We start from the raw sequence: 121896 nt of genomic DNA on the forward strand, positions 1-121896 counted from the left end.
CATAACATTTTAATAGCTACCTTCAGAGAATACCTGTTCGATAAGCTTCGCACTGTTTAACATTTGGCGGTGATTTTGTCTTTTGTTGGCATCTGGATAGCAAATGCTACACCAGTGTCTTATACTTTTTCGCAGAGTTGTACTTAAAATTTAAGGCTTAAAATAATTTTACTGGCTTTTTCGAATGTAAGACCATGACGCGACTCAGTTGGAAACGTTTGTTCTAAACATTTTTCTAGAAAATAGAAATTTTAAATGTTACGACACGTTGTGCTCAGTTTCACTTAGCTGAAAAAACAAACATGAATGTCTTTACTGAGCCTACAAATCTTGTTTGGCGTTGGATTTTGACATCATTCAGTAAACGCAAATTTGCTACTGTATATTTGTCACACATGTCTCGATACGAACTTTTAAACCTTTCTGTATTTATCTTGTGATAATCACTATGGCAACGCTGGTTCACTAATTAACTTAACCGTGAAATTTATTTGCGAAATATTTTTTTAAAAAGTCTACGAGTTGTATTCTTTTTATAACTATACCTGATCAAAGTCCAAACGTTTTTGTTAATTTTTGTTGTTTGTCTTTTTTGATAAGGCAAAATCTATGTTTGCCTACACCGCACTGAAATACAAAATTAATAATTTTTATGCTAAGAATCGCTACTTCTGATTGCTCGGCAAACGAGCATTTCTGTTGTCACACTGAACCTTGCCTATTTTCACACTGACTGGTCAAACTCATGACACCTTTACGAGACAAGGCATCAATCTGAGTGACTATCTTGATAAACAAGCAAACAGGAAAGTGACAAATTGCTGTCAAAATGTTTGTCGGTGGACGACCGTCGCTTATCAGGGAGATAAATTGACGAAGTTCTTGTTGTTTTTTGTTGTAGTTGGCACGATATGATCGAGACCTTGTACAGCTAACGTTTTAATTGTGAAGCCAAACAAACGTTTTGTTCATAAAATTCAGTGATTTTGAATTTCTTTATGGCAAAATGCATTAAATTGATTTAAAACATTGTATTGGTAACTTCCATTAACAGCTGTTGGCTATAAGTTGTTCAAGAAACACGCCCCGCCATGATGGCTCAGTTGGTTGCGCCCGACTATATGCACAAAGACACCTCAAAAAGATTAAGCAGCGCTGGTTCGGATTTCAAGACGTGCGTTTGAGCAGCGCATTTTAAGTAGGCTACCGTAGGCTATCGCTCTCCATTCAGCGGTGGGCTACTTAGTGGATGCAATATAATTCATAGACAACAATTTTTACTTCAACAATCAAAAACTTTACTCTATCATCCTCGGTGACCAAACCTGCGTCAGTGGTTCAAATTCTCTACAGTCTACAAGGATGCAAAACTGCCAGAATTAAGATCACAGAGAAGCTTTCACGGTCCCAGAATTAAGATTCTCATAATAAACACGGTTTATTTCTTTTCAGTAAATTGTTGCAAATATAAAAATTTTAACTTTTGAATTGTTCCGTTTGGTTTTCATGCGGGAGACATAATTCTTGTTGTCCACGTTGTGTTCTTTCACCCAGTCGCCTTGTATTAACATTTAACAATTAGGCTTAGACTAGTCTTCGAGTAATTTTTTTATGATTTGGAACGAAGAGGAGAAAATTGCTTTGTCCAGTGGCTAATTTTTTGCTTGAAAGTGTATAAAATCTTCTGAATTGTGAAAAGCAAATGATAAGCTGATTGTAGCCCTTGTGATGTCAACCATAATTGAATTTAAAAATTTTCGGCACCAGGGATTGCTTTCATTCAATAGCACTGAAAATAATAGCAGTTTAGTATTTAAAACATTTGCTAAACATGCGTTTGTTAGGCTACGTATTTACATTGTGATTTTTTTTATTAGATTTAATAGGTATTCTAAACATTTTTCTTCGAATGAGAAATATCCTACAAACTAACGCTATATTGAAATTGGTTGGGTACATTTTTAAGCAGTGTCACAGTCTATCAAAAATAATTAACAAAAAAACGGTAATTAGTATATGACTGGCACTTGATAGTCAATATTTCAACTCTTTGCATCCTTACACTTGTCATATAACTTATGTATTTTAGAGTTTTCAACTTACGTAAACTGTAGGCCTCTCATTTTTTTCTTTTTTAATAACAATTAAATAATTTAATATGTTTTAACCTAGGCTACACTACACATTGTAACTTTTTTCCTCTTTGTTGAAGGTTTTATAGTTAGGGAACGTAAGTCGTGTTCAGTTGAGAAACCCAATTTTTTTTTATCAATGAACTAACACGGAAGCTATCAGTTTTCTTCATTTCCAATTGAAACAGGTTGTGCCAAAATTGAATTGGAAAGATAATAACAAATAATGACACATTCTGGTAGCAGCAAGAAGTAGTACGATTTGCTTTGATACAAATACAGGGGCTCAATTGAAATACACAGGGTAGAACCACAAGTGCATAAAATAGGCTACTATGTATAGGCCTACAGAATTTTAAAAGTGGCGAATATTCCGTTACTGCATTAGAAACAATGCATTACGTGCCCGTGGTACCATAACCGTTTAGGGTTGCCAGTGCCTTTCGCAAAACTTCATTTTTGTAGCTTGTAAGCTACAAACAAAAGTTTAATAATTAACCGTGCAAAGTTAATCTGCGAAACATCTGTTGTTTACACGCACAGTGACCCTTTCCTAAAGTCAGAATTAATCTGAAACCTCTGTTGTAGAAGTTATGGTTTAAAGTTTGTTTTTTAACAGGTGCCTTTTTAGTTGAATTAACATTATATAAAGTTACAACAGAAATTAATTTCACGCGTCTTGCACTAAGTTAATAAGAGAAACAAATCTTTTGTGACTTTTCACCCGTTTTCAAAATAGTCAGCTTCTGTAATAAATACTTTAGGTTCAATTTGTGCATCACTGACAATTCGTTTTCCTGTAGCGGTGTTGAATGACTTGGTTTGGTTTGTGAAGTGTTTCAGCACCTGCAAGTAAAATCACGTGACGCACATGTCTGTCAATCAAAGCATCTATCGAAAAACGCGGGATAAAACGAATCTAAAGCAACGATGCTTAGTATCAGATTGCCCGAGTCTGTCGAAGGCCTTACATTTAAGTAGCGTTGAAACCAGCTACAAATAGATCGACAAAGCTGCTTTGTCCATAAGATTCTAACATGTCAACTAATTAGGCTGCCATCACAAACTATTCAAGGTTTCATGGAAGACACGATTTTGAGCAAGAGCCAACGCAATGCAACAATCTTCCACACGACCTCATTTTTTATATACGCAATAACTGCATAAGCGCATCAAGACAATCACGATTTCCACTATTTATAAATAGCTCATTCCGTAAACATTTATTTTCTTATATTGCGTTTATCTTCAATATACTGCACAATGGAAATGTGGCAATAAAACCTCGTAGACATAGATCATCAACAATTGCTTCATTTGTTTTTCAGTTCGATTACACCAACAATGCATATATTTAATATTTTATTTAGTAAGTAGCCTACAGTTAGAAATAGGTAAATTAATAGGCCTAGGTTTTTGAATGCTTTCTATGCAGTAAATTTAATAAGCCATCTTCAATTTTGAATAAACCGATTTGACTGCTTGTTGTGCTTGGCATTTCAACGTTCAAAACATATAGCATGTTACTTTGAGGCTTTAATTAATTTTTGTATTTCTTGAAGATGTCGGTATCAATCAAAGCACTGACTTGTAACGCGAACTGAACTAAAGAAAGTTACAAACTTAACTTGTTTAATTTTTATAATAGCCAACAGTGTGCCTTTACCATCCTTCATTTTTATTTTTATTTATTTTTGTAAGCCTTTTTGACGGTAGTAAAGCAGCAAGTTGTTCGTGAAACCCTTTTTGTTGTCTCAAGCTATTTTGTAACAAACGGCAAATCGCGGCAGACTGGTGGCACCTGATTAACGACAATTTATCGTACAGATACGACACCTGCGTGGTGGTGTATAACAATTAGAAGAAACTTGACACTCAGCGCAAACAAACCTATTTGAAATTTCCCACAGGCCTTTCATTCGCTTGTTGCTTATCGCGCTACTTAAGTTACGGTTTAACTTTATCAACTTGCGCCCAGAAAAAATAGCATATGTAAGGATAGCATATTTCTTCCCACAACATCAACAAGCATCATGAAGCAAATTTGTATACCGTGGATTTATATTATTACTACCATTTTACTAGCTTAATCTGCAAGCTTTTAATAGTTTGTTAACGTGTAAACACCTTACTAAATTACCAGTTATATGACTTCAATACTTATTGATTTGTTCTTCCAGCTGATTAGTACAGAATCATCTTTACTCTACTTTGTACCCTATTGACTAAATCAATTCACTTATTTACAAAAAGTTTTTTTTTGATAGGGCATCAAAAAGGTGTATTGGATCAACACAGTAACGAACAATATCAATTGTTTAATGTCGCCTTTAAAGGTGCCCGTTAAAATCCATATTGTCAAGAGGCTTATTTCAAGTGGCCACTCAAAAAAGCCAAAATATTCTTTCCTTAAACGATAGCACTTGACGATGGTAATTGTTTGAAAGGTTTGTGCATAAGTGTTGTATGTAAAGTCAAGTGATTTACGTGCCGCGGTTATCTGTTATGCATGCCAAAGAGGTAAAAGTTCCTCAAGTTTGGATTTATTTATATTTGCCCCTTCCACTGCATTGCCAACATATCGATGAAGTATGATGATTTTATTACTGCACCTTCAAAATTGTTTGGGAGAACTTCTTTAAAATGAAAAGAACATAATCTGAATGGTAGTTGATTTTTCTTAAATTGAGCTAAAATAGCTCGTATTATTTTCTGAGAGCCTAAGTCGTCATGAAAATGAGATAAGTTAGAAAAATATATAAAACAAAACATTGCTATTTTTCTTTGGTGACAATAACTGGAAAGACGATTTGTTATCACAAACAAATTAGTTTGGCAAAATAAATATAAAAACTAACGAATTAAAAAAATGAAATCTTTTGTTACACCACAGCAAGTTTTTTGGTTTTGTTTTGTAAAGCTGAGAATGAATTAATACAACGCAATTACGCAAAGAAAAATTTTCACATTGTTTTAAAACTGTTCTTAGATTGATGCTCTGCATGTAATATGTACAAATTTGTGAAATTATTTTTTAGCACTAACTGCCATGACTGGAGCAGATTTTTTCAGATATCTTGGGTCATTCGCAAGACGGGTCATGGTTGCTTCATCTTGTCTAGAGTTTCATTGCTTTTATTTGTAAATGTATGGAGAATTAGCCAGAAAAATCAAATCAGTTACAAAACTGATTTATATATAAAAGAATACGAAACATGGCCCTAAGATGTTGTTTTAACAGGTTAAAATTATTTCCAGTGTCTGATTTTTAAATAATACATAAATTGCATTATGCGATATACTTTGTTTTAATTTCGTGTTCGTTTGGAGAAAAAGTATTTATCTGTAAATCAATTCAATACATCACCTATAGAATATGCTAAAATTAACAGTTTATTTTAATTTAGAAAGAAAAATTGTATACGTTTCTGTTTCCATATTGTGCTTTTGATCGACAATATTTTATCCATTTCCTAATTAGCCCATGAAATTACCTATAAAATTTAAAAAAATATATGTAATTTATTATCATTTTGACCAAGAGTTCATTTGAAGAATTCACAAAAGTGTTTTTCCAACTTATATGCTTTATTGTTATGCGTTAAACTGTTAGCATGCGGTTAAATTTTATTAGTTGCCACAACTTGTACAGATTTGTTTCTTTATGTTTCGAAGCTGAGTGGTTTCATGCATGAATGATCACTGTGCACTTAGAAACACGTCGTTAAATTCTAAATGGTGCGAAACGTTTCTGTAAAAATTCGGCAACTCTTTTCGGATGTCTCTACTCACTGTCAGTCCAAGCTAAACTGATGACAAACTGAAATCAGATAATGCTGCAACGACCTTCGAACCAAGTCGGGAAATTGACTCCTTTAACAGACACGGTGTTGGGGAAGTTGCTTTATCTTGGGGGAATTCGATTTTAACCAACAGAACTGAGCAAAGTGTAAAGCATGCTTTCAAAATCGGATAAACGAGTTTTGTATCTCCAATTACTTCACCAGCAGTGACGCAATCGCTTTGCATTTCGCAAGCTACAAAACAAAGAACTTATCCAAAGAAAATTCAAGACTAAAAGTGCTAGGTAGGAAACCATCCTTTGGAGCGAAAACATCTTAAGTTTTAGTATAATAAAAGTACGAGCTACAGCATGCTATGTTAGATCGCTTGATCACTCGACAATTGGCGGAAAAGTATATTGCAACATTTCAAATACTATATAGAGTGACATAATATTTACCCTGTTGTGCATTTTCACTGCAAAACAAAGTAAAAGAAAGGAAATCCAAGAGCAGTTGACACATGAAAATATTGAGAAGTAGGCTAAAGCAAAATGAAATTTTTGTGTCTTTCAATTTCAAGTCTAGGCTCTGCTGTCTGCATCATTCATTAAACAATGGTCAATATTGTTTGAGCAATTGAAACTTTATTTTTCTCTTGCACCCTGCTTGTTGTTTTTCATTGCTTTTAAGCTGTTGGAGATCTAGCGTAAGCTTACGATGAAAGTAAGTGAATGAATCTGCACGCTCTCAAAATAGATTATTTCAAAGTCTGGACTACTGAGCAATATTTTTGCAAATGCCATATTAAGTACTTAGTACAACTGCAACCTTCTCCGACCAATCAGATGGAAGTGTTAAATTGCAAAACTATTTAACTTTTTACATATTGCTAAATTATTTAACTTTTTACTTAGTGCTAAATTGAAAGTTTAATGTTAAAATGAAATCAAGTTTGAAAGTATTGGCTTGAGCATATGTCTATCAGAGATGAGCAATGTGTTGTTCAGAACGACAGTAGGCTAATGGCTTTAGGATTGCAATTCAAGCAGCAAAATTACTGCACGTTCTCCTGAAAAGTAGGCTATGCGGCGCTTCCTGCGTTACGATTGATCAATTCGGAGTAACTTGCCGAGGTCAGGTATATATGTTTTACAGCTATGTAGGCCAGTTACTTTGCTGAAAACACAATTGTTTGTTTTTTTGTTTGTTTATCTTTATCCTGCATTGCGGGAAAGCGGACTTGAGCGCTATGCATCGGTGTACACCAGGGGTGGGCGAACTACGGCCCGCGGGCCGCATGCGGCCCGCGAGACCATTTTATGCGGCCCGCCGGCACTTGCAGGAACTACTACTCATCACTTTTGTTTTAATTAAACAGGTTACATGACAAAATATTATTCCCTTTACGAGTGTGTTTTTCTCTTCAGTTTCAGTGCGTAAACACACACACGTCAGTCGCGCATGTATTGCAACATGCTCTCAAGCATTGTTTGATTCAATTGTTTGATCATAAAATACAAATACGGTAGCGGCTACCATAGGGCATAGGCCTACCAGTACTTCTACTTTCCTCCAAATAGCTTTTTATTGTTATTTGAGACTCACAGTTTAATGTTTTCTACTTTGACAGGATTTTTGTTAAAAAATAAAAGATTTATATTTTTACTCTGTTAAAATAATGAGTGCTGTTAAGAAGCGAAAGATTGAAGACGAAAGTCGTGTTTTCAATAAGGAATGGACTGTTAAATACTGTTTTATCGAAATTGGGAATAAAGCAGTTTGTTTGTTGTGCCGTGAGTCCGTGGCTGTTTTCAAGGAGTAACTTACAATTTGAAAAGACACAACCAAACCAGAAGATTGTGAAAAACTGTGAACAGTTGCACAAGTCTCATTAACTTTTGTGATGATGATTGCATAGCTTTAAACGTAACTGAGTGTGAAATACAAAAATTGTGTTTAATATGAATATGCGTTTATTTACACACCGGGTAAATTTTCTTACTTTGTAATGAGAGTGTGCGGCCCGCCGGCTGCAACATTTCTTCAGATGTGGCCCTCTCAGTACAAAAAGTTTGCCCACCCCTGGTGTACACTTTCCGACATACACCTGACCCACGCTGCAGCCGACGGCAATGTCTGTTTCCGGTTGTCTACTCTACTTATGACTTAAATTTGGTACTACCCTATACTCGAAATCGATCACTAGGTAGAGGCAATTATCGTAAAGTTTCTTGCCCAGAGAAACAACAGCAAGTGCGGGCAGTGGCGTAGCAACGCAATATGCCGCCCTTGGATTTTTGCACGAAGTGCCGCCCCCTCCCCCTTAACACCGTCATAAAAGCTGATAAAAATTCCACACAACAGAAGAATTAAAGCAGTGTTTGTTTAGTTTTTATTGAAAGTTCAAAATGCGTACGTCCAGCTTTCATTGAAGCAAATTCAGCAATTAAATCATCAACATAGATAAAGTCTCGACTAAATCACTTTCAATGAACAGTAGGCTATTGCTAGCACAGACCGCCTGCTTTCTCCCATAGTCGATTTCAAGTTAGATTTTATCAACTTAAGTTTTGAAAAAACTTCTTTCACAGCTTGCGATAAAATCGGCAACAGTGAGGTAAAGCTTATGGCTCATAAATACCCCTTGTCCTCGTGCATCAATATTTTCATTTTGATCACAAAGTTTGTTTAATGCACCCACCACATCAATGAAATATTGCTGAAGCGCTTTCACAGCTTCATAGTGCGCACTTCATCGTGTGTCAGTCACTCGTTTTACCACATTTGGCATATACAGTTAGTAGCCTACTTAAGCAACACCTCCCATCTGTGAGTAGAAGCAGAAAAGAATAAATAAATCCTTTTCACAACAGTAAAAAATGGTTCAAAAACTTCCGACGATCCCACTGCGTGAACTCCTGCAAGGCTATGTGAGTGGTTTCCACATGGGATAAACAATGCCTCTAAACTAATATTTTTTTATTCGGCATTGTACTCCAGTACGGAGTCCTGCCATGGTGGAAGCATTGTCGTATGCTTGGCCTCTACACATCATTATGTCTAAGCCATTTTGCTGAAGCTCATTGAGAATAGGCTTAGTTATTTCGTCTGCATTTTTTCCGTGCAGTGGAAAAAATTCAGAAATGATTCCTTTATTTGTAGCCTACCTCGTTATTGCTGTCGATTTTGAGGTATACTATATATTAAGGTATTTAACAATAAAAACCATTTCATCGATATGAGAGTCGTCAGGAGTACAGTCAAGTAAAATTGAGAACTACTTTACTGTCTATCTCCTCCAACATAAGATCTTTTATAGCCTACCTTTTTACCAAAAAGCTCAATTAATTGATTTTGGATAGCTGGTGAAAGGTATATTATCAAGCTCTTTTTGGCGAGTTTGGTACTAAAATGTGCTCGTAAATGACTGTATTGTAATTTGCAAAGAGTTTAAAATTTCAAGAAAATTTCCCTGGTTCCTTGAATTAAAAATCTTCCAGATGACCACAAAAAGGAAGATTTATTGGTTTACTAAGACACTTCATGACTGCGATTAGGCTCTGCAAGATTTCTCGCCATCTATTTTTCTCCTTATTCATAAGAATTTAGATTTCTTTGTCAGTTGTTTGAGAATAAACTAATGTGACTGTCTTGTTCGTTTAAAACGTTATCACATTTTGCCGCCCTCCAGCAACGTGCCGCCCCTGGATTTATCCACAAGATCCAATGGGTAGTTACGCCACTGAGTGCGGGTGGCTAGAGTCGAACATCCAGGCTCTCGACTGCGAGCCCAACGCGCTAACCACTCGGCCACGGCGGCTAACTGAGGAAACTCTAGGGGCTTAGAGACCCGAAAGCAACTGTTAATAGGGGCAAATATTTTAATGTTTGAATTAAAGAGTTTGTTTAAAAATATTCCTACTGAAAGCAGCCAAACGTGTATAACTGTATAAATCGTCATTCAACCAATAATAGACTATACAATTAGAGTTTCTGTTTATAGACATCCGATTCTAGATTTGGCAAGAATGCTGAAATAATATCATAATTTACAAAAAGCGATGTGGGAGTAGTAAAAATGTAGGCTATCGTTAAAAGTTTTTCTTTTTCATCAATTCAAGAGATGGATTTTTCAAAGTTAATTTAACTTTAACAGATAGAAGCAAATAAAAATGAGAGCCTAAATTATAAAAAAAAAATACAGTAAGTATATTCAACAACAAGATTTGATTTTACTTTTACACTAATCCAGGACAGTAAGAATATAGTAAAAAATAAAACTAAAATAAAAAATAAGTAACTGAAACTACATTTCTATTGTGATTTGAACATTTATTGGTTGAAGTTAAAAATAATAATTTGAAATTGTTTTGCACATACTTCAGAGCCTTTGTCTTTAACAATATTGTTTTTCCAATGCAAAAAAGTTGTTATAAAACCAACCAGTTTTTGCACTAGACTTCGACTTTTGATGAAGCTGCTGAACCATTATCCTAGCAAGTATCAACCTGAAAAGAAAACGAAACCAATCAAAAGTCTAAAAGTTAAATTAAGTTTGTAAACAAAAGTAGGGCAGCTTTCAATCATCCCAGACACGTATTACAGTCTCGGATATTTTTGTCACTTCGTAAAACGAAGTTGACATTTGAATTCACTCAACAAAACGTGACGCATGCTTGATATTTTATGGTGGCCAAGAAAGCATGATCAATAAATTGCTCATGCAAGCATATCACGTTTGATTAGTTGTTTCTGCTAAAACTTATCTTTATATTAAGTTTTTACGGTCATGATTATAAGGCCTGTCACGCTACAATAAAATAATTTGTTTATAGCCATCAGCCAATCTACGCAATGGTTGTAAGCATTCCAATTGTTATGAAAAGTCGTCATCTCGCAAAGCCTCTATAGCTAACTACGTTTTTACGTACTGGTCATTTTTACTTCTACATTTGCGTCTGTTTTTTTTACATGGATTGAACTCGGCCTCATTGTTTACTTTTCTGGATAGTTCCCAGGCGGGGTTTCGGCGCTTTCGTCATTGTTGTCCACCACCGTAACCGCCAGGCAGAATCAATTTACCTTTTGACTAAGAGGTTGTAGACAAGTTGAAAAAAGGTAAGAATTTCTTGAAGCTTAAATGCGACGACTGAGCACCTTCCTAGTAGATAGGTAAACTAGATTGTAGAATTCAGCCATGTCTTGAAAGCTCGTTAAGAAATATTTTGAGCTTTACTTATTGCGTGTGGCAGCATAACAGCGCAGAAGATGACATGGCAATATTGTGTCTTCTCAACAAAACAGTCTGTCAGAAATGTTTGGCACGTGCACAGAACGGGTCGTGAGAAAAAGGCTATCTTCCAATAAATTCATGACGGAGATATGAACATTGCCATGCAATTGATCGACGTCAGATTGTCACGCACAGCAACAAAAGCAACATATCGTTACAGGAAAGCTTCATTCGAATATTTTCCTTCATTCATTAAGGAACGATACTGTAGTATCTTTGTATTTCAGGATAAAAAAATAATTATTGTTCGTATAATAGTATATAGTAAATTTTATAGCTCCAATGAATGCTGTGGCCACTTTATTAGAACCTGAAGGTATGGGTGGGTGCCAGCACACTACCAAGAGCAGTAGCTTTTCAGTGAAGGATATTTTGCAACTTCCTTCTGCTTCCAATCCTTACTCGGCGGATATTTCGGTATCTACAGGACCAGAAGCAACAAGTAATGCGTTAGATCCTTACGAAGATGGCAACATTCGGCATCGTGCAGCAGCAACTACAGAATACGGTCATAATTGTGAACCATTCCCATACGCTTATTCGCAGCATTTTGTGGAGTCCAGTGGAAGTCTCCATTCTGAAGAAAGTCCGTCGTATGGGTTTGACTCGTACCAAGCTTTTCAACCAAGCAGTCACCGTGATCATTTCCGTTCCCAAAGTCAAATGAATTTCTTTGCTAACAGCAGCACAGAACAACCGTCGGCGTGTGGAAGACGAGTACACTCGGTCGAATCTGCAACTGAAACGTCGGCCTCTCCATCACCGTCAACACTCCCTCCTTCTCCTGGAATTCAATTTCCAATATCTTCCAACACGTACCCAAGTCAAGGAAACGACTTTGCTGAAAAAGATAATTGCCAAAAAAAATCGAGCGAAAGCTCAAGCAATCTCCATTTTGTCAGCAGGCCATCAGAGCTTTCCACATACAACCCGGTTTCTTATGCTGAAGCCACAAACGATAGGTCAGCAGGAGCATCAGAAGTTCAAGATCCTCCAAAGCAAAGCATCCATCATTTTTCAAAACTTGACAACGACTTGAAAACGAACGTTGAAAAGACAGAAAACGTGAAACATTCACAAAAATGGTCCTTTGAAGACAATGCTGGACAAAATAAAGGTAAAACTCATTATAACGTTAACAGCGTAAATTTTAAGCAAGCAGTTTGGCTAATCCGGTGAAAAAAAGGATGAAATGTTAAGGTTTGGTACATCTATCTCAAAAAATTTAATGTTAAAAATAATAAACATGGCAATAACGAACACATACGACTTCAGCTCATAACATATTATGGAGTCAAACTTTCCGTCAGTTGAAAATTGTGGTAAGATTAACTTTGTTCTAGGTATTTTAGCTTGAAAGGTTTCCTTACCAGTACAAATCACGAATATGACTCAAAGTTTTATAAACTAGGATAAAAAAATGTTATGCAGTTGCTATATTTTCAGCACAACTACTCAGTGTAGATTTGTTTTATGGTTGTTGAACCAATAAATTTCAACCGGATTTTATAAAGTACGCAAACAAACATGCAGTTTACAAAAAAAAAAAAAACTACACCCATTTGACATTCAGTTGATAATACAATCTTTTGGCCTAAAGTTTGCTAACACTAAGTTTCAATCCTTTCATCTCCGACTCGAGCACATGTCGTTCACCTAAGTTTTAAGCGATTTTTATACAAAACATCGATAAAACTTTCTAGTAAATATTTTTTGCTTCAACTTTAATTCGATTTGGCTCAAACTGAAGTCTAATAGACCACAGTCATCACAGCCATACCCGCAAGTTTGATAGATCATTAGTTTACTATTTTGCTGTTTAGATGTGTTGTGATGATATTTTTTATTTTTATTCTCTCACATCTGTCACGCTAAAAAAAGAACGCTCTCCTGATCCAGCATGGTTTGTTACCCATAACGCATGCATGATTGAGAAAAAGTTGATCAAAATCAATCTCAAACAGCAATAAGAAGCATTGAAATTGCTTTGGTATTCTGTTAGTCTTCAAATGGGAAAACGCATTTTTGAAGCTTTTAATTGTTGCTTTTAAAAGTTTAAACTTAGCGTGTAATGTGAAATACTACTTAGTATCCCATGAAAATTGGGGTGGAGTTCCAATGATTTAAGTTGATACACGAACTGTATTTAAACACAACGTATCCAAAATAAGTTTGGAGCAAACTTATTCTGCACCAAAATATATTGAATCATATCGGTTTGACGTTTAAATTGAGTAAACATTGTCGTACAACATGTTTACAAGGCCCTTCGAATGCCAGCATCACTTTCATACACTGCTTCCGTTACGATACATTACCTTGACGAATGCGTCCGCACGACGCCACATTATTTAACAACAATAACGCAACTTTGTTCGACCCCGCAAATGGGTTTAGCAACCCCGGTGCTTTCTGTACAACATTAACCGGTCACGGTAATGACTCTAGGCGCCGCTCGTCCGCAATACCAAACCCAGATGCCTGTCTCACCTAGCACGTAACCAAACTATTTAAATGACATTTTGGCAATTTTTTTTTCGACGGAAGCATCATTTATATTTTATTGAAACCGTTTGAGATTTGTTAATTTATTTTGCTTTTAAATCTTTAAAATTTAAGAAAAAATGATAATTATGATTATAATAAATTTTTCATAATTTATAGTCTACTTAATCTATGAATGAAACTGTTTTTTCGATGTATATCTAGTTTTGCAACAATATTTCAGAAATGGAGGAGCAAACGCTATCGCCACATTGCACATCAACATCGGAAAAATCTGTCGCTTCTGGCGGGGAAGACGACCCATCGATGTCGGCCAACAGTCCTGGTTCAGATGTCGAGAAAAAACGAAAGCGACGTGTTTTGTTCACGAAAGTTCAAACGTACGAGCTAGATCGCAGGTTTCGCCATCAAAAATATCTTTCAGCACCTGAGAGAGAATCACTCGCGAACATGATTGGATTGACGCCAACTCAGGTAATTTATCTGCAGGATTGAAAATGACTAGGGGTTTGGAGAATTATATTGATCATTTAAACGTGTTAATATTTAATCGAATACAATCTTACAAAAAGTTTATTTAACACGAGTCTTCCATAGTAAGATGTTGTAAATTGAAGAAACCAAAATTATATTAAACGTGATGTAGATGGCTAACAATCATGCGTTAGCGTTACCAACAACTTGCTTCAGTTTTAAATTAGAGTATGCATAGCGTGCTTTGTAAATAAAAAAAACTTAATACTTCTTTATGACTTAGTGAATACATCCTACAAACAGTCAATGATTCAAAACTAGTGTTTAAATCGTCACAAATTGATAGCAAAAACAATATACAAGTTACTGAATATAAAGGTTCGCATGAAGTCAATTAAAATTTAGATGCAGAGATTCTGTAAAGAAAATACAATTCATGTCTTGCGTTATAGAAGACACACTTTTGAATTAACAACTTTGTTACTTTTCAGATAAAGATATGGTTTCAAAACCATCGCTACAAAATAAAACGAGCTCGACAAGAAAAAGGAGTTGTGTCTCACAACTACGACACATTCGGTGGACTGTCATCACCGAGAAGAGTCATGGTACCAGTATTGGTCAGAGATGGAAAACCCTGTCATGGAGGAATGTCTCAACCCTCATCTGGTGGTACTTGTTTCGGAAGTTCCGGAGCTGATATGTATCCTAACTCATCAGGGAGCTCACGTTTGGGAGTCCCTTACGGAGAGGAGACATCTACCCATACTACTCCATCAATGCCTCCTTTTCCTGGCCATTTAGGATCGAACGGTCTAGGAATGGCATACTCATCCACCCCGCCATCTCAAATATCTCTTCATCCACAAACTCAGCATGGAGATTCTTTAAGTGGTCATTCGACCTATCACCATCAAATTAGTGCCCCACAATTGGGGTCTCACTACCCTCCTACCCATTTACGCGCTAGCAGTTCAACATACTCTCCAGCTTACGCCGTTGCCACCTCTCCGTACTCAACCGGCTATCGTCAGCACCAAATGCAACAAAAGTGGCCAACTTGGTAACAAATTTAAAGTATTTATTTTTTTACTTGTTTTATGAATTTGTTATAAATTGGTCATCTCTGTTACATTCTTTTATTTAACTGTGAATTTCCGCTTCGAAAATTTTTCTTAGGTCAACTTTTCTAGAATGCAAACAAAAAATCTATTTTATATTTAAAGGTGATGTTTTTCATGCTAGTTTACATTGAAAAGTACAGCGAATATAAATGCGACTGGCTACTGCTTTACATTGCAAATACTGAAAAGCGAAATATTTGTTACCTTCCTCCAACATATTGATAAAATATTTCTTTCATTTGTAATTCTATTTTTTGCAACAACAAAAATAAATGGAAATTGCATATGGAAAAAGTATATTTGCAACAAAAAGAAAATAAAAACGTTTTCTTCACCTTCTAATATTAGTTTTATTTACTGCATGTGTGAAATGTCAGTCTTAAGCTAATTGAATTACTATCTGACCTGTTGCATTGATAGTTTTACGTTTACTACAAGAAATGTTGGCCTATGTAGTTTTAAGTCAGGAAGTTGGGCTGACTTCTCTTTTTTGTCCGACACGTCGTTTTGCTGCTTGCATGTGCTATGCAGTGCATTGCCAGATAAGTCACGTATTTGTTTTCTGCATAATGTGCCAAAATGTACTTTTATAACGTTTTCAAAAATACAACTCAACATTTTGTACATTTTGTCTTTTGTTTTGTCATATTTTTGTCGTTCACACCAGAGCAATACTGAACGCATGAATTGGCATTTTTTTCTTCCGATCGTTTTTGGTTTGACTACCTTGGCCATGGATCAGACTAGGGTACGTAAACCCATAGGGTAAACCAAAACCTGTGAGAAAGCTTTTGTTACATTTTCTTATGAGGTAGGCTACTATACGTAGGCTACTTCGATAACAACAAGAAAAGTCAATTATTCCGTAGATTGGCGGCAGTGTTCACATCAATCTGACAAACTTTAATTTTTCGAAAGGTTGTAGAGAAAACCTATACAAGAAAATTCTAAAAAAGAAGAAATGCTTAACACCAGGCATACTGTGATAAGTGAAAGAATGGTTTCAACAGACAATATTTATTATTCAGTACAACAGTGCTACACCTAGACAAATGTAGTTGAGGTTTGCAAATTGCTATAACCATTGCTGGTTTTTGACGTTATATCACCTACTTGACTGTTACTTGTGTTTGCGTGAAGCGATGGGCGATGCAAACATTTTTGAAATAATCAGGTTAAGTTGCATATCAAAGTTTCCGATTTCAACAAAGTAATTGAGTAGAGTGGTTAATATTATTGCGACCAGATTGAACGTTTGCGGATAGCTTGAAACTTTTCTGCAAAAATGTAGGCTATAGCTTATAGCACGCCACGGCAGAGACCTACCGTGAAGATGAGTGCAAATCTAAAACGTTGTTTATTGCGGAGACGCTGAAAGGCATAGAAACTGAATGTTGTTTGAATTGCAATATAGATCAAGTTTATTTTGCATCATAAAGTCACTCATCATCTGTTACAATCTGCTTCATAGCCGAGTGGTGCTGAGAGCCTTGGCACGGCACTTGAAATGACGTTGGTTCGACACAGCTTAAGAACATGTGGCTGTGTCTTGAAAAAGTAGACACGTGCCTAAAAGTAGACACGGAAGACTAGCTTCCTTGCCTTTCCGTCCACTTAATCTAAATTTTCAACTACCGTGCGTAAGCCTGGATAAGACAAAAAATCTGGAAGAAGTCTTGCAATGTTTGGAATCATTTATTACAGCTTACGATAAAAAAAGCTTCTTATAACTTATGCTGTATGGTGTTTTGTATGTTTTAATTTTTATTATTTGTGACAAGCTCACTTAACATAAACAAGGCTTTTGAGACAATTAGTTATCCCCGGTACGAATAAGATCCCCGGCTTCCCAAATCAAGACACCTCTACAAAAATCGCTCCATATCCAAAGAATACGCTGTGGTTTCTTTAAATTTGTAGGTCACTTAAAAAGGTTCCGACCTCCCAAAAATCACCCCGGACCAGGACCCAAAAGTAACTTTGGACACTCAACTATCAACGTTATCAAACATAAATAAAATTTTAAAAATATTTTAAGCTGCGGAGCAGCAGTCGTAAGTTCGTAGGCTTATACACTATACAGTATTTATTCGTTAGTATTCTCAAATCAGTATTAGTATTCTGTAATCCGAAAGTTGTTTTCCTAAAATAATTTAAAATTTACAAAAAGTTTTTGCGTATTGACAATCTCAGTTCTTATACACGTAGATTCCAATGCAACACGTAATGCACAAGAGTTTTTCCGCAATTTCTTGTGATTCTACACTGACAGTCTGATGCGCATAACTTGTTTTTAACTCCACCAAAACTAGTGAAATAAATAGATAACTTTATCAGCATTGACAGAAGTTCCAGAAGGTACCTTTGAACTTGAGCCCAAAATGATTTTAGGGACCTGAAAAGTTGAAGAATATGCCGCGTGCGTTTTTTTATGTTTATTTACATAAAATTCGGTTTTGAAAACAATTACTAACTTTGGAGAGAAAACTACCTCTTTCCGCAAAGCTCTTGCTTTATTTTTTCTACAAATATTGCTTATGTAGTGTCTTCTTCAGGGAACAGAAAACATATTTTCATACCGGAAAAAAAAGAAGTTTTTAAGGTCCTGGATAACTTTCTTTGTCTTCCGTCTTTATTGCAATTTTGTTGTTTCAGTTTTAAATAGCTTTTTAGGCAATTTTTAATCATGTTTGAATTGCATGATTTGCTGCTGAAATGAATTTGTTATTTGTAACCAATTTTCAAACACAATAGAATAAAAGCAAAGACAAGGTCATCTTTGCTTTCTGAATATACGTTGATACAATTAAGCTTTTTATCAACAAAATATAATTTTTTTTTTAAAAGAAAAACGAAACGAAAAGATTATTAACTTCTCGGGATGATAACTTCGAATCAATCAACAGTCGTGGACTCAAAATAGCGCTGCGTTAAAAGAAATTCTCTTCAGAGCACTTCGGAAGCATCCACTTACAAAGGAGTTGATGATAATCTTACCAAATAAGTTGAAAGTTCTGAAAAAGTTTAAAAGACTCGATGCAAATGAAATTCGTCAGAGAAGAGCCACAAATGGATATTCATCAACTTGGCAACGAGTTAGTTACATAAGAACGCAGATAGTGATTTTTAGCAAAACGCATCCTTGTTATGGTGTGTTGAGGTCTGAATAAAATAATTTATTTTTTAATTGAAGCGCATCCATTATAAAAAAAAAATTAAAAAAACAACTTGTATTAAAACAACACACCCTAGTGAGTTTTCCATAATAGCCAATATTGTCAAAATTATTAGTGTACATTGTTTATATTTTATTCGCTTTCCTGTTGATATGGGTCTCTCTTTTGTTTGTTACTTACTGTGCAAAGATTTGTAAATATCATTAACTAGGCTTGGCTATGAATAGGCTAGTGAAGTGGGCAGCAGGAATACGTCATTGAGAGGGACCAATCAGACTATAATAGGAACTATTCCTTGAATGCTTGCAATAGACGAAAATAGAATGTACCCCCTTTACAATTCCAAGATGTGAGAAAACTGGTCCTGCAAACCGCCTGTTGTTTGAAATCGTAGAAATTAATTTATTTCAATAAATGCTTTTTCGTATGAAAAAAAAGATTAGGTGTAGAATTTTTCTCACCTGCGACGCCACATTTGACCCCTGAAGAATACAATCGCTAAAGTGTGAAGCGAAACCTCCTCTTTTCACATGCGTCTGCACGCGACAAAGTGTCGAAGATCACATCTGAGAAGTCGGTTAGAGCAGAAGTAGCAGATCTGCCACCTGTGTTCTGGAACCTGATTTTTTTGACACAAAACCAATCACGTCACTGAAGGTGAAATGTCCTGGGAAATTCGTCACGCGTATCAGTTTGCTGAACCAACTGCTTGTCTATCTGTATAACATGCGATGACGTTAAATCTACACCAAGACAGTAAACACTGTTGAAATAGAATCCGTATGTCGAAACAACGAAAAGTTCAGATCTTTTTGAACCGAGGTTGTAGCAAAAGGTTAACGTTTAGAATTCGAAGTTTCACTTCCTGCGTTTTACCTTTATCACATCTTGAACTTTTTGTTATTAACATAATTAGCATATGATTACGGAAATGCTTGCAGATTGATTGTAAATGTGGTGGCTTATTTGCTTATGAAGCGTTTTTTTTTTTCTTTTATGTAAATGTACCAAAAAGTAGGACCATACTCAGTTAACCTACTGAGAGTCAGGTAAAGACAAGTTATGGTATTTATTATAATAAGCCATCTTTAATTAGATTGCTGTCTCTTTCTTCAGGGTTACCCTTCTTTCCAATAATTGACTGCACTTTGCATTTTTGCAGGTGGTAATGCTTTTGTGAAGCCATACTGCCATAATTGAGAGCAAAAAAACATCTTACCGCGACGCCCATGCAGAATATTTCACTTTAAAATGAAATAATTTGTCTTTTTACATTTGTTTTGTGGCGCACTACCCTTCAGTATCTCGTTTAAAAAATCTGATACAAAAAAGTGTAAGACGGTTCGAGGATTCATGAATTTTACATCTCAACCTAGTGAGTTATCATAAGGATCCAGCCTGTTTTTTTTTTTTTTTTACTTCTGATCGCTTTTCGTAAATGAATCTCTACTCTTTACACCACTTACCGGATAAAAAATGTAATGTCTAACAGTGAAAAAAACAACTTTGTTTTGATTAAAAAATCACAGACAATCACAAGAAATCCTGTAAAAGGTTAATCAAAGTGCATAATTTTAGTATCTTTTGTCTGAGCAATTTGGATGTATAGCATTACCAAAATTTATTTTTTAGTTTAAAGTTTGACTGGCGTGTGACTCTTTGACATAGTTTGCAATTTCGGCTGCAATCCCGAATGTGGAGCTAGAGAACAAGTTTTGAAAAATCGAGTTCCATGTTTTCTTTCGATACAGAAGAACAGAAATCACATGATAACTGTGCAACTAGTCAAAAACCGGAAACAATTTTATAAACGTTAGTCTAATACTAAAAATAATTATTGGCTTTAAAGTTCGAACACTTTTTTGACGCGTGACCGATGTGAAATATTTCAAAGTACCCGGGAATTTTTAAAGTATTTACATTCAAACCAATTGATCTAATATTCTAAGCAGTAGCATATTTATTATGATTGTCGTCGAAAATACACTGACGGCTTTCGCATAGTTTGCATTTGTTGCGCGTGCACTTGTTTAAATGTTTAACCTACCGTAGCATTTAAATTTTCAGTCAGAAACATAACTTCTCATTTACACAACACTTGATGATAAGTTTGGTAAATAAAAACCGGACTGTGAAACAAATTCATGACGTACATGTTTGGTGGTATTTTGAAAGCAACACGGTTAGCTACATAGCCTATAGCTGCTGTAAATTTTGACTTTAGCACTTAAAGAGTGACATTTACTTTCGGCTACTTGCACGGCATCAAGTACAGAAAGAAGGCTTAGGCCACGTAGCAGCTTTGCAAAGTAGGTTTGTTAAAATTTGACTTTGTCATTTGTTGTGCTATTGCAAAAGAATAGTTGGATTTTTAGTGAAATTGAAATGAACATTTTGTTCAGTTTAATAGCCGTTTTGTTAGTCAATCAAACTTCCATCTGTGTAGCCTACATGAGTCACCTTTTGCTCCAAAGTGATAAAACAAACTGATGACGTCACTAAGAATCTCGTCATACAAATCGTTCTGTTTCTCGGCTAGAGCACTGGAGAGCCGAACCATCCTTCCCACTCTAAAGTCCATGCTCCTCCAAACATACCTCTGTCGACTCGATCAAGACACCTACTCATGCCAGTGGCCATCATTTGCCCAGCAAAACTGACCTATAAACCATATCTGCGTCTGATTGGGCAGGTCATAAAAGGAAAGCAAAATAGAAATAGCCTACTGTAGAATACAACCAAGATCCATTCCTTTTATTCCCGACACTGACACCAGCTCATTGACTTTTATTAATTGTTACAACGATGTCACTAGTATAACCAACAAAGGAAATAGGCAAAATCATCATAATCAAAGGCTTATTTGATATCGTTTTACAACTGCTGCAGTTTTTGAGCAAAACGTTTTTAATTTTCATAGCATTTCATGATGTGACTACAATACACGGACTTTACTATTTGAAATCCAATATAATAAACTAAAATTAATTACCAAGATTTTGCTTGGAAAAATGCGGATTAAGTTATAAACAGCTTAAGCGATGGATTTGCATCTTTGATCTTGCGTTGCAACCGTCATAGCCTATGTTTCCTGCTTTTTTCTATTTTACTTAGTCTATCTAGATTCTAGAGGCTAGATTGCTTGACGTCGTTTCGTAATATCTCTTCCTGCGTTCCATATTTTTTCTCGCTTGGGTCAAACTACATTACTAAACATTTAACAGCCGTAAAATTGTTGAATTTAGGAATGGCAATAGCTGCAGATCTTTTTTTTCCTGTCAAGGGATTCATGCATTATTGACGAAGCTGCAAATCACACACACACACAAATTCAGAAAAATCGATGGCTTCCTTTGTCTGAAATAAAATTTCTTCACAAGGATGTTGATCACAAAGTCTTTGTGTGATGATAGCAAGGAAACCAGAAAAATCATATTTCAATCCGTAGTTAGTAAAAGCGCGATTCAAGAAAGGTGAGTTGTATGTCTAATACCTGGCCTAATAGTAAATCATATAGGAAGTGTATAGCATCCGGGTTTCGCTTTGTTTGCTCAATGTGGCTCAACAATTATGTAAGAAAGTTCCTTTCAATCAATTTCCATTCTATCATGTAACACCGCATCTATACACAGAACTTTTATTGTAATCGCTGTTACCTTCCAAACAGTGTCATCAGAATATTTCATACCAGAAATTTCACAACTTCATATGTTGAAATCAAGTGTTGTAATTTTGGCAACTTTCCCAGGCAGGCGTTTATGAAACTCAAGAAAAAATAGATGTTGTTCGTTATTAAGTACAAATAAAGCTCTGAATGTTATTCATGTGTAGAGATTCAAGGGAACTTCAAGTGTGATGTAGAGTCCACTAACAAAAGCAATAATTTTTTCTGAGATTTGATTTGATAGTAAAGGAAGTGGCATGTATCTGCTACCTATTAGTCTAACCCAGGGGTCGGGAGCCTTTTAAATTGGAGAGCCATGAAAGCTACATATTTGAAAATGATTTTACATGAAAGCCATATAATGCTTTAACATTTACTACAATACAACTAACATGTAGGATGTAGCCTAGTGGCTGGTGAGAAGTGCATAAGAATTGTCGGGACATGAAAATGCAAGGGATAATTGCATTGCTTTTTATGCTGTGGTTCTGTAGGTCAAAAGAAGTATGATGTTTCAACTTGATCCGAAACTCAAGCAAAACTGAAACTTAAAACTTTCGTAAACCCGTAATAAAGGCACTTCAAATTTTACTTAGATTACTGTAAATCCTATTTTTACAGACGATTGGCAGTGGCTGAAATTTTCAATCCCTAACTTCCTGCAACGATAGGCAGTCGTCGAAGGCGTGAATTTCGGCAAGGTATCATCTTCCAGAATTACAACATAGGCCTAGGCTACCAGATACCAGGGATGGAGAAACCACGTGGGCCCACCTACTTTATTTTCTGGGTGGGCCTGGCCCACCCACTTTTGAAAGCCAAATTTCTTTGAAAAGGTAGCGAAAACGGCAAATTAGAGAAGGAGTTCCAAAAAAGCTCTTCACTCATACACACTAGTTTGATTACACAGGCCAACAAAAAAAATTTGGCACAAAAGGTGAGAGTCAATTTAAAGTATTTCAGGGCCCCTGATTCCAAAAATGCACTTAGTTTTTTCGAATTTTCGAAACTACCAGGAATTGAATTTCGAACCAAGATTACGTTCTTCCGAAACAAAGATAAAATTTTAAGCAGCTACTTTATTGAAGAACACAACTTTGTATTCTGTAATTATATAAATGGCCTTCGTACCTTGATGGGTGTTGCTCAGTAGGCTATAGTAGGCCTACCATAATAAAGAATTGCTTTTGTTCATCGATGGCTTTGTTTTGCTTATTCGTCTAGTTTGTTAAGCCAAACAATGTAGCCTGTGTATTTTGTTGTTTGTACTTAGTAGCTTAGTTCGTAAGTCTGATACTGTTGAAGTCAACAAATATATTAACGCAAAGCACAAGTTATATATTCTACATCTTAATATTGTATCCTAAGGCTTGCTTCACGTCGTATTTTGATTGTTACTAGGCCAGTAAACGTTAAATAGCCGTTTGTTTGGGTTGTAATCAACGTGATTGGTTCCAAATAGCGTTTATACAACTCAGAAATGTGCCTGGGATTACTTTTAGTTTTGTCTATGTAATAAACGACACGACGTTAAATCTATAGGGGCTCAAAATTGCGAAAAAAAAAAGGTTTTTGCTGTATCTCAAAAACTAGAGCCAATTTGAAAAAAAAGCAAGTGCATTTTCGGAATCAGGGGCCTCGAAATACCCTAAAATTACTCTTACATGCCGTGCCTTTAAAAAAAATTTTTTGTTGGCCTGTGAATGATGAAATCTATAATCTTCAAACTTTTCTATTGAGCCCAACTGTTGATGGGCAGCACATGTGGGTGGGGTTGCGTGTGATTGGTGGAGTAATCTATAAATCAATCTGATTGTTCTCTAAGGTTAAAACAATGATAACATTACATATTATGCAGTGCATGCACGTGGGCCTACTGTATAATGCTGCAGATTATTTTTTCCAGGTTGGTATTAGCCTATAACTGTGTGTGTATTTTGCCTTTTTATTTGTGTGTACATCGCCATATTTTGTAGAGTGCTATAGACTATAGAGCAATTTAAAAATTTTGCAATTTGTTTGGCCAAATCGGGCCTAAAAACGGAAGTTTTTCGCTGGTTGGCACATAAAGCAATCATGAAAACACAATCTAGGCTATAAACGATTTAAAGTATTAGGAATGTAACAATGTTATGGGGGGTCTGGGGGGCAAAGCCCCCCAGAAGTTTGATTAACTTTGACTGCTACGCTTTTGGGCCCACCTACTTTTAAAATGGTTCCTCCATCCCTGCCAGATACCAGAATAAAATACAAAAGTTAAGAGCTGTAACTGGATAAAGTTCCGGAACCATCAAGTGCAACGTTTAGGCCTACAATGAATTCTGGATTTAGCAACATTCGCTACGTAGAGTTATGGTCACAAAATAAGAAGCTTCAGATTGAGCTCTATCTTGCTACGCATGACTGAAATTAAATCTTGGCCATGAACAGTAGGCAACTTAAAGACATCAAAATGTAAACTGCTCTTGGCTTGATCACTGCGGTTTTGCGCATAAGAGGCTAAAGTTTTGAAGTTTTTGCTTGCGAGTGAAATCCAAATCTGACATCAGTAGTTTTGTAGTCATTAAATCTTGGTGAATTTACTAACTTTATGTGTCTTTTTCTCAGTTTCACGTCCAGATAACAAGCCCACATTTATTTTTTCATTGTGTTTACCAACCCTCAGTTTCGAAGCCTGATTGTCACAAAATGTGTCGATATGTTGCGATCACAGTTGGATTGATTAGACTACAATAATCTTAATTAGGCCTAATTACACATTTTTATGTAATTGTAGTTGAGAGTTTTTATTTTTATGTAATTCTCATTTAAAAAAATTTGATGGTGCAATTGCAATGTAATTGATTTGAAGACTATGGAATTAATCCAACTATGATTGCGATTATGATTTTGTCATTTACCTAGCTAAATAAAAAATGACTATTTTTTCATTATTCGTTGCATAAGATTTTTTAACCGACTCCATAATTTTGGAGTGCCAATTTTAAATCTGCAAGTTACTTTTTGATGTTTGCTCTAATTTTCATGCAATTAGCAGTTTGAATTTTTGTTTGTGGCGCATATTTTGCGTATAAATCAAACCTGTACCTGATAGTTTTGGCATATTCAGTCAATTTTCTGTTTGCATACAACTATTGTTAGTCACTAGCCCATTAGCTGTCATTGATGCTTGCTGGTTTGCATTGGTAACGATGGCGTTCCCCGGATGGGGTGTAATCAGAGAGTGCTAAATAGTTTGTTAATAAAACATGTTTGTTTATGGTTCACATGTGTCATCAAGAGGCAACGAAAAGTGTCCTTGTCCCCAGGTACTGCAATTCCAGCAACGTAACTGCGTGGTGAAGGAGTATTTTTGAGGTCTGATTACTCAAATAGTCTTCGAAATATTTGCTAAACTTGAGTTAAGTATCTAAATTTTGGGCTCTTTATTTTTTTATTAGATTTTCGCCCTCCTTGTGTAAAATTACATCTCAATTGCGACTTTCGACTTTTTTGCCGAGCTGAATTTCAATATCGTTGACATTGATAACTGGTAAGCTACCGCTGATCAAGGCCGTTAGGAGGATAACTTGGGCCCGGTACCAATGAGGTTTTCGAAACCCAAATTAAGATAATTTTCAGAAAAAGGCGCTAGGCTGTATCCAAAGAATACGCGATGGTGTCTTCAAGTTCCCGGTCCCTTGGAAAGGATACGGGCTCCTAAAATTATCACTGTCGGGGTCTAAAAGTCCCCTGTCAACACTACTGCTACTTGCCTAATTCATTCTTTCATGGTGTAGTAGCTACACTGTAGTTCAAGCTCAACCAATCCCTTTTTGAAGCTGCTTGTGTTATGATGATGCTTGCAAGAAAAATGCTGTTACAGCCTTTAGCAACTCGTTGTTAGGCCTACAGTTTTTATATATTCTACAGCTACAGATGCAGTAAGTTATATGCATGAGATCGCTATTGCTATATGATAGTTGTCGCCTTTTTTTCGAATCGTAAACACGGTTTTCAAAATTCTTCAAGCCTTCAAGGTTCTGTCGCTGAAGATCGATGGTAAACTTCAGCTATGGCCTGTCGTTGCCAATCCATTAGCCACTGATGTTCAAAGCAATTGCCTTGCTTTGTACTTTTTTGTACCATGATAATTCCCATATGAGAAAAGAACAGTATCGATTTCGAGTTATGTTCCGTAGCCTGCCGTGGTAACAGCAAACAGAGACTTATAAAATTGTGTTGCGTCATTTTTGAACAACACGCACACGCAAGCGATCTACGAAATGCTGATACTAGCAGCACAACTTAAGTTGAGCCAAAGCAGAAGTATTTTTGATGCCGCTGCATATTTTTTGTAAACAGCATTCAGTTTCCAGGCAAAAATAAGCAGAGCAGTCAGGTCAGGGGCGGATCCTGCAAGTAACCTTAAAGGAGGGGAGGCCATTGCAACAAAAAACAATGATGCATAGTACAAAATTAATCTGACTTTACAAATACATCATGACTACAGTTACTTTTATGTGTTTTAGTTGGGGGGAGATCGTCTCAATAGTCCCTCTCCTTGTTCTGCCACTATAACAGGTTGCCATTGTTATTCACACGTGAAACAAATGCCATAGAAAACAGTTAGCCAATTCAGGCAACAATCAATCAATCAATCATTTTATTTTTCGTCATTAACGCGTCCGGGACGAAAAAGATACTAACTACAAAAATCGATATAAACCTACCAGCACGTTAACGAACGGGAAAAGATGGCAAAACCTTGAAAGGTTTAAAACGTGCCTGAATGAGAAATTATATAGTAGGCTATATATCAGTAATTAGCACGGCCACAAAACCCAAAAAAACAAATAGCAAAAAATAAAACAAAAACAGAGAAGCACACATGTAGTATTGAATGACAGCCTAATGAAAAGTGTTGTGGATTGAATTTGCCAGTTCCAATATTGATGTGGATGAGCAGTCATAATAATAATAATAATAGGATGGAGAAAGAAAACCGGACATAAAAGAAACCCATCCTCAAGCAAAAGCCCGTTTCAATGTGGCCCAGGAGAGCAGGTGTTGAGCTCTTTCTATGGTTAGACTGCACATCACACAGTAGCCTAAGACGATTGAGGTTTGATATCCAGTATAAGTTATTGTTTTTTGTCCTGGTGGGTGATACTTACTTCAACAATTGTGTATAGCTCACCGGTCAGAAATTTGCCAAGTAGGCTACAACCCAGTACGCCTGTTTGATTCAAGATTTCACGAATTTGATAAGTCAACGATAGGGCTACAGATTAGTTGAACGCATGTTGCTTTTGCGTAAACAGCTTATAGCCAATTTCCAGTGCCGCCCGCAGTCAGTGTGCAGTTGAGTAGTTTCCTTTCAAACTGTCTGACGTAACTTCCTTTTGCATGGTATTGTTGCCAGCCTTGTCCAGCTGGTTGCTTTAATTAAAACAGCAAGCTGGTACGGTAGCCTTACTAAGCAGAAAACACCTCAAAACCACCTTATTCGTTACTGTTTATAGAGCAAACAGAACCAGCAGATGAGACATAAGGCTGCCGTAGGAAAAGTGATAAACAATGTCAATTTAAAAAGAGGTGTCAATGATGTCCGCAGCCCATCGGTTTCCACCCACAAACTTAAGCCTAGTGGTTGCACCAGGAAATTAGCTGAGCGAAATAGGCACAGTTATGAAACTACTATATTTGCACATGTAAATCGATATAAGCCTACTGTATGGTATAGCCTACAGCACATATTGTAGCCTAGTCATTCGGTTAGACCTACTGGTTAGAAACAGTCAAGATAAAAGGAAAAGATGAGTTACGACAGGCTTGCTGCTTTTAAACAACGCTTTGGTTCACACATTTCTAAAATCAGATTATGAATAAATTCAAGTTTTTTACCAGGGCTTTGAAACATTGCGAAACAGCTGTTGCAATAGCTGTAGTACAGCGGTTCTCAACCGGTGGGCCATGGCTCACTAGTGGGCCATGGAAAGATTTTGAGATGGGCCACAGACCTATTTAAAAATTTGCTAAAGTTAGTAAAAAATTTAGTTTCATTTGTGTTACTATAGTTAATTTTACACTTGTGTGTTTTGTTTAGTTGTTTTGATTGTAACAACAATGAATGGAGCTTGGTGCTGTATAGTGTTGCTGTAATTTGCTGCAAAATGGTACTTTCCATTCTAATTATTGAAATAATAATCTTGGTGGCGGGATGTAATCAATGCCGTCCGTTGCATAATAATATACGAACGTTGATGCAACTACAACAGTGTAGTTGTTATAGGGAGCCACTTGGCTCCGTTAGGAGAAATTTTTAACTTAAAGGGAGGAATAATCGTGTTGAAAGGAATTGGGAAGAAATGTAAATCAAATGTAAATTTATCTAAATAGGCTAATCTATTAAAATGGTTAATTTATTTATGACTGAGCAGTGAGCACATAGTTTTTAGATCAACGTCGAGTTTTTACAACACTTTATGATGAAATAGGCCACTTTGTAATTGCCATCAAGTCATAGCCTAACTGAAAGCGGTAGCCTACTAAAATTTGTGCAGATCTGTTTTTAGTATTTTTTTGTGAATTATTGTGGGAAGAAATTGACAATAGTTGTATCTTTTAAAGAAGGAATACGGAATTAATGTTGAGAACCACTGTAACTACAAGTTGGTCAATAACGTTCAGGAGCACGCATCTCATTGATGCACGGTATAATCTGTTTTGGAACATTTTCTGCTGTTTTTTGGTTTTTAAATCTATTTTGCAGTTTTTTCTTGTTGTTTAAGCAAGAAAAAACTGCAAAATAGATTTAAAAATCAAAAAACAGCAGAAAATGTTCCAAAACAGATTATACCGTGCATCAATGAGATGCGTGCTCCTGAACGTTATTGACCAACTTTTTTGTGCAACGAAAATGGGTCACGAAAGAAAAAAGGTTGAGAACCACTGCTGTAGTAAAATATGCACTGCAAAGTGCAGTATGATTCTATTATCAGTAGGTAGCCTAATTGGTCACGGCTTGCGGTTGCGATCACATACTGTAATTGGATCAAAAAATTGGAAACATCTACATTGAAGCAATCGAAGAATCGTTTGAAATCCAAGTTGACTGCGTTGTATCTGCGTCAACTGACAAAAAGTGACATATGTCCCCTTTTCTTAACAATATGCTGTCTACGCCGTGGCATATTATGAAACATAGTTTGCAAAAAAGCAGTGAGATAGAATGTTCAGTGGTTTGTTGACGTTCTGAGCTCAACGTCTTTGTGCATCATGTTTGTGGTCTGTTTGTGTGTGTTGAAATTTATTTGTTTTAAGCTTTCAAGTTACTTTGTGGTAAGTTTGCTGCTATTTTACTTTATTTCCAAGTTATCTTACGTGAAACAACTCAATTGTACAAAACAAAAACATTTCTGATCCTTAATTTTCCATGTGAAAACAATGAAGTATTCTTTCTTCTGGCTTAGGTGTGATGATGCTGGTTTCAAAATCAAACATTGAACATTATTGCCTTGAGAATGTGCAATGACTTATGGTAGTCTATTCAAGCAATAAAACTATACCTTGATGTCAAATTGTGCAATACACAATGCATGACAGTCTAGTTTGATAATTTTCGACCGATCATTCGTAGAACGCTAACGTTCATCTAACTTGACGCTAACATTGTTGGATGTTCCGCAAAAAAATCCTCTGGTGTTCTCCCATGATGCACCATTGCCATGGCTGTGAGGCTCCATTAGCATTCAGTGTCAAACAAGTCTTGACGTTGGCTTGGCTGGTTCAAGTGCAATAATTCTGTTAAATTGCCTGCTTAGTCTGGTTGTAGGCTAATAGCTTGCAACTTAAACTTCACAACAGCAAAACGTCACAATTATCACGTGAAAGAGAACTTGAAATCAATAAAATGTGAGACTATTGTTTTGCTGCAAGATAACTGAAATTTTAAGAGTTTTGTTTGGTGTTCCATAAGATTTTTTCCATATAAAAATATTGGATAGTATGAAAAAGGTGGGAAAAGTTCCATCAATATCAATGCCATGAAGATCGCTTTCATAAACTACAAACTTCCCACGGGACTTTTCGGTGAGGTAGGCTTTCTAAGCCACTTCTATCCAGTATAGACCCCAGCCAGAAACGTTAAATTGATGTAAAAGTAGGCTAATTGATTTGTTGCTTGTTGGGTCAAACACCGAACAGCAGGATTTAACCTTTGAGTAATGTAGCCACTTTCCTACGATATGCAGAAACAACCCGTTTTCGCGCTTACAGTTTTTGATTTTCTATTTTATCAAAATCTTATTATAATCATTCAAATGATTTTGCCACGCGTAATAATAGTAAAAATAGTCAATGCTCATGACAGTGTGATCGAGTTAACTTTGATTTTAATATAAACGTGTCAAGAAAATTAGGATAAGTTGACTTCTGTTTGTTGGTTTTGCGGTGATTTCATTTTTTGTAACCTGAATTGAATTGGATCCTCGAATATGCATTCTGTGTCGCTTTGCTGTCATCATATCACTGTTATATATTACAGATTACAGTTATTGCCGTATGTTGATTTTACAGTTATCAGTGTAAAAGCTAATAGTTCCAATAGCTAAAAATAGTAAGCTCATGTCTTTAGTAACATGGCTTTACTTTGAAATGCGAAAGATACAATTCCTTATGAAGTAAAGACACTTGTTGGAAATCGAATTTCACCATCTCATGTGACAGAAAATCTCATTTTACGTCAAGCTTGTCAATAACTTTGTAGTTCAATTACCTTGTGAACCTTCCAAAGTACTACTTGTGACCTACACTGCAGTCATCAAGCCTGTGAAAGATACAACGGGGACATGGCTAGTATGCTCCGGTGTGTGGTGGTTGGAGATGGAGCTGTAGGCAAAACTAGCATGTTGATTAGTTATAGCAAAGGAGATTTTCCAGATGAATATGTACCAACTATTTTGGACCAATATGCAGGTAAGCACATTTTTACTAGAATCAATAGACCAATGGTGGACAAATTACGGCTCGCCAACATAATTTTCTGGCTTTTCTAACTGAATAGAAATATCCCGAATTGAGGAAGTGTTGTTACCTCACAGGCTAACTCAAAAGTTTATATCAGACACAGCTCAAACGATTTTAAGTTTCTCAAGCAAAGTTTTTCAAAAGACGTCATGTCAAAAACACTCAGTCATTTTCCCGGTGTCAGAATGAGAATAGACAGGCCTAAAGCTTTCCTGAAGAGGCAAGTCCAGGCCGCAAATTGGAAGAATGCAAAAATACATTGCAAGGACTATTGGAGGAGTTCCAAGGCAGATTTTCATGAGCTAAACTCAAAACCATTTTTGATATCCTTTTAAATCCATTTAATGTTAATGTGGTTAGTGATATGGCTGTGCAGTTTGCCAACCGTTTTTTACAAACACGCCTGCTGTAGAAATGGAACTGGTTGAAATGCAAGAAGACATGGCTCTAAAAAGATTTTGTAAATGCCATTCTACAGTTAGTTTTAGAAAAAGTTTTCAAAAAGTAAAAAACCACTGTACGATATTTCTATATTTTGTAGAACAGATGGTTGTGAATCTTTATTTTCTCAAATGAAGTTTGTAAAATCATAACATTGTGTAATCCCAACAAATGAACACTTTGGGAGATATGGTTTGGTTTTTGAATCTTTATCCTCGGACTGGCAAAGCCTCATAGGTTATTTCTGGCAGTTTCGCATACTTTTAGACAGGGTTGTGTGGCCGGATGAATTTTGGCGTGTCCGGTGTCAAATTTTTTGCCCGATTTGGAGTCGTGGAGTTGGAGGGATTTTGATGTATCCGAGTTGGCCAGTTATAAACTGAGCAGTCGTAGATGTACATTTTTCGCTCGGCTCCACAGCCCTGCTTGTAAAGGCTTTGAACCACTGAACCAAGTCAAAATATATTTTGATTTTGTGGCAAAAGTAAACCTACAGTATAACTGATTTGACTCGATTATTTGTAGATGACTAAAGCACTAGAGAAGGTTTAAGTTAGCGAAAAAAAAAAATCGGGCAATAATTCTTTGCCTCTCCACCATGGTTAACGAAGCTCATGGATAAGAGGTTTGAGCTCGTTGGCAGCTCTAGGAATGCGTTTACAAGCTAGTGCTTTACTTTCACTGTAGCCTACTGCCAAAGAGGCAAAGTCGCAAGTGTGCTATAAAGTTACATTTAGAAACTGTATCGAACATATGACTTCAACCACCCAGACAGCAAAATCAGTCATTTTTAGACTAAAAGAATGTAAAAATGACGAATTTTGCTGCCTGGGTGGTTGATTGTTTTAGCAATTTCAATCAAAAGTATGCATTTCAATTTAGCAGTAGCGCTGCTGGTTTTATTGTTTTCGCTAACTACAGTCGGCCTGACAGTAGCCTTCATGCGTGGAATAATCGAAGTTTCTCGAGCTTGTGGCGTGAAGTATTTTAAAAATGTGCTGCGTTTAAATAATGTTCTTATGTTGTGATTTAATTGTTTTAACAAACAACATGTTTTTTTGATGGTGACTCGCTACAAACTCAGCTATGAAATTCGCGACTGAAACTACTTGTAGTTAAATAATTTGCTGCCATCAGCATTCCACTCATTGCGTCACGAGGAACTGCTAGATTGCGCGAGGCCTGTTCTAACTGGCTGTTTACCAAATTAGGTGCTCTGCTTGCATATACTTTATACTTCCTGTGCACAACTGCATATAACTCCCCTTGAATATTTTGCGTAATCAGAAGCCATTTTCAGCTTTTCCGACCAAATTCGCTGAGTAAGCACCATAGCTTTTTTGTAAGTCTCCAAAATTTTATACCATCAACAACTTTGAAATACCACCTTTAAGCTGAGCAAATGTTCTTCTTCGTCGTATGAGCTGTTCTTCGGGACTATATGTTTAGGCATGATGTCATCAGCCACTCTACAGTCTCGTCATCCAGGGTCTTCAGTCCAAGCGTTCCATGTGGTGGTTGATGGATTGGGCAGTCATGGACGACATGATCTACTGTCTGGTCTGTGGCGCCACACTCGCATCCCGGTGAGGGAGCCAGGCCCCATCTGCACATGTCTGAACGAAAGCGACCGACGCCGGTTCGTAGGCGGTTAAGCCGGACCCACGCAAGTCTTGCGAGGGACATTCCCGGAGGGTGGGGATCGACGTCGGGTAGGAAATCATGGAGTCGGGAGGTGTTGTTTTGCCACTCCATGTTCCATGTGTAGTTCGTCCAGTGTGCCGCACTTATTCCAAGATCTTCAACGTTGTTCAGCAAATGTTAACAGAGGAACATGCGACATGATTTATACAACAATGGAAGGTTGCATGAGTCGATTTATCGTCAATTGGGACCACTTTGCCGAGAATAAGTTTCTATCAAAGATTGTGCTAAGACAAGTTGAACTGAAACGTTTAGTGAAAACATTCAAACTATCGTATGACTCATTTATCTTTTTGCGGTGAAAGAATATAAAAAATGCTCTAGGTCACAAACAAGCAAGAATATTTTCTACATACATAGAATGTACGAACAATTGCACATGCAACTAAAAAAGCTTTAGCCTATAAATGTTTATGACTATTTCCAGAAACTTGATTGTGAGTCATACTTTCGTAGTGGAGCACAAAATGCCTCATGCTAAAGACTGTTAAGATCACGTATTCTGACATCGCTTGATTTTCCATTTCTCTTAATTTGCCACGTTTTCCAAGTCGACATTTCCAGATTAGAAACCCATGTTGAAACAATATCCTAGATTCCTAGGCACTATTGTATTATGCGAACACTTCTAAACAATCTTGTGGGGAACAGCTTCGTTCCGATAGCAACCTACTGTAAATATACAGGATTCTAGAGAATCCAGGCAATTCATACTCTTAATTCAATTCAAATTAATTTATTGCAGACTACAAAGCATGCGAAAGATGCAGCCTGCTGAATTGTAGGCTACGTCCTGAATTCTTAGATTTTTTAGATACTGCACTATCTTATACTGGAGTTGAGGCTTTTACATTTCATCAATAAAGTTACAATCGTGTAACGGTAAACGAAACTATCATACACAGTTACACACTCACATACATTGTTTGTTTTTTATTTGCATAATTTGTCAACGTATACGGTCATCACGACTAATCCCGATTCTATTGTAGGTTATTATACAGCTAGCCTACTTTAGTAACTTATTCATTGCTAGCATTAGTAGGCGATAAGCTGAAATAAAATTGAATCATAGGCTTATATCCTACTTTAACTTCATAGCTTTTCTTTTCATCACTCATAAAAAGTGCACGTAGTCGTAGAGGATTGTGCAAAGATTACTGTTATTAACGCTGTAGAAAATTAACCTCAGACAACTTTGTTCTTCATTGTTGTTTTTTTGACACCAAAATAACTTTCTATATATTTTGTAGCTGATTTATGTTAAAAAATGTTCGACACCTTGCTGCTGAACAGCTGACCCCATTGTAATTTTGGAAGCTGTAATTTTATCAACTTCTTTAAAAATATGTATTTTGATTGCAATTTGATAATTTAAACTTGCATTATCTTTGCAACAGCTCTATATTGAACGATGAGCTAAGATGACGCAATCAAATGACCATGTTGTCATATTTAACGAAAGGATGGAGTGTCGCCACCTAGTGATAGTGATAAAGTAGACCAATGCCATTTGTAGTATCAATTCTCCCGAAAAATTGTGGTTTTAGGCTTGGTAGACACTGGATTGGATGAAAAATATATCATAAAAAAATTTAACTTTGAGGTGTACACTTTGTACGTACGTACACAGTACACACGTCACTTTGACTTTCTACTAGGAGAATTTAAATGTAGCCTAGAGCTTACAACGTTTGCCTGTCACATTTTTATATAAAGATTGTCGCATGTTTTTTAAATTGGGAGAGGTTTTCCTGGAACACATTCCTGTGAGTTATGTCCTTTTTTTGAATATATGTGATTTGTAATGAGCTATACTTTTAGTACATAATAGGCCTGAAATATATAATGCGGTTCGTAGTATATGCAACGATTATTCCTGTGACAAATATACCGTACTAACTATTTTTGGCCATTCCTCAAATATAGTGCTCAGTTTGCGTGTCAGGCTACATGTAGAACACATGATAATTTCCTGTTACGTTAAAAATTAATCGTAAAAATATTTTACAAAAATAGTACTTTAGAGCATACCGGATATTCGGATAGATATCACCTATTCGATGCATGGCAATCAAAAATGGTCATTTTACTGAATCTTGTTTAAAAGGTAACCACAAAAAGGTGCGACTACATTTACAAAATTTAAAAAAAGACTGAGAAAAACATTTCTCTGCCACACTATTAGTAGAAGTTGCAGTGGGCTTACAGTCCAACTAATCAGTTTTACATTCTTTCAGCAACAATAAACGTCGAGGGAACATCATACATACTGGAGCTGATAGATACCGCAGGTCAGGAAGATTACGATCGATTGCGGCCTCTCTCCTACAACAAAGCCGATATATTTCTTGTTTGCTACTCTGTGGTTGTTCCTTCTTCCTTTACAAACGTCAAAGAAACGTGGGTCCCAGAGCTGAAGGAACGAGCCGGGGATGTTCCTTTTCTTTTAGTAAGTGAAGTTTTAAATTAGATTTAATGTTAAGGTCATTTTGGTTGGTTGGTTCTTGGTTCATCAATCCATGAGAATGGAACAAGCGACAAAAAGGTGAAGGATAACACGAAGATGTCAGGCAGGATGGGGAGCATAGAAGATAATGACAGGAGTCATGTGTGACAGAAAGGTGCCAGAAAAGCTGAGAACAGCACCTTATAAAACGATAGTAAGACCAACAATGTTGTACGAGATGCAGGCGATAACCCTGATGAAGACACAGGAGGGGAAATTGCAAGAGGCTGAGATGAAAATGCGGCGATGGTCTCAGGGGTTGACAAAGCAGAATCGAGTGAGAAATGAAATTACCAGAAAACAAATGCGTTGAAAAAATGAAACATAAACTGAAGAAGGCCTTAAATGGTTGTGTCATGTGGTAAGAAGAGACGAAGACTATGTCGGAAGAAGAATGAGAAAATTGCAAGTTGGTAAGAGAAAGCGAAAAAGAAGATGAAAATACTTGTGTGGTTGAAGATACATATGATACAAATAGTGAGAGTAAAGGCCGAAGATGCAGTAGACAGAGTGATGGTGAGGACTGAAATCTGCACCAGCGACCACACTTAAAGTGGGAATAAAGCCAGGAAAAGAAGGTGCATAGGTAACATATAACTGAGAAAAGCAATCCAAATTGTTAACGTTTGATGTCTTGTTTGGCGTATTGCATGCCAGGGAAGGTTTAGCATTAGATCAATCTGACTATAAGACAAAGATTTCAATTTTTCTATCCAACCAATTGTTGCTTTCAAGCATGTCATTACATGTCTCACGTGCTCTTTGCAATCACCACACAACATTTTTTAGCGTCTGAAAAAGCATGATACTACTAGAACGGTTATAGTAATGTATAGTATAAAGATTTGTAGAAGGCTATTTGTTTCCCTTAATCCAAATCTGTTTAGGTTTCTTTCTGCGTTCTAAAAGCTAGTACATGACTGTTTACAGCTTTTAACTACAAATTTTGTTTACAGGTTGGAACACAGATAGATTTACGTGACAATGCCAAACACATACAAGAACTGTTTAAACGTAAACAAAAACCAATAACAAGCGAAATGGGTCAAAAAAGAGCGACAAAACTAGGTGCTTCCGGTTACAGAGAATGTTCAGCTGTAACCATGGACGGAATTAAAGACGTTTTTGACGAAGCGATACGCACCGTTTTATATCCTGAAGACAAAAACGATGCAGCTGACAAAAAGAAGTGTGTCATATCGTAAATTGGTTTCACTTTGCAATCATGCCAAATTACACTTGGTTTTTCTTGCTTATGAAAAGACTCTCTAACTGTCGACTATGTTTGCAACGATAGCGCTGCCGTAGCATAGCAATAACACGCCAAAGAAAAAGCGATCATCGTCATTTGAATAACTTGATCATTGCAATAATTTATTTTTGCACATTGTATTTTGCAATATGTGTTTGGTTTTATCTGCCTGTATCTTGCTAATTTGTCCTAAGCTACATCTTTTTATGCTTTTATATCTATTGACAAGGAATGGACATAAAATTAAAGATATTTTTTCAATAGTGACAGAAATTAGGTTCATTCAGTGCACAGCAGCTGAACGCAAATAAATATGGCTGTACTTTTTCGAACCGCGATATCACCTGCTTTAACTTGTTGCAAAATATCAGCATCAATCAACGTAAAATCTGGGTAAACCTGCACAGCTTTTTGAAAATGGAGAGCCCGTTTTTATGGCTTACTGTATCTTATAATGCATGATAATGTATCCTCAAACCAAGCACTGTGTGAACTAACAGCGAAACAGGGTTGCGCTATTTTCATACTGTATACGTTGTCGTCAGTTTTAGCGTAGCTGGATGCGCGACTCTCCTGAGTTGTGAGCAGAAGTAAAATCCAAAACCCCACGGCTTTCGAGCGGTTATCAAACATATTGCTCAACTTGACGTGAAAATACTCGTTTCACTGTATCGGTGAGTCAATACCAATAGCGACATACACTTTCTACAAGTTAGGAACTACTTCGGAATTGGAAAAGGTTTGTACTTCTGACAAATACACAATAACCAACTTGAGGTTACAACGAAAGTATTTGAATTGTTGCTTTTTATGTTTCATGAAGATCATAATACTGAGCGGACTTTGATCTCAACACTTCAAAATTTTATCCCAGCGTCCGGCATATTGACGTCACAAAGTAGCATGTTATTGTTCCACTTTTCCTGAAAAGCCTATTGTTGTTGTTGTTTATCGACTGAAGTAAACTTGATTGTTTTAAAATGTGACCCAATCATCGGATGTGCCAAAAACACCAAGATCACAAATCACAACTAAGTTAGTCATATTACCCAAAGTGGGATGAAACATAGCTGTCTTTTGCGATCAGCATTTCCCTACTTTGTAAGGAATTATTTGCAGGTCATTGTCAGTGACGTAATTAAGATTATCTCAAGTTCAGAAACTTGTCTGAAGTAGGTCTAGACTATTAACTACATTTCAGTCACGGTACGAGTCAGTGTCAAAACGTAAGAACCACCAGTTACTGGTGGAAGCAGATTTATGTGAATGAATTCACAAGTAATTCAAAATTGACGCCTGAACACCACCTACCGGATTGTGCTATAAGTGAACCACCTTGGAATTTGTCACAGTTTCAATATTTTGGGCTTGGTCGAAGTTGTGAAGGCAGATGTTGATACTGCATCTTAGAACATTAACAATAAGGAAAAGTATTTGTTGTAAACACAGTGGTTAAGCCGATTAATTTCCTCAACTTCCACAGAGCACACACAGTACGCAAAAGCCTTACAGTCGCTTGCTACATCTACCATCCCCATGGAAGCTACCATACCGCAAACACCAAAAGGCTATAATCAAAATGGTCCCGATTTTGTTTTAAAAATAATTTAGAATAGTTTCAGTAAAACACCATTTTGCAATCATAGCAACCAAACCATCCAAAATATTTGAAGCATAACAGTTTTTATTTTTTTAGAACGTTAAAACTAAATTTGAACTTACAATACCTTGGCAAGACACCCTTGACCCTTATGGCCTACGTACTAACATAGTGGAGGTATTTTTAATCTACAGTTACTTTCGTCGTCGTCGTCTGAGCTTCTGGGGCCGAGGGTCTATCCTTTTACCACCCCAGATTCACGATGTTCCCGGACTACACTGGAAGGCTGCTAGAGAGCAGCCAGCCTTTAGTTTCATCATCCATGACGCGCAGACCTTCCACTCCGTTAGGTGGCTTGAAGATGGTACAGTCATTGATGATGTGGTCTGCGGTCTGTTCCTTGGCACCACATTCACAGGAGGAGGAAGAAGCCATTCCCCATTGGTGCATGGTTGAGCGGAAAAGGCCGACGCCCGTACGGAGACGGTTGAGGCGCACCCACGCCTGTCTCTGTAGTGTCAGGCCGATTGGGCGTGTGTCGGCGTCGGGGATGAATGAATGGAGTCTGGTGGTGCTTGACCTCCATTCAGAATTCCATTTATGGTCCGCCCAAGTAGCCGCAGAGATGTCTTGTTCATCAGCTTCGTTGATCAGAAGCCGAGCGGCTGGCACGAATGGGTGTCTTGATTTCAGTCGGCGGGGGTGCCCGTTTGGGAAGGCAGAGATCTTGTGGTGGAGAAGATGATTAGGCTCCAGTGCCCGTCGACCGAGGGACAGAGTGGCTTCTTCGCGACGAAGCTCAGCAGGTTGGATGCCAGCGAGAACGGGGAGATTGTCCAATGGTGTGGGACGCAGGCATCCGGTCACTGTGCGCAGGGCGCTGTTTATGGCAGTGTCGATGTTGTGGCGGTGAGCACTGCGGCACCAGACAGGTGCACAGTACTCTGCTGAAGAGTAGACAAGGGCTAAGGCTGCTATTCGCAAAGTGTCAGCCCTCGCCCCCCAGCTAGAGCCTGCCAGGCGCTTCAGTAATGCAGCGCGGGATGTCAGTTTCTTGCGCAGTGACACCAAATGGTGGCGGTATGTGAGCGATCTGTCTAGTGTCACCCCAAGGTACCTTGGCTCGGGGCAGAAGGACAGAGGTTTTCCGTTGTTGTGGACATGTAGCTCACGATCAGCTTCCCGATTGTGTAGGTGGAAAGCTGCCGCCACAGTTTTGGTTTCGCTGAGTTTCAGTCGCCAGTTCTGGAGATAAGCTGAGATGGTTTGCATGTCCTGGCTCAAGGTGTCTTCTAGATTTTCCCACGACTTTGTGGAGTGGAGAATTGCCAGATCGTCCGCATAAGCGTATTTTGCGGAGACCGTGGTTGGCAGGTCGTAGGTGTAGATGTTGAAAAGAAGTGGAGCCAGGACCGATCCCTGTGGGACGCCGTTTTTCAGGCGTCTCAGTCTGCTTCGCCGTGGGTTGCCGGTGGTGAGGGTGAAGCTTCGATTCCTGACAAGTTCCATAATCATATGGACCATATGTCGGTCAGGAAGCAGGCGAAGCAGCTTGTAAGTAAGGCCGCGATGCCATACGGTATCGTAGGCAGCTGTGAGATCTAGAAAGACAGCGCCGGCCTTCTTTTTTGCCTCAAAGCAGTCCTCGATGTCTTGGGTCAACAGTGTGACCTGATCTACAGTGGATTTTCCGCGCCGAAACCCAGCTTGCTCTTTTGGAAGGAGCGGGTCGATGATTGGGTTGACGCGGGCATAGATCAGTCTTTCGAGGATCTTGAAAGGAACACAGAGGAGGGATATCGGACGATAACTCCTTGGGTCCTCTGGTGGCTTGTGAGGCTTAGGGATCGCAACTACTAAAGCTCTTCTCCAGATTTTTGGGATTGTGAGGTGGTGCAGGCAGGAAGAGAGGAATCTACGTAACCAGGACTTTAGGGCATGGCCAGCATGGAGCACAAGCTCAGGGCAGATCTTATCGGGCCCTGGAGACTTGTGTGGTTTCACTAGGCGGAGGGCGGTGGCGAATTCCTCTGGAGTGAAGTCTCCAGAGATTGTTTCTTCTGGTGGTGTTTCCACTCGCCATAGGGCAGACACTTCCTTGGCAACAAGGCGGGATGCCTTGCGGTCCTTTGTCTTGTACACCCCGTTCTGCACTAGCTGGGAAGCGATGGCATTAGCAGAAGATTTTTTACAGTTACTTTTATATGGGAAGACGATGAAGACAATCATTTTGTTTTATTCATTCATCGGCGTATGAGCTGATCTTTCCAGGCTAGATTGAAGGGCATCAAATCATCAGCCACTAAACAGTCTAGTCGTCCAGGACCCTCAGACCATGCGCACCATATGGAGGCTGGTGGTTAGGCAGTGGTGGATCACATGGTCTGCGGTATGTTCAGTGGCACCACACTTGTATCCTGATGAAGGAGCCAGGCCCCACTTGTGCATGTCCGAACGAAAGTGGCCGACCCCAGTTTGCAGGCGGTTAAGCCTGACCCACACAAGCCTTGCGAGGGACATCCCAGGTGGATGGGGATCGGCGTCGGGTATGAAGTCACGGAGCGTGAAGGTGTGGTTTTGCCATTCCGTGTTCCACATGTGGCTCGTCCAGTGTTCCGCACTTAAACCAAGTTCTTCTGCGTTCTTAAGTAGTTGTTGTGCACCATGAACAAAAGTCTTGATTTCAGTCGCTGCTTTATAGGTGGTAGTCGCTTGAATGTTGCATGAAGGGGATGGTCGGGGTCCAGAGCGCGGCGAGTGGGAAAAATCGTGGCTCCTTTGCGACGTAGCTCAAGGTTGGATGCCTGCTAGGATGGATAGGTACTCCGTCGGAGTGGGACGCAGGCATCCAGTCACAGTACGCAGTGCATAGTTTATGGCGGTATCAATGTGGTGGGTGTGAAAACTACGGCACCAGGCTAGTGCGCAGTACTCAGCGGTGGAATGAACATTGAACAAGGGCTAGGGTAGCAGTACGAAAAGTTTTGGCATTAGCTCCCAGGGGAACCCGCCAATCGCCTCAAAAGTGCGACGCGTGTAAATAGCGCAGTGACTCCAAGTGTCGGTGGTACGTGAGTGACCTGTCCAGAGTTATGCCGAGATAAGCAGGTTCGGCACAGTAGGGCAGGCGTTCCCCATCAATGTTGATATTTATCTCATGCTGTGCCTCCCGGTTGTTAAGGTAGAAGGCGCCGACACTCTCTTTGCCTTCCTGAGCTGTGTCTTCCATTTCTGGAGGTATGCTGATAGTGTTTGAATGTCTTGGCTGAGGTTCCTCTCCACTGACTGCCAATTTCCCGCTGAGTGCAGAAGTGCCAGGTCGTCGTCTGCGTAAGCTTATTTCCTGGAGATAATGGGGAGCAGGTCGTAGGCGTAGTTATTATGTTGAACTGGAGAGGAGCCAAGACTGAGCCCTGTGAGAAGCTGTTTTTAAGTCGGCGTAGTCTGCTTCGACGACCGCTACCGGTTGTGAGGGTAAAACTGTGGTTTTGCACAAGTTCCATCATCATATGGACCATATGTCTGTCAGGGAGCAGACGGGGTAACTTACAGGTAAAGCCGCTATGCCATACGGTATCATAGGCAGCCGTGAGATCAACAAACACGCGCCAGCCTACTTCTAAGCCGAAAAGCTATCCTCAATGTCTTGGGTCATAAGTGTGACCTGATCTACGGTTGATCGTCCGTGTCGGAAGCCAGCTTGCTCTCAGGAGAGCTGCGGATCTATTGGTTCGACACGGGCGTAGATGAGGCTCTCGAGGATCTTGAAGGGGATGCAGAGCAGTGAGATTGGGCGATAGCTCCGGGTCCTCTGGGGGCTTCTTCTGCTTAGGAACTGCAACCACAAGAGATCTTCTCCAGATTCTGGGAATTCTAAGGTGGCGCAAACAGCAGGAAAGGAAGTCTTTTAACCAGGACTTTAAGGAGGCAGCAGCATGGAGTATCAGCTACGGGCATAGGTGGTCAGGGCCAGGGGCTTTACCTGGCTTTATGTGCTGGAGGCCGGCGGAAAATTGCTCCGGGGTGAACTCACCCAAGATGTTGTCCCCGTCTGGGGTTGTTACCCTCCAGAGGCCCGTCATTTCTTGAAAGACGGATCTGTCTGATTCACGGTCTCTCGATTTGTATTTCCCGTTCTCCACAAGTTGTGAGGCGATGGAATTTGCTGAAACGGGACATTGTTGACGAGAGGCACTTGATCTGCCAGTTAGGTTGTTCATTAGGCTGTGCCAAAAATGAGGTAAAAATTAATTTTTTGAGATAGGATCTTTTAACTTTCCTAAAAGTTGTATTTGACTATTAAAAACAGGAATGTGAAAAAATAATAATAATGACGTCACACGGTCGCGCTGGACGTTTCTATGGCAACCGATGGCCATTTTCACTAAACTCGCCATATTTTGATAACCGCTTGAGATAGAAAGTTAAAACACACATCAAAATCTGCAAAAACATCATATTTATATATGCTCTAAAAGCACTTTTCACTGTAAAAAGTCTAGAAAAATAGTTATCACCCAAAAACGAATTCTAGTCACAAATTGAGTAAAAAGAACAGTCTAAAACAGTTTAATAAAACAATTTTTTTGAAAAACAAAACATTTTACTTTTCACGTCTTGCAGGCAATACTGTTTAGCTTAGCGCAGTGGTTTCCAACCTTTTTGACCTTGCGCCACCCTATCAAAGAGATAAATAGTTTGCGGCACCCTCGCAAAACTGGGTCAATTTTATGAGATTTCTGTATTTCAAATAACTGTATGAAATAACACAGAATGAGTTGTACAGTATAGCGCGCGTAAATAAATGTATTTATTCCTGTAGCGCACCCAGCATGGGGCTAAGGGGGCTCAAGCCCCCCTCAAACCCGCCACCAAAAATAAAGTTTTCCTGACATGATGTGGTAATGATAGTGATAGAGTTATTTTATGCCGTATTTTATGCCGTCCCCGCCCTTCATGAAATATCGCTATGGAGTGATAGAGAGTTCTCTTCTGGTGCTAAATTACTACTGTGCAGAATATCGAAACCGGACTTCGTATTTTCTCTCGTGATATCGAACGAAATATTTTCGTTCAGTTTGCCACTTTGTAAGCAACTACAAAGTAAACAATTGGATATGGAGGGCAAGTGCAATTATTACACACGTGAAAGCTCTTGAGAAAGTTTTAAATGACGTGAGGCTGGATGCTGTCGAAAAGTTCAACGCAATTTACACGAAAGGTGCAAAAATTATTTCTGATTTGTTTCAAGACAGCGTTGCCCTGAGAAGAATATCAAATTCATCGGAAAAATGTTGTTGCAGAAACGCCTGAAGATTACTATCGAATATCTATATTCATTCCATTTATCGACGATTTCATCTCCTAACTTAACACCCGTTTTTTAAAGCTTTGCAACAGACTTGAGGCCATTTTTCTGTTACTTCCCACTGGACGTCAGTTGATAAACCTAGATAGGCAATTTTTCTAAAATTTGTCTGAATTTTACTGCGAAGAATTGGAGTTGGATTCTGATTCTTTGTTGTAAAAAGAATTGACGCTTTGGAACGAACAGTTTCGCAGTAATGGTAATGACGTGCCTCCACCGACATCGGCAATTGAAGTAATATTGTTGTGCGATTTAGACATCTACTGTCCCAGACAGCAAATCAGTCATTTTTTACATTGATTCAACGTCTGCAGACGTTGAATCAATGTAAAAAATGACTGATTTGCTGTCTGGGGTAGTATTTACAAATTGTTAAAAATATTTGTTACCTTGCCAGTTAACAGTTGTACAAGCGAACGCTCGTTTTCAACACAGAAGAGGATAAAAAGCTATTTGCTGTCCGCCCCGTTAGCTCAGTGGTTGGCTCAAAATCACGCGGCGCTGGTTCGACTCTCGGGGTGTGCGCTTGAGCAACGCATTTCAGGACTGCTCTCCATTCAGCGGCACCTAATGAATGGAATAATTAGGTGCCGCTAAAAAACTTCACTTTTTCAATCTCGGTAACCGGCCCTGCGTCAAGAGCCTCTACAAGTAGGCTATGCGAAACTACCGGAATAACCTATCAAGGCTTTGTCAGTCCGAAGATAAAGATTGAAAACCGAACCAATATCTGCGAAGTAGCATAAGAGAAGAAAGGCTAAATGGATTGAACATTCATTGGGAAATTCCAATTTCACCAACAGAAATTTCACATTAACTTCAGAAACGTCAAAGACGGCTTGACATGAAATTGTAGCTCGTTGGCTGGTGAATTTTGTTTTCGTTCTGGAGTTATGTTACAACCTGTTTCTTTTCGTCTGTTAGAGAACTTTCTTTGATTTTGCATTTTTACACCTAATTTAATTTTTACACAAGGCATTGTATAAATGTAAAATATAATGATGGGGGGAAAATTGTTTTGGTTTATTCCATTAGAAATTCAGGAAAGTGAAAACGCGCAGTTTAGCAAAGTAATGTAAGCTATATGACCCTTATTAGGAGCCTTTAAAAAGGGTGTATTTTCATTGTTAAAATCAAATATTTTTCCAAAGGAGCTTAAACGCTCTGCTGGAATCCTGGCACAGGTATCGGCAACCGGTGGGTTGTGGGCCGTGAGTGCCTTTAAATATTAATCAAAGGAATGGGCATAGGCCTATTTTCATTGTCACTATTGTTGCAAATCACTCGGCCGACATTTCTGAATTAGCCCCCCCTAAATTTTTTTCTGGGTGCGCTACTGATTTATTCAAATGTTAGTGTGAAATTTGGGCTTGACTTCTTGCACAAAGTCCCTTAATATCTCGAGGCACATTCGACGAAGCCACCCACAATCCCACATTTCTTCCTCGACTATAAGCAGTCGTTCTCGCTTTTTTAGTTTTACTGTTCGTTTGTAGGGAAAATCCACTAATTTGAAGACCCAATTGTAATCGCAAAGCAATTCACAAAATATATTCATAAGTATAAAGAACAAATCAATTATAACTTAGCCTTTTCTCGATTAGCTATGTAGGCTATCGTGTTTGTATGCGCAAGCAGTGGCGTACGCAGGATTTTCTCAAGGGGGGGGGCATTGAGAGTAGCGTAGCCAGGAATTTTGAAAGGGGGGGTTTGGACGACCGGTGGGCGAAGGCCGACGACGTTTTCGCGACGACACCCAGGGGCGGGGGGTCTGGGGAGTCTCCCCCACAAAATTTTGAAAAATTACTTTGAATTTAGTAATAGGTCCTTCAGGTCCATTACTTTGTAATAGGTCCTTCAGGGGCAGGACCGAATATACACTCTTCAAAAAAGTTTGTATAAGCTTTAACCTCACAAAAATAAATTCGATTATCAAGATATTTCCACAGTCAATAAACATTGACCTTGGCCGTATTCGCTAAAATTTTTGTATTATTTTGATATGAGTTGAAGAAATGAGAGCAAAAAAGAAAAACATGTGTAATAGGTCCTGCATCTCCCTTGCTATACAAAAAAATAGTAAAATTCAGTTTTTTGCTTATAAATGTTTTTCAAGTTGTCCTAGAATAAAAAAGTGTTCTTAGAGTAGATATAAACATGCCACTTCTACAGCTTTTGATGCAACGTTCATCTTTTTATCTTCAGTGGTTTTCGAGATATGACAATTTTTATGAAAATGGGTACTGGTAACCATAGAAACGCCCAGCGCGACCGTGTGACGTCATTATTTTCCAAAAAAATTGTACGTTTGTGTTTGTAAAAGTCCACTACAACTTTTCAGAAAGTTAAGGAAAAATCTATGAACCTCGCCATTTTTGGCACAGCCTATTGTTCATTTTTTCAATGTACTCCATGCTACGCGGCTGGAGTGTGTAAAGTCGATTGATTCAACGGCTTCTGTCCAACGATCCTTTCTCTTTGAGTCCAGAAAATTGGAGACGATTAAAGCGCTTTCAGGAACACGTCACCACATCTTTATGGTTATAGCTCATTAAAGATATTTCAATTCAGGTTACCTGTGAACCCAAATAACAATGAAAGATAATAAAAATGCAATGCAGCGTGATAGGTTGTAAACATCATTCGTTGAAATAAAGGGATATTAAATCGAAAGTTATATGATGTTCATAATCAGTTTCTGTCTTTAAAAATCTAATTTAAAGTGATGGAGGTTGCACACAATACACAACCTGCAGATTCATGAGCTTATTAGTTTGCATTTCCAGCATTTGGAATTATTGATTTAATTCACTGGGTTAGTAAAGAGTTTTATAGGCCAATAAAACATGCTTCTTTGCACGATTCACAAATTGAGATCATACTTTGAAAGTCTTCTCTAATTTTTGGCAGGTTTGGGCTATCTTTCCTAGTTCTCTGTCTTTGTTTTTCACAAATAATTTTATCTTTTTGATATTCTATCCATGGTTATATTGTATTACACGCACATAATTCTCAGCTACTTTCACGTGATTTAAAACTTTTGAGATAGATGCTTTGCAGTATAGCACCATTCGAAAACATAAAAAGTTATTTTGATATCTTTACAGCACCTGTAGACCTGAGCAATGAAGATGAAGTTACTTCTTTACTAATTAAAATCATTTTAAAGGCCAAAAGTATGTAAAAAGCTGTTGCTATTTTCCATAACAAATTGCATGGATTGCCTTCTGCCAATTTCATTAAATTTTTAACCCAATAAAAATAAATATTTTAAGAATTTACCGTACGTGTCAGCAAACACTAATTTCAACAAATGATATCAAACAATTCAATTTTTACGGCTTGTTTGCGAAAGTTTAAGATCAAAAGTTTATTATTCTAGTTTACAACAGTAAAAAAGCTGCAGCGTTTTTATTTCAAAACGAAACTAAAAAAGGAACTGACATCGCACAGTTGTAAAATATTATACGTTCGAACCACTGATGGGAACTTTTTAAGTTATTGCACAGCCGGAGATTTGATTTTATCGGCCGTGTTACAACGTACCTCTGGTACAAGCATGGCTTTTTTTGATTTAAAACAGATTAAAGTGCTTTTGAAAAGAAATAACCTTTTGCTTGCTCGACAAAAATCACAGACGGCACAGGTAAGTCTATGTTGTCGTCCCTTATCGTATAGATATTTTATTTGAGCTTTGTATTAATGATCAAAGCTTAAATACTGTATATATTATCGTTGAAGTGAAGCCATACGATATTTTGATAACTTAAGTAGACTGAAAGACAATTATTTACATACATTGTTATTATCATTTAAATGATTGTTTCGCAGAATCTTCCTTTTGGACTGAAAAAGTTTCTTGGGATGCTTCCTTGCAGTTTCGCATAGGGTACATACTTGTAAAGGCTTTGAACCACTGATGCAGAGCCGGTCATTAAGATTAACTGAGTGAAGTTTATAGTTCAAGTGTTGTCTGTGAAATATTGTATTTACTGTTTGTCGCTAAAATGGTAAACGGTCCTTAAAATGCGTTGTTCAAGCGCATATCTGAAAGTCGATCTAGCGCCGCTTTATTTATAGTTTACGCATACGACTAACTGAGCTATCGTGGGGACTTGTTTACTGTAAATTACAATTTATTTTTTTATTGCACATGACACTTATATCACTAAATGGGGTGGTAAAAGTTCTGTTAAACCATTTTACTGCTTAGTTAGCCTGTTTGTGCTTATCATTAATGTAGATATCGAATTTCCTTCGTGTTTAAGATCATTTTTTTGTGTTAATGTAAACTGTGTGACGTTAAACATTTTCTAAGACTAATTGTTTTAGTTTTGAATCGCTTGTTACAGCTGGTTGCTTTTCCGATTTTCTTTGCAATGCTTCTCGTGGTTCTAAAGTTGAGTTCCAAGCCAACACCGGTTCCCCACATGCCCAACCTGGACACTGCACCTTTGCATTCTTTCCTCAAAAACGATTCTCACGTTTATGTTGCTCCGAATTTCACTGAAGCACTTGAGTAAGTTAGCAAAGATTAAAATTGAAATACGATTACCATCGATTCCACTGGTCAACAAAATGAGAAAATTTTTTTTTGGCAGGACATCTAAGAGTGTTTTCTTGGGTTTTCAAGGTCGCTAATTACGAATATGGCATTGGTTTTGCCAGATTGACTCTAGTTTAGAAGATACCTATACCCCTAGATTAGCCCAAATCAGTGTATTTACCTGTATTAACCCCCTAAACATCTCACCAAGAAGGACGTAAATCTTATCAATTTTGTTTGATATAACACAATAATTAGTAACAAAAGCTAATTTAAAAATTACTGTAAAGTCCTACATTCCTTCCTACATTTTGCTCCCGTACCTATTGGACATTCTACCAAGATGAAAGAGGAGTATGATGCCATCAAACTCGTCCTTGAAAAGCTTGACTACAATACCCATAAGTGGCTCATCTGTGTTGACATACAAATGGTCAATTTTCTAATTGGTCAACAAAGTGGATATACCAAGTATCCTTGCTCCCTGTGTTTGTGGGACAGCAGGGCGAGAACCTAGCACTGGCGCAAGAAAAACTGGCCAGAACGCACCAGTCTTCAAGTTGTGACAGCCAATGTAATCAATGAACCTTTAGTTTCCAGGGATAGAATTGTATTTCCTCCTCTGCATCAAATTAGGATTAATGAAGCAGTTCGTCAAAGCATTAAACAAGGAGGGGAATTGCTTCAAGTACATTTGCAGTCAATTTCCAGGACTCTCCGATGAAAAAGCTTAAAGCTGGTGTCTTTGATGGACCTCAGATTCGAACGTTGATGAAAGATTTGGATTTCACCGGTCACATGAACAGCAATGAACTCACTGCATGGAACTCCTTCAAGGATGTAGTACAAAACTTCTTGGGGAATCACAAAGCACCTAATTACAGAGAATTAGTTCGGAAGATGTTATCTGCATTTGGAAAACTTGGAGCTAACATGAGCATTAAATTTCACTTCCTATTCAGCCACCCTGACAAATTTCCTGACAATCTTGGTGATTACAGTGAAGAGCCGGGGGAAAGGTTCCACCAAGACATCAAGACAATGGAAGAAAGATATCAGGGCAGATGGAATGAGCACATAATGGCAGACTATTGCTGGAACCTGTTGAGAAACTGCCCAAAAGTTTCTCACAAGCGAAAATCTTACAAGAAACATTTTTTCGGCGCAAATGAGTTAATAGTTTTAATCTTATTGTATTTCATACCATTGTTTTCAATTTACAATGAAAAAGATAATGTGGTTCCTTTCATCTACATTTTATGATACAAGGTTGATAGACTGATTTAATGCAACATGTTTTAGTGTTTTATGTGCTTACACTAGCCTACTGTATATGATTGTGTATTTTGTGTACTGTATATGACATCGGTAACATCAAGTTTTGAAGTATGACAAATCTAATATTCCTAAAAATTTCGTGATGTTGCTGTACTTAAACTTAAAACACTTAAAACTGTTTTTATTGTTCACAATTGACCATTAAATTGCATTTCTGAAATATCAAATATGGTTAAACTGTTTTTTTGATCTAGCACATAAGGCTCAAATATAGGATTTTGGTCAAAAATGACCCTATGCAATATCTCCTAAACTAGAGCCAATTCGGGAAAACTAAGGCCATATTCGGAATCAGCGCCCTTCAAAACCCCCAAAAACACTCTAACTTTGTCTGCCAAAAAATTTGTGTTGACCAGTGTTATAGGTAGTTACTTTTAGCTTGTAGTTATAAGATTTTGTTTCAATGACTTGCATACACTTAGCGTGTCATCATAGCCGTAGGAGATAGGGGGTCAGGGGGGACGGTTTCAACCCCTTATGAAAAAAAAAGTTGCAAATTTGGGAAAAATGTCCAGTTATTTGGGCAAATCAATGTTATCATGATGTTTTGACATCTCACCAGTTTACAAACTTTACATGATTTTACATTGATATTTTCCAATGAATGTGAAATGTAGGCTATTATCATCAATTTTGAAAACTATTCCATGTGGTATTGCAATTTAGGCAGAATGATAAGTTTCGATTCTACATTTGCAAAAAGTAAGTGCAAAGAAGCACAATTGGCAAGCAGAGGTAAGCTAGCATGTAGGCTACATTTTTTCAGGGGTAGGATTCAAAAGCCTGCTGCGTACTATTAATCTTATGAGTTTTTTTTTGCTTTTTTTTTATATCTTACTAATGCAGTCAATAAAAAATCATTTGGGAAAAAATGTCTAGTTATTTGGACAAATCAATTTTTACCATGAGTTTTCAATACTTTACCAGTTTAAAAACTTTGTATAAGGTTGTATTTTAAAGTACATCAACATTTTGTTTAGAATGCAAAATGTAGCATCATCACTTTTAAAAGCTTTCGTATTTGGTATTGCTCTTTGGGCTGAATATTAAACTTCGTTTCAGTATCTGCAAAAATTAAATGTAAAAGAATGCAATAGGTAAGCAGATGTAAGCTTATTTCAGATATTTATTAAGATAGGCTAAGTTTTCTACATTTCTTCATCGGTACAATTTTAAAAGCCTGCTGGGTAGTGGTAACCTTATGAGATTTCTGTTTTAGCATCGAAAACCTGTTTTGGTTTTTTGATTTTTTGTCCATAATCATGACCCTACTATTGAAGTTATTTTTAAAAATATCTGAGCAAAAATGTCTAGGTAGGCTATTAACGTAACGATGGTACTGAAAGAACATTGACTATGATTTTATTGTAATATTATATCAAATACCGTATTTATCCGTGTATAAGTCGCAAAATTTTGCACCAAATATTGCCCAAAAAGGTTGGGGTGCGACTTATACAGTACACGAGGGTGCGACTTATACACAAGGTTCTGAACTTCTGACAAACGAATGCTACAGATCAGGCGCGGATTTATGGGGGGGGCCCAGGGGGCCCGCCCCCCCCCCCCCCGAAATTTTGTGAAAAATTGTATGTTTCCGCATCAAATGGTTTGATATGCTTCTAAACAGCTGATATTAGTCCCTCGGCATCACAATTGATGAAAATGGTTGTTTTAATGTCTATTTTCTAGCATATCGTATATGTCGTAGCATCACTGTTCATATCTGTTTAGCTTTTTCTTTCTTTTTAATTGATTTTCAAATTTTCTGGCCCCCCCCGAAAAAAACTCTTAGCATTAACATGCTCACTGCACAGCATGCGTGTGAATTTTAACGCGAACATCTCGCATGTGAGTTCAAAGACTTCAAAACACGTTTGAAGGCTTTTAAAATTTTGATTGTTGTTTTTCAATAAAATTTGCTAAAAAAAATTTTGTACTAATATTTGAGCCAAATTTTGGGGTGCGACTTATACACGAATGCGACTTATACACGAATGCGATTTATACACGGATAAATACGGTACAAACAATATTTTTGTTCAAAGGAGCAAGTTTGATGCAAGAAAGATTCAATTTGATGCTTTATTTACGGTAATTGAGACACAAACAGGTCTATGAATGTAGATTAAAGTTAAGTCAGCCTTGTTTATCTAAGTTGAACGTTTTGTTGCTTATGTTTTCGTACGCTGCCAAGTTGATGATTTGGAGTTATTAGACCAGATGTTGGGAACCCATGGCTCTTCGTGACGGCATCTGGCTCACAAAAGTTTTAGCTTAACTTTTCATTGCAATTTAAAGCTGAAATCACGCTTAGAATGCACCAAATTAAATGGATTTTTTCAAAATTTTCTGGAGGCTCTCCTAATTCCCCGCTTTTTTTCTCATTTTCAGTAAAAATATGGCCCAACTTTTACAACACATCACCTGCCACTATATGTTACTTGTTAGTTGTATTCAATGTTAAAGAATCATATGGTTCTTACGAAAATGACATCTTTAAAAATGTAACATTCTGATTTTCTTGTAAAAACAAGGTTTTAGACCCCTGTATTAGAATGTACACTACCTAGTTGGAACCATCTGATTATTGTCTACTTTCCATCCCCAGTCTAGAGCATCCATACCATCGTCAGTAGCCTACCCATCCAGACCATAACTGGTAGTAAACTCTGAGGCAGTGGAATTTGGTAGAGAATGATGTAGGTAGCAAACGTTCAGGGTGAACAAAGGACTTGGATGTTGTAATTTTCTTGACCAATGTATTGCAGCGCTGTGTTTCCAGGTTATTACTGCCATCGTTGCCAAACATAACGGTCATAGCTTTGTTTCCAAGATCCTTAATCAAACAGGTAATTTCTCCATGTAGGAAGTGATGAGGCACAAGCCCAGTACATGCCCACCCGCATTGTTTGAAGCTAGATATTTTTTCCGAGAAGCCGATAAGTCTCAAATAGCTACTGCCGTCACAGAACATGCTATCAGTGTGACGTCAGGCGATTATGAAGTAGTGAAAAAATCTGCCCCGAAAACCGATCATTACATCCTTGATGGAGGGTTCTTGTTGCATCGAGTGCCATGGAAAGCTGGGGACAGTTATGGGTCTATTGCACAGTCGTATGCAGATTTTACCATTCGTCATTATCGCTTAGCAACGATGGTCTTTGATGGATATGGTGGTCCGTCTATCAAAGACAATACCCATCAAAAACGCGGTATGAACGTCCACCCGGTTGTTCACTTTACTGCAGACACCAAGTTCATTGGAAAGAAGGAGCAGTTCTTGTCTCGAGCTTCCAACAAAGAAAGATTAATTTCTCTAGTTTCTGCTCAACTGAGGAATAGAAGCTGCAATGTGATCAACGCACCAGATGATGCAGATGTTGACATCGTCAAGACGGAAGATGGACAGCCCTCATCGACATAGTAGCCTACGGCTTCAATTGGTGAAGACACGGACCTTTTAGTATTGTTACTACACTATGCTGACACTGACCTAGACATTAAAGACCTTTACTTCCGCTCCGACAAAGCTTACTCAACCAAGATACACGACATCAACAAACCGAAGGCAATCATCAGACCAGACATATGCTCACAGCTCATCTTCATTCATACATTCACCGGTTGTGATTCTACGTCAAGGATATTTGGTATCGGGAAGTAGACGGCTTTCAAGAAGCTAGTGAAAGGGTGAACCATTAATCAAAGAATGTGCAGATTGTTTTATTCTCCCAAATCAGACAGACCACATCATTAAGGATCTTGGAAACAAAGCCATGACCGTTATGCTTGGCAACGATTGTAGTAGTAACCTGGAAACACAGCGCTGCAATACATTGGTCAAGAAAATTACAACATGCAAGTCCTTTGTTCACCCTGAACGTTTGCCACCTACATCATCCTCTACCAAATTCCACTGCCTCAGAGTTTACTACCAGATTATGGTCTGGATGGGTAGGCTCCTGACGATGGTATGGATGCTCCAGACTGGAGATGGAAAGTAGACAATAAGCCAGATGGTTCCAATCATGAGGGACATGAAAGCTGCCCCGGATAACCTACTGAAAATGATACACTGAAATTGCGAATCGTGTCCACCTCACTGTACTTGCCGGAGATATGGGCTACCATGCCATGCTGGATGAGGACCATGCCAGACTGGTTCATGTGTCAACCTATACAGCAATCACATAATTACAGACGATGACATCGAGAGTGACAGCGATGAGCTTTAGTAATACTTGATCCATGCGCTTTGTTTACGCTGATTATGTCAAGAGTCTACTGTACATGACCGCATCGTATGAACTCTTTATGCCTGCTGAGTTTACTCAAATATATATAGAAATTCACCGAGTTTTTTAATAACCGATACATTGTTATTGTTCATTTTTAATTGTTTTGGCGGCCATCTTGGATTGCCATATTGAATTTATAGGCTATCAGATCACTCAATAATTCTGAGAATGGTCTCATTAACTTCACAGGGTATAAAAACCTAGATAAAGACACCAAAACTACATGTTTTGGTCATATGATGACCGAGTTATGGTCAATTTACTGTTATTTTATTAGTTTGGCTACCATCTTGAATTGCCATATTGAATTTACAGGCTATCAGATAATTCAACAATTCTGAGAATGGTCTCATTGACTTCACAGGGTATAAAAACCTAGATATAGACACCAAAACTACATGTTTTGGTCATACGATGACCGGAGTTATGGTCAATTTACTGTTATTTTAATGGTTTGGTGGCCATCTTGAAAATAACCACTTTCCGGAAGTTGGATTCCTTAAGATTTTGAATATGTTAATACTGACACCCAATACTAATCAAATTAGTTAAAAACCTTTTTGTTGCAATTTTTTTGGGGTCAAACCATATATTGCCCTACGTAATAGTATATGCTCATTGTTCATCATAAGCTACCGTAATTTGAGTCTTGATAAAGTTGTACACATTCTATTGTGCTGAGCAACTAATTTATCTGCAATAACAATTTTCTGTTTTATTTAGATTGACAAAGGGACTTCAAGCTCTTTTTCCAAACCTTTCATTTTCAGTGTTTCCCAACCTGGTTAGTGTGTTTTCAAGTACTTCTGATCAACATTTTGTTTTAATGAACAAGTAGCACTATAAATTAATTCTAAAATATTATACTGTATTAGAACAAAATATAAAAAATATGCATAGGAACTTTCAATAAGGAGTTTACACTTTACACCGCATGTAGCCTAGGTCTACAGCATCTGCAGCACATCCTTCCCAACTGAATTGTGATAAATGTTTTTAGATTACTCGTGGTATTATATTATTATGTAACGATGATGTATCACTTATGTTTTTGTTCTGCAGTCATCTATGGATCAAGCCTATAAAGATTCTTCAAACGAACCTGTTGGAATATACTTTCCAAATGCACCGTCAACAACTTCATATGCACTTCGTTATTCTTACGAAAGTGTTCCTTCATCTAGTTTTTTTGACTTTTCCATATGTAACTAAAACTGGCAACTATTTTTTTTTGCATGGGCAGCAGGCTATTTATACTGTATATACATACATGCATACATACATACATAACTGCAGACAGTGCACACCGTTTCGACCTCCCGGTCTCATCAGTGCAGTAGTTAGTGTTAAACTGTTTTATTTGCATCGACAGCGCACGGGTACAAATAATTGACACGGCGAGAGAGCACAAACAAACATAGCCAGGTCGAAGACTTTCAGAAACCGGCCTGCCACACCCCGCGGCGGCGGGGAGCGGCGTGATTTATGGGGTGACGATGCACCCGGAGGGTTAAGTCCACCAGCTTAGGTCGCGAGGGCCAGGCTGGGGAGTCGAGGTACCTGTGGAGGGAGAGTGTGGATCGAAAAACTATATGGCCCGTCCGCAAATTTAGAATGGCAGAGCGGGCCAGGGAGACAGGCTCTTTCTGCATAGCCCAGAAAGAAGCCCTGCGACGAACCGGGCGACCCGTCGTGTGTGGACGCTGGAACCGGCAGTAATTGACCGCCGGGCAGCGCCCACGTCTCCTTCACGCGTCCTCGCGCAGGTACTTTGACTCTTATACCCGGTCTGCCAGTAGGCAGAGCGGATAAAATTGGGGTCTCCCACGAGGAAGAGAGTCGAACCATTTAAGGATAATTTGGCTCTCGTGGCAGACGAATATTCAATAAAAATGTGGAGCAGAGGCTCGATGAATCAATATACTGTAATCAAAAAAAAAAATATATATATATATAGGTGGGAGTGTAATTAATACTCACTGGAGAAGAGTAAGCTTTCATTCGGCGAGCACGGATGTGCACTGGCCAGACGTTGAGGCAGGTTCGCCCAGCTGGGTCGGGGAGGCTAGCGATCGAAACCAGAGGCACTGATAGGCTGCATTACCGGTAAAAATAGAAAATTGGGGTAGAAGTTTTGAGGCTGCATCGAGTTGATCAGGGGATCGTGTTGATCAATGCATTGAAAGCGGAGCGATGTTGATCCGAGCGGGCAAGAACAGCGTTACAAGGCGAAAGCAGCGTATGACAGTTCGAAACAATTGATTGATTAGTACATAGAGAATCTAGTGATGATTGAAATTGCTTAATTGCTATTAAACCAGTCTCAAGTCACAATGTACATGAGGTATTTTATTTCCTTCCTTATTACTTTAGAATGGTTGTTTTTGAAGAGACTGGAGTATCATATAAAAGAAATGGCGCAGGTTTATAGAAATAAGGTGATGACATAAGGTGATCAATTTTAAGCCAATATTGTTATAAGGTTATAACGTCTAAACGGTTTGCTGTCTTGCGCGCCCGGATACTTACTGCAACGTTATTAGGGAATAAGTTTCTGATCGCTGATGTCGTCTTTTCTATGACGTAGCCCCTCCACAAGTGAGCCCGGCGTTCCAAGCTTTCCAGACGCGGAAGGATCCTTTGATTGAGAGGGAAGCCACTTTTCTAGCCACCTCTGCTACCCCACGAGTAGGAACGCCCAAGGCCGTCAGAGCTCGAGAGCTCATCGGGGCATAGCTCCCGAGGGAGCCTACGACGAACGGAAGTGACAGGACGTCCCTGCAAGGGCGCTTCCTGTCTTCCTTTATGTTGACACATAACTCGCCGTACTTGTCGTGTTTCCTGTCGGCGGCTTTTCGTAGAGAATCCGCGCCGTTGTCGAACGGACATGTGACGTCACATACGACCGTGACACCGTCAGGGCGTTGCAGGACGATATCAGGACGCAGATCGGCACCGCCCGCTTCCACGTGCTGTGGAACCGTACTATCTATGGAAAGCCCGGGTTGCCATTCGGCAGGCACGTGCCCCACGATCTCCCTTAATACCGAATTGTGTCGTTCCGTGATGACAGTCATCACGGTAGGGCAGTGATTCAATATGTGGGGGAGAGTCTCTTCCGCTTTCCCACACGCACGACACATGGAAGGTAGGTAACGGCGGCCATGGCTTGGTTTTGATTCAAGTGGCATTAGATTCAATCTAGCTTTGTACGCAAATACTCGGTCCGCGTGATCCAGGAGCTCCGGGCGCCGGGTCCAGGAATTTGAAAATCCGGACAGGCAGTGGGCACTGACCGTCTTGCCTTGGTCAGGTTTGGATTCCCACTGTCTCCTCCACCACAAGTCATTGTGTTGATGGAGGGTCGGCACCACTTTTTTCCTTATAGGAGGGGTGATTGTGGAGCTCCCCGCGGCCAACTCAAGGCCGCCATCCGGGCGGGCGGACCAACGTACGTTCAGGCGACGGGTGGCCGCCGGGACACGGCCCCACAGGCTCTCGCCTGTAGGGCACGGTCTAGGACGGGCGCCGTCAGGAGGGGGGTCACTATTCAGATAACTGGCCAGGTGGTCAGTCGTGGGATCTGGAGTGCCGAACCTCAGACAGGCATGACGCCTAAGCTGCCCGAGAGCGACGGCAGAGACAATGCTGTCAGGTGACGTCAGCATCTTGAAAGCATGAGTTAGCGAAAGCGTGTCACTTTCGCGACACAAGTTCGTGATGCCCAAACCTCCCAATGCAGGCTTACAGTAAAAGAATGCGCTGCAGGCCCACTTGGGAAGACGCCACGCCACCTTCAAACACCGCAAAACCAGTCGGTCAAGCTTCAGAAGCTCATACTGTCTAAAGCGCCGCACTCGCAGATGGTATGACGCGGACGGGAGAATGATGGAAGTGAGTGCCAGAAGTTTCTGGCTTGGGGTAAGAAAGGATTTCATCAATAAGGAAATGTGCTTCTCCAGAGTGGAGATGAAGGGTTGGGTTAGGGATGCGTCCGAGGCGTAACCGGTTCGAGCGCCGAGGTATTTATACGTCTCGCCTTTGGGGATGACTCGAATTTTCTCCCCGGCAAGGGAGAAAGGTTTCGGGTCGACCCGCAGACGGGACGCCGACACTTTCCCATAGGAAAGGGTGCCACACTTGCGTGGGTTGAACCGTAGCCCGGACCAGGAAGAGAAGGGTTCAGTAGCAGATAGAAGAGAGATCATCTGCTCGCGATCGGAAGAAACGAGACAGATGTCGTCCGCATAAGCCATACAACGCACTTTGATGTCGTCTTCTTTGGCAGGAAGGTTGTAGCCGCAATCCGTTTTGTCACGGACGCCCCTGAGGAGCACCTCGATGACCAAATTGAATAGCAGCCCAGACAACGGGCAGCCCTGACGGACTCCCCGCCCCACAGGGATACGGTCGGTTTCACCATTGCCGCAGCGGACGGTGCAGGTGTTGTCGACGTATATGTCGGAGATGCACTCAATAAGGTCTGTGGGGGCGTCGAAATGACGCAGGACCTCGGCTATGCATTCGTGCCGGACACTGCCAAAGGCGTTTCGAATGTCCAGAAACGCAACTGACACAGGCCTTTTGCGTGACTGTGCATCCGAGAGGATGGTGTCGAGCATGAACACATGCTCATAGACGCCCTCTGTGGGCATGAATCCCTTTTGCTCTCGGCTGATAACATTCCCCTCCACCGCCCATCGCTGCAGGCGTCGGGCCAATACGGCGGCGTAGATTTTATAAATGTTTCGGCAGATGGAGATGGGCCGCCAGTTGCTGACGTCGTGCAGGTCACCCTCAGGGTCTTTACATATGAGTGTGATCCTGCTGGTTCTCCACTGGTCCGGTACACGACGGTTGATCCGGCAGGTCTCGAAAAGGCTGGCCAAGAGTCCCCCTCTTGGATCCAGGGTCTTCCAGAAACCGTAGGACAATCCGTCAGAACCAGGGGCGGAACCGACATCAAGCGACTGGAGGACCGCCTCCACCTCCCGGGCCGTAATGGGACCTTCACCGTCATCGACGGGGAAGAGGTTCACACTATCATGCTCGTAACGGTGGGAGTTCATCCACTCGGGCATCTGCGAGCAACTCCCAGCTTCAGGAGCGGTCATGTCGCGTCGAAATCTCTCCTCAATTTCTTGAGGTGGGATTTCGCAACGACGGTCACTGTTTTTTCCTTCAACGATCCGGCGGACTGTTCCCTTCGCGTCCCGTGAGAAGGCGGCTCGCAACCCCACGCCCCTACAATATCGGGCTCCGTTCCCGCGCGAACCCCCGCCGTCCGACCGAGGAGAACCCCCGTTCGAACGACGGCGAGCCGCGCGAGCCCGGGCGCCACGATTGAAGTGTGGTTTGCGAGGACGTGTCCTCTTGGGCGGCGAAGTGCCAGCGGTCCACTCTTCCAATTCAATGCAGAACCGGTCGAAATTTATGCCACCCGCTAAAGTAAGGTTCACTAAACTGCAAAGAGCCCGCCTGGAGCTTTTCGTCTTACTTTCCCTGACTGGTTCAACAGGGTCTTGGATGGATCGTTGAATGTTGGGTGAGATGGACATCCCTGGGGTAGTCTGTGGGAGTCCGGAGTCAATCGTGACTTGGTTGCATGTCATGGTGTCACTTCGGGGTTGAGTCAAGGTTTGGGAAGAGATAGTTGGCAGGAATTTAGAGTGGGTGGTTTGGGTAGGTGGGATAAAAGGTTGGGCTTCAGCAGACAGCGTCGAGGTACAAGGTTGTATAGGACAGATGGGAGCAGGATTAAAGGGTAAGGAGGAGTGAGATGAATAGCGCTGAAGAGAATTAGGAGAAAAGGTTTGCATGGGCGGCTTGGAGGAGCTGATGGGGTCCCCAGCTTCAGCTCCGGTGGTAGCCGTCAGAGGCAGAGAAGAAGAAGGGCGCGAAGCCGGCTTGGATAAACCGAGCGAGTCCACTGCCACGGCTCCGGTGGAGGTCGGCTTGCGCAGAGGTACATGTAGAAAATGGTTCGCGCTAACAGTAGGGCCGTAACAGTCCGTGGTCGGGCTATCGGGCAAAGCATTGGAGGAAGAGGAAAAAGATTCACTGTTCGACGAGTCAGACGAGTCGGAAGAGTCCCCACTTTCCGACCCAGGTTCGGCCGAAGACAGATGAGGAAGAAACAACACATCTAGGTCAGGCAAGCTGTCAGTGTCAGCAGGGCTGAGCGAAGTCTTGCCCGGATGAGATAGAACAGTACGGAAAAGTTCAGGCATAAAGTCAGGTGGGGGGGGCAAAGTGGGAGTGCTGTCTAGGCCTTGGCGCCAGAAGACTTGAGAACGGATGACAGAAGAAGGGGGAAGAGGGGATGACCCCTCGACCGATGCGCCTGCAGTCGAGGGCCGGCGCCTTCCACGCCTGACAACAGAGGCGTAGGAAAGCCCAGGCTTGGTCATCATAGGGGGTCTGGTTTGGCTCTCCGAGGGTGTCGGGTCATTGCTCAGCCAGGGAAGGCAGGTTGGCAATTGAAGGCCCTCGGGGCAGGATCGCCAATGCTCTTGGGCCCCATCCAGCTTGTAAGCTCGAGGGAGAACACGGCAGCACCTGCTGCAGGTGATCAGGAACTCGGCGCGCGAACCATGAAATGCTCGCATATGGTCCTGATACGCCTGCACATCTCGGTAAGGTTGAGATGCCCTCCTGCAAGTGGAGAAAGGACAGAGAAGGGGGAATAGATTGGGGAGGGTGAGGCGAATAGGGCAGACGGACTGCAGTCTATTCGACCTCGGGAAGGGTGACTCGAAATGGGTGGGGTAGCCACGATGTGGTGCGGAATTGCGGATCGGACACTCGTCACCGTGACGAAGTGACGAGTTCGCAAAAAGCAGTGAGTCTACCGGGGAGGCTTCACCATCTGGGTTGAATGAGTGACCACTCACAGGAACCTGCTTCCTCGTCGGCCAGCCTAAGCTAGTGGACTGAGAAGATGGAAGGGAGAAACCAACACCGGCCAGGTTATCTCTAGAAGTCTTCAAACCTGCACTACTTGAAAAGCGAGACATAATTCAAATGAAATAATTATAAAAAGCTGGTTATTACAAAGATTTAAAGTTTACGGCGACGTTTCTAAATTTAGAGATTTAAAAGTGACGATATAAGAACTGGTAGCAGATTGTGATGAAATGAATTTAAAAACCAACGATTTACTAAAGATTTGGCTGATAAAAAGCAATTTACGTTGATTTAACGTTACAGGATAATATTATAATGTAAAAATGTTAGTGACAGATAAATAAACTAAAAAAAAAAATTTTAATTACGAATTGGTGGGAGGAATAAGAGGAAAATGATAAAGCTTTAAGAGCAATTGAATGAATGTACAATTGTGACGTCAGTTCGTAAACTTTACTCCAGCTAGCAGAGTGACCCTGCGACGATTAATAAAATACAACAATTAAATATAATATAATACGCCAATAGTCGTTACAATTGATTGGAAATAAATCAGTTAAATGGTTTCGGATCAACGATTAAGGATTCAGTATAAAACAATTAAAAGCGACACGTAATTCAAGCTTAAAAAGAGAGAATATGGAATTGAATTTGGGGAGCACTGGCAACACTAGGTTTTTTTTTTAAATTGATGCTAAAAAGCTATGAAGAAAATAATCAAAATGGGTGGAATTTGGGTAATTAAATGGGCAAAATAACTTATTTTTACAAAAATTTGAAGACACAACAGGCTGGTTATACAAACTAACTAAAATTATTGAAATTGGTAAAAATTGAGAGACAATATTGGTACAGAGAAGGTCAAAAATTAGGCTAGGATTTTTTTTTTTTAAATATTGCAATTGTTTTTAAATTTACGAATAAAGGTTATTAAAATGGAAATAAAACCCAAATAATTACAGTTTTAAAGTCTTTCTGTCCTTCTTTCTTGGTGATGAACTGTTTTATTTCGATCAACGACGCACGAGTACAAAATAATTGACACGGCGAGAAGAACACAATAAACATAGCCAGGTCAGAGACTTTAAAGAACCGGCCTGCCACGCCCCGTGGAGGCGGGGAGCGGCGTGATTATGGGGTGGCGATGCACCCGGAAGGGAAGTCCACCAGCTTAGGTCGCGGGGGCCAGGCTGGGGAGTCTAGGTACCTGTGGAAGGAAAGTGTGGATCGAGAATTTTGTGCGACTCGTCCGCAAAAGTTAGAATGGCGGAACGGGCCAGGGAGACGGGCTTTGCTTTCTGCAAACGCAAAAAGGTCAGCTCACGACGGGCCGGGCGACAGAAGTTTTATAAAGCCAGGCAGCGCCCACGTCTCCATCACGTGACCGTAACACAGGTACGTTTAACTCCTATACCCGGTCTGCCCGTAGGCAGACCGGATAAACTTTGGGGTCTCCCACGAGGAAGAGATGCTTAGCTACAAGGACGATTTGAACACTCGTGGGAGACGAAAATTATATAAAATCTGGAGCAAAGGCTCAATTAATTGGTGTAAAAAAAAAAAGATGGTAAGTGGGAATATATTGTATGCTTTACCTACCGAAAAAGTGGTTACGTTGAACCAACGAGCACGGATGTGCACTGGCCAGACGTTGAGGCAGGTTCGCCCAGATGGGTCGGGGGGACTAGCGATCGAAGCGTAGATATGACTAGGCTACGTTACCAGGAAAAATATAGAATAGTGGGATGAAACTTTGGAGGTTGCATCGAGTTGATCAGGAAATCATGTTTATCGATGAGTTAAAAGCAACGCGAGGTTGATCCGAGCGGGAAAGAGCAGCGTATCGGGAGAAGGTAGTGTGTGATAGTCTAAAATATTGAAATATGAAAATACAGATCCAGTGTTGTTAATGATATTACGTCATTGATAGATGATATGAGTCCATTCACGATATGCAATATATACTTAATTCATATATTGCTATTTTATTTTATTGATGATGATTGTATTCTTCATTGAGCTGCAGCATGCTGATGAAACAACAATTGTTTACAGGTAAATTGATAATGAAACAATGGATTTAACATACTATGACGTCACACAATTACTGGCGGGTTTTGAGGTTTGCTGTCTTGCGCGCTCGGATGCTTACTGCAGAGCTTCTGTTGTTGGGGAATTGAGCTTCTGATCGCTGGAATCGTCTTTTCTATGACGTAGCCCCTCCACGAGTGAGCCCGGCGTTCCAAGCTTTCCAGACACGGAGGGAACCTTCGATTGAGAGGGAGGCCACTTTTCTAGCCACCTCTGCTACCCCACGAGCAGGAACACCCAAGGCCGCCAAAGCCCGAGAGCTCAACGGAGCATAGCTCCCGAGGGAGCCTACGACGAACGGAAGTGACAGGACGTCCCTGCAAGGGCGCTTCCTGTCTTCCAATATGTTTACACATAACTCGCCGTACTTGTCGTGTTTCCTGTCGGCGGCTTTTCGAAGGGAATCCGCGCCGTAATCGAACGGGCAAGTGACGTCACATACAACCGTGACACCGTCAGGGCGTTGCAGGACAATGTCAGGGCGCAGATCAGCACCGCCCGCTTCCACGTGTTGTGGAACCGTACTATCTATGGTAAGCAAGGGTTGCCATTCGGCAGGTACATGCTTCACGATCTCCCACAAAACTGAATTGTGTCGTTCCGTGACAACAGGCATCACGGTAGGGCAGTGGTTCAATATATGAGGGAGAGTCTCTTCCGCTTTCCCACACGCGCGACATATGGCAGGTTTATATGGGTGGCCATGGCTTGGTTTTGATTTCAAGGGAAGTAGGTTTAGGCGGGCTTTATAAGCAAATGCACGGTTCGCGTGATCCAGGAGCTCCGGTCGCCGAGTCCAAGAGTTCGAAAATCCGGACAGACAGTGGGCACTGACCGTCTTGCCTTGGTCAGGTTTGGATTCCCACTGTCTCCTCCACCACAAGTCATTGTGTTGGTGGAGGGTCGGAACCACTTTTTTTCTTAGGGGAGGGGTGATTTTGGAGCTCCCCGTGGTCAACTCGAGACCGCCATCCGGGCGTGCGGACCAACGTACATTAAGACGACGGGTAGCCGCCGGGACGCGGCCCCACAAGCTTTCGCCTGTTGGGCACGGTCGAGAACGGGCACCTTCAGGAGGGGGGTCCTTATTCAAGTAACTGGCTAGCTGGCACGGGGTAGGATCTGGAGTGCCGAACCTCAGACTGGCACAACGCCTAAGCTGCCCGAAAGCGATGGCAGAGACACGGTCGTCAGGAGACGTCAGCATCTTGAAGGCCTGGGCTATCGAAAGCGTGTCGCTTTCGCGACACAGATTCAACACACCAAAGCCCCCCAATGCAGGCTTACAGTAAAAGAAAGCGCTGCACGCCCACCTGGGAAGACGCCACGCCACCTTCAAACACTGCAATACCAGTCGATCGAGCTTCAGAAGCTCATACTGTCTGAAGCGCCGCACTCGCAGATGGTATGACGCGGACGGAAGAATGATAGAATTAAGTGCCAGAAGTTTCTGGCTTGGAGTAAGGAAAGATTTCATTAAAGAGGAAATGTGTTTCTCCAGGGTGGAGATGAAAGGTTGGGTAAGGGACGCATCCGAGGCGTAACCGGTTCGAGCGCCAAGATATTTGTACGTTTCGCCTTTGGGGATGACTCGGATTTCCTCCCCGGCTAGGGAGAAAGGTTCCGGGTCGACCCGCAGACGGGACGCCGACGCTTTCCTATAGGATAAGGTGCCACACTTGCGTGGGTTGAACCGTAGCCCGGACCAGGAAGAGAAGGGATCAGTAGTAGATAAGAGGGAGATCATCTGCTCGCGATCGGAAGAAACGAGACAGATGTCGTCCGCATATGCCATACAACGTACTTTGATGTCTTCTTTAGCAGGAAGGTTGTAGCCGCAATCCGTTTTGTCACGGACGCCCCTGAGGAGCACCTCGATGACCAAATTGAATAGCAGCCCAGACAACGGGCAGCCCTGACGGACTCCCCGCCCCACAGGGATACGGTCGGTTTCACCATTTCCACAGCGGACGGTGCAGGTGTTAGCGACGTATATGTCGGAGATGCACTCAATAAGGTCTGTGGGGGCGTCGAAATGACGCAGGACCTCGGCTATGCATTCGTGCCGGACACTGCCAAAGGCGTTTCGAATGTCCAGAAACGCAACCGACACAGGCCTTTTGCGTGACTGTGCATCCGAGAGGATGGTGTCGAGCATGAACACATGCTCGTAGACGCCCTCCGTGGGCATGAATCCCTTTTGCTCTCGGCTGATAACATTCCCCTCCACCGCCCATCGCTGCAGGCGTCGGGCCAATACGGCGGCGTAAATCTTATATATGTTTCGGCAGATGGAGATGGGCCGCCAGTTGCTGACGTCGTGCAGATCACCCTCAGGGTCTTTGCATATGAGTGTGATCCTGCTGGTTCTCCACTGGTCCGGTACACGACGGTTGATCCGGCAGGTCTCGAAAAGGCTGGCCAAGAGTCCCCCTCTTGGGTCCAGGGTCTTCCAGAAACCGTAGGACAATCCGTCAGAACCAGGGGCGGAACCGACATCAAGCGACTGGAGGACCGCCTCCACCTCCCGGGCCGTAATGGGACCTTCACCGTCATCGATGAGGGAGAGGTTTACATTGCCATACTCGTAACGGTGGGCGTTCATCCACTCAGGCATCCGCGAGCAACTCCCAGCTTTAGGAGCGGTCATGTCACGTCGAAATCTCTCCTCAATTTCTTGAGGGGGAATTTCGCAGTGAAGGTCGCAATTTTTTCCTTCAACAATCCGACGGACCGTTCCCTTCACGTCCCGCGAGAAGGCGGCTCGCAACTCCACTCCCCTACGATATCGGGCTCCGTTCCCGCGCGAACCCCCGCCGTCCGACCGAGGAGAACCCCCGTTCGAACGACGGCGAGCCGCGCGAGCCCGGGCGCCACGATTGAAGCGTGGTTTGCGAGGACGTGTCCTCTTGGGCGGCGAAGTGCCAGCGGTCCACTCTTCCAATTCAATGCAGAACTGGTCGAAATTTATGCCACCCGCTAAAGTAAGGTTCACTAAACTGCAAAGAGCCCGCCTGGAGCTCTTCGTCTTACTTTCCCTGACCGGTTCAACAGGGTCTTGGATGGATCGTTGAGTGTTGGGTGTGATGGACATCCCTGGGGTAGTCTGTGGGAGTCCGGGGTCATGCGTGGCTTGGTTGCATGCCATGGTGTCGCTTCGGGGTCGAGTCAAGGTTTGGGAAGAGATAGTTAAATGGAATTCATTGTGGGTGGTTTGGGTAGGTGGGGTAAAGGGTCGGGCTTCGGCAGACAGCGTCGAGGTACAAGATTGGATAGGACAGATGGAAACAGGATTAAAAGATAAGGAGGATTGAGATGGGTAGTGTTGGAGAGACTTGGAAGAAGAGGTCTGCATGGGCGGCTTGGAAGAGCTGATTGAGTCCCCAGCTTCAGCTCCGGTGGTAGCCGTCCGAGGCAGGGAAGATGGGCGCGAAGCCGGCTTGGATAAACCGAGCGAGTCCACTGCCACGGCTCCGGTGGAGGTCGGCTTGCGCAGAGGTGCATATAGAAAAGGATTCGCACTGACAGTAGGGCCGTAACCGTCCGTGGTTGGGCTATCAGGCGAGGAAGTGGAGGAAGAGGAAAGAGATTTGCTGTTCGACGAGTCGGACGAGTCGGAAGAGTCCCCACTTTCCGACCCAGGTCCGGCCGAAGACAGGCGAGGAAGAAACAGCACATCTAGATCAGGCAAGCTGTCAGCATCAGCTGGGCTGAGCGAAGTCTTGCCTGAATGGGATAGAACAGTACGGAAAAGTTCTGGTATAAAGTCAGGTGGGGGGGGCAAAGTGGAAGTGCTATCCAGGCCTTGGCGCCAGAAGACTTGAGAGCGGATGACAGAGGAAGGAAGGGATGACCCCTCGACCGATGCGCCTGCAGTCAAGGGCCGGCGCCTTCCATGCCTAACAACAGAGACGTAGGAAGGCCCAGGCTTGGTCATCATAGGGGGCCTGGTTTGGCTCTCCGACGGCGTCGGGTCATTGCTCGGCCAGGGAAGGCAGGTTGGCAATTGAAGGCCCTTGGGGCAGGATCGCCAGTGCTCTAAGGCCCCATCCAGCTTGTAAGCTCGAGGGAGAACACGGCAGCACCTGCTACAGGTGATCAGGAACTCGGCGCGCGAACCATGGAATGCTCGCATATGGTCCTGATACGCCTGCACATCTCGGTAAGGTCGAGATGCCCTCCTGCAAGTGGAGAAAGGACAGAGAAGGGGGAATAGATTGGGGAGGGTGAGGCGAATAGGGCAGACGGACTGCAGTCTATTCGACCTCAGATATAGTGGAGCTGACTCGTGGCATGCGACAGGTAAGCCACTGTGTGGTGTGGGATCACGGATCGGACACTCGTCGCCACGACGAAGCAACGAGTTCGTGAAAGCAATAGAGTCTACCGGTGAGGCTTCACCATCTGGGTTGAGTGGGACTGGGTGCCCACTCACAGGAACCTGCTTCCTCGTCGGCCAGCCTAAACTAGTGGACTCAGCAGACGGGGAGGTAAAATCAACACCGGCCAGGTTATCTTGAAAAGTCTTTGAACCTGTGCGACTTAAAGGGCGTGACATAATCAGTAGAAAATGTATAAATATAATATATAAAAAGTTGGTTAAGTTTAAGATGTTTCGGAGTTTACAGCGACAGCTCAAAGTTTAGAAATTAAAGGTAACGGATTACAAAAACAAAGAACTACTGACGGATTACAAGAGGGTTGAATCAGAGGTTACTACTTAAAATTTGATAATTATTTTTTTTACATAGACTCAACGTTACTAAATGCAATTAGGCTTTGAATATCAGTTAATTACGGTACTGCAAATAAGTTTGATGAGCTAGGAGGTTAAAAAAATGCTTTGAGAACAATTGACTAAAAAGTCAATTGTGACGTCACTACTGAAAACTTAAACCAAAAAATAGGGTGACCCTTTGATTTGAAGTACGATTAGTTAGGATCGATATAAACAATTGTTCAAAAGACTTTAAAGATAAAGAGAGGATTATTGTTCAAATTATACGGTATAGAATTTTAACAAGATAAGGTTATGATTCAAGTGAACACTTCAAGGAGAAAGGAAGTAATGGAAGATGCGTGTTTCAGATGCAAGAAAAGGAAGATTTGGCAGACAACTGGCAACACTAGATTACCAATGCAGGAGTTTGAATGCCGAGATTTCGAAAATTAATTGAACAAGGGTGTTTAATTTGGGTAAAAAAAGGATTTTCGGATGGATTTATTATTGCAATAGAGGCACAAGTCTACGAATTAATTAATTTAAGTAGCAAGATACTAACTGATTAGAATTAAGGTTAACAAATGAAACAACAAAGTGAAATGGAAAAATAGGCTAGGAATTAATTTAAAACTCGATAAAGCTAAATTTAGGTTAAACAATGAACATATAGCAATTACTGTAGTACATTGATGATGAACTGTTTTATTTTGGTCAACGACGCACGAGTACAAAATAATTGACACGGCGAGAAGAACACAATAAACATAGCCAGGTCAGAGACTTTAAAGAACCGGCCTGCCACGCCCCGTGGAGGCGGGGAGCGGCGTGATTATGGGGTGGCGATGCACCCGGAAGGGAAATCCACCAGCTTAGGTCGCGGGGGCCAGGCTGGGGAGTCTAGGTACCTGTGGAAGGAAAGTGTGGATCGAGATTTTTGTGCGACTCGTCCGCAAAAGTTAGAATGGCGGAACGGGCCAGGGAGACGGGATTTGCTTTCTGCAAACGCAAAAAGGTCAGCTCACGACGGGCCGGGCGACAGAAGTTTTATAAAGCCAGGCAGCGCCCACGTCTCCATCACGTGACCGTAACACAGGTACGTTTGACTCCTATACCCGGTCTGCCCGTAGGCAGAGCGGATAAACTTTGGGGTCTCCCACGAGGAAGAGAAGCTTAGCTACAAGGACGATTTGAATACTCGTGGGAGACGAAAATTATTTAAAATCTGGAGCAAAGGCTCAATTAATTGGTGTAAAAAAAAAGATGGTAAGTGGGAATTTTAACACGACATAGATAATTACAGTTTGGAGATATATATATCTCCATGTGACATTTTCCCATTTGTGGTACCTTATCAGTAACCAAAAATGGTACTACTGCCAACCTTGCCAAAGTGCTCAAACTGCAAGCAGTGAGCTTTGCGCAATGCATAGCAAGGTGCCTCCAGTAAAGTGCTCAATTGGCGTAAACCATACATACATACATACATACATACATACATACATACATACATACATACATACATACATACATACATACATACATACATACATACATACATACATACATACATACATACATACATACATACATACATACATACATACATACATACATACATACATACATACATACATACATACATACATAGGCCTACATACATAGGCCTACATACATACATAGGCCTACATACATAGGCCTACATACATGCATACATGCATACATGCATACATGCATACATGCATACATGCATACATGCATACATGCATACATGCATACATGCATACATGCATACATGCATACATGCATACATGCATACATGCATACATGCATACATGCATACATGCATACATGCATACATGCATACATGCATACATGCATACATGCATACATGCATACATGCATACATGCATACATGCATACATGCATACATGCATACATGCATACATGCATACATGCATACATGCATACATGCATACATGCATACATGCATACATGCATACATGCATACATGCATACATGCATACATGCATACATGCATACATGCATACATGCATACATGCATACATGCATACATGCATACATGCATACATGCATACATGCATACATGCATACATGCATACATGCATACATGCATACATACATACATACATACATACATACATACATACATACATACATACATACATACATACATACATACATACATACAAGGTTTCGCATTATTGTGCATTTGATGATTTGCAGCTTTGGAGATGTGCGTCGTATCAAAAACGATAATTTCAACCAACACACCGCCCACCACATGCGTGACAATGCTCAATAAAATGTTATTTAAATGATTGAAAATTCAAGCTTGAATATGAACTTTGTTTAGTGTCTGATGTATTTCTTTAATAGTTTGAGTTGCACGGCTATCTGTGATTTTGAGCCACCAAAACTTTAGCCTACATGAAAACATTTATGAAAATGATGCTTTTAAACAAACGCTTTTTTTTTCAGCAAATTGTCGTCATCCAAGTATTTCTACTATCGATTTTTGTCCTGCGAATCAATATCTTCATTCGGGATTTGCCTCCATGCAAGCCAATGTGGACTCTGCGATTATTCGTGTAAGTGCTAGCATGATAGTATATTAACTAGGCTACCATTTTTAGCCTAAAGGTGTGTATAAATCTGATGTCGTAAAACTATTTTTCTAAAATAAAATAGAAGTAGCCAACATCTGTATCGTAAAGATATGCTGCCAGCTAAGATTTATGTAAGTTACAGTACGTCTTTTCCTATTGCGGCAATTGTATTTGATTGAGCTTTAACTGGTGTTGTATAACGACTTTCACTACACTAGGGCCTCAATCCAACCTTCCCTAATCCCAACATTGATGTACAAAGGATGCCAAAGCCCGGTGGTCTATCCAATGTAGATTCCTTCGCAGCCGTTTCGTCTGTCCTCCTAACTTATGCTATGTCACCAGTGATAATGTAAGTCTTATCAGTGCTCTTGAAAAATTGACAGCGTTGTTGACAGGAAAGTCTGAGGTACTTTTGGGCCCAGGCCAAGAATCTTTGTTGGGGCTCGGAAACGTAAAAAAACGTTATTTTTTTATAATGCATTTGCATTCATAAGCCCACAACGCCGAGTAACGCAGCTAGATTTAACATATTTAGGCTACCTATATTTTTAACACTTACTAAAAAACAACTGCATCAAAACAAATTTTATACGGAACGTATCCGACACCACATAGCGTCCTCGTCAGGAACAGCAATTATACAATACTTTTGTCTACATTGATGAACAAATTATAACTAGTTAAAGATTAAATTTATCAACAACAAAAAAGACAGCACAGTGATCAATACTTCTAACTTGCGTAGCACTCAACACCATGCACAAGAATTCAAAGAAGGTAACTGCGTTTGAACATATCACATGGGGTGGCATAGGCCAATGCGTATGAAAAAATTATGAAAAACTAATTAGGCTAATTGCATTAAAGTAAGACGAAGTGCAAGCATATACGTGTATGTTGAACTGTTGGTTGTTGCTTTTTTTGTGCAGAGCTTCCAAGATCTTAGTTTGGTACTCAGACCTGCATCGACATGATTTTGAACTAGTTGATCCAAACGTTGTTTTTCACATGAGGCGCATGAGAAAATGTGATCTTTAATTGCACTTTTATTATTATTGTAACTGTCTCCGCCGCCAGTGTAGTCAAATCGTTTGGCATCCGCTGGCTTCGATCAGTCTTTCAACAAAGATGATAGGATTTCCTTACTGTTTTGTCCTTTGCGATGTTTTGCAATCGATGGAGATGTGGTGTGCTGAGCAGGGATCCCAGGCCAGCTGTTCTGATGTCAGATCTCAGCAGTTGTAATAAGTTGGTACGGTGACGTCCGGTTCGGCCTTGGTACTTTTTGCTGCCAATTATCGCAAATTCAAGGGCTTTCTGGGGAGGTGAGTCCTGGTAAAGTCTCAGAATGTGTCCAAACATGTTCCATCTCATGGTGGAGATCTTTCAAGATAATGGTTCACTGTTGCATATTTCGTAGAGGTTTTTGTTCGAGATAAGAGTGTTTGGCCAAGTATGACCGGTTATGACACGTAAATCTCTTCGATGACAGGCATCCAATCTTTCAAGACTTGCTTTGGTAACAGACCAGCTATTGCAGTTGTAGATCATAATTGGGATGCAGTACGCGTTGTACAATCTTAGTCGCAACTGTAATGGAATTCTCGATCTCTTGCTCCATAGTTTCCAGTGTGATCTGAAAGCGACATTGCCTAAATTGCAGCGAGATTTGACACCGGTAGTGCTGCACAATGATGATCCCAAAAGTTTGTGTGTACGCCATTTTTCGTTTCCTCGAATCGGTAGGCTATAAGCATCAGTTTCATTTGTGTCTGCAAGAAATATGTGGGCGAATTCAGTTTTAGTCTCATTCATGAAGAGATTGTAGTTTTTCAGGTTCTTTGTAGCAATAGATTGTAGCATGTCAAGTGGCTGTCTTTCCTCATTCAGAAACTCAACATCGTCTGCATACTCCATTTCCAAAGGCATGCATGTGTCAGATATAGGGGGGTTTGGTCTGGAGGACTGTTGTGTGTACAATTCAATGTTTTACAAGTAATGTTGTTTATAAATTCAGTGGCTTGCGCGATGCAAACATCGGTGTGTAAACAAGACATTGATCAACTAGAGCTGAGGAACACCTGAATTTGATATGTAGCCTACACATAAAACTGCGATTAGCTACAATTGAAATGGTGTGCACGGTCTGCTTGGACTGAATGACTAATCCATATAATGAATGCTAGACACCTGCCAACAACATCTTGTGCAAGGCACCGCCACTAAAGGGTGGCGAAAGGCAGAACCCATCGGAATCGACTCTTAGGCTAGTTTTCACAACAACGAGATCGATTTAGTTCGATATAGCCTTTATAGTTCGATATAGCCGATATAGCCGAGTTAGTTCGATATAGAATTATTTAAAGAAACTGTCGTCGATTTCAGGTTTCTTTTGGTCAACGTTGTAGGAGAAAAACAAAGAAAAATCAAAGAAGCCATGAAAATCATGGGATTAGATAGCATTGCACTGTGGTGAGTTGTTTAGTGTTTAGTTTTTGTCTTTTCTAGTAATAGGCTAGTCTCTGTGTTGCATGGCTCAATACCTACAAGTAGCCCACTGCAAATTTAGTTGTTTAACACCCATGAAACAATAGCCTAATCATTCTAAAAAAGACTTAGTTGCTTGTTGCGTAGCAACAAGGTGGTCATTGCGTTTTCTTATTATCCTTATCTTTCTTTTCATAATCCAAAAAACTACTTTTCACAACATTGGGATCTGATGTAATCATCAAGTTATCTTTTCATTTTCATCAGGTTTTCTTGGTCGGCTACTTATGGAGTGATTGTTTTTGGACTGACACTGATCATGTCATTGATCACAGTGTTTGGACAATTGTTCTCAAAGAGCAACTTTTTTCTGGTGTTTTTGGTTTTTCTATTATATGGACTCTGCATTGTAAGTATCAAAATAACTCACGAACGAACATATAGTTTTTTTTGTTCCTGGGCTTTGCTAAGCATACTTATACATAACTGAAGTTGAATAAACAATTAAACACAATGGTTTTCCTTTTTGTATGACATACCACTGTTTTATGAGGCATTTATGAAGCGTTTAATGAAGCATTTTATTCTATTCTACATCCAATACATTTCGCGTTTTTTTGTGCACAAATCTTTTTAGTTCTTAATTATCAAGAAAGTGCACAAAAATATGTAATAAAAATGGAATTTTTGCTTGACTGTATTTAGTTTAAAAGTTTATCATATTATTTTAGCTTTATTGAATTCTTATCACTCTTTAGATCATGTTTGGGTTCATGCTCACGACGTTTTTCACAAACGCTCGAACAGCAGCAACTGCAGGAGGTTTTCTTAACCTTTTGCTTGGACTTTTATATCTGATCGTTGTTTTTGTGCCAAACCTAAGTGTTGGTGGTGTGTGGGCTTTGAATCTTTTTGCCCCTACTGGATTTGCAATGGCGATACACCAGGTAGATGAAAACTAGATTAGCATGCTTGTTTTTAAGTTTACTTAAGCAGCAGTTTAACAATTACATTTATGTTATGTGCTGTTTAGTTGCTTATTCCAAAATATTGACGAGGCGATATTTAAAACTAATTTCAATAAATATTTTAACGATGATTAGCCTAAGTTGTTTATTTCAGTACCGGTGCTCTTTTTCACTGGGTTTTCTTGGGCTTTTCTCTGTCTGTAGATAGCTTTCTTGGAAATAGCTGCAAATGGCGCCAACTTCAACAACATCTGGGATGGAGACCGACCTGTCGGGATCACTCTGGTCATGCTGCCTGTCGATATTGTTCTCTACTTCCTTCTCACTTTGTATTTCGATAACGTCATTCCTGGTTTGTATAATATACTACGTTCAGTATTATAATTCGACCAAATTTTTTAATTACATTGATGTACACCCGCTACGTTTTGGTACATTTTATTCTGCAGCATTACCATTTTTATATAATCCTTCTTTGCCTTTTCATAGAATTACAGGTTTTTTCGAATAGCTCAAGTCTACACATTTCTCACTCAGTAAACAAACATTTGAGCTTTGCGCAAATACGCACTGTAATACGCAAATGTGATGTTTTCAATAAAAATATCAACTGCTATGTTCTGTTGACTGTGCTTATAGAGTATTAGAGTTTTTTTTATGCTTTGTAGGTGAATACGGGCAGCGTAAACCGTTTTACTTTTTCCTGATGCCATCTTATTGGAATCTTACAAACCACGTACAGAGCTTCTCGATTGGAACGTACTGTAACAGCGATGCTGTTGTGATAGATGGTGATTCAGAACCTGTGTCAGAAGATCTAGTTGGCAAAGAAGCTATTCGGTATGATATGTATTTCTATGGCTACATATTGTTGCAAGAATAAGGAAAATCACTTATACTTTGGCCTTTTGCTGGTTCCCTACTCAAAATAATACTGGTTTTGCAAGAAAACTCTTAGTCAGCTTCTCGAAGTAGTATCGTGTGTATGCAGCCTAATGACTATAGTGTTGATAGTCATTAGTTAGGTATAGAGTCATAGATAGTTGTCGGTACTTTTGCCCTAGTGATTCATTTGGTTTGGATAGATTGAGCGAGATTAGCAGGCTTGTCCATGGGAATGGGATTCCCACGGGAATCCCATGGGAAATGTCCCATGGGATGGGATGGGATGGGACAGCACGAATTCCATTTCCCATGAATTTGCTGAATGAGCACAGTGACTCGGAATATGAGTGTCAATGATAATGAATTGTCATAGATAGACAACTTTTCTGAACTTTAAAGTTTACAAAGTCAATAAATTTTGTCGTTTTGTATCTCTTTTTGTACATTTAGTCCTATCTAGTACACATTAGACTTAAATTTCCATAAATTTAATAACATTTATTGAATTGTATTTTGATGGGAATCCCATGGGATGGGATGGGATGGGACGGGACAGGCATGAATTGCTATGGGATGGGATGGGACAGAAAAAAATGTCCCATGGACAAGCCTGGAGATTAGAGCAAGCATGAAAATGTATTTGAAAGACAATCGAGTAAAATACCGATTTTATCATGATAAAAGTTTTGCAGGGGTAAGCCTACACTCAGAGATAGGCAACATCAGGCCGTTGAGAGGATACTTTGAGCCGTTATCAACAACATTTTTGGGCCCCAAATTAAGACACTTCTATGCGCTGTATCCATAGAATACGCGATGGATTCTTCAAATTTTCAGTCACCCTGGAAAGATTTCGGACCCCTGAAATTATACAGGGCCTGGATGCAAAAGTACCCCCTGGACACCCCATCAACGCTACTGGGCAAGATCACTAGTTTTGATGATTTTAAAGATCAAGTTCATCAAGAATATGTGATCTTGAGCATCAAGAAAGTCACGATTAGATCATCAAAACAATGTGATCTTAAAGATCAAGATCATGATCTTGATGATCAAATTACTTTCAAATTCACTTTGTGTGTAACTACTTAAAAAAATGAAGTTTTTGATTAATGATGTTGCAAAAAGCAGGTTTTACCATATGCAACCTGGTTAAACGTAGTTGGTAGTGCTAACTGTTGGTTTTAACTACTCGATCGCTGGTAAGAATATTGTAATAAGTTAGTGACTGTTGCTGTTAAGTCTATCAATCATTGTCGTAGTTTGCGTAGAATTGCAACGTGACACTTAAGGCCGAGGATAATTACAGTACCGTACTGAAAGTCACAAAATTTGCAGTTAGTTTGATGCTTTAAAATTGAAAAAAAAAACTTTGAACTGCATCATTTTTCATCAAATTTTTATCTGCTTCATATTGGAAGGAAAACAGCTTTAACATTTATTTCTCAGAGCTTTTATTCGTGTTACTGAGTAGTTTTAAGTTTTACTAGATTAGGCCTATATCAATGTTTGGTTTGGTTTTGGTTTTGAATCTTTATCCTCGGACTGACAAAGCCTTGATAGGTTATTCTTGGTAGTTTCGCATACTTGTAGAGGCTTTTGATGCATGGCAGGTTACCGAGATTGACAGAGATGGTGAAATTTCCGATTGTTAAAGTGTTGTTACCGGGAAATTATTCCATTCATTAAGTGCCGCTGAATGGAGAGCAGTCCTTAGAATGCGTTGCTCAAGCGCACACACCGAGAGTCGAACCAGCGCCGCTTGATCTTGAAGCTTTTTCGTTCAGAAAGTCACGCGTTAACCAACTGAGCTATCGGAGTGGATTTATTATTGATTTATTGCACCATTTACCCATCTGGGAACCTTAATACTGTTGTCTGCTATCAGAAACTTTCAGAGGTCTGCGGTCAGATACACTGCTCCAAGCAAAAATACAAAAACTGTAATATATTTGTTTATACTCAGATCCTAAATAATTCTCGGTCTTGTTCATTTGCTGCAACAAACCCCTGTACATGACCAAAGTAGGCTATAAAGTCCAGTTGTTTTAGCACCGCAATTCCAAAGTTTTTACACATCTTAAATTGGGCCGAGAAAGCAAACAATTTTTAGAATTTACAAAACAGAATTGCAAACAAACTTGAATAATTTTTTATCATGCATCAACATAGGTGCGTGACTTTTTATGACCAACAGAGAAAACTTTTTAAATTTTGAACTGACAACACTGACCAAATTAGATTGAAACTTTAAATCGATTTTTGTTGGACACATTCATATTAACAGTGGCTTATATTAGTATTTGCAACTAATTACTTTGTACATGGCCACCTAAAGATACGGCCAGACTTGTCACATTTTGCAGAAATTTCCAGGTTTTTTCTAACTTTGGGCGAACGTTTAAATAAATTTTTCTAAAAATTATATTTTTACGCTTTCTTTATTCTTTTCTCCAGACGACACAATAGGTTTTAACATTCTCACATGTTGAAAAACAAAGAAAATTTGATTTCGAAGATTTTAGTCAGACTGTTAATTTTCAATAACAGTCTGATTTTTCGTTTTTCAACTTACTTTTTCTCATCTGCTACTGCTTCCCCAAGGCAACAAAAAAGTTTTATGTCATTAGGAAACCGCAAAAAGAAAAAACATCTCAAAAAATGTCAGTCAAGCACTAGCAGTAGCTGTAATCAAAATCTACAAAATGTGACAAATCAGGCCGCATCTCCAGGTGGCCATGCTTTGTACTGTACAAATTCTAAAAAAACGCCTTCATCTATAGTAAGTAAACTTCAACTTTACAGTGATCTTGATCTCATTGTTCTTCAAAATCAACATCACCAAAAAAAGTGATCTCAGATCAAGATTAAGGTCAAGATCACCAAAAACGTGATCCCATCTCTGCCAACTCTAAAGTAGGCGGAGTACCCTAAAGTAATCATCATAACATATGACTAGGGAATCATGTTGCAAAAGCTAGGGCAATTCGCTATTACCACAGCGAACTCGAAGCATCAGGCTAAAACAGTTCGTTAAAATCTACATTGTGAAGTAAGCAACGATCATGCTGCTAACAGCGAAACTCAATCTATTACTCTAATCTAAAGTAAATTTGCTTTAGTATCGAAATCAGCAACCTACTCAAAAAGTGACACAGCCCACGTCTGCGTAGAGCACTTTTACTGAATTATTTTGTCAAGTTAAAAAATCAATTCTTATAGACCTACTCACATTTCATCTTCACTTTCGTAACAAATACTCACAAAATGACATATTTTTAGCTCAATTATGCAACTAAATCTCATTTATGAAACATCGTTAAATTTTTGTATTGGAAGAAATAACCTAAAACAAAATGCAGCGGCATTTTGACATCATTTAGACATGTAAAACTAATTTAAAACAGTCTTAAAGCTTGAAAAATAACTTTAATATAAGTTAAAAGACGTCCTAAAAAACGGGCCATGACAATGGAGAAAGAAACGCTAGATGCGATTTCAGCACGATTTTTTACTATTGTTTATTTATCGGTGTAAAAATCAGCTATTAATTTGGGGTTTAGCAAAAAGTGCAACCTGTAGCTTATGTGTAGAAACATGGTCTGCACTCTCTGCAAACCATCCTTGATATGAAAGAGCATTTCTCAATTGATGTTGATACTACTACTGAATGGTTTTCCAACAGATGCCTTGACACTTAAAGATAGTCACTCTAACTGTTAGAGTGACAGTCTAACATGTCAATTCTCACTAAGACCCAATGACACAGTCAATCAATCAGAATGTTTAAGTGGCTATCGTCTAATTGCGACCCTTCTAGCACTCAACCCCAAAGTTGATTATTGCTTTGAACTTTGTTTGGTAATTACAGAAGAAAAAGAGTTATGACAGGGGTGGAAATTGAATCCATGTTATCGAATTATATTCCCTAGCCCTAACCCTCTAGGCCACGTTGGAAAGTTCACTTAGTTTACTGTCTATCAGAACTGTTTGCGTTTTTTTCTCTATTCTACCTCTAATGTTAAAGTGGCTATCATACTTAAACGCTACCATTGTCTTATAATCAATCGATGCCCCCACCAGGTTCCAAAATATCACCAAAGTATACAGGAAAGGGAATATATGCACCGGAACCACACCCTCCACAACAGCTGTCAACAACTTCTCATTCGATGTATACGAAGGACAAATAACTGCTTTGCTTGGTCATAACGGAGCTGGAAAAACTACGCTTGTCAATATACTGACAGGTTGCTAAGAACAATAGGCTACTTCTATTGTAGGTCAATAATTAAACTTGCATAGCCAAGTGGTGAGAGCCCTAGAACGGCAATCGAAAGGGCGCCCGTTCGACACCGCTCAAGAGCATGCGGCTGTGTCTTTGGCAGGACACTTAAAGGCATGCCTGAAGGTGGACATGAAGATTGGCTTCCTTGCCTTCCCGTCCACTTAATCTAAATCTTCAACCACCGGGTGTAAGCCTGGATACGACCAAAAATAAAAAATAAACTTTTTTAATGGGAAATATTAAACCTATTCTATGTTGTGAAACTTTATTTTTTGATTACAGTACACAGTTAGAAATTGATTTATTGCTTTTCCCCTTCAACAAATAAGTATATTTCTAGGCTTTGTCGATGCAACATCAGGCCACGCAACAGTATTTGACAACCAAGTGTCCAACTCAAAGCAAATGAACAAGATCAGAAAAATGACTGGTTTTTGTCCACAACATAATATTTTATTCGATGTATTGAGTGTGCGGGAACATCTCAGAGTATTTGCAGGCATCAAAGGAATCGACGCTGACCTTGTTGAATTAGAAGTAAAGTATTTTTTGTTCCATTTTTACCGTTGCATTTTTGTTTAACTCTGTGATTATTGACTACTTGTTTCATGAATTTCAGGAAGTAGTATTAGTAGTTTAACGTGTAATTCAATGTGTAGCGTGTGCAGAAATGGCAGATTCAGCCATTTCGTAATTTGTTTCAGAAAAAGTATAAGCATATGCATCCAAGTCCGGTGTAAGATTTTAAATCTAAGGTGCTTAGCACAGATCCTTTTGCGATTTTTCGCAATTTGGTAGCTTGTTTTTGACAGCGGATGTATCACGCAGTCAACACAGTACGCGGACAACACAAACTCCTGACACAATTGCAAACATAAGACTGTGACGCTTTGGCCATGGACTTCTAAATAGTAGCATCTGGACTGGAAACGCAGTGACCAACAAAAGGCCAAACAGTTGGTACAACAGTTGGCCAACAGTGGGCCAACAGCCAAGTAACTAACCCTGTTGGCCCACTGTTGGCCAACTGTTGTACCAACTGTTTGGCCTTTTGTTGGTCACTGCGTTTCCAGTCCAGATGCTACTATTTAGAAGTCCATGCTTTGGCAAAGCAGTTAAATGGAAAGATTGCTTGCAGTGCCAGAGGGGTCGTGCGCTTCAGTAAATTAATCAGGCCAATCACAATGTTGGCAAGACGAAATACCACAACATCGTTGGTTCTTCTTTCTACTATTAATTGCTGACGTTTGTTTACTTGACAAAAATAGAATATTATGTGGCTGACCATGCCTTGCCACCAGCTCAGTAGCCTAGTGGCTTCGTCTCCGGCTCTAGTGCTGGTAGATCTGAGGACGATTCCAGGTCGGGTCATAACAAAGACTTTGAAAACGGTAGGCTATCGATGACATTCCTGCTTGCATAACGCAGTAAAGATAAGTCAGGAAATAATGTGGTGACATCGTAAGTCTGATACAAAAATTAAAAATATGCCTTTTCGCTAATAGACCCTAGCCGTTGCTGAGCGACAATAAATAAAACCATAATATTTGTATTATTACTTTGTCTTGCCTCCCTTTGCCTTCACCACTTGTTTAAGTAGTTTTGTTGAGGGTGTGTCTAGGGTTTACTTTTGAACCACAACCCTGAAGCTGGAAAACCCTCCGCGTATAATTTGTTGGTGTTCTTTTGTGATAGAAAGCGTTTGCATCCATCACTGCGGGCCAACAGTATTTTTTTAAAGGTTATGTGTCTAAGTGCTTATACAATACCAGGAAGAATTATCTATTGATAACAGTAGCCTACCGGAGTATCGCCCACATGCAGTTTAAATTTTGCGTAATTGCATATAGCCGGTTTAGCTGCGTAACATAGACTAGGACAAGGATTCATGTCTGCAATTTAACTCATGGTCGTGCAATATTTGTATGGCCGCAGTTTAGTATTACCTCGTGTAATTTTCAACCGCAGATTGCACACATTCCAGTGTGCACTTATAAACCTACACTTATATTAACACGCTACGAATTTTGTCTAAATCTAATGCAAGACAAGCAAAAACGTTAGAGCTGGCAGAACTGTCTCTTGGTTGTTCTGCACATACACAGCCATTGATTTCAACCTGGGAATATCATCTGTCACTTCCGTGGTTAGGGTGTTTTAATAAAATAATTACAAAATAAAACTATTTTACAGGTGGAACGTATAATCAAGTTGATCGGCTTGGAAGACCAAACAGATACTTTTGCAAAGAAGTTGTCTGGTGGTCAGAAACGTAAATTATCCGTTGGTATCGCGATCATAGGAGATCCAAAAGTACGTCAACAATATTGTTTCGAAAAGCGGCTCATATGGCTAATGTGGTTGCTTATATCTTTCAAACGAAATTCGGGTTTAGTTTAGGTTAGGTGATAAGTGTTTGAAAATTTTATTAACACAAATGAATTTTGTATTAATCAGTTATCACTGCAGCAAACATCACACTCAATTATGTTATGCCCAATAAAGCAAAAGGCTTGTAGGCTACTGCGATTGCGTATCACAGGAAAGCTACTCTTAGCTTATACGTTACAAACATTCAATTAAAGTGTAGGCTTAAACACAATTAACAAGTTTAAACAGCTTGTGGCAGTAAGCAATTATAGACTATCTTTGCCTCTCAGCATCTCATTTGTTAGGCTATATGTCAAGTCAAAAGATTAAGTTTTAACCGAGTATACTTGGTCACAGCGGTAAACCATAATCTCTTCGTGGGAAAATTTTAACATAAAGTTCCCGAATCCGTTCGTCTGTATATAATGACCGAAGAAACACACACTTGAACTTCTTTTCAAACAGTGTATTTCTGTAAAATTAGCCCGCGGCTATCGAAATGACTGGTGCAACGCCTTACACCTCAAAACTGTCACTACGATACAGATTACTTGGATAAAAGACGGAGAATTTGTCCAGCTAGCAAGCACCAAATAAACCAGTTAAATGTGCGACCGACTTCCAACAAACAACTTCGAGAATGAATCAGAAAAATTTGTGATAACTCAAAGGCACGAGAGCAGTTCGTGACGCAATATTTCATGTCCAAACAGGTCTCAAACTAAAACAGGTTTAAACCGGTCTGACACGAGTCTTACGGTCGATGGTGCAATTTTGGCTCATGTTTTAGGAATTTCCATGACGTAATATTCAGTAGACCCGAACGGTTTCTACATGACGTTTGACCAGGCGAACAACCGTCTGTAACATAGCGGCCCCTAGTTATGACAGTCTGACATGGCATAACTAAAAAAGAATTGACGACAATTGTGAGCCAATGAATAAAAACACATGATACACAAATTGTTTGAATCACTCACGTTTAAGTTAATACGCAAATACAAAGGGCATGCAAAGAATGAACAGCAATAAAAATAAACACGACGATACATGAAATTGGTACCATAGGTAGTAGGTACACGCAAAAAATGATGCTATATACCATGGTTGCGATAATAACCGACTGTTCTGGGCTCAGACAAGTGTCGGCCACCGCAGACAAAACCAGGCTCAAACCCTAACACTTAGGTGTTCTTTACGGGGGCGAGGCACGAAATATCCCTCAACACATAGTCTACTTTCACTTTCCCCGTACTCTCATCATAGTTGCAGACGGCAACTTTAGCTCTACGAACCACAGGCTTCCCTTTACTAATTTGTGGAACTACCTCATGCACCCTCCCAAGTTGATACTTCCCACGTTTACCAATGTCCTGTAGAGAACCTACCACTACAAGTTGACCAGGCTCCAAATTCTCGGCCATTTTTAGCCATTTTTTCCGGCCCTGAAGACCTGGCAAGTAAAAATCGATCCATTTACTCCAAAACTGATGAGAAAGTGACAAATTGAACCGATAATCCCTTCTTAATTGGTCACGATCATGTGGTTGCCCAACAGCACAGTATGGGTCTAAGTATGGGGTCAAAAGTGAGGCAGGGGTGATGACAGTAAAATCCCTAGGGTCGTCACTCAAAGGTACCAAAGGGCGTTCGTTCACGATCCGAACGGCACTGCCTGTGTACGTAAGCAGTTCAATAAGATTGGGCTTACGAATTGAAGAGTCCAAAATGTGAAAAAGTGCAATTTTAAATTGTTTAACCATTGCCTCCCAGGCGCCACCTTGCGCCGGAGCATACGGAGGTATAAATTCCCAGTTTATCTCTCTCTGTCTCAGGGCGTTGTGAAATTCAGCTGATTCTATCAACTCGGGTAACTTTATTTGAAAGAAGCATTTAGTCACATCAGCCATGAGACCAAATCTACCAAGCCGAAATCTAGCCAAGACATCTACCAGAGGGTTTAACAAGTCAGGACCCGAAAACATTACATCATTAACACAAGTTCCTCGAAATTGAGATTTGCCATCGTAAACAATGCGCTTTTTTAATTGTGACGTAACAAAGTATGGTAAATACCATTCAAATCCCTTGACATTTCCTGCTTCACCAGTACGCTCAATATAGCCATTTGATTTAAGATCTTTCATGGTGTCAGTAAGGAAATCACGAAGTTCAGGTTGTTTTAAAGCTTTCTTCCTTAAAGCAGCAACTCTATCTGACGCCAACACAAAATTGTTAGGTAGATCAATATCTTCCTTCAACGGAACAGGTATCTCAAATCGACCATCTTTCAACTCAATATTCGGTTCAACAAGTTCTCTAGCCAACTTATCATTGCGAGACAATTCACAGGTTTCATTTTGCAACGTCAAATCCTGAATGACTTTATTCAGGTCTGCTATTTCCATATCACGAGACTCAATTTTACGCTGAAAGCCAGAGATGACATCCGACTCTGAAGACGTCTGCACTCTGCACACTTTAGCAACGCTTTCCTCTAAGGGTGACTTACCACCACAAGCCAACCAACCGAGAGGAGTGAGTAAAGCATGCGGTTCACTACGATTTTCACCAACACGTTCTTCTTTTGCCCACATCAAATAAGCGTTGTCGTTGCCAATCAGTACATCTACAGTACTACAATCATTCAAATGAAACATATTCACGTCATGAAAATGACGGAAACCATTTAAATCTTGTTTATGCGGTAAAGTTTTAACATCATCAGCCCAAGCTGGGTTAACCACCGAAGTTATATCACAAAACAGTTCATCTGTCTCTAACGACTGGATGTTGAGTTTGACAAGGTCAGCACAAGTAGCTTTCTGACCAGCCAGGGTATCCATTTTAAACGACGCTTTATCGTACGGTTTAAGATCAAGTTCACACACCAAGTCACTCGAAACAAACGTCAACTGCGAACCAGGATCATGCTGACAATACACCAACTTCGATTTGCCAGTCATTGGATTCAAAACACGAGCAGCAGTAACGCGGTTAAAGGCTGCTTTAACATTTCCAATCTTAACATTACGCACAGGAACTCTGGCACGAGCATCATCTTTCCCAACCGAATCCAGAGAATCATGTGACGTCACATAAAAATCATGCAGAAGAAAATAGTGTTTCCTATCGTTGTTAGGCCCACACTTACGACAGTTATTTGCATGAACGCAATCCCTAACCATATGCTGGCGCAAACAATTCAAGCATTTGCCAGCTTTCACAATGACATCTCTCCGATCTTTAGGTGTCAAGCGCAGAAATTCTTTACAATTAGACAAAAAATGATATTCAACTTGACCACGTGACGAACAACAAATGCATGCCAGTAGGTTTTTACGTCTGGCTTCACCACCGCGCGATGCGCCAACAACAGTCGAGTACTGCGAACTCCCTGACATCACATCATCATGGGGTTTTACGGACGTCTGCCTAACCGGACATGAAGGCAATTTTCCTTTGCCAAACTTTTTAAAATGCTGCGACTCACCAGAATCGCCCATTAGCATAATGCTAAAATCAGTCGACTTACGCGTTTCCTCCCGTACAACAAAATCGAACAAACTCTGAAAAGTAGGCTCATTAGTGCCACCATACTGATCACCTAAAAAGTCAAGATAACGCTGCTTAGCGTCAAACGGGAGTCGCTTAGCCAAATCCAAAACAAAACGTCCTTCCAATTTGTCACGCTGACCATAAGCTTGCGCGTAAAGCAAACACTGCGATAATTCATCTTTAAACTCTTTCAGATCACTGGAAGAGGTCGAAGTCAATTTGCTACCATAGCGATACTTTCTAATTTCCGGTTCTGCAAAAAGACCTCCACGAACCCCAAAACGCTGGGACAAGCGAGCTAACGACATTTCTATCCTGTCTTCCTCTGACAAGCCAGGGGTGTCAGAAACCAAATTAGCAATCGTTTGCGCAGCTGTTCTAACACAAGCTGCTTGTAACAAAGTCAAACAAATCCCCTTAAAGGGCGAAGCTGCCATTAAGGCCGTAACACGATTTTTAAAGAAGATAAATGGCATATTATTACCATCGTAACCAATCAAGGCCGCCTTATCGAAAAACGTCCTACTATTTTGGTATTCAAAAAAGCAATCCTGCTGTTGAGAACTCGATTTAGCGGGAGAAGACAAGCTATATCCCTTAAGGGGCTGAGTGGGCTCAGTCACATGCACAGCCCGACCACGATCCTCACACACGTTAAAATCAGGAGACGCAATACGCCTCTCACAACCACCCAAATTACGTGTAGCTGGGCGATCAAACCCTAGCGGCGCAGAAAACTGTGAAGGGGGCAAAGCATTACTACTAATGGCGGCCCCGTGACCTGTACGCTCTGGGGGAGGAGTTCGGTTGTAATTCGCAGACCTTGGCTCTACAGCATTCGGAAGACCCTTAGCCGCGGCCCCGAGACCTCCTGAAACAGCTGGAAAACGTGTGGATTGCCCTGGTCCACTCACAGGTTGAACGGGCGTTTGGAAAAGGTTATGTAAATTAAACTGCGATTGATGTTCATTTCTGGAATGCCTAGAAGAGCTCTTCTTAGAGCTACGCCGAGAGCCCACCTCTGATCGATATTCAGCTAAAACTACCTCTTTACGTTGTTCAGCCCTCAACTGAGCGTCTTTGAGTGCGAACTCAGCAGCTCTCGCTTCGGCTCTCGCGGCGGCCTCAGCTGCTCTCGCTTCGGTCTCAGCTCTCGCGGCAGCCTCAGCTCGAATGGCCTCAGCAGCTCTCGCTTCGGCCTCAGCTCTCGCGGCAGCCTCAGCTCGAATGGCCTCAGCAGCTCTCGCGGCAGCCTCAGCTCGAATGGCCTCAGCTCTCGCTTCGGCCTCAGCTTGTATCTGGAGCTCCTCTCGTCTTAGCTGCAGGTTAATTTGTGCCACTATCCGAGACGAAGTCATAGACATCCTAGTGCTTACATTTGAGGCGCTATCCTCAGGATGTATGTCAGCATCCAACATATCTGAGAACTCACTTTCTTTTTGTTCAAAGTTATTTTTTAACGAGTTAAATTCGGGGTCTACCCTATCACGAAGTTCTGCCAAGATCGCAGAGTTAAAGATTTTAGTCAAAAGAGCATGGAAATGCCGTAATTCCTCTTCTAAAGTAGATAACTTAGATCTAAAAATTAACAGTTCCTGCTTATCACTCAAAGAACCTAGGGCTACAGAAAGTTTCCCAATTTGAGTCAAAATATCCCGTCTAAGATGCCGGGCCTCTCGAACTGACTTAGCCTCATCGTTAATGGGTCCCTCCCCAGAATGGCCTGCCCGACCGTAAAGAACATCATCAGGCTTAAACTCAGTCGAGTCTACGGCGGTCGAGTCCTTGTCGCCACCGAGTGTAGACATATTAAATGTTGGGGCTAAATTTAACAATTAAAAAAATTAAGTTGCACAAACACACAAAATTATTAGGCTACAGTAGTTATAAAAAACTTAACTGCAAAGACAGTAAAAATACAAAAAAGAATTTAAATGCACGATACCGTAGCTGTACGAGTATGAAGTCCTAAAGTCCACAAAACTTGCTTGGATTCTTCCACTTGAATCTACAAGCACAGATGGATTGTCTTTTAATCTTCTTTCTTGCCAATGATTGTCAAAGTTATTTTTCTTCAGTACCAAACTGAGAAGAAATGTCTTTACTTTTCTTTGCTTCTGTAAGAGTGTAGACTACCAACCAACAAATCTTCTTTTATTATTTCTTGTACTTCTAATTAGTTCTTCTGCACTAGCTGACAACAAACACGTCGTTTATTTTTATGCCTTCAAGTGCTTCTTGGCCCACCAGCTAACAATAATCGTCGTTTATTTTTATTTTTTGCTTTAATTTCTTCTTGACCTACCAACTGACAAGAACTCGTCTTTTATTTTTTATGGTCACAGCAGTAAACCATAATCTCTTTGTGGGAAAATTTTAACATAAAGTTCCCGAATCCGTTCGTCTGTATATAATGACCGAAGAAACACACACTTGAACTTCTTTTCAAACAGTGTATTTCTGTAAAATTAGCCCGCGGCTATCGAAATGACTGGTGCAACGCCTTACACCTCAAAACTGTCACTACGATACAGATTACTTGGATAAAAGACGGAGAATTTGTCCAGCTAGCAAGCACCAAATAAACCAGTTAAATGTGCGACCGACTTCCAACAAACAACTTCGAGAATGAATCAGAAAAATTTGTGATAACTCAAAGGCACGAGAGCAGTTCGTGACGCAATATTTCATGTCCAAACAGGTCTCAAACTGAAACAGGTTTAAACCGGTCTGACACGAGTCTTACGGTCGATGGTGCAATCTTGGCTCATGTTTTAGGAATTTCCATGACGTAATATTCAGTAGACCCGAACGGTTTCTACATGACGTTTGACCAGGCGAACAACCGTCTGTAACAATACTATAACGTCCAAGAAAAAAAAGTCAAATTTTTGGAACTTTTTTTCAGAAAGATGTAGTACAACCAACGTAGAATATTTAGTTGTAAAACTTGTTGCAAATTTTCAGAAGTGGGATGGGCTATAAAGAGAGTTAATTGAAAGTTGTTTATTATGTTTATTTTTTTTTACAAGCATTCAATCTACAGTACTCTTCCATAGTCATGTACTTCTCAAAACTTTTTGTTACATATATGCAACACAAGGCGCTACGTGTTTAATGTTTGCGAATGTGCATGAAGGGACTTCAGATCTTTATCGTTTGTTCATATCATTTATTGATATCATCGGTACTCCGACAGTTTATCGAACGACAGTTTATCGAAACGACAGTTTATCGAACGACAGTTTATCGAACGACTATTGATCGAACGACAGTTAATCGAACGACAATTAATCGAACGACGGTTAATCAAAACGACTCTTTATCGAAACGACTGTTCACCGAACGACAATTTATCGAAAACCTAACCCTAACCTAAAACCGTAACCCCTAACTCCTAACCCTTAACCCCTAACCCTAACCCTAGCCCTTAACCATAACCCTTAACCATAACCCTTAACCATAACCCTTAACCCCTAACTCTAACCCCTAACACTTAACCCCTAACCCCTGAGTATTCCATTGCATATGTGCTTCGTCGTTCGATAAACTGTCGTTTCTATAAACAGTCGGTCGATGAACTGTCGTTTCGATAAACAATCGGTTCGATGAACTGTCGTTTCGATGAATTGTCGTTAGATAAACTGTCTTTCGATAAACTGTCGTTCGATTAACTCATCATCATCATAATCCATCGTCGGTTTGTTCCCCACTAGTGGGGGTGGCCGATTGTTTCCGCGCAGCAATTGTCTTAATCCCTTTTCTCCATTTCACCCTGTCCCTTGCATCTTCCTCCTTCAGTCCGACTTTTTTAAACTCATCCTTCACTTGTTGTTTCCACGTTCTTCTTGGACGATCGCGTTTCCTCTTCCCATCCACCTTTAGATCTAGTGGCTTTCTAAGAAAACTTCCTTCCTCCCTCCTTATCACATGTCCATACCATCTTACTCCATTTGCCCTTGCCAGTTGGTCTATGGTCTCTCTCATCTCTAGCATATCCAACAATTCTTCAGTCCTTTTTTCCCTTCTCGTTTTCACCCCACACATTGCTCTCACCATTGACCTTTCCGTTCTTCTCAGGATTGCCAGTTCACTCTCTCTCAATACCCATGTCTCGCTACCATATAGCATTGCAGGCCGCACACAGCTCCGATATACTTTTCCTTTCATCCTTAGTGAAAATTTTCTGCCATACAACATTTCCCCACATTCCCTGAACTTTGCCCAGCCCAATCTTGCCCTTGTTGTCACCGCTGCTTCACATTCACCACTTCCATTTATCCGATCACCCAGATAACAGAAGTCTATCACTGTTTCGATGCCATGGCAGAACTCATCATCATGGCCTTCCACTTCATTCCTTCCTTTACTACATTTCCCACAAACAAAACACTTCGCCAATCTTGTTGCGGCTCTCTTGACATTAGCACATCTTGCATGTACCCACTTTCCACATTCCTTGCATTGCATTGAATTTCTCATCACTCTCTTGCCAGATATTCCACAGGGATCTACTTTGCTCTCAACAACTGTTCCTTCTGCTCCACTCACCATCACTTTTGTTTTTTCAAGATTCACCTTCATACCCTTGGTTTCAAATGCTTCTTTCCATTTCTCAAACTTTCTCTCCATTCCCTCCATACTATTACTTGTCAAGACCAGGTCGTCTGCATACAAAATTTCACTCAATAAGCCCTCCCTCACTCCTTCAGTTACAACGTCAACCACAATAGCAAATATCAGAGGTGACAAAACTGATCCCTGGTGTACACCAACCTTCACAGAAAACTCGTTTGAATAATTTGATCCAACTCTCACTTTTGTTCTTGCATCCTCATACATAGACATCACAGCTCTCACTAATACCTCCGGTATACCTCTTTTCCTCATTGCCCATTCCATCACTTTCCTTGGTACTCTGTCAAATGCCTTTTCTAAGTCGACGAAACACATATATAGTTTTCTCTGCTTCTCTCGGTATTCCTCCTGCATTCTTCTCAATAGCTGTCGTTCGATAAATTGTCTTTCGATAAATTGTCGCGTCACGGATATCATCAGCTAACTGATCATACCTTGCAAAGGTGCTGATACTTGATGAACCTACAGCCGGCATGGATCCATATTCTCGCCACGTTTTGTGGGATGTGCTGCGTGCCAGAAAGAAAGGCAGAGTGACGCTTTTAACCACTCACTTCATGGACGAAGCTGACATCCTGGCAGGTTAGAAAATTGTCTACACGTCTCTCTTGTCCCTGTATTAGCTCTACAACTACGCACAGGTTACAGTAGACACGAAGCATCAAAATATATGACTTTACCTGAATGTAGCAGCACCTTTTTGATTGCGAAAGGTTTACTTGCTTTAAAGTTATAAAAGGCAAAATGAATTTTAATCGTATTAAATGTTACAGAAACTTTTTATGACTTTTATTATTAGTGGTAAACATGAGACTTGTTGTAAAAGACTTTCATCGTTTTTTAAAGACTGCTGCTTAACAAATGTCTGCATTTCACAAAACCGAAATTTTTTTAATATAAATAAAAAAACTGGTTTGTACAGTTTTCTGGTTATCTATTGATGATTTGGACAAACACAGAATCTGCATTACAGAATCATTGGCGGTGGCCAACTATAGCTCTACCAGCATTTACATAGGCCAATATTGCTTTTGTGATTTGTTCAGAATATTTAACTCAAACACGTAACTCATACATTTATTCACTTCTTTTTCGGCGTTGGTTTGCGTATTTGGATTCGGGCTTAAGATAACTGGCTCATTTACAAACCGGCTATCAATAGAGATCCGGAAGCGATGCTTAAAACACAGTGCTAACTGATTCTGTAATTTTTGCTCCAAGTATGCATCTATAGGCTTCATGTAACGGACAGAAGCTAAGAATGTAGGTTATACGGTGACAATAGAAATCGTGAGATCTCTCGTGCACGAAGTCATTAATAAAATATATAAAAAATATATCAGACTCAGGAAAGCGGTCATTCAAAACCTTTCCTGGGTATACGTTCCTTCTCAACGCTTGTACTCTCAGAACTTGCACAGTCTTTGATTTGCCCACAGATCGAAAAGTCATTCTGAGCCGTGGTCAGCTTCGGTGCGTTGGTTCATCTTTGTTCCTGAAGAATCGATTCGGCATCGGCTATCATCTTGGTTAGGTCATGAGAAAACGTATCGAATAAAAAATGTTATGGTTGTTTAGGTAATAATAATTCTTTTTCAGTATTTTCTTTGACGATAATATTTTTATGACATGGATTGTGAATACATTATTCTAGACTCCTAGCTCTTTACGCATCTATACAACCTATACTGATCATAACGCTAAACAGAAACTTGTAAAAATTTCCAGCGTTGTAACAAAAACTGCTGGAGATTACAATGCGGTCAAAGAATACATAGCAACGAACATAACCGGGTCGGAATTGCAGCGTGCTACCGGCTATGAGCTCGGATTCACTTTGCCTATCACCGAAGTTGGACACTTTGCACGTAAGTCTACTAAATGAATTTGTTCAACTTTTTCAATTGAATACCGTTTAGCTTAGCAGGTGGCTTGAAAAGAAACCATAAACTCCAACAAATCTCGAGTGTCACAGCGTGAATGGATTTGTTTTCACTTTTTAGGTATGTAATAACAAGCTACTTCTAAATACAGCCTTATATTAGTAATATTGACCTTCCGGGTTTGCGTTGGTGGCTCAAAATTTCTGCAAGTATGGAACCTTCAAGATTTCAGCACTGAGTTGAAATTTTTTTTGTCAAAGTTCAACATAGCCTATACTGTTTTATCTAAAAAAAAAATGTTTTCACGTTGCAATAACTTTTTACTTTCATCCTGTAAGTAAAAATTGTCAACTTGTTTTACAGATTTATTTCGAGGGCTTGAGACAAAGGGAGATGACATGAATGTTCAAAGCTTTGGAGTTTCTATGCCAACATTAGAAGAAGTATTCTTGAAAATTGGAGAAGAGGATGAAGTCGAAGATCAAGAAAAAGATCGTGGAAGAAGTAAATCATTCTGCGCATAATGTTGCCGATTTTTATTGTTTACATTAGAGAATATTTCAGATTTAAAATATTTACTTTTTCTGAGAAAATTAAGCATTCTTTGAAATGGAGCAGTGGCTTTCAGTGCCGTTGTTTTTGTTGCAGCGTATTTGGAAACTTTTTTTGCCTATTTTCCAACTTTTCTCTTTCTTAGATTTTTACAAATCAAACAACGAGATTGTTAATCGATTAAAATCATCCATCGTCACAAAATCGAATAGCGTTGATGAAGATGACGTCAATCTTGTTCGAGAACCTTCTTCCATTTTTAACCCAGCCATTGCAAAGGTACAACATTTGTGACTTTAATAATTGGTTTATTATTGAATAAGTTACATTTCAAATGTAATAATATTGTATCAAAGGCGATATCCAAGTTATTTTGTATTTCAGGTTGAGAAACCGAAGGTAGTCGAAGTGTTCTTTGCTTTGTTTAAGAAGCAGCTGTTAATTTATAGCCGTCAGCCCGGAACACTTTTCCTTGGTCTCGTTCTACCGCTGGTTATTGCAAGTATGACTTTTTATTACATATGACCAACAAGAAGTGTACCAAGCAAAGTCACTGAAGAACTATACTATAACACGCAGCACAAAAACTGAAATTCAAATTTATCTATGCCAATGTAAAAAATACGAAGCGTAAATTTTGTTATAATACCATATACTGTACCTTAGAGTGCGTTTTCTCTGAGATAATTTTTGGGTCACATTTCCATACTTTTAAAAAATGCTATAAAAATTATAAGGAAATTTTAAAACCTTAAAAAAATTTAAATGTTATCAGTTTATCACTATAGCTGCTGCATGTCAGCTGTATGGCCGAGTGTAGAGAGCCTTGGTGCGATATTCCAAAGATTGCCTGTTCGACACCATGCGCGGCTGTATCCGAGGCAGGACACGTAAAGTCCACTTAATCTAAATCTTCAACCACCTGGTAGAAGCCTGGATAATGTAGATATGCCTGGATACAACAAGGAACCCCAGCAAGACACTTAACATGTCTGAGAGCAAAGGAGTTCTTGATTTATAAACACGAGGCAATTGATGAACTGTAACAAAACCAACTTTAACAAGAATGCCATAATTTCAGAACACAATACAACGTGAAGCAATGCTACAATACTTAAAGTTGAAAGTGATTATACAGAAAACGAACGTTTTTTAAAAGTTCAAAATCCCTAAGTAATGATTCGAAACATAGCCGTACGAGACCAAACCATTTTGGGGGGGGACAGAACGAAAATTTTCCCAAATCTGCACGCTTTTATAAAAATTGCCCAAATATAATGTATGCGGTGCATGATAATAGTGAAAAACTAACCTAACAAGATCACCAGCTAGCTAGATTTTCTTACCAAAGTAATCAACATAGAACAACTGACTTTATTTTTGAAGATACCTTGCTTGTGCGTTATTTGATGCTTCTGTACTTTGGCATGGTAGGTACTGTAGGAGTAACAAATATTGTTTTACACACCACAAAAAAAAAACACTTAAATATTCTGTATAAAAAGTATAAGGTAGGCTACTGGTTGAAATTAGACCTATATAGACCAAGTGCACTATATAATAGACCTTGAAGTTGAAACAATGAAGCCTGTCTGCAGTTATATGATTGCACAAATCATATCAGGAAAATCAGCAACCGGATATATATTTGTACTTACCAAAATGTACTGTATTGTTATTTGTATTTACTGCAGGAATACATACAAGAATTCTTTAAAGAGAATTGCAGGAGAATTTGAGAATTAAAAATAACTTATCTGTGTTAAAACACCTCATTGAGTATGCATTTAAGTGCTTTAATTAACTCTTCATTGTATAATATCTATGGCTATGTCGATGAGGTAATATCAAAATTAAGATAGGCATACACATTACACATCCAGATATAATGTTTTAGGTATGTAATATGTTGCTTTATAGTCAAATTTCTGCAGTATTGTAGGCGCTTGCTAACCAAGGGCTACACAATACATCTGCAGTAAATTATAGTACGCTACTCATAACCAATGCATGCCATCGTGCAGCAGTAACTGTTGAATGCTTGAGCTAAAAACTATAAAAATATGCTTTCTACATCATCACAAGAAACACTTTTTATGCATGCAGCTTGCCAACATTTATTTGCAAACAGAAAAAAACAGATCAAGTTAATGCAAACAACTAGATTTGTCTCCACAGAACAGAAGTCAAGATATTAATGAAAAAAGTGGAGCTGCCATGTTTCACACAAGATCTAGCAAAGCAAATATTTTGCCAGCTTGCATGGCAGATTTTGAGTTTGGAAAGCTTTGAAATAAATGAATATATTATGATTGGTTTGAGATTATATATTTCAGCAGTAGCATTTTAAATGTTGGTGAAATTAACATGACACAGTTGCATAAACAACTTACTATTTTATTTTTATTTTGGGGCGCAACTGCATCATTTTAATTTGGGTAGTTTTATAAAAGTAACCAAACAAAGCTAAGCAACTCCACAACATTAACATTACATTTAACAGGCATATATAAAACTTTTTTTTGTTAAATGTTGTGGTGTTGCTTAGCTATGTCCATTTATGGTTGAAAAAGTACTGTAACCTCTCTACCCGAATTGTTTTATAAAAGTATTCACCAGACTTATATAAAGTTATATTTTGTAGTTGCCCAAATCAAGATGATGCATTTATGGATAGGCTTATTATGAAAAAAATTAAACACTTTGTAAATTTTGATCCCGAGGCAACTGCATCAAGGCAATTTAGGCAGTTTTATAAATAGACTATGATCAGATAATTTCATATTTTTGTTGTTGCCCAAATCTAAACGATACAGTTATGTAAATGGGAAAAATTAATGAATTTGTTCATTTTTGGAAAACTGCCTCACGCTAATTTGGGCAGTTGCATAAACAGACTAATCAATTTCATCAGATAATTTCATGTTTTCAGCTGCCCAAATCAACACGATGCATTTGAGAAAATAGAAAAAATTAGCTATATAGCTAATTATGCGTTTTGATTTGGGCAGTTTCACAAAAGTATTAGAGACATATTTTAGTGGTTTCCCAAATTGGCATGATGCAGTTGGTTAAATGCATTTCGTACTACAGTTTGATCACCATGCAATACAATTCATTAATACGGGTGTGCCAAGTGAAAATTTTGCAGCACATTTCTTGTGCAAATAAGAGGCTGTAGTTAGTTTGATAAGTAAAAGATATTGATTTATAGTTGTTCTTACTTCATGCAATTTTGTAGCTTTCATATAGCAATTTTTGCCCTAATAATTGCAAGATTATGCCCGAAATTGCGACGTTTTGAAACAACAGGGGGGGGGGCGGCTGCCCCCCTCTGCCCCTGGTTCGTACGGCTATGATTCGAAATAATTGCATGCTATTTCATGCTACAAAAACTATTGTAAAGTCTTGTTTGACAAATTCAAATTGACTTCCTGTTGATTGTAAACTGTGCTGGGAAGGATATTCAATTTGATTCTTAATGACTCATACTGGCCACTCTTCCTCTGTGCTCTCATGTTAAATTTCTTGCTGGTGATTGGTTGAAAACATTTAAATTCTTTTTTTTTTTTTATAATTTTAGAATTTACTCGTGATGTTTTGTATCGAAATTGAATTTCATGTTTAGTTATTTTAAAGCAAAAAGGTTCTATGTTCTGCCATGCTAGACAGGTAGTGGTCACCTTATCCAGCCCTCTGAAAAAGTCAGTCATGTTCTGATGCTAGAAAAAACGTCGGAATAAGTGGAGGTTATCACTTGAAACACTTTTCTAATAATTTAGCTTATTTAAAACCAGAATAGCATATGTGTTGTTGAATTTCAGCATTTTCTTTCAATTTTTAATTCTAGAATTAACTTAAAAAACGGTTTAAAAATTATTTTTACATCTATATCTTGGCTCAATCCCAGTTGGAGTTGCCGCAATATCAAAGATTTTTTCAACTACTGGAAACAATCAAGTTGATCCCACTTTGATATCAGTCACTGGGGGTGCTAATGTTTTCTATGAACCATTTCTTTACAAAAATTCAACAGGTCAGTTGCTATCTTGCTGGTTTGAAAGAACGTGATGAAATAATCTGTGCTTTCGTACAGATTGAGGATTGCCATATGACGCGAACTGATTGTCTGTCAAACATGATTTCAATTAAAGTTATTTAGTGAATCAAATAATGGGTGTTTACTGAACTCCTTACAAAATATTTTATTGATAACTTAAATACGGGAAGGATCACCGAAATGTGATTTTATTTGTATAGCCTAGTAATCTAATTCAAATAGATATTATTTTATTACATAGCAACACATTGTTCCGATTGTTCCGGCAATAACAAAAGCGTAAATTTAAAACCAAGTTTGTGAGTGAAAATTTTTTTTTATTTTCCCAAACAAGATTTATTGCAAATCAACCCAATAGTGATGCAAATCATTTCTGTGCCTGTATCGCTTTGAATTTTATTTTGACCTATCATTTCAAGTTAGTGTTCTTCTCTAGCTCAGCGGTTCCCGGCCTTTCTTCTCCTGCGGACCAGTTTTAAATTGAAAATAGCCTTGCGCGGACCGGCGATGAAAAAAAATGTTGATATCTAAACTATATTGCGCTATAACTTTTTATACCGGTTTTCAAGCACTTCAAGCAAGATTCGTAAAATAAAATAGTTGCCGTCGGAAAAGGAATCTAGTTTAGCAAGAGGTCTGGTAGGATTGCTCCCCAAAAATTTTTGAATATTTAACGTTGATTTGATCGCATCCTGTGCACTTTTAGGCCTAATAATATTTTTTTCTTACACACGTTTGTGTTTGACCAATATCATCAAATTAAAATTAGATTTCTTTGAAAGTTTGAGTGACAAGTTTTGATTTGAAATTAAAGTTACTATTAATATTTTTTTCTCGACTACAGAAAGATTTCAATGATTTATTAGTTGAAGGCTTGTATAGCATTGTTTGGGTTGGTAAAATTTCTAAAATCCATCTTAGGTGCCCCCATTTTTTGTATTGCCTTATATCTTATAAAAGGTAGATTTCAACTCATACTTAAACTAGGTCAATTGAATTGTTACCCAGATAGTCACTTAATCTGGTCCAGATATGGTAAAGATCTGGTCAGATGCGTATTATTGCATACCCGGTCTAGTAAAGATCTGTTCCAGATAAAGTGGCTGTCTGGGTAGGTTAATAGGTATAGTTAGTTAACAAGATGTTTACTTCTGAATATTTTATTGCTATTTTGTTTTTGATGGGTTCTTAGAACTTTACTGGTGTTATTTTTTAAGTTCACTGTTAAAACCATAAGTATCCAATACCACCAGTAAGATTAATAACATGAGATTGAACCTGCGAGAAAATGTTGCCAAAGTGAAGAATATTTACGTATTTTTTCGGCTTTGTGGAGAGATACGTGACTAAATGGCCCTTCATAGATCCATTACTACATTAATTGTTATGTAATAGGCAATATGTAATATTCATTTGTAGCCTACGTATTCAATGCATGGTTGCAATCAATTGTTTCCATTGTAATTATGGACATACTGTACTTTCAACCAACTCGCACTCTTGACAGCCATTTCGGACATGCGTTCTCGCGACCCGGTAGTGGGTCGCGACCTGGTGGTTGGGGACTCCTGCTCTAGACTTACTAGCCTACTTTTCTTTCTTCACCAGACACATGTTTTCTGCTTTTTGTTCATTTTACCACAACTAATTCATAACATCACTTAATACAAGATTTTCATTTATTTCCGTTTTTTGTTTGCTTTCTCATTTCGCAAAACCACCGAGTACAGTTTTTGGTAATCCTTTGTGCAGAAAATTGTGACAGATCTTTTATGCAGCCTTCTTATTGCTTCAATTAAATATTTTTTCTCACCATTTTTTTTTGACTTCTTCGTTTGCATTATCAGAAATAAAAGGAACGACGGAGAGAGATGAGCGGAGAAGAATGTTTCATAAAATTGATTTTCCACTAACAATGTCTTCCATGATTCATCATGTTATAAAAACGATTTAGCATACATCCGAAGTGCGCAGAATATCATGAATTTGTTGCTGAAGTTTCGTGTGATCTTCCATTTAAAATTGAAATCTCTTGCCATCTGATGTGATTCTCTGTTGGTAGGCAATTCCTTAGACAAGTTTGTGAGCAACAGTCCGGCTCAGCAGAACGAACAGAGCAACCTCACAAACCTGTTTATTGCGCGTCAGCAGTTCTCTTACATGGCTGCAGATATAAAAGACTTCAAGAAAGAGAAGGTAAAAATGAAACATAGATTGTCTCGCATAATTGAATCAACTCAAATGTGACCCAAGAAATAGATAAAATATATGATTGCAATCCAAGCTGTAGGCTACCTGCTAATGGCACCTAAACTTTTCAAGCTGGTTGTAAACCTTTTTTACGTTCAAGAAAGAAAGAATGTTGCACTCTTGTTACTTTCATGTGAGTTGTCAAAAGATTATTCAAAATCCCAAATACCAAGGGGTAAGCTGTTGAATAGTTTATTTAATAAACACTTCCTGCAGCTCTCGTACAAAGCTTTATATAACACATCTGCCGTCCACTCTCTACCGACCATAGTTAACATCATGAGTCAGTCATTTCTTGGTTCTATCAACTCTACAGCGCCACCCATCACCACTTACAACAAAAGATGGCCAGCAAGAAGTTAGTGTTGTTTCTCAAAATGAGCGATGGCTAATTTTTTTTAACTCAGCTACAAATTGTCGTTGGTGTTTCTTGAAGTATCTCTAAACTCACCAAATATTAATTTCTGTTGATATTGGATTAATGATGAAGCATTCACTGATATTGGTGGGTGCGAATTTTAAAGTGTGCGTTGTTGTTGTGATGAAACCTAGAAACGTTTGCTGTGACTGATTTTTTTTATTTCTTTCCTTTTAGCCGTCATATCACATGGTTTTGTTTTCACGATGACACTGTAGATGACCTGTATCATTAACCAATTACAGCGATTCAACCTACCTTCAATGGTGACGAATTCATCGGTGTGCTGACTGCATTCGCTATCCTGATGGTCACTGTTCAGGCAATCATCCTTCCAGTGACAGAACGAGAAGTGAGATTTGTTGAGTTGAAATCACTGTTTAAGATAATTGGAATATTCCAAAAGTATAGTTGAAACGGTATGTTTCAGCCTAACGTTGAGGGCTTTCAAACAACATAATCGGTACCGTTTTTATAGTCTTTGCTGTGACCCGATTTGAAATAGATCTCAAATCTATCAGCACTAGAGCCGAAGGCGATAAACGCTTGGCCACTGAGCTGATAATAATGAGTAATGATGATATGGTTTTGTTTATTTATTGTCGATCTGCTACAGCTAAGGTCTTTCAGAGACAGGGCTCATTTTTAATTTTATTTCAGGTTTACGATGTCATTATATTATGATCAGACTTATTTTCACTTCGTTATGCAAGAAAGAATACAGTCGTTACCGTTTTTAAAGTCTTAGATTTGACCAGATCTGAAATCTATCTCAGATTTACCATCACCAGAGCCAAAGGTGATAACCGCTCTGCCACAGAGCTGGTATGACGCATGTAATGTTCATAACTTACGTGTAACGGTAAGTTGATCTTTGTGGGCTCTTCGTAAATCAAGATGAAGGCAGATTCATTTACTCTAAAATCTGGTGACCTACCACAGCTGTAAACATCACATAATAATGAATGGTTTGATCGGCACAGTGCAGTAATCAGTGGAGCGTGTTAAATCCACATGAGGCAGTATTGCTTATCTGTTACACCTCCCTTCTTGCAGGATGTTCTTAAGCATTACTAATGACATTCACAACTGATAACAAATCACAAGCACGGTATAAATAATTCAATCACGATATCTCGCAGGTGTCTTAATATGTCTGCCAGATCGTGTCGTGCGATTAAGAGTATTCTCAACAACCTGCGGAGTAGTTTCATTTGGTGGGGACACTAGGTTGCTCTGTGTGGATGACACTTGAGCATTGTGTGGGAAGCTGGATGAAACTATGTCATCTAAATAATCATAGTTACGTACAGGTGTTGAATTACAAGCTTTGTACAAATCACGCCGGTTTCGTCTAATTTGTCCATGAGAATTCTCAATGACGTACGAACGAGGCTCATCTCTTTCATTATTTACCATAGCTTTTTCCCAATAATTGTTTTTACGATAACGGACTTCATCTCCCTTTTTCAATACAGGCAATGACTTAGTTCCACGGTCATAATAGTGTTTCTGACGACTTTGCCGGTTACACAAATCATCATAAGCGTCAACAATTTGCGGTACAAGCAACTTCGTCGCGATAGGCAATTTTGTACGTAGTCTTCTGCTCATCAACATTTGTGCAGGTGAATACTGCAATCCAGCAATAGGCGAGTTACGATACTCTAACAATGCAATATACAGATCAGTATCATCATCATACGCTTTTTTCATCAAATTTTTGACAGTTTGGACAGTTCTTTCAGCCTGGCCATTACTTTGACTAAAACCAGGGCTAGATGTTGTGGACTTAATACCCCATTTGCTGGCAAATTGTAAAAACTCTTTACTACCAAATGGCATATTATCCGACACAATTTCCTCAGGAATGCCATGACGTGAGAAAATTTGTTTCAATTCATTAACAACACTTTTTGCAGTTTTATCCACAAGTTTCACTACTTCAGGGTACTTGGAGTAATAATCTACTACAACAAGATAATCAACATTATTAAGAGTCATTATGTCCGTTCCAACTTTAATAAAACGTCCATTCGGAATCACATGAGAGATTAATGGTTCTCTCTGATGACATCTTTGATACTTGCTGCAAGTTTGACAGTTTGCAACAACATCTTCAATGTCTGCACACATTCCAGGCCAATAAAGCAGTTCTCTTGCCCTAGATTTGCATTTTTCACCACCTAAGTGGCTTTCATGAATTAAAGTCAACATTTCAGATTGTAACTTAGAAGGAACAACAATACGTTCATTTGAAAAAACAATGCCTTCAGAGAAGTGCAATGTGTTCTGCATATCCCAAAAACGTCTTGCTTGAGCCGGTACGCTTTTTCGTAGACTTGGCCATCCATTCAAGCAGTAGTTGGATATGGTTTGTAAGGTTGGGTCTTCCCTTGTAGCTTTTCGGAATTTTTCAAGTTTCGGAGAAGAAACAGGTAAATTTGTAATCAGTGAGTGTATAACATACTCAAGCTCTTCATTCAATGCATTGTCTGATGTCTCCGGTAAATATGCTCTCGATAACGTGTCAGCCATATACATGTACTTTCCTGGTACAAATTTTACTCGAAGATCATATGGTTGCAATCTCAGCATCAGTCTTTGAAGTCTCGGTGGAGCCTTGTTTAAAGGTTGCTTCATGATTGTTTCCAGCGGTTTGTGGTCGCTTTCAACAGTCACGTCTTCTTTTCCATACACATACTGATGGAATTTCTCGGTTGCAAACACAATGGCAAGCATTTCCTTTTCAATTTGTGCATAATTCTTTTCGGCTGATGTCATTGTTCTGGACGCATATGCAATAGGCTTACCCTTTTGCAATAAACAAGATCCTAACCCACTCTGTGATGCATCGCACTGAATTGTTACCGGATTGTTTACATCATAAAACGATAAAACTGGCTTACTTGTTAACACAGTTTTCAAGTGTGTCATCGCTTTGTCGTGTTCATCTGTCCATTTCCATTCAGCGTTTTTCTTTAAAAGTTCACGAAGGGGTGCTGTAATCGTTGACTCATTCGGTATGTACTGCGATAAATATTTTGTCATTCCCAAAAATCTTTGCAGAGATGCAATATCGTTTGGTTGAGGCATGTCTGCAATGGCAGATACTTTCTTGTTGTCTGGCTTCAACCCATCTTGTGACACGAAATTTCCCATGTATTCAACAGTACTGACTTTAAATTGAATCTTGTCCTTGTTGAATTTCACACCCTTGTCCTGTGCTCTGTTGAGCACACTTCGAAGAATTTCGTCATGTTGTATTTCATCAGTGGCTGCGATAATCAAGTCGTCAGCAATAACATGTACACCCAGTAAGTCGCCAAACGTTTCTTCGTTTCGTTTCTGCATAACTTCACTGGCGGATGAAATACCGAAGGGCATTCTTAAAAATCTCTTTCGACCCCATGGCGTGTGAAATGTTGTGAGATAGGATGATTCGTCACTCAGCTTCACATGCCAATACGCATTCTTCATATCAATAACAGTGAAAACATTTTTCCCTGATAACTTTGCTTGTACATCTCCTGGCGTCGGGATGTTATGACGTTCGCGCATGATAACCGCATTAAGTGGTTTGGGGTCTAAGCATATACGCAAGTCTTTGTTTTTCTTCTCAACTACCACCAAGTTGCTTACCCATTCTGTTGGAATGTCTACATTCGCAATGATGTCATCCTCTTCAAGCTTGTCCAGGACGCTTTTCAGTTTGGGCTGTATTGCATATGGGACTCTACGGGGTGGTTGAACTACAGGTTGTGCATCAGGCTTTATCTGAATGTGGTACTCCTTTGCATAGGTACCAACGCCGGTGAAAACATTAGCATAATTAGTGTTTACGCTGTCACGTGATAAGGGTTCACTACATACATCCACTCGCTTAACTAAATTAAGTTTCGCACACGATGATTCACCCATTATCGATAAGTTTACAACATCAGTAACATAGCACAATAAATCAAAGTAATCACCGTTCTTATTTGCACATTTAATCACAGTAGTGCCTAAAGGCTTCACATTTAGATTTCCAAAACCACAAAGCTTAGTGTTGGTTTTAGTTAGTACTTGGCCAGTCATGGCACTAAACAATTTCAACGGTATCACGTTGGCTTCGGCTCCTGTGTCTAGTTTAAACAAGACAGAAAATTTGTGATTATCTCCATCAATAACGGTAAGATGAGTTTTCATTCTGGATGTAAACTCTTCGTTACTGTTAATTGATGAGATTCTCAGGAAACCTACATCCTCATTTTGTGCTTCAATTTCATGCACGGGTACATGTCTTGCCGCACTGTCATTTGATCTCCTACAAACACTAGAAAAATGATTACGTCCACCACATTTATGGCACGCTTTGCCGTAAGCTGGGCATTTTCTAGGAGCATGTTTACCACCACAATATTTACACTTAGTAGGCCTATAATCAGTTTTTTCTACTGCACGTTTAAAATTATTGTGCCTAGTATTAGTACTGTGCTTGCTCACAGCATTGATAGCATGTCCGTTTGCAGAATTCATTACTTTCATGTGATCCTTGCTGGCTTCTGCCGCATGACATATGTCCAGTGCTTTAGCTAATGTTAGATCAGGCATTTGCAATAACCTTTCTTTCACATGCGAGTCCTGCACACCAAACACTACTTGATTTCTTAAGTTTCGCTCTTTTTCACGTACAGTCTCAAAATTACATCCTGTGGCAATGGTTCTTAAGTCATTGATCCATGAATCAACGCTTTCTCCTTCCCGCTGTGTGCGCTGCTGGAAGCGATGCGTTTCAAATATTTCGTTTTTTTGTGGTTCACAGTAGGTCTTAAACTTTTTTAGGACGTCTTCTAAAATATCTTTCTTATCTCCCTCTTCATTGGAGAATACAAAATTGTCAAAAATTTCCTGGGCCTCAGCCCCAGCCGCATTCAAAAAATTGGCTATCTGGACTTCCTGTGCCTTTTTGGTGAGTTCAGCTGCTACGTGGTACACTCGATATGCACGCTCGAATTTGCGCCATGCTTCTGCAATATTTGTCACAGAGAAGCTCATTTCCTTTGGTTGCCTTAACTCCGACATGTTTTTTACAATGTACGGATTACTAGCGCAAAACGTACTGGTCACTCCAGTTGGACAACTTCAGTCCAAATTAACGTCTACCAACTTCTTATCTCACTCTGACACCATGTAATGTTCATAACTTACGTGTAACGGTAAGTTGATCTTTGTGGGCTCTTCGTAAATCAAGATGAAGGCAGATTCATTTACTCTAAAATCTGGTGACCTACCACAGCTGTAAACATCACATAATAATGAATGGTTTGATCGGCACAGTGCAGTAATCAGTGGAGCGTGTTAAATCCACATGAGGCAGTATTGCTTATCTGTTACAACGCATGGTGCTGGAGTCGCATAGTATCGTTCTTTTAAAAGGTCTCCTCTCTTCGAATTTATTGAGTTCGTGTGCTGTCAGGCGTGATTATATAATTTGATGAATTACGTGATCAGTAGTTAAGTGTAGGAATTCTTCCCTCTTAGCACGGTTGTTGATCTTCGATGTTGGCATGGTTATTAGGATGGCTTTTTTGAAGTGTAACTGTACTATAGCGTGTCATTTTTTCTGGCAATGATCTTGAACTCAAAGTCGACGCAGTACTATACTAAGACAGTAGGTGATCAAAAAAAATTGAGTTTTTGTTAGAGCTTAGGTGTTCGTTCAAACGAGTATGGAATGGGCGGATCGTGTTACTTATGTGGCTTTCTCTGCAGTTTTTGCAAGTGATTTTGTAGATGCAATTCTCGGTATTGTACATGTCGTTTCGTAACGTATAGGTAGTTTTGTAACTGGAAAGATTTGGGTCTCTTTCTTTGTTAGAGAGCGTTCCGGAGGGTTTGTAAATGTCGGAAAAGACACACTGGCATGTTTGTCTTTGAAGACTTACTTCATTCTACGGTCAGCGTCATCGCATGTTGAGTTTCGTTGCGGTTAGAGGTAAGTTCTATTTTGCTGGTGTCGTCGTCGAGGGTTGCTTGAGCAGTACCAGTTTTAGGGTATTTCGGGGCCCTGCGCGGAAAATGCTTTGCGGCCCACAATAACAATGATCCAATTCAGTAGCGTAGCTAGATATTTTGAAACGGGAAGGAGGTCTGGGGGGCCCCAGACAATTTTGAAAAATTACTTTGAATTTGGTGCATTCTGAGAGCATGTTCCGGGGGCATAGCAAAAAGATAAGATCATGTTTTTTTTGGCATTTTTCGGAAATAAAGCTTAGCTTCAAAAATAAAGCTCCATTGGAAATGACAAAAATTACAGCATTTTCTGAGTAAATTGCGGGCCTCCTAATTTCTGGGCCCTGTGCGATCGCACGGTTTGCACACCTCAAAGACCGGCACTGGCTTGAAGAAGTCCTTGGAGTATCCGTTATTCTCAGTCGTCTTCTAGAAGACTGTCAAGTCTGGTGTTGCTTTGTTGGGTGAAGAGTATCTGCCTTTTCTTTTCTGTGTTTTGTTTTGGAGTGTGGTAGGCCTATAGTTTTACGTGCTTCACCCCCCTAGATAAAGTCAGTCGTGCGGACTGACGAAACGTCGGAAATGAAAGCTAGTTATCATTTCAACATCTTGTGATAGTCTGGTCTACAATCACCTAAAGAATGAAATAAATTAATTTATAATTAAAATGTCTGGTGAACAGTTTTATTTTGTCTTTAGCATCATATTTTTACATTGTTGCATATCTTCAGCTAAAAATCCGAAGCCAGTTACGAGTATCTGGTGTCCAATTCAAACTCTATTGGCTGCCTGCCTTCCTGGCCGATTTTTCCTGGTTCATGCTTGTCTTGGTTGGTTATTTCATTGGAATTGCTGCTTTCCAAGTGAAGCCTCTTATTGTTCCTGGTGCTATAGGAGCTCAGGTGATGCGGTAAACAAATGGTTTGAAAAATGAATTAAAAGTATTTTTTTATTTTTTGTTGACGCAGTGGCTCTCATCACTGTCTGTTATTGTATTTATAATATTTAAAATGTATGTTCATTATTTTTAATGCGAACTATTCATTAGATCTTAGTCTTCATCGGTTCCGGGGTAGCTGCCATTATGGCAACATATTGTGGTACTTTCCTGTTCGACAAACACGAGACTGCTGTTCTTTTTGGGTTCAACTTGTTCAGTGTGGTAAGTTTAGATTCCACTGGTCCTGGTGAAGCGATGGTCAATGATTGATAGCATTGGAGAATGAGAAGAGCGAGCAGTTTCTTTTTTTGAGCGCTTTTCATTTAATGACTACACATAATCCATGTACCTTAACAGCAGTGCCGGATTATTCATAAAGCTAATCTGAAGCTTCAGGCCTACAAAACTTCAGTCTGAATAGGCTACCTATAAAATACTAAGGCTTTGTGTAAATTGCACTGCTTAATCGAATCTACTAAACATAGACAACTGTCAGAGTCATGTACGGTTTGTTCAAGACAGCAGTCGCCTACTATTGTATTGCATAAGTTTAACTGAGATTAAAACCATGAAATGGAACTTGATACAATTCTACCAAACCTATGGCCATTCACATGATAGCGGTCGAATAGCTTGCTAGATGTTTGGTTGAAATAAATTCAATCTATAGCGCACCAAGCATGAGGCTAAGGGGGATCAAGTCCCCCAAACCTGCCACAAAAATTAAGTTTTTGTATGTTATCTATTTATATGTTTTGCTTGCAGGTTAGATATGAATAAGACACAACAATACAACAGGGCTGAGCATTATAGCAATATATTTTACATATTTACAAATAGTTTTAACAGTCGAACAGTTTCGACTTAACTGCTTAACTTAAGCCCTCATCAGGAATCTAAAAATAACTAAAAAAATGCAATAAATTTTAGTTTCTTGAAGGTAAATTGATATTAGGAAAAGGCAACTACATAAATAACTACAAAAAAATTTGCACCATAGGGAACGTGATACATCAAGTAAATGTTGAGGAGAATGGACGCACCTCGAGCAAATAACTGTTTGTTTAAATTTGGGTTGTAGCGTTTGATTAACAGTGCTTCCTGAATTTTGGTGTTAAATTGAGATTTGCCTTTGCGTAAAATCTTAAATGAGTCAGCAGAGAATTTTCGATTTGTGCAAAAAGAACACTCCATGATGGCATTTTACTTTAACTCCCTAAAATTCAGATGCTCCCGTACTCTCATGGTCAAATGTCTGGTAGACCTACCGATGACCGTATAGCCTACGTCAATGCCGAATCACACGGACATGTACAGTAAAACTGTATACGACATTTTAGCATAGAGACGAAGGCGTCTGGGGCTTTAGTTTAAAATACAAACTACTGTAATTTTGAATGTTTTGTAAGTACGAAAAATGTCCACATCAACTTTACTGTTTACAAAATTAGTGTTCAGTTTCAAACTGTTTTTGTGCTAGTTGTTGTTTTCGCACTTTTTGTGTTGGCAAACGGAAAGCTAGTTCTATTTTGTCATACATGACGAAAAAGTCGATATCTATAAAAGATGACGATAGTGGACGTAGATATGAGGATGGTGATAATGCTATAGTAGTATGGGGTTCACTAGCCTATAGGCCAACTTCTAACCTGTTTGAGGGAACGAATCCTGATGTATCGGCAACTGGTGGCTTGTGAGTGCCTTCAAATATTAATCAAATGGGTGGGCATTGGCCTATTGTCACAAATCACTCGGCTAACATTTCTGAATTAGCCCTCCTAATTTTTTCTGGGTGCGCTACTGAATTCAATAGTCCTATTACGAGCCAAAATAGTTCCTACAAGTTTTCACGCATAGACAAATGGACCTACAATTGATTTAAGTTTTCAGTCTGCAATAACCATAATCCGGCACTGCCTGGTAGTCAATCGCATGCTTGAAAAGTGAGTGCCGCTCAATTTACTGCTATCCGCTGTAGTTTTCTTGTGATAGGGCTGAAGAATCCTACACTGTTGACATGGCAAAATCACTAAAGAGTACGCTGATGTTTATAATTATTTATTAAACTTATTTCTAGTCAATTGATAGTTTTATCAATTTTTTCCATCACGGTTTTATGGTTAACAACTATATCTTTAAATTGATTGTTTGTACATTTAACAGTACATCAAATTTGATCACTAAAATTGAATGATATTTATATTTACAATTTAGCAAGATATGTGGTAGCTTTGTAGCAGAAGCTGACTTCCTGTTTGTTTCTATTAGATCACTTTTGTTCCTTACATCATCGTGTCGTTGGTGGACCAGCTAGGATCCACAGATATTGCGATCATCATCAACGTCATATTCCTTGTATTCATTCCCCATTATTCTGCCTTCAGTGGACTTTACTACATCACAAAGGTTTGGTTTCAATAACATTATTCAAACCATAACGTTAATGGTAGGCCTAGTTGATGAGTTTATTTTTTTACGAGGGCAGAACGTTGCGTCGAAAATGTACGAATTTGATCTGTTATGTCTTTCAGCAGCAAGTTGTAGCAAAATTGGTAACGATGCCGGCCAGTTACCTTGTCTTTTCTACAAAATTTTATTTCTAGGGGCCGGCTTGCTGGTCTAGTAGTTTTCTTTTCATAACGGTAAGATTTCAACTGACTAGAAAAAGCAGCGGTGAAGAGTCTGTGGCATAAATTAGTGGTACGATACTGCTGAGCTTAGCTTCATGGATCAAACACGTAGCCATCGCTGTCAGTTGTTGCTACAATCAGCTACCAAGAAACGTTTTGTTGATAGGATAGTCTCAATGGCAAGAGTGGAGTCTATACCGTTGTAGTAAGCAAATCGCAATTGCACGCTGTTCTAGTTATCTCTTATTTTGGGTTCGTTTTTGTTTAAATGATTGTTTGAGATTTTGAGTTTGGTCTGGGCTTAACTTTAGAGCTTTTTTTCTTATTTTGGATATATTTTTAGGTTCACCGAATATCAATTGTGGCACAAACAATATTACGCCAGCATATTAACAAAACAAAAAAAAATCATACATAGCACTTATCAAATAATAACTCACCGTATCCTGTATGATAATTGTGAAGATTTTGATAATTCAAATGCTTAACCAAATTCATTAAACCCTAACCAAAATTATGGAACCCTAATCAAAACGTGTGGCTGCTATGATAGCTCAATAAAGTCCTTTCATAAACTTTCGATTAGATGAAATGTCTCTCAAATGATCGTGGATCTGTTTCTAAGAGAGTTAGAAGTAAGAGGGATCTCGGTTAGAAAGTGAGATCTCAAAACAAACCAGAGTAAAACCATTGTCTTGTTAAGTTTTCTGTTTTGAACAGTATATCAGTGATTGTAGGTTTGAAAATTATGTAAAACAGCAGTAGCGGATCTCGAAAACACATTTGGGCGTTACCAGAGTTTCAAAAATCAAAGAAGGAAAAACCATAAACGAAAAGGGACAATAAAATCGTTGTGATCCAAAAAATTAATATTGGAGTTCAGTCGAGAGTCTAGGCCAGAGTTCTTTCCCCCGAAAAAAATTTAAGACAATTTGCCTTATTTTAGTACGGCAGCTTTTTGTGCATTTTGAGATTGAATAATACTACATCACATTTTATTCTTTTAAGGTCTTACTAGTATATTGTTTAAGACACACACTTTGTATTTGACCAAATTCATCAAATTAAAACAAAATTTCGGTAAAAACTTGAATGTTTGAAAATTCGTTTGAGGTCTCCCAACTGAAATGTTACCGTTTCTAGCATTAGTTGCAACGATCATCTGATGAAAGCGAAAGTAAAAGTAACAACAAACAGGTTGATTTATTGCTTCACTGGCGTTTTGCGCACCATGACAATGAGCATCCTCAGAGCGAATAACATAGGCTACAAATTAAAATTTAAAAAATCGTATACTACAGTGCGGTTGAAGGCAAAAAAAAAAGAAAAATTTTTGTAATTATTTTACCAATATCAGTTTAAACTGACGCTAAGAGTTGGAGGGCACATGTAAAACACGATTTCTTTGTTGAGCGTTAAGGTTTTTTAGCGACAGGGCTAATTCTTAATTTTATATCAAGTTTACAATGTCATCACATTATTACCCGACTTATTCTCACTGCGTAATGCAAGAAAGAATACAGTACAATCGGTTTCACCCCACCGGGAATCGATCACAGATTTACAACCACAGAGCGATGACTACTCGGCCACTGAGCTAATACACATTTACAATTGAACGAGTTTGCAATGTAGCCTACTGATTAGGTCAACACAAAAGGAACACAGGCACAATGCAAGAGCTGGTGAAAACAAACGTGGTAATCAACGAACACAAAATGAACACACGCACTTTTAAAGCAATTAACAACATTCACTCCTGTTTAATGTAAAACTGTTCAGTTTTTTATTTTTTTATTATACATATTGGTCAATTTTAGGTTTACAACAATAGAGCCTTGCTTGGCCTAACTTCAGCCATTCCTGCATCTTTGTATTTTGACTGGTCGGAACCAATGGTACCACTGTCCATCCTTATGGCATACATACACATTGCTGTGTTCTTCGTTCTTCTGCAAGTTCTTGATGTCGTGACCAACGGTGGAAAGATATCGGACGTGTTCTGCAGAATGTAAGATTTTTCGACTTGCTGCTGAAAACAATCGTTCTATAATGAGTAGTCAGTTAGTGCTGACGCCAGGAAGATCGCTCCTTCTCAACACTGAGATCGATTAACATATTCTTCTTTCACATTGTTTTTCCTTCATTTATGTGTTGGCGAAAAATGTGTTCTTTAACGTAGAAAAAATGACTGTCTTGACTCGATATTACGAGTTTGTTAAAAAAAACGTAGTTTCAAAAACTTATTTTGAAATGATTGATAAAGCAGCAGTGACTATAGTCCATTTAGAAATGACATTTTCTAATACATATGCAACTTCTGCATAGGTCAAAAATGGGAGTTATATCAGGTTCGGGCAGGTTGGAAAGCGGACACGCGATCGCCGTGGACGAAGAAGACGAAGATGTGAAAGAAGAAAGAAGATTTGTTAACAAAGTGGTGACTGGAGATAGTGAAAAAAAGGTGAGTGACAGAAACTGAATAACGGATTCACTTTAAGAATTAGTTTTTATGGTGATGTTAGTTTATAATTGAATATTATGACTATTCATTCGAGTTGTTAGTTGCAGTTATTACAGCAATGTTTAAAAAATTCTACGTTCAATGTTCAATGTACGTTCAATGTTCAACCATGGTTCAAACAAATCTAAGAAATCGGAGTGTCAAAGGAACTGACTTTGTTCAACTCCCATCTTTATGAAGATGCCTCAACGCGATGTAGAAGTGAACCCAGGCTGAAAACTAGGCTCATGCCTAGCAACTCCTGGGGCTAATAGACACACGTAAAACTTTCCAACGGCAATCTCTTTTGGCGGAAGAGGGCACAGTGTAACGGGCAGGCATTCTGTAAGACGGGCCTTGATAAACAGAGCACCCGGCAGCCCTTTGCTATCAGTTCCCCTGAAGCTGCACGTTTCCATCTTACTGGACCGCAGTGAACATGGAGCTGGCCAAAAGTGTGTGCGTAGCCCTCGCGTAGTTACGACCACCTTAAACAAACATACAAGCGAATGGCTTTTGTCTCAGTTTGGACGTGGACCAAACAAAGCCCAATGGCGATGATATGACTGGTAACGGGGGCAATCTTGGTAGAGCTGGAAGCCTCCAGCACAATCTCACACATTGGCGGCGGATCTATGATGATCGTCTCCCAATGAACTGCGGTGACATTGGGTTCTGGTAGCAACACCCGTGTCTGGGCTGGCTTATCTAGGATTTTCCACAGCCCACCCCACATGGGGAAGCCCCTAGAAAAGGTGGAGTAAGCATCGGACTACCCAATTCTCATCTGGCCAGCTTGCAGCGGCTGGCGGATTACCCACTTAGCGGTCGATCTACCGCACCCAACCTCCATGCAATGTGACTTTTGTCCACGTATTTTCCATCAAAGACTGGCCACCAGAGCTATATACGACATCACCATCCAAAGCCAAATTCGATTTGAAGATGAAATCAATGCTCGGACACGAGCTGGAGCCGACGACAACGAGTTCAAAAAACTTACGAAAAGGGTATTTATTTTGACTTTTCCGCAAAAGGCTACTCCAAAAACCATTATCAAATTAAATGATTTGCTATCACTTTACTTTCAAGCCGACTTGTAATTCTTGTCGTCATGGGTAATAACGCAATAGTTTTTCCCCACCATATGATGACGGCTATCCTTCGTCTTGGAGGATGATGGTCTTCGCAATCAAAAGAAAAACGAAACGAAGAGCCGAATGATTCTAACAACAACAAGTTTACTTCAAGAAGAGTACTGCATTCAGCGGTACTTTGCATAATGCAAGATAATTTACAAGCAAAGGCACTTTAACAACAAACAGAAGTATCATCTTGTCCGTTTTAATGACCACGCAAGTAAAGTAGTCAAATGTCTCTACCAACATTGTCTACTTACAGAATTAACTTCCAAGAAAGATTTATTTAAAGTATTAGGTACGGTACACAAAATTTTCTCTGTCAATTAATCTCCACTTGACAAACAATCTTCAATTGCAGTTGATCCTTTATTTTTCAGCCGGTTGTGGTCGTGCAAAGCCTACGAAAGGAATTCGTTAAACGATCAGAGAAGAGCTGCTTCAGGAAAAAGATAAAGGAAGAAAAAGTAAAGTAATTTTTGTTTTGTGATAAGATAGCTGTGAGATTTCTGTTGCTTTGGGTGAAAAATTCATGATCATTCGGCCAAAGTTTTACTGATTTAGTAAACGTAACGAATTTGTTAAATACGTTTGTTGTCCTGTGCTATCACGATTCACGAGGTTTGTCTTGTGCGCTTATTTTTATCACTGTTTGGTTTTAACTTCTACGTTTTAATGCATAAAACCGCTCAAGAACTAGGCTGTTAACATTGCAAGAAACTTATTCTGCCATTCAAACACACTAAAAAATGTATGAACATGTTTATTTTGTTTATAAAAGATTGCAAAGCAACTCGTATTCTGCAATCTGCATGGCTATGTTGAATGAAATTTATTTCAATAATCTTCAGGTTGCCGTTGATAACTTGTCGCTATCAGTCTGCCCTGGGGAAGTTCTTGGGTTGCTTGGTCCCAACGGAGCTGGGAAGACCACCGCGATAAATGTGCTCACTGCTGACTATGTACCAACTCGAGGAAAGGTAGATTATGTGGGCTATTCATTTCGAAAAAAATATGAAAAATAATAATCTAGTTGTAGTAATGTCACAAAATTATTGGTTTAAAGTACGGTATAAAGATTACACTAATTTATTTTTGGCTGTTTTATTGAACTTTTGAGACTGGAGATCTAACTCTTCACCACCCCAAGATGTCAATACATTGCTGAATTAGATCGAGATGTTATTAGAGAGCAAGCAAAGTATTTGTTGACACCAATATCAATGTGATTCTATTTTAATAAATAAAGCACTAACAAATAACACAAAAAATGCAGACAGTTACCCTACAAATAAAAAAGGGAAATGTAGGCTACCTTGTGGGGTAGCCGTCAATTGCACAATTAGCACATGTAAGTGCCGAAACAAATGGTCCACCTAAATACTACAAATAGCTGAGCAAACAAAAAAACAACCTAGGCTAGCTCAGAGCAAAAAGAGAGGGGGAAAATGGCAACTCCAATCCAAAGTTTCATGAGCCACCGATACTTGCAAGTCAATATTCAGAGCCAAGTTTAATTGTCCAACTGTTAATGCTTGTAAGTTTGAGTCTGTTAAATCTGATTTTTGAACATTAAGGTCAAGTGCTGCAAAATAAATAAACATAGTTAGCACAAACCTTTTGATAGAGAGAAGCCACGCTAGGAGTCGAACTGGCCATGCAGTGAACTAAAGCACACCCTCACGCTAGGGTAGCTCATACAAAAAGAGATTCAACAAATCTGCACGCCAGGAATTGTTATGGTTTAGTGGCGGCAACAGAGAGCAATGCGATGTGTCAAAAAAGGGGGAAATCCTCAAGCGGATTCTACAATATTGCCTAATCATAGGCCTATGACACAAGAAATGCACACCGTCTGTTTTCATTTGTAGGTGAAAAACGGTAAAATCATGTACATGATCTGATGTTTCCTGCTCATCACTACTCTTCTAAGAAAATGAATGAATGCCACTTTTTATGCTTGTTTGTCATAATTTTATGTAGAAATTTGAAGATACAAATAGTATATTGATTTCAGTTGACTGAAATGCTAGACAAATTAGAGGAAGCATAGACTTGGTAAAATAAAAGAGAGTTAACTCCAGTGTCCGTCCACCAAGGAGCCTAGTGGCTTTGTCTCATTAAAGGCCAGAGAATAAGATGCCTAAAATACAGAGAAATTGCAGAAATGTGAGACACGCGCATCCGATCACATTGCTCAGAGCGTCATTAGTGGCAGTGTCTATGTTGCGACAGTGAGTAATGAACCAATGCAGTGGCTCATTACGTTTGTAGGTGATAGCCATGGTTGGATTACTTTGGTTTATTTTAAAAATTGAATGAGGCTGTTCACCAGGCATTTGGTTAAATTACATGATATTCGTTCTTCTGGTGCAAACTAACCTAAACTATCACCAAATGTATGAAGTGATAATTTGCTTTTATTTCGACGTTTCGTTAATCAATCAGACTGTCAGTCGTGTCAGATTGACGAAACGCCGGAATAAAAGCAGATTATCACCTTACACATCTGGTTTATTTTGTTGCACAAAAAGCAAATGCATCGAATGGGTAGCGCAACACAAAACGCAGAATGAAATAAGACCCACAATTATGCAATTGTCATTACGTAATGATGTCAAACTGAATAACTACGGTAGAAGCCGTGAAGGGACCAACATTGTAATCTTTTGAGTCAAGCAGAAGTAGCCCCAAGTCTTTGTAGTTTTGAGTCAGTAATAATTATTTGGAAACCAAAAACTATAGTAGGCCTAGTCAACATTAATTTGAAATCTCAAAATAATATGAGCAACTGACTTAATGACTAAACCTTTATTTGCTGTTTCCTGGTGTGTAACATTTTTATAATTTTGCATATTGCAATAGCGTTGACAAAAACAACAAAAAATTGCCTGTGTACTTATTGTGTTTCAGATATTCATTTCGGGCAATAATATCCAGTCCAATCTGTCAGAAGCCTTCCAACAGATGGGATATTGTAGTCAGGTTGTGATTACGTAAATTTGTATCTAGAATATTCACTATGGTTACTGATGTTAATAGATTTAATATAAGTTTATAAAATTCCAATCTGAAGCTAATTTCCGATGACACACCCATCAGCAATAAACCAATTGGTTCATTATTAGGTTTAAAAAACAGACTACTTTCATTGTGACACTTGATTGTAATTACGCAGGACAATTCGTTGTGGGAGTTGCTCACTATGAGGGAGCACTTAGAAATTTACTCGACTATCTGTGGCGTCGAAAAGAGAAGTATTGCAGCAACCATAGACAAGTAAAACATCTTCATACTAAACTATTCACCAGGTGTTCAGTCTTCACCATGCTAGGCTAAGTTTCTATTGCACACTGCACAGGCTATATCATCACAAAACATTGTAAACGATAGATTTCATTGACTCCATGTTTTGTCAAGCAAATATTACTGAGTTTTTCTTGAGTCCAAATAAAATGACTACAGGTCACTTACTAGCCAGTGATGTAGCCAGAAACTTTAAATTAAGCAGGGGAAACTGATTAATCTTTTTAAATTGGAAGAATTGTAATGTTATCTCAGAACTTTTTTGACGGCTGTAGCCTACAATGTGTGCAACTGTGCATACAGCAACGTGGCTATCGCGCTCAGTGATAAAAGAGAAAATGTATGTTTTTGTTAAATACGTTATTCAACGTAGCTTGCATGAAAATTAAGAGATGTCATTTTGAAGATAAAATCTGACTGCTTTTGAGGTTATGAAAACTTATTATACAGAAAGATTTGCTGCAATCTTGTCCGGAGATAATTGAAAACCGATCCAACAAGTCACAGCATTAACAGAAATTAAAAAAATTGTTTTCGAATTGATTTATAAAGCTTGAAGGGTTTAAACAACTCAATTATTCTAAAAGGTGTGTTTACTGATGAAATAAAATGTTAGCGCATTTGAAGAGACTTCGTTTAATTTTTTTATGTTACAGTTTTAACTTCAACAGTGAAGTTGGCTTAAGAGGTAGAAAGTTTGAAAATCCCTGGTTCAGCAGCCTACATATAGCCTACCCTACACCAAGAAAAGAATCCTACTGAATTTTTATTTTTATTTAAAGCTTCCGAATTTATTCTTTCGTAAACTCGTGGGGGTTTGTACACGTTTTCATGACTACGTACTTTTTTGCGTTTGACCAACAACATCGTCTTCACTTCACTTGATCCTTGCATGATTGCATCTTCAGCTATGTCGACGCGTTGGACATTCGAGAACATTTAGACAAGCGAGCAAAACAGCTATCTGGCGGCACCAAGCGAAAGTTATGCTTCGCGATGGCCATGCTCGGAAATCCGCAAGTTGTCCTACTTGATGAACCTTCCACTGGAATGGACCCGAAAACGAAACGATTCATGTGGTAGGTTTATCATTTATCAGTACGTGTTTATAACGTTGAACTAATAGATATTGAATGTACCAAACCAGTAAAATTGATATTTTTACATTGTCACAGTTTCTGGTGACGTTCAATTGATGAAAATGATCTTGAAATAAGTATTGTAAATTGATTTGACTGGGAAGATACTTGTAAGCATGTGAGGAGAGCTTGACTGGAGGTGGACTACGAGCATTATGACATACCTTTTTATTTGCACACATAAAATTTATTAGAAAGTTACATTTCAGATTTTTCGTTTTTTTACAAAACATTTATTCACTGTACTTTTCATGATTTTTTTATGGCCTTGTAATGAAATTTAAAAAACCCGCCCGAGATATCCCTACCTATCCTTACTTTTTACAAGGCATACTTTACATCATATCTGTATTCGCCCCGAAAAAGGTTAATTCTATTGTTACTTATTAGCATATGGTTGATTGAGCAGTGCTTTTACTTTGAAAAATTGCTATTTTCTTAGTTTTTAGGGACACATGACTTAACTTCTACCCTTTTTATGATTTCAAGTCACTTGTCCCTTAGACTGATGTGCTGTAGGCTATAGATAAATTGCCTTGCAGTGGTAGAGCGAGAAAAATAAAAGAGAAAAATTTACAAATACAAATATTTTTTTTCTCGTTTTCTGGACAGGATACGTGACAAAGCGTCCCCGATAACTTCTCTTTACCAAAACATACAGTATAGTATATCACACCACTGTCTTTGTTAGTTGCGTTTTCGAGGCTTGCCTTTTATTAAACCAATTTCATTTTAGTCAAACATTAAAATTGTAACAAAAAAGTAAAATCTCATATTAGCAGTGTAAAGACAAAAATCCAGATCAAAACAATTTGCAAATGAAGAAAAAAGAAAAACGACGTTTACCATGATGATAAACGTCATTTTTATCTCTCTTTGGAAATCACGATATAAAATTTTTATTACAAGGTAAATAACGTAGTAGCTACTGCTTATTTCTTGTGTGCAGGAAAACTATCAGCACAGCATTCGAAGGCACTAACAGAGGAGCGATATTGACTACGCATAGCATGGATGAAGCTGACGCTTTGTGTTCAAGAGTTGCTATCATGGTCTTAGGAAAACTAAGGTGAGATATTCTTAACTTTTTTCTGCAACACCTTTTTTACGTAGACTATATTTTTAATATTTTAAGCCATTTGTTCACTTTTTTGTCACTGACGCCTTTCAAAGAACCATCATACCTTCAGAACTCTAAAAACTTTAGGAATAACGTTTAGCTTTTAAATTTAGTGTGTTTTCTTGAAATCGATGCTTTCAGAGATTCCAATTGCATGCACGTTTACAAATGGTGTGAAGTCGACTTTTAACTCCAAGAACTCTGGATGCTACAACAAGCCTATTCGTATTCCACACCTACCTATTCTGCATCACAATAATTTCTAATTTAGTTTCAGGAATTTTGTCATTTACAGTATGTCAAAAATCATCACCGATGAGTAGTGAATTAACCATCGTGGTATCACAGAAGGCAAATTTCTGAGTAAAAAATGTGAAAAAAAAACACAATTGACATAGACTATGTGAAGAGAGGGGCGTTCTTCCCGGCTATCAGCACAAGGCTGAGCACTCGCTAGTACAGCGAGCAGCTGCGATTCGCTAACCATAACGGTGTAGCTTCCACGCAAGCCATTCAGACTTTCCAATCAACGATATGTTTCTCGGCAGCCGATTTGTAGCAAGAATTGACAGCGATAGACACGTGTTTCGCCCATGAGGCTGGGCTCATCAGTATCGCACCGTATTCTGCCACAAATTTATTCGACCACCGCTTTACCAGTCAGTTTAACTCTTAACTTTGTGGACTACTACTTAGGTCAAACTAAATAATAATTTTTTTATAGGCTATCCAGAAACCTAGATTTACAATAAAACTAAGCTACTCAATAGTCTGGTCAAACGTGTTGATCAATACTTGTGCAGTCCACAAAACGATAAAATACAGTATGTGAAATGTCATAAAAGATCAAGTTCATCTATTGTTCAGATTACCACTTAAATGATATCTAAGGAATGTTGCTGTGTACGCCCAAATTCAATACTGCAGATGGTTTTGACTTTGATTTTTATTCTCTGGTTGAGAAAGCCTCTGATAAGTATTTCTGGCAATTTTGCATAGGCCAGTTGCAGAGGCTTTGAACCATTGACGCAGGCCCGGTTACTGAGATGGACTAAGTAAAGTTTCCGATTGTTGTTGTTTGTGAACCATTCTATCCACTAGGTGCCGCTGAATGGAGAGTTGTTCTTAAAATGCGTTACTCAGGCGAGAGCCGAAGGTTGAACTAACGCCACTTGACCTTGAGGTTTTTTTATGCACAAATTTAGGTGCTTAACTAACTAAGCTATCGGGGCGGACAGAATAAGTCCTTCTGTCCAGATACCATCAGTAGAGGTTCTTTCAAATTTCAAACCATTGATATCAAATGCATTAAATTGGTTTAAGACTTAATTACTTCATTCGTTCACACAAATGGAAGATGATTACACGTCCCGATTGAATAGCGGTTTCACCACAAAGGTATCAAATTTGTTCAAGTTTTTGGCCTTGTTAAATTTGCAATGTTAGTGTTGCCAGAAAGTGGATCCAAGTGCATGCTCCTGTGACACTGATTCCTCGAAAAAGGATCAGTTTCTTGTGTGTGCCCTCAGCTTACACCCCAGTGTAGCAAGTGGGACCTTTCAATGTGCAACTTGGTTGAGGCAAAATGTAAGCTACCAACTTATGGATTACTAAAAAAAAATTGGAAAACCCGTTGAAAGAAAACAAGTTAAACGATTAAAGAAATATTCAGCAAACTTTGACTTTTAGGTGCTTGGGATCTACACAACATCTGAAGGGGAAGTTTGGACAAGGATATGTTCTCGAGGTAAAGATGAAAAATCAACTGAAACATGACACCACCTTGACGGATTTTGTCCAGACGGTAAGCACGACGAAGCATTGAACGCAGTTGACGAATTAATAAGTTTGTCTTGCAAAAAAACAAGTCAGCAGCCTTTTATGTCACGTATGCTTCTGCTCATAAATGAAAGATGATAAGCAACTTGTTTTTCACCGCTACTTTTTCGTTCAAGTCTTTCCAGCAAAGAATCCAAACAGTTTGCTCGTTCATTCTTTTGAACACTCGGGAGAGATTGTGTTTGGAGTCTCTTAAAACAAATTAAATTTTTTAGTTTGGTTTTATTTTTTGCACGATTTCATGCCTTAGCATTATTTACCAACTTTTATGCCACTGACAAGCAACAGCTTCCTGTGTAAATTTGATTATGAAGCCGTGTAAAGTGACAATAATCCAGTTAAAAGGTTCTGTACTCGAACAGTGGCTTTCAATACCACTTGGAGTTTTCAAACTTTCCAGATGTTGTCCAACGTCGGGAAGCCAGAGCAGTTTAGTCATAGATACGTGTACAAAGTGGCTCAAAGTGACGTCAAATCGCTGTCGAAAGTGTTCAGCGTCATGGAGGAGGCGAAAGAACGACTCGGCATCGAGGAATACAGCTTCAGTCAATCTACGCTTGAACAGGTTGGTTGTCGCTTCTATGAATAAAAAGCTGACGTAGATACAACATCAATCAGCGTATAAATGCTTGGTTTATGTATGAATTTTTATTTGCTTTGTTTTTGCATTTTATGAATTGCTAACATCTTTGAGGCTTAATGTTATAAATATTGATCTATTTGTTGATTGGATTGCAGGTGTTCCTGCAATTCGCCAAGGAGCAAGATGTGCGACCGACGGAAGAGGAGAACCAAGTCTAGTCTTGCAAAATGATACATTTATTTTGTAAACTTTGTAATTTTAATTATTCCGATTTAATAGTAACAAGATATAACTGACACAAGATAGATGTACCTGACCTCTGACAAGCAAAATGGAGAGACAGTAATTCCTGTTCACTTGCACTTTGCGTTAAAGTAAATCATTTGAAGTTACAGCGATTGTTCCATGATTAACTGTCTCATTCAAATGCAGTTTATTATAGAATAGCCCAGTGGTTCTCAAACTATGTGTCACGTCGTCATGTTGCGTCGATTGCAATTTTTTGTCATACGATGGGTTATGCATGTTCAACTTTATTCTTTTAAGGCAGCGAATTAATTATTTGTCAATGTTTAATTTAAAAATGCGGACTGTGTTGAAGATTTCTGCCTATTAACAAATTGTAACCTTTGGCCATGTGTTTGTAACCTCATGCCAAATGTTTATCATATTTAAATACTCCTAAATAGACGCTAAAAGAATGCGATTGCCAAATATTGTCAGAACCACAGGTTTATCTCCGACTAGCAGGCAGCTCAAACCATAAGAACTCATTTGAACTGCAAAGCCAAATCATGGCTTGACTAACTGCACGGCAAATCAATAATCCATAAGGTGCACAAAATATAAGGGCGAAAGAGGATTTGTAATACGATACAAACGTTAGTCAGTAGCCCAGTAGCACTCGTAGTTTTGCCATGGCTGTGATTGCAACGAGATATTAGTTAGAAAGGAAGTGTGAACAACTGTTCGTACAGCAGATTAATGATCGTAAAATTCTATTTATTTTTGATAAATTTGAGAAAAACACGTTAAATTATCATTTGGATTATTGATTTTTGGTCATAGACGAGTCAATATAAGGTTGAACCCCAAAAAAATTGATACAAAAGGTTTTTCAACGGATTCTGTTACCTATGGGCCTACTAAATAACATACTAAAAGTCTACCAAAATCGGACCTCCAGAAAGGGGTCATTTTCAAGATGGCGTCCAAGATGGCCGCCGAGATGTTATATTGCCTATATCTCAATTGCTATTTAAGCTAGAAAGGCGGTTTAGGTGTCTGTCCCTAGGTTTTCGGGGTCAATCAATCGAATTAATTCAATTCAATTCAATTCAATTTATTTTTCTTTGTCAGAATGCAAAAGAAATGATATTGAGAAAAAGAAATACAGTAACAAAACTAACAAAAGGAAAAGGTGGCAAAACCTTAATGGTTTAAGACGTGCGTGAAAGGATCTAATATTGCGGTATATGCATCAATAAATATAGTTAAGCACGGCCACCAAACCTGATACTTTAAAATAATTTGATGAATTAGTTAAGAATCAGTCGCCTCCTCGTTCCTGGAACAACTGGAGCGCCAATTCTTAAAGCAATGAGAACACGACTGAACCCAACATCACAAAAACAAACTAATATACACAGTTACACACACATATTGAAATTACATAACGGACTATCAAAACAAGGACTATTTACAGATTTCATACAGAAATAAAGTGTTCGCAGCAACGATATTAAGTAGCCTATATATTGTAGAACAAATAC

General features: G+C 39.3%; 4 protein-coding genes and 1 pseudogene across 4 annotated transcripts in view; all 5 read left to right on the forward strand.

The window, feature by feature from the left end:
* LOC145780091 (uncharacterized) overlaps nucleotides 1–1018 on the forward strand; it is a 7106-nt gene extending 6088 nt beyond the window's left edge. The window contains exon 7 of the mRNA XM_082591803.1: nucleotides 1–1018. This exon is cut by the window's left edge and continues 172 nt beyond it. The gene's annotated coding sequence lies outside the window, so the exon portion shown is untranslated.
* Nucleotides 1019–11441: 10423 nt separating this feature from the next.
* On the forward strand, nucleotides 11442–15931 carry LOC145779759 (uncharacterized). Its single transcript, XM_082591400.1, has 3 exons — nucleotides 11442–12327; nucleotides 13939–14189; nucleotides 14681–15931. Exons 1-3 carry the CDS (start codon nucleotides 11493–11495, stop codon nucleotides 15254–15256), a joined length of 1662 nt encoding a protein of 553 aa, XP_082447526.1. The 5' UTR covers nucleotides 11442–11492; the 3' UTR covers nucleotides 15257–15931.
* A 14760-nt stretch (nucleotides 15932–30691) lies between these two features.
* On the forward strand, nucleotides 30692–38049 carry LOC145779371 (rho-related GTP-binding protein RhoQ-like). The gene is made up of 3 exons (XM_082590947.1): nucleotides 30692–31111; nucleotides 35548–35759; nucleotides 36773–38049. The coding sequence occupies exons 1-3, from the start codon at nucleotides 30985–30987 to the stop codon at nucleotides 37019–37021; spliced, it is 588 nt and encodes a 195-aa protein (XP_082447073.1). The 5' UTR covers nucleotides 30692–30984; the 3' UTR covers nucleotides 37022–38049.
* Nucleotides 38050–47595: 9546 nt separating this feature from the next.
* LOC145780224 (cholesterol transporter ABCA5-like) lies at nucleotides 47596–120811 on the forward strand. Its single transcript, XM_082591927.1, is given in 40 exon segments — nucleotides 47596–47682; nucleotides 48389–48555; nucleotides 54945–55005; nucleotides 55284–55425; nucleotides 67521–67708; nucleotides 69004–69034; nucleotides 70441–70550; nucleotides 70787–70920; nucleotides 72957–73043; nucleotides 73326–73467; nucleotides 73817–74005; nucleotides 74231–74378; nucleotides 74695–74866; nucleotides 78995–79161; nucleotides 79540–79736; nucleotides 81393–81512; nucleotides 90209–90347; nucleotides 91205–91299; nucleotides 91474–91633; nucleotides 92012–92152; nucleotides 92346–92479; nucleotides 92585–92702; nucleotides 96111–96236; nucleotides 98323–98456; nucleotides 98727–98868; nucleotides 99174–99280; nucleotides 105657–105827; nucleotides 105974–106087; nucleotides 108134–108271; nucleotides 110316–110506; nucleotides 110824–110959; nucleotides 112518–112637; nucleotides 112989–113117; nucleotides 115051–115122; nucleotides 115316–115416; nucleotides 116352–116522; nucleotides 117532–117651; nucleotides 119392–119506; nucleotides 119942–120106; nucleotides 120280–120811. Coding segments are annotated over 40 exon segments (5244 nt in total). The 3' UTR covers nucleotides 120343–120811.
* On the forward strand, nucleotides 49224–49845 carry LOC145779627 (uncharacterized; annotated as a pseudogene).
* Nucleotides 120812–121896: the final 1085 nt, after the last annotated feature.

The sequence above is a fragment of the Aplidium turbinatum genome, chromosome 11 (genome assembly GCF_918807975.1).
Source record: "Aplidium turbinatum chromosome 11, kaAplTurb1.1, whole genome shotgun sequence".
Classification (NCBI taxonomy): Eukaryota; Metazoa; Chordata; class Ascidiacea; order Aplousobranchia; family Polyclinidae; genus Aplidium; species Aplidium turbinatum.

Excerpts from the sequence above, each read along its gene's own strand:
- LOC145779371 (XM_082590947.1), top strand. The coding sequence starts at position 30,985 with ATGGCTAGTATGCTCCGGTGTGTGGTGGTTGGAGATGGAGCTGTAGGC. Across the intron at positions 31,112-35,547 it reads TATTTTGGACCAATATGCAG|CAACAATAAACGTCGAGGGA; the intron begins GTAAGCACATTT and ends ACATTCTTTCAG. Across the intron at positions 35,760-36,772 it reads GGGATGTTCCTTTTCTTTTA|GTTGGAACACAGATAGATTT; the intron begins GTAAGTGAAGTT and ends TTTTGTTTACAG.
- LOC145779759 (XM_082591400.1), top strand. The coding sequence starts at position 11,493 with ATGAATGCTGTGGCCACTTTATTAGAACCTGAAGGTATGGGTGGGTGC. Across the intron at positions 12,328-13,938 it reads CAATGCTGGACAAAATAAAG|AAATGGAGGAGCAAACGCTA; the intron begins GTAAAACTCATT and ends ACAATATTTCAG. Across the intron at positions 14,190-14,680 it reads TTGGATTGACGCCAACTCAG|ATAAAGATATGGTTTCAAAA; the intron begins GTAATTTATCTG and ends GTTACTTTTCAG.